The 144,179-nt window shown below is 45.8% G+C and overlaps 1 protein-coding gene across 1 annotated transcript; it reads right to left on the bottom strand.

The window, feature by feature from the left end:
• Nucleotides 1-10,564: 10,564 nt before the first annotated feature.
• LOC144764867 (uridylate-specific endoribonuclease C-like) lies at nucleotides 10,565-82,842 on the bottom strand. Its single transcript, XM_078650302.1, has 7 exons — nucleotides 82,788-82,842; nucleotides 81,050-81,227; nucleotides 44,014-44,216; nucleotides 41,516-41,629; nucleotides 39,539-39,645; nucleotides 12,170-12,312; nucleotides 10,565-10,724 (listed from the first exon to the last, which is right to left on the bottom strand). The coding sequence occupies exons 1-7, from the start codon at nucleotides 82,840-82,842 to the stop codon at nucleotides 10,613-10,615; spliced, it is 912 nt and encodes a 303-aa protein (XP_078506428.1). The 3' UTR covers nucleotides 10,565-10,612.
• Between the last annotated feature and the right edge of the window lie 61,337 nt (nucleotides 82,843-144,179).

Consider the following 144,179-nt stretch of genomic DNA (forward strand, 5'->3'; position numbering starts at 1 on the left):
AAAAGTCCTATTTTTTTACAGATCTGGAAGACTATTGGAGAAAGGTAGAAACTTGGAACATTTCCCCCACGATTGGTACATCCCGACCCCCCCCACTCTCACAGGTGCTTTGGAGGTGCTGCTGCCGATACTGCGGAAGGCTCTGTGCTGACACCACAGCTATCAACAGTACCAGTCCAGGCCCAAATCCAAAATAGCCAGCACTCAGCCACAGATATTGTTGCTGCATTCCGGGACTCTCACTCAACTTCCTCTGGTCTTTCTGGAGAAGATTCTGGAGATGACAATACTCCCTCGTCGACTCCACCTGGCTTATGCCCCCTGTCGCAAGTGACCCCATAGACTGCAGATGACATTATCTGACCCCCCATGTAACTTTCTCTCCACCCCTACTATGTTTACCCCAGCTTTGGAGGGCCACCTATCCCCTGGATGCCCCAAGTATTATCATTCTTGGTCTTTCCCCTCCCCACGCTCTAGCTGAAAATTGGCACCATGAGGGACCTTCCTTTTGGGTCTTCCTCACCCTACCCTATTCCGGGAGGCCCCCTAACCCGCACCCATAATATACTTCATTATATAAGTAAATGAGGTTATCACAGCATCCACTACTAACACTGTATCTTCCCTTCCTTGGGATTGCCCAGACTTGATGTGCCCATCACACCCTAATCCCCCCCGCCCTGGGAACTGTCTGGAGCTGCCCTAACATGATGACTTAACCCTGTACCTTTCAAATTATCTCCTGGAAAATTAGAGGTATGCAAGCACCTGTACACTGCTACAAAAGTTACTCCTTTCTTATACGCAGATCGGTTAACAGAGCACTGATAAAGGAATCGCACTTCACACGAACAGAAGCAGGTGCCTCCAGAGACGATGGAGGGGTCAGGTTTACTCTACTAGCTATTCACCATACGGCAGGGGTACTCACATGTAGGTATGGGCAGGTATCCCTTTTCAGTTTCTAACCCAGGAGATAGATCCGGAAAGCTGCTTTACTCTTTTGGAGGCCAGACTAGAAGGCATACCCCTATTGATAGACGGCATCTATCCCCCTAATTTGATCAGGCAGATTTCCTGCACTGCCTGTCGACTGATCTGGCATGGTGGGTTCACCTACTGTGGGTTCTGTGGGGAGATTTTAATAGCATCCTAGACCCTTCTTTAGATCGTTCTCATCATCTGCACTCGGCAAACTCCATAATTACTACTTCTCAAAGTCTGACTTCTTGGCTCCATCAGTGGTCACGCTGTGATGCTTGGCGACATCTTAATCCGCTAGACTATACTTGCATTACTCCCCTGTCCATGACTTCTATGTCTGCCTAGATTGGATAGTATGCACCACTTCGATCTGCTTCTTGGTCTCCTCTCCGGACTTCCTAGGCAGAGACACCGACCATAACCCCATGTTGGTGGGTCTATGGTGGGGATGAACCCCCTCCCTGATCCCTACGTGGAAACTGCAAACTTCCACCCTGGAGGACTCAACCTTTAGGACCATTATTGATGTTGGATTAGATGGCAGATTATTATGAGCCTAACCAGGGCTCTACAACTTCCCAGACTGTTGAGTGGGAAGGCTTTAAAGTGGTCCTCCGGAGCTCCTGCATTCTTGCCATCTGTGGCGAGTGCCGGGGGCCCTTTCAGAGGCTTTGGGCCAGGCAGAGCAGGACTATGTGGCCATGGAACGGTGGGTAGTAGATGATCCTGAGTTATGACGTTTCATGACTAGAGATTGATGCCCCTATTACAATGACATATGTCAGGGAGGCAGTTACAGACATGGCAACTAGGATGATGCCTGGGACAGACTCCCAGCAGAATTTTACAAGCAATATGTGATAGCTTTGGCCCCTCAACTGGTAAAAGTGTTCAACTTAGCATTAGAGTTAGGACATCTCCCAGAGACTCTCAGTTAAGCATTGCTGGTTTCTCTGCTGAAACCGGGAAAGGACTCCATGACCCAACCTCCATTGCCCCATTGCCATCCTAAATACAGACTATAAGATCCATACTAAAATCCTAGATTCTAAAATCCAACAGATTCTTCCCCGCCTGCTCCAGGCAGACTAATGCGGTTTCTTTCCGGGCCGCAATATTGCATTTAATATCAGATACCTTTTTTGCATCAGGAAAGTAACACAACTTCGCTGGCTCTTAGCAGTCGCCTTGGTATTAGACTTGGAAAAGATCTTCTATTCAGTTGGATGGGGCTAACTATTTGCAGTGCTACACCACTTCGGATTTAGAGATTGTACAATTAAGCTAATCTCCCTACTTTACGAGGCACCAACGGTGCAAGTTTTTACGGGAGGCCTTATATCCCACACCAATCCTGTGAGGAGAGGCATAAATCAAGGATGCCTGTTACCCCATTATTATTTGGCCTTATGGTGCAGCCGCTAGCCGCCCAGACTCGACAATCATGGAACCACTGGGGCATCCCTCTGTCAGATTACACTCACATAATTTCCCTTTACGCTGATGTCATCCTACTCTACGTTAGGGATCTTTCTGCTGACCTTTCCGACATTGTTGATCTCCTACCCATATTCAGGGCATCAAGTGAGCTGGGAAAAATCCTGTAATTGTCCATTGACATCTTCAGTGCCATACCTCCCAATTATTTTGAGCAGAACACCCCTATGATGGGAGGATGTGTCCTTCCGAAACCTCGGTATCCACGTTTTCCATGTTAACTTAGATCTTTTGGACCCTTGGCAACCACATTTTCTATACTAACCTAGATCATTTAAAGGGTAATCTGACACAGACGGTGCCCTCTCTTTGGGCCCAAGTCACCTTTTGGAAGACCCTGCCACTCTCTGTGAAATGGTGCATAGCTCTTGTGAAGATAATAATGCTCCCTCACTTGTTATATCACTTCACCACTCTCAGTGATTCCCCACCACACACTGTTCAGAGACCTACACCAACTTCTGGGGGACCTCATCCGGCATTGCAATAGATGCAGAGTGACCATTGCAAAGTTACAGCTTTCACCGGAATTGGGTGACCTTGGAACCTCTAACTTCGAACTGCACTTTTTAGCAGCCCAGCTGCAATTGCTGACTCACCACCAAGTCGTTTTGTGATAATTTTTATGTCTCTACAATATACATTTTGGGCACTTCTCTGTTGCGAGTACTTGGCCAACCCACACAAGTGAGCTAGCATTTTTATCCAGAGTCCTGGGGAAACACTGTATGGCAGGAAATTAGTGCCAGCCCAGTGAGTCCACAACTTGCCCACACAGAAATTTGAGAAAATGATATATTTTTGTGGCTTATTTTGAGGTTTGCCGGGGATTCTGGGTAAGAAAACATTGAGGAGTCCACTCAAGCCATACCTCCCTGGGCTCCCCCAGGTATGTAGTTTCCAGAAATGTCTGAGTTTTGTTAGGTTTCCTTAGATGGCTGCCTAGACCGGGACCAAAAACTCAGGCGACCCCCTTGCAAAAACACGTTGTTTTGTGATAGATAATTTTGATGTTGCCACAAAATGCTTTGGGCATTTTTATGGCAGGACCTGGGGGAATGCTGGCTGGTAGGAAATTTGTGCTGGCCTTTTGATCCCACAATTTACCCACACAGAAATTCGAGGAAATTGTCATTTTTCTTAGCTAAATTTGAGGTTTGTAGAGGAGTCTGGGAAATAAAATGTTGGGGGATCCATGCAGGCCATACCTCACTGGACTCCTCTGGGTGTCTAGTTTTCAGAAATGTCTGTGTTTGGTAAGTTTCTCTAGATGGCGACTGAGCCCGGGACCAAAAACACAAGTGACACCCCCACTTGCAAAACACGGTTGTTTTGTGATAGATAATTTTGATGTCTCCACAGTATGTTTTGGGACCATCCCTGTCATGGGCAGGTGGTCCACTCACACAAGTGAAGAAGCATTTTTATCAGGAGGCCTGGGGGAACGCTGGATGGCAGGACGTTTGTGCCGGCCTGATGATCCCACAACTTTTCTACACAGAAATGTGATGAAAATATGCTATTTTTAGCTAAATTTGAAGTTTGCAGGGGATTCGGGGTAAGAAAACATTGAGGGATCCACGCAAGCCACACCTCCCTGGACTCCCCAGGACGTCTAGCTTTCAGAAAAACCTTAGAGTTTGGTAGGTTTCCCTGGATGGCCGCTGAGTGCCGGGCCAAAAACACAGGGACCCCCCTTGCAAAAATAGGTTGTTTTGTGATAGATCATTTTGATGTTTCCAGAGTAAGTTCTGGGCCCTTTCTTGTCACAGGCAATAGGCCTACCTACACAAGTGAGGTATAATTTTTTATCAGAAGGCTTGGGAATGCTGGCTGGAAGGAAGTTTATGGCTCCCCTCAGATTCCAGAACCTTCCATCACAGAATTGTGAGGAAAATGTGTTTTTAGACAAATTTTGAAGTTTGCAAGGGATTCTGGGTAACAGAACCCGATGAGAGCCACACAAGCCACCCATCCTGGATTATTTTGCGTGTCACCTTTTCTAAAATGTACAGGTTTACTAGGGTTTCCCTTGGTGCTAGCTGAGCTACGACCCAAACCCCACTGCTAGTCACATTGCAAAATAAAGGGCCAGTTTTCAGTGGAAAAATATGATGTGTCCATGTTGCATTTCCCAGGCCTACCCACACATGTGAGATACCATTTTTATCAGAAGACTTGGAGAAATGCTGGGTGAAAGTAAGTTTGTGGCTCCCCCCAGATTCTAGAACTTTCCATCACAGAAAGTTGAGGAAAATGTGTTTTTTAGACAAATTGCAAGGTTTGCAAGGGATTCTGGGTAATGGAACTCAGTGAGAGCCACACAAGTCACCCCATCCTTGAGTCCCGTAGGTGTGTAGTTTTCTAAAATGTATAGGTTTGCTAGATTTCCATAGGTGCTGGTTGAGCTAGGGCAGATTACAAAAAAAAGGGTTTGGTTTCAGTGGAAAAAGGTGGATACCTATTTTTCAGTCTTTATATTTGACCTAATTAATTGCTATATACCCTGTACACAATGAAAAACCATTGCAAGGTTCAGCTCAGTTATTGGCTCTGGGTACCTCGGGTTCTTGGTGAACCTACAAGCCTTATATATCCAGCAACCAAAAGGGTCCAGTGGACATAATGGTACATTGCTTTTAAAAATCTCACATAGAAGAAGTTACAGATTAAACCGTAGACACAAATTGCTTTTTTCATGTCAATTTCATTTTTTTTTTTATAGGAAAACCTTGAAGGAGCTACACAAAATGACCACTTGCTTAAATCAAAATGTTGTCTAATTTTCAGAAATGTATAGCTTTCTGGGATCCACCATGTGTTTCACACCCATTTTTACCACTAACTGAAAGGGGGTTGAAAGAACAAAAAATAGCAAACATGGTCTATCTCCCAGTAAAATGCCAAAACTGTGTTGAAAATTTTGGTTTTCTAATTAAAGTTTGCCTGTTCCTGCAAGCTGCAAAACACACAGTTGATGGACAGAATGTAGAACAATGTCATACATTCACCCAGTACAAGGATCTGGGCCTAAATCCATCGTTTTTTTGCACTCCACACCACCCTGGGTTAGACACTGGCTATATGCAAATCAGCTCTGACCCTGTGCCTCATGGGAACAGTCCAGTCCGAACTACCAAGCCATGTCTTTCCCAGACAGGAATCAAGCATCCAAGGACCGGTTTCTGGCTATCAGCCTTCATCAGCCTGGATAGCTTGACTCCAGTGGTGTGGAGAGCCTAGGACTCACGTCTGAGCATACCCAGCCCACTCGGGGTGAAAATTGCAAAAAACACAGTTGATGGACAGAATGTAGAACAATGTCATACAGTCACCCCAGTACAAGGATTTGGGCCTAAATACATCGTTTTTTTGCACTCCACACCACCCTGGGTTAGACACTGGCTATATGGAAATCAGCTCTGATCCTGTGCCTCATGGGAACAGTCCAGTCCGAACTACCAAGCCATGTCTGTCCCAGACCGGAATCAAGCATCCAAGGACCGGTTTCTGGCTATCAGCCTTCATCAGCCTGGATAGCTTGACTCCAATGGTGTGGAGAGCCTAGGACTCACGTCTGAGCATACCCAGCCCACTCGGGGTGAAAATTGCAAAAAACACAGTTGATGGACAGAATGTAGAACAATTTCATACATTCACCCCAGTACAAGGATCTGGGCCTAAATCCATCGTTTTTTTGCCCTCCACACCACCCTGGGTTAGACACTGGCTATATGCAAATCAGCTCTGACCCTGTGCCTCATGGGAACAGTCCAGTCCGAACTACCAAGCCATGTCTTTCCCAGACCGGAATCAAGCATCCAAGGACCGGTTTCTGGCTATCAGCCTTCATCAGCCTGGATAGCTTGACTTGGATGCTTGATTCCGGTCTGGGAAAGACATGGCTTGGTAGTTCGGACTGGACTGTTCCCATGAGGCACAGGGTCAGAGCTGATTTGCATATAGCCAGTGTCTAACCCAAGGTGGTGTGGAGTGCAAAAAACGATGGATTTAGGCCCAGATCCTTGTACTGGGGTGAATGTATGACACTGTTCTATATTCTGTCCATCAACTGTGTTTTTTGCAATTTTCACCCCGAGTGGGCTGGGTATGCTCAGACGTGAGTCCCAGGCTCTCCACACCACTGGAGTCAAGCTATCCAGGCTGATGAAGGCTGATAGCCAGAAACCGGTCCTTGGATGTTTGATTCCGGTCTGGGAAAGACATGGCTTGGTAGTTCGGACTGGACTGTTCCCATGAGGCACAGGGTCAGAGCTGATTTGCATATAGCCAGTGTCTAACCCAGGGTGGTGTGGAGTGCAAACAAAACGATGGATTTAGGCCCAGATCCTTGTACTGGGGTGAATGTATGACATTGTTCTACATTCTGTCCATCAACTGTGTTTTTTGCAATGTTCCTTCAAGCTGGCAGGATGGTGATTTTAGCACTGCAACCCCTTTGTTGATGCCATCTTCAGGAAACAAAACACGATTTCTTCTGCAGCCCTTTTTTTTACCCAAACCCCAAATGTAGCTGTATTTTGGCTAAATTCTCGGTCCCCTCAAGGGGAATCCACAAACCCTGGGGACCTTTAGAATCCCTAGGATGTTGGTAAAAAAGGATGCAAATGTAGTGTTGATTACTTAGGTAGACAAAAAGCTATGAAGGCCTAAGCGCCAACTACCCCAAATTGCCCAAAAAGGCTTAGGACGTTGGGGGGGGGGGGGGGAGGCCTGGCAGTGAAAAGGTTAAAGAGTTGCCATTATACCTAAATAGCACTTCTGCTGAACAATGCGTCTGTGCTGAGTCTTTTACATCTGAGCTATACTGTTTATAAGCTTAACCTTCATGTTACATCATGTTAAGCTACAAGTTGACTGGTCATTCAGTTCCCCTCCGAGACTCAAGGAGGCTCTGGAGGTGACCTTTGATTCTAAAACCAAGTTCAGAGCATCTTGTGCAATAGAAAGCACGATTTGAGTTTAATATTTTATTAGAAAATAGCAGTTTATAAAAAAGAATTACAATCTTATATAATGATGGATTGCAAAACATTTCATAAAAAGGTAAAAATTGAAAAAATTGTGTATAAGAAAAGAAAAAAACTGAAAAAAGAGTGTCCGAAGAAGATAGATAAAGGAAAAGGCTTTGGAAATGTCCTCTACCCGGGGGCCCCCCAATCAACCATAAATAAGCTCCAAGTCATCCAGAATTGTGCCGCACGAACCCTTCCACAGCGCTAGGATGCCTCAGGGTAGCTATCGCGCTCTATAAAAACTACTTCCATTCCATTCCATCTATGTGACGATTTTAATATCGACAAGATATAATTGCTTATGTATATGTACTATGTTAATATTTTGGTAGTCAATTAATCGTTGCAAGAGTTTCTATTTCATTCCTCATTTAGTCAGTTCCTCCTTCGTCTGAATGCACAGTAGCTTTCTGTCTGTGTTCAGACGTTTCAGTGGCAGGAAATGTCTCCAGGTGGTGTGTGTTCTGCACAGCCCACCATGTGACTATGTCAGTGTTCTCATTCCAAGCCTTCTGACATAGTCAAACTCCACAACAAGAGCTCCACCGTTTGAAATGGGCACCAGCACCAGTAGCGGCCTACGTTTGGGATGAGTGGCGGTGCGGGCGGGGAAGGTGTGGGGGTGATAGGAATCGCGTAGGGAGGGGGCAAAATAAAAAATAATAAAAATAAATACAACTTTACCTTCAGCCGGCTGTGGACTGTGTTGCACTCCTCTGCTTCAGACAGAGGCTCCCAGACTGCCCTGCAGCCAATCCTGAAGCTGCTCTCACATGACAGCAGCTTCAGGATTGGTCTGAGCTCCCTTGATTAGCACCCTAGGACAGACTGGGAGCCTATGCCTGCTCTCTCTAGCCCCATCAGTGTAGCTGGGGATGGAGAGGGCTTCACTGCGCATGATGGTTTGGCCAGCCTGAGATGGCAGGCTAAACCATTACGCACAGTGCACTACCACTCCCCTCAGTTCCGTCACCTCCCAGGCCAGACTCAGCAGGAAAAGGAAATAAAACGAGTTTCATTTTCTTTCTACTTTCCTGCTGTTTTTGAGTAGGGCGATGCTACTCCGCCATAGCTGAGGAGGCTCCACTGACCAGCGCCTAAAATCAGATAAACAGATGCTGCCCTAACACCAGTTGAGGGGAGGTGTCTAGAGATATAAAGAAACTTTGGTGAACAACTCCAGTCAATTTTGAAGTAAGTGTGAACTGTGTACTGCATTGACCAGGATGCAAAGGGGTGAACTGTGCTGGGACTGTGAGGCAGTGTGCTCCCAGCCCCCATTCTGTTTTAAAGGCTCCCTTGAGCCAGCAAGCTGACAAGCTTTGGAGATGCACCTGTGTGCCTGTGAGTGGTACTGTGACCTGAGAGGAACTTGGCAGCATTTCCAGCATCCCCAGATGATTTTTCTTTGCTCTCTAATACTGCTCCTCTCTACTGATGAAGGGCTCAACCCAGAAACACGTGTCTAGAGATATACAGCAATGTCTGCACCAACTTTGGTGAAAAACTCCAGTCAATTTTGAACTGTATACTGCATTTACGAGGATGCAAAGGGGCAAACTGTGCTGGGACTGTGAGGCAGTGAGCTCCCAACCCCCATTCTCAAACAGTGGAGAACCTCGTACCTCACCCTTGCCATAACAGTGCCGGTCTCTCCCCTCCTCAGCTCCACCTCAGTGCTGCTCTTTCATAGTAGCATCTTCCTATTGCAAGGGCTCTCCCAGTCGCCCTCTCGAGGAGTGAGTCAGCTCTTGCCCTCAAAGCAGGATTCAGGCAGCCCTTCCTATTAGACTGGTCACATTTTCCCCAGGTTACTGGGCATGTACCTAGCTAGAGCAGATGGTGGTACTTCCCCCAAATCTGGTGCTCAAAGAGTTTCTCAGACACTACTGGTGTGGAAACCCAGGATACAGGAAAATAAATCTGCCACCCTGGCTGTAAGTTTCTGCCAAAGCTTAATACTAAAGTTACAGAAAGTTATGTATTCCAATAACCAGGATTTCTGTTATACGATCTGGACAGTTCGGCCCTTTGGTTATTTCACAGCAACTGTTCCAGTCAAAGTCTCTGTCAGAAGGAAGAGCAGGATGGTGGGGTGGAGCTGGGAGTCTTCTTTCCGGAGAAACCGACAGCAAGGGCACTGAAGCATTGGAAACTGCTACCTAATAACTTTTGGGTGTACCCTTTCCAGAGAACAATGGGAGAGGAAAAGGCGGCGTGAAACACCTAAGTGTCAAAGGGGCCCTCTATCTCATTTCCTTAACACTGCTCTGTCTGACCCACTACCTAGGTTCCCTGGAATGTTCTCAAGGGACGCCAGGTATTCACATCTGCTGTCTGGACTCTCCATCTAACCGTCCATCTTAGGTACCGCTAGAATGTAATAAATTTGATATGGAATGCAGTGTGACTATAGCTGCATCTGTCACACCTGCTCCACACACATCCTTTACACACATGTAGTGTACAGATATGTGAAATCTATGTCCATCATGGATGGAGAAAGGCCACAGTTGCAGAGGACTGGCAGACCAATTTAGAAACACAGGAGAGGCGAATAGGATAGCAAGCAAGGAGACCATTCAACAGCATGTGATGCATGAAAAGGCCTTTCTTGCTTGTTGAATCATATCTCTGCCACCACTGTCAGTCCTCTACAGCCGATATACTGACAGTAGTCCTTTTCATTCCTCATCCTGTGTGCGCCTCTAACCACAGAGCCCAGGTCTGGATCTTAATCCTTGTTGCAACCGCGCCTCCATCGTACACACATGATGGTCACATGTACATCCATGAAGGGGACATCCCACCATCCCAGCGGTACCTTTGCAGTATGTCAAATTTCATTCAACTATATTGCAAACTTATCTTTAAAATCCTTGAGATACTTAATTGCATAATAATTTCAATGTGATTAGGAGGGTACTATTTCCTGCAAATCAAATAAGACAGAGGTCTTGGATATTCATAGCAACTAGAAAGTTGAAATTGAAGAACACAGACATGCAACTTAAATCCTGAAATAACTCAAAGCAAAAGAAAACTGAAGGGAATTTCAGAGAACAAGATCTTTATTTTCTGTGGCATGTGCACTAGACATTAGGATAAGAAGAGGCGACATATCTCTTCCCATTGCCATAGGTGGAGTTGGCCCAGGAGTAGGTCTGAATTTTGCTAGTTTGTCCACCGATGCGAAGATCACACCTTTTGAGAAAAAGAAGGCAGCATTACTAGGACAAGAGGATAATATCCTAATGTTATCTAACTTAATGTGTATTTGATGTAATCCCAGTCTTTGCAGAACTCTTCCTTTCCATAAGACAGCCTCTTTTCTTTTGAGCAATGGCTAAATTTTCACCAGATTTCCCCTTGGTGGAATGGCTTGCACATCATACCAGGGACTGGTGTTAACTGAGCCACAGAAACTGAACTTTTAAACCTAGAAAATGTATCCTAGGCTATCTCCACCATCCCACCAAATCCCACCTGCCTGTAGTTTAGAAATCATGCACCTCTAGGTATAATCATGATGATGCTATCACTCTGCATATTATGCACTTAGTTTTCAATAGGTCACATCCAGCTGTCTAATATCTCCAATCATGTTATTGAATAGTTTGAATCCAGGTATTTAATACCTCTTAGCCTATTATTGAAGACATCTAATTCAGTTATGTTATCCTCTAATCATGTTATTTAATAGATTTATTCCAGGTGTTCCATACCTATAACCTTGTTATTGGATACCTCTAATCTAGCTGTCTCACACATCTGATCTTGTAACAGAATACCACTAATCCAGTTATTTAATAGAGCCAATTTTGTTCCAGGATACATTTTAGCAGACTGTTTAATAGCACCAATCGTGTTGCAAAACATCTCAAATCAACTTATTTACAACTTCTAATCATTTTATGTAATACCTATATTCCAATTCAATAACATCCCCTATAATATTATTTGACCTCCCTAATCCAGATGTTTGATATCCCTTTTTCTCTTGCAGGATACCATGAGTCCTGTTGTTTAATTAGCCCAAATCATTTTTGGAATGCCTCTAAATTCTAGAGAGTGTGATCTAGAGTAGAGAGGCGGATGCAGTTAGAGTGTTTGTTGTCTAGCGAGGAAGGGTGTGGTGTTGAAGGGATGATGTGTGGGCAAGAGGGGAGGAGGTGTGATCAAGAGATTAAGGGTGTTTTTCAGAGGAAAGCATGGCTATCCAGAGAGGATTTAATGTGTTCTACTTGTGGGGGGGGGGAGGGGGGGTAGTACAGCTGGAATGACGTAGGAGTGGTCTAGTGGGACAAAGTGTTCTAAATAGGAGGAGATCTGTTGCATAAGGAAGGATGTCGTTTATGTAGGAGATGATGTGGGATGGTGTGGGATGTTGTTACCTTGCCACCATTTTTGTAGGTAGGCGACCTAAATCAATATAATCTATTGTTTGTAGGTCCAAATTGATGCCTAAAGTCTTTGTGTCTCAGTTGCTCAAATATAACCCAAAACCTATTGGATGCCAGATTTTGATGCTCTATTAATGGCTTCAGACAGACTAAAATTAACTGTCAATCTATTAAAAAAAACTAATAAATACACTAAGGTCAAAAGAAGCAACTCCGAATGGTAGCAGAGCGTGCCCAGGTACTTACAGCTTGTCTGGTCTTGTTACATAGCAGAGGGTGTAGACAGCAAGGTCGAACTCAGGGCTTGAACCTATGTAGAAGGAACCAACAGACTTCAGGTATGTCGACCACTTGTACTGAAACGCCATGACATCAGGGAAGCTTGTCCACTGAGACCGCACCGGAAGCACCAGAGAAGAGGATGAAAAAGAAGAACACAGCATTATCAGTAAAGATCTGGAAATGTGTTGTTTTCCTCTGGCAGAAAATTTACATAACTGATTTCTGCAAATGTTCCTCTTTCCAAAAGATTTTCTCTTGCAAACGGTATTGACCATTGCCAACAAATAATTATGACAAAAAACTAAGCACTAGAAAACGACTAATGAACATTATAACTTAAAATAATATAATACTAAAAAACATGAATATTGATATTTATTTTAACTACCAATAATATGACGCACAAGGGACACATTTTGGAATAAAAAAACATCAGCTTTCACCCGAATATAAATATTAATCAGAAACAATAAAATATTGAGTTTGCTCCAGATTTTCGCATATTAATTTTGGTAAAAATGTACTGTAGACAACCTCACATTTCAGTTCAAGTCATACATCAACAAGCATTGGCATAGCCAATAGGTCTCGCTTTTGGGTCCTTATAAGTGTTTACACATGCAACTGTTGATGTTGCACCAAGGCTATTGTGCTGCATAACTAAATACTTATAAGGTCCCAAAAGCGAGACCTATTGGCTATGCCAATGCTTGTTTAGGACTTGCGCGCTGAACATTTCTAATCTAGAATGCTCTTTGTGCCCAGCCCTAAACGTCCCCACCTTAAGCGAATGAGGCGACCTTCTGACGAGCCCCAGCCATCTGTAGATTCGTCATTCCACCAGCTCCCCTGAACCAGGATTACACTGGTGGCTTAATACCACAACTACCCACAGCCGGAGTCACACTCATACAACGGCTGAACCGACAGTGCTGGAAAACGAGATGCGACGTGTGGTGTTGTGTATATTTCTCCTTATTATTATTATTATGCTCTGTATTACATGCGTTGTTGTTATTTCTACTGTACCTTGTATTATGTGAGAGTGGCTGGAACCTTGTATTGTCACTTATGTCATACAGTTCTTAGAGTGTTTGTATTCGACCTGCTGGGCAGGGGCTGGCCGCTCCCTGGGCCCTGGACTGCTCTACACTTGGTCCAATAAACTACAAGAAAAGATAACTGGTGTCTCTTGCAGACTTTACATGATGCAATGGACGCACATATAATATGTTGGCGGTGACAGAAACTGCCCCGCAGTAGGCCTTCTCCATCCAAGGGCTTCAAAGGGCCCACAAGGCCCAGAGGGCAGCATAAAGCATTATATAGTCAAGAAGACAACAGAACTCACAGCAGGAAGCATGATGACTCGGATATCCCCTAGCGAAGGCAAGAGATGGGCGGGCCTCCTCTGTGCCACACACACAGTATGGTGGACAACCACTGGGCGGGCATGTAGGCGACGGAGTGGATTACAGCGCTATACGAACGCAACAATGCAACTTACAAGAGAAAACATGGGGGCGGGGCTCCATGAGTGAAGGCGGGGTGAACGCAGGTTGGAATAAAGCACTATACATACCAGCACAACGTTACAACTCACATCAGCAAACATCTCCGCCACACAAGGACAAGAGAATAGAAAATTAACTCTGTCTGCGATCAGGTAACAACACGAAGACTGTGTCGCGTGAACACCGTACACCCACTGCCCGTACTCATATAGCGCCCAGCGCACCTCCTCCGCGGTACACTTGCCTGGCACATGGATGCAGTCCGAGCATGCAGCTGTCGACTGCGAGACATGTTTCAGGGGCCTCAGACACTGAACTCTGTGTGTGATGCTTGCCTGGGAGTTGTTTCGTCCTGGCACGGATCAGAATGTTTGTGTAGCGCCCGCATAACACTTGAGGGAAGAGAGGGCGCTTAAAGTACACGCAGCCTGCCGCCCTCCCAGTCTACAAGCCTACAGGGCCAAGGGGGCCTTCAGCCTTCCCTGGCATCCGTGGGCGACATGTTCTCAAAGGCTTGTGTTTGCATGAGGGCAGTGCCTTCTTTTCCCCAAAGGTGCTGTGCTAAAGCGCCGGATGGCTTCCGCAAAGGTGCCTAGTGTGTGAGCTGCCTCTCTGTATAGACGGGGTTTACTGTACTTTGTAAAAAGATCGCACAATAGACTCCCCCACGCCATTTAACAAGCATTAGCCGCGCGGCCGTAAAAGTAACGTCGTGCGGCCGCGAAATGAAAAAAAAATTAAGAAAACGCATGTGGTGGGTGACGTGAATTGTGCGTACATGCGTGCGCGACGGGAAAAAGTGCTGTGCATGTCGCGCGAGCTTGTGCGCGTAATACCAAGCTGGTGTCCGGCCTGGGTAGAACTTTTAAACCACCTACTATATTTCTAGCAAGAGCAGCGCATTCGCTTACTCTAGGGAGACCTAACAAGAGCAGCGCATGCGCTGACTCTAGCGATACCTAAAAATGAGCACAAACAAAAATGATTAATTACATTTTTTGTAAAGCTTTTTAGTCATCAAACATTTTCACTTAATGTCGTTTTGGTCACTTCCCAGAGTTTCCTAAGCTGGTGGAGTCAATAGCCCCTATTTTTTCGTAATATTCATTTTTGGTAAATCTCGTGAAAATTAAACCATCACACAAACTTTGGGAAACTAATATTCAACACATGTTAGGGATGGACATAACTAATATGGAATTTTCATACTGTATTCTCAATGGATTTCATATTATATTGAAATCTTCATAATTCATTTCTCCCAGAGCGTACATGCAGTAGGATTTCAATTTCTATAACATACTCTTTTGTATTTTGTAAGAATTTCATGGATAGAGAAACAAGTGAACTCTGCACCTGCTGGCTCCTGAGCAGCAGGGCACAAAAAAAAGTAATACGACAAACAAGAGTTGATGAGAGTCAACCAGCATTCGGAAGAGGCGTATATGGGTAGAGTTAAAAAGTGTGCACCGGAGTCGCAGTACCAACCAAACAAGTGTGTTTCGATTTCAATATATATTAGTTGAGGAAAGGTGGCAGCACCCCCTATGACTGGGGCCTTCCTGACAGAAACAGGGAAGTCCACAAAGTGCCTGGTCCCTGGTGGACAGACTGGAACAGGCACAATTCCCCTTCCCGCCTGAGGCTTTTGGTAGTCGAGTACATTAGAAAAGTAAAGTGATGGCCCTATAGAATTTTAGGAGAGGGTATATTTTACAGGCAGTCAATTTCTTCACTGAAGTAGAAGATGGACATCAGATGTGGTCTATTTTAGAGACATACAATAGCAAAAAGGAGCCAAGAGGGATATGGAAAGGTATATAAGGGATCGCCCTCCACTCTAAACAGTCAATAAACAACAAGATCCCTATACCTGGGGCGATTAATACATTTCAAAGACATGAGTACACATCACTCAGGTTGTATTTTTTGTTTACATACCGAGGTAGACCCCTGCTATCTATCGCAGTGCGGTATCACTCCTCTAATGTCTGATTGTCCCCACTCATTCTATTGTTCCAAAAAATTAATTACTACGGTCTCAATTCAAACAGTATCCAGAGTGATGTCCAACAAATGTCTGCCTTCTTTACTGACAGTACATCTATCCACACTTAACCACATGTGTACACACCTTAAGAGGAAAAAATGTGTGGTGGAGAGGAAGGCACCTCACGGGCGAACAACCCTCGGGGATGTTGGCAGATGTTATCAACTCAATGCCCCTTTCTCATCATCGGTTGCCTTCCAATCCGAAAAGAAAACAAAATAGGTACAACACATAAACTGAAATGCGTGTAAAGGTGCAACATAAAGAGTATCACAACATTAACTCATAACGGACAGAGTGACATAAAATCAACAGCCACACCCACTCGATCACTTTATTCTTCGTTTCAGTGTGAGCTGAAGAATTAAAAAAGAGGTTGGTAGCTTAATATCGCCTACCAGTACCTGATACCGACATGTTTCACTGCCCCACTAGTTTCGGCAGATTCATCAGGGTATTCAACACTCGGTCACTGCACCTGTCCGTTATGAGTTAATGTTGTGATACTCTTTATGTTGCACCTTTACACGCATTTCAGTTTATGTGTTGTACCTATTTTGTTTTCTTTTCGGATTGGAAGGCAACCGATGATGAGAAAGGGGCATTGAGTTGGTAACATCTGCCAACATCCCCGAGGGTTGTTCGCCCGTGAGGTGCCTTCCTCTCCACCACACATTTTTTCCTCTTAAGGTGTGTACACATGTGGTTAAGTGTGGATAGATGTACTGTCAGTAAAGAAGGCAGACATTTGTTGGACATCACTCTGGATACTGTTTGAATTGAGACCGTAGTAATTAATTTTTTGGAACAATAGAATGAGTGGGGACAATCAGACATTAGAGGAGTGATACCGCACTGCGATAGATAGCAGGGGTCTACCTCGGTATGTAAACAAAAAATACAACCTGAGTGATGTGTACTCATGTCTTTGAAATGTATTAATCGCCCCAGGTATAGGGATCTTGTTGTTTATTGTCTATTTTAGAGACCCAGGCACCTGATCTGTATGTTGTTACATTGGAGATAACAAACTTTTTTGACTAAAAGGTAGGCTTGAAGAAAAGAGTGAATTAAGTTGGACCTACCTGCAGTAATGGTACTTCTGCAGGACATGAGACAAAGGAAAATGATCATGAAGGTGGCCAAGATGAACTTTCTACTACAATTCAAGAAATCTCTCTTTCACGTATTCCCAAATGTCAGCCAGCAAATGGATTAAAGATGATTCCCCTAACTTCAGTTATGGAAATAATCCCAGACCAATGGTACAAAAAACTAGGTATCGAAAGATCAGGAGCAATAAATAATAGTTGAACAAAGATAACTGATTGATACATTGAAAAGCATTGTCACGGCAACATGAAATATTGCAGAGTAGGACATTGCAAAGAACCATTTTCCATGTCTTAACTAATTTATACTAGTTCTCCCAAAAACGTATTGCAACCCTAAAGAAAGGTTGGCTCTCCCTTGCTAGTGGTCAGCTTATGTGTGCATGTAGTTCCTCATCATCGCAGCTATTCTTGGACCGTTTAATCTTCCTTCCCAGATTAGTATGAATTTGTGGGAAGTTCCCACCCTAATGGAATAGATGGATTTAAGAAGATTGTATAGTTGTGGTTTGATGCCAACAAGAATGAAGAGACCCACACAGTTTTTACAGCAAAGGTGGAGGACTCTACGGGGAAGAAAACATAACTTTTCTTGGGTCCAGAGGATGCCATGGTTTTGCTGGATTATTGGGGACTGCCAGGGAAAGAGGTTCTGAGCAGTAAATCCTCTAAGGAAGGTCAGACCAGTCAACATTTTGAGTTGCTGGATGGCAATACAGACAAACATTAACCCACTTCTAATGAATATAAACATACATGTACTTTTCCTTGAGTAGGGATATCCGACTAGGGTCCAAGAAGGATATGCTCATTCCAGATTCTCAGCATAACCACTGACTATAAAAATGTGTTTCATTTAGTTAAACTGGATGTAAATGTATCATGTCTGAATATCATTAAAATCTGGTACTGGTCTGATCACCTAGTGCCCTGAATTGAATGCCTGTGCCCTAGAACATCTGGATTTGTCATGAATTCTTCAAAATATTTGGGTGGAGGTGTGATAGACGGATTCATATGAATTCTTGCATGACACATTGACCAAAGCAGCTGTTCCTGACCCCATTGCATCCTTCTTCCTCGTCCCAGTCCTTACTTAAATATTTGTATCAGAACCCTGAAGAAGCATCCCGCATCCTACCTAAAATGTAAATTTGTCATTCCTTTATTGAGCCCTTCTTTCTAGTCTCTATAAGAAGGCCTCCATTACCTCACTTTGCCTGTGTTCACGCCTTACTTTGCCGGACTTGAATTGTTTCCTGAGTTTATAATGTAGGAAAGCAGCTGTGGTCAGACTTGGGATTTTGCCAGAGGTAAAAGTCCTTCTTTGTTTGGATTTTATTCCTCAGTAGATAGAATTAACTAAATTATTAAAAAAACACTTGAAGTCTCGTTTTTCTAGGACTCGAGGACTTCTGGACTGTAAAAAGAAATATGTCATGTTGAGGCTGGGCTCTTTTTTGGTTTATAGTATATTGTCTGAGGCCTCAGGTGGCCTGGCGGTGTGCAGTTCACCTGGGTTCCCAGGTCATGTACTGACTTGGCAGGAGAGAACAAACTAAAGCTGCTACTTTCCTTCTCATAGTTCAGTTTTACTGCATACACACAGTAGACTTGTGTTCATTAGAAGCTGTGTTTATTGCAATTCTCCTACAGATAGCAAACCACTACTGGTCATAGATAAATATATTATGAGTATTACAATCAGTTTTATGGTATTTATTTTTTTGACATTTCCATCTGTATTCACCCATATTTATTTTTCGCTGCTTTTATCTGTACTTATTCACATTTATTTTGGGGGTTGTGAAAACTGACGTTGAAACTGATATATTTCCACATTCACTTACCATATAAATGCACATTCTTACTTGAATGCCCATCAGGTTCCAGTGGTATGAAACACCCACAGAGGACAAATCAATATACTTGTATGAAAACACACACCGTTTAGTATCAACCTTGTGCATATCAACTGCTGTTTAAGCCTCATTGCTAAAATCTATTTGTATTTTTACCCCCTTACCTGTCAATCGACACTGCTACTGTCCTCACAGTCATGACTGATGTAGCATCGCGCTACTAATAATCACAGACACAGCTTGAGGTTTGACTGGAGCTTTATTCCTCACATCCAGTGTCAACCCTGTCCCTACTCTAACTGCCCTCATCCTGTCCTAGCTCTTCCTCTTCCCCTCAACCCGACTAGCTCCGCCCCCCAACTACTAGACTGTCAACTACATTACATCTCCCCCTTTCTTAATAAAACAAAAGCAAACAGTGCTTCAATCCATCTCTTCAATGAGTCTCTTCGGTGGTTGGATATCATGACGTGGCCGCAAGGACATGGCCCCAGTGGACTCACTCGGTAAGAGTCCATTCTGCTGACCTCGGCCTTCAGTATCACTATGGTCGGGTTCCTCAAGTGCGAGAGTGCCAGTCAGGCTCACCAAAGGTCCTTTCATGTCTCGAGGACACTTCTTGAAGTGAGAGACGTTCCTGGTGAGTCAACGTTGGTCGGATTCCGCAGTCAGCATGGTGCCCTTCTGTTGGGTGACCAGCAGTGGCTCATCACGGAATCGGCAATCAGTCTTTCTCTGTTGATCCTGTTTGACGAGGACATAGTCTCCTTCATGCAAGGATGGAGACCTCGCTCTCCTTTTGGCATCGGCGTATGATTTCATTTTGTCCTTGTTATGTTTGTCAGTCACAGCCATCTCTTGGTGATTGTGAGTTGGCGACGCGGCTTGCAAGGCCCCTTCCCATGTTGGGATGCGATTTCTCATCGGTCGCCCTAGCATGAGGGTCGCTGGGCATTGTCCGGTGGTTGAGTGTGGGGTGGTCCTGTAGGCTCTGAGGACTTCGTTCAGTGCAGCCTGCAGCTCCTTCTTCTCAGCCGTGGCTTGCTGAAATGTCCTTTTGATCGTAGCCATAAACCTTTCGATGGTGCCATTTGCTTGTGGCCAGAGTGGTGTAACTTTCCTGTGCTTGAAGTCCATGTGTTTTGCAAATGCACTGAATTCGTGTCCATTGAATGGGGGTCCATTGTCCGTCTTAACCTCTTTGGGGACACCCCATGTTGCAAATACTTCATCTAGCACCTTGAGAGTGCAAGAGGCACTTGTGGACGATATTATTTGTGCGATGGGAAATCTTGAATATTCGTCAATTATGGCAACCACATATTTTCCAGACTGCAGCGGTCCGTAGACGTCCATGGCAATTTCTTGCCACACTCCGCTGGGCAGGGTGGTCATTTGTAGTGGTGCCGGTGGATTGCTTTTGTTGGTCAACTGGCAGAGATGGCAATCCTTCAGGGTAGACTCTACCATCTGGTCAAGGAAGGGAAACCAGACGCGTTCCCGGAGAGCTCGCTTTGTAGATACTACTCCTCTATGACCTTCATGGGTCAAATTGACAACTCCTTGCCGTAGTTGACTAGGGATCACAAGTCGTTGACCTCGTAGAATGACTCCGATGGTGGTGACCGACAATTCATCGCAGACATGCCGGAATGCTTGTATCTCTTGCCGGACCGTGGGGTCTATGTCTTCTTCTTGTGGGTCATGTCTCCACCGATTGGTTTGAATCCGGCGGAGTACGATCTGCAAGACGGCATCTTGGGCGGTTGCCTCCCGGATGACGTTCATGGGAATGGCAGGTGGCAGTGCTTGATCAGCCACGAAGTGGATATACTCCTCAGCAATCGATGGTTTGGATTCTGATGATGGCTGAGGATGACGGGACATGTAGTCAGCCGGGTTCTCCGCCTTCCCCGGTTTGTGAACAATGGTGAACATGTACTCTTGCAGTCTGAGACCCCATCTCTCGATTCTCGGAGGCATCTTGGACCTTGGGTTGCCGTAGATGGTGACCAGCGCCTGATGATCGGTGATCAAGGTAAAGTGCTTCCATGTACAAAAACATGAAAGTGTTCACATGCCCAGACCACCGCAAGACTTTCCTTTTCCGGCTGCGAATACTTCTTCTCGGGATCAGACAGGCTGCGACTGGCATAGGCAACAATCCGTCTCTGGTCAGAGTCGTTCTCATATTGCGCCAAGATGGCTCCCAAGCCAACGGGGCTGGCGTCTACAGTGATCTCAGTCTTCCGTTGAGGGTTGAAGTATGAGAGGCTGTCCGCCGACCCTACAGCGCGCTTGATGTCTTTGAACGCTTGCTCGCACTGAGGGGTCCAGTCGAATGGTTGACCCAGCTTGGTGAGGATCCGAAGGGGGTGACTGATGGTCGTGTAGTCACGGATGTAGCGGGCGCAGTAGCTGGCCATCCCCAAGAACGATCTCAAATCGTTAACGTCCTGCGGGCTCTTGGTATTGTTCAGGGTTGCAATCTTGTCCGGATCAGGCTTCATGCCCTCATCTGAGAAGATATGGCCAAAGAATTTTAGAGTAGCCTGGTGAAACTCACATTTCTCTTTGTTCAGCGTCAGATTTGCATCCAACAGGGCATGACAAACACGATCAAGAGCGATGTCGTGCTCACGAACATTGAACCCATAGACCAGGATGTCATCGCTGTAGTTCAAGGTGTTGGGGATGTGTTGAATCAGCTGCCGGATCGCCTCTTGAAAAATTTCTGCGGCGGAGGAGACACCAAAGCTCAGCCTTTTGTACCTAAAAAGGCCAAGGTGTGTAGCAAACGTCGTGATGTAGCGAGATTTGGTGTCTAATTCGAGCTGGTGATAGCCTTTGTTTAAGTCCAGCTTCGAGAATACCCTTGCACCATTCAGGGCAGCGATCATGTCGCTCAGAGGCGGTCCAGGGTGTCGCTCCCTTTCAATCGCAGTGTTGGGTAGGCGCATGTCAACGCACAGTCTCACCTTGTTGGGAGTCCCTTTTTTAGGCACGATGACCACTGGCGACACCCACGGGGTTGGGCCATCCGTGCGCTCTATGATGTCCGCAGACAGGAGTTCTTGAAGTTCGTCCTCGACGGCACTTTGAAGATGGAATGGAACACGTCGTGGGTGCTGAGCAACTGGTTTGATCTGTTCGTTAATGTGCAGATGAATTTGACACCCTTTCAGCTTACCCAGGCCCTGAAATAGCTTGGGGAACTTGCTGACACAGTTCTGGTTGTCATTGACTTTGAATAAAATAGCCACCAGACGAAGACGCTCTGCAGTGGGGAGACTGAGTAGGCAGTCGGCTTCAGGTCCTTTGATGACATGGATGACCGCTGGTATGGTAATGGTGTCATGAGTGAGTGTCGTGTGGAATTTGCCCAGACAAGGGAGTGGCTTTTTGGACATCCACGTGAAGACACAGACTGGTGCAAAAGTCAATGGGGGCTTCGGGGTCATTTTCTCGTATTCCGTAACAGGAATGTAGTTTAGCGAAGCTCCGCTGTCCATTACGAATTTGGTGTCATAATTCCCCACTTTAAAGTCCAGGCGTGGATACCTTTTGAGTTGGTCAGGATCAGCAATCATGTTTAAGTATTCGACGGTGTACGCCGATTCCCTGGATGATGATGATCTCGAGTCCCGAGACGGGGATCTGCGTTCCCATCGTGACCTGCGTGATTCTCGGCTGGAATGTGATGAGCCTGGGGACCGCATGGACTCACCTCGAACAGCTCGTATGTGATGCTTTCTTGTGTCTGAGCGAGACGATCTCGTTGTCTCACTTCGCCTATCCTTGTGATAGTCTCCACACATTGCTTCAAAGTGGTTCGACCGCCCACATTCCCTGCATTGCTGACCCATGGCAGGACAGGTGTCTGCATGGGGATAGTCATATCCACATCGGTAACATCGTTTAGTCCCTTCCGGCTTCCGGTCCCTTCGCCCGGGCTCTCTCCTCCTGTATTCTGGGCGTCTTTGGCGCGATGACGGTCTCTGTCTCCATTGCTTCTCTTGCGAGTACTTTCGTCTGCTACTGGGTTTTTCTTGAACGCGGTGCGCCTGCTCATGGCTTACACTGTGTCCTGTTTCGATGGTGGCGGCGTGTTCTTCAGCTTGGTCATAGACACGAGTCATCTCTTCAATCTCTTCTAATTCATGTGGTTTTCTCAGCAGCCCGCCTTCTGAGTGTTTCCGAGTGGCAACCGGTTATGATTTGCGATTTGATGGCAGCGTCAGGCGAGAAGGTTTCGAATTCACAGTGTCTCGACAGCCGCCGCAGCCGGGTGATGAATGCACTCATTGCCTCCTCTTTTCCTTGACGCGCTTGATGAAATGCATGGCGTTCATAGTCCACATTCCTTTTGTGGAGGAATTTCTTGTTTAATGCCTCACGTACCTTGTCATAGGTTCCAGCATCTGCAGGCGGAAGGTCCTTGATTATTTTGCTTATTTCTCGGCCTGCTAGGTTGCGGAGGGCTATTAACTTTTCTTTGTCCACCGTCACTTCGGACCCCTCAATATAATCTTCAAAGTCTTCTAGCCATTCTTGCCACTTGGGGCCCATGCTCCCTCCCGTGGTCACGGTCAGGGGTTCTGGGGCTCGCAGGTGCGATCCTCCCGCGATGATGGGCTTAGCTTCATTCCGCTGTGGTGAAGTATTGGGGGTCACCATTGTGTCGCTGTTTCCCTCTCACTCTTTCCTTTGCCTGTGCTTGTTTTTCACTACACTGCTTGCGTTTGTCAATGTTCGTTCTTGTAGTTCACTCACATTTGTTATTGTTTGTTGACTTGATGTTGTCAATGCTTGTTTGCTTCTTCTCGCCAATGCTTGTTTATTTGCTCTTGTCAATGCTTGTTTATTTGTTCTTGTCAATGCTTGTTTATTCTTACTCGCCAATGCTTGTTTATTTTGCTGTATGCCTGACTTCAAAATGGCTGCTCTACAATGACCAAGGGGTCTGTCTCGAATGGTGCCTGACTTCAAGATGGCCGCCGTCACTGCATGCACACGAGGCTTTCTCTCTCTCTTCACTCGGTACCAGTTCACTCAGGACTCACCGGCAGGCGACTTCAGGAGGCAGCACACATCAGGATTCACTTCTCTCCTGCCACTGCTGCCACCAGGTGAGGTTGGGGTGGGCTCCCGCCTTACTTTGCAAAGTCCCGCGCTTTCTTCGGCGACAGCGTGCCGAAACTCACGCATCGGGCGTGAGATTTTCCGACGTCGACGGGCACTCGAGCCCTGACTTCAACACGCTCGGTGGCACTTTCCAGCGGGCCTTTGGGGACAGTGTCCTCCACGCCGGGGCACTTCTTCTTCGCTCTTGGGTGCGAGGCAGGGTCAGAGTGGGCTCCCGACTTCTGCACTTCCAGTGCTCACCTAAGGCACACGCTTCCAGCGTGAGTCGCGCTTCGGCGCGATCAACTTCTTTTCTTCGAGCGGTTCAGCGCTTGTTCCTTCGGCCCATCTTGGCTCCCTCACGGTCTCTGGAAGGACAGGGTCACCTGCTGCTGGCCACTCTGCTCGGGCGGCAGCTCGGCTTCACTCGGCAGCGTTCTCCTCGACGCTGCCCGGACAGGGTGCTCTCGTGGGGTCTGTGGACAGTGGGTTTAGTCATCCCACCCTCGTCGCCAGTTGTAGCATTGCGCTACTAATAATCACAGACACAGCTTGAGGTTTGACTGGAGCTTTATTCCTCACATCCAGTGTCAACCCTGTCCCTACTCTAACTGCCATATATAACAAAAGGGACCCCCTGATTCTGCTAGATAGTTCCTAGGTCAGGGCACACAAATTTATCAAAATAACTTATCCTAGGCAACTAGTGGGTCCTACATTAAATGGTAAGTACTAAACAACATTAATTCTAGTAGCCAATCTATACAATAACTAATGTGGTGCACATTCGACAAATGCATAAACAATTAACAACAATTATATTCATAGTTCATTTATTAAAAATACAAAAAATATTCACACATATTATTAACACAGTTAAAAAATTCTAACAATCAATTTTTCCTTGGTGTTACAAATAACGGTATTTCAGATAACAGTCATATCAACTAATACACATATCTTTAAAAAAACTATTCTTTTTCAATAAAAAGAGACAAGTGGAGTTAGTGATTTGTCTCTATGCGCGTTTCGGCGTCTTCACGCCTTCTTCTGGAGGCCACTTGACATTTCTTAGTATTTATAATCCAAGCCCTTCAGATTTTATTTCTATATGTTTATAGGCTCATCAGACGAGACGTAAATAGTATGGTAGGTTGCGTAGTATGGTTTTTATTTTAGCAAAATGCACACGTTTTTAGTTGTTCAAGAGCAAGATGTAGTCTTGTGTTTGTATCCAGTTGTCATTGGGTGGTAGCCATTAAATGTAGGCGCTGCCTAAGGTTGATCCTTATATTTGGATAGCGCTGCGTTCCCAATGCAGATAGAGACGACGGGGCATTGATGACCTCCTAATCCTTGATATATATCTTCTAGCGTACGTGTGTTCGGCCTCTGATGGGGGTCTGTTGCCCTCATCCTGTTCTAGCTCCTCCTCTTCCCCTCAACCCGACTAGCTCCGCCCCCCAACTACTAGACTGTCAACTACATTACATCTGAGAGCATTTAGAATCACTCAAAATCAAACAAATGTCTGTGAAAGAAAGAGTGCTGGTGCCGAAGCTCTGCTCAGAAGCCCACTGCTGGGGCAATTAAATGTTGGTGTTATGTTATGTAATGCTATGCTATGTTATGTTATAAGGATATCCAAAGAGCGACTTATCACCCGAGATGTATTCCGGTGCTGGAGCAGGTGTGAAGGTTGTCTGCTGGGTGTTAGTTGAAGAAACAGGTCTTTAGCTTTTTGAGGAATTCCAGTGCGCCGAATGCCAAGGCTGTGTAGTCTCAAATCCAATTTCAGGGTTTTTTAATATACTACATGACACTCCTTGCCCCATTATCTAACTCTTGGAGGTTCCTCCTTTATCTCTTCGTGATAGTTTTGCTGCCTTTCTTTTCCTCCGTCTTTATGATCTGTGTGTTTCCCACCTCTTGAGTTCGGTAAATATCTGATGAGGACGAAAATAAGTACAGGTGCCCAAAAATAAGTACTGGCATCCACCGGTTCAAATTAAGCACTATAGCCTTGCATCGGAAAGTGTTGCTGCTGCTGATTGTCCTCACGCCCCCCTCCTCTCCCACCAGGCATATACAAGGATCTGGCCAACACACCAGCCCCCATCCACCCTTCCAGGTACAGGACCTGCTACCATACTACATCCCTACACCTCACCACTCACTCCGTGGGCCTCTGCCATGTTTCCAAGGCTACACACCACCAACGAGTCCCTACACAGCTAACTTACCACTTTCAAAAACATTCAGATCTAGACAGACTTCCGGCACACCCATCCAATCACCTGACCAATCACAGACCTACTCTGTGCAGATTGTCTCAGCCCCACTCTCCCAACTCAGTGCACTCACTTTCCCTCATGTTGCTAGAGAATACCAGTAATTATCTCTGGAGGCAGGTATGTCAGTACTACCACCTTAGGGGACCAATAGGAACGTGTATACGGGAAACATTCCACTCTGTGGCCTAGTCACAGCCTCAGATAAACACAGAGAATCCAACCAAGAAAAGGAGGGGAAGGGAGTGTTTTCAACGTGTGTTGAAGCACTCAGTGTTTTGAAAAATACCCCTCACACACCAAAAGGCCCCTTGGTGTCATGCTTCATCATCGGGGTCTTCGCACCCCTCTATCGGGATGCGGCGTGCTGCGACCTACGACTACGCGGGAGCACTAATAGTAAAGACTATGTGTGGTGTTGGTGTGTGGGGTGTCTTAGGTTAAGTGAGTGGTGGGATGTGGTGAAAAAATTAAAAAATACCTGGCGCATGAGTTTGAGGAAAAATTTATTCTGAACTCTGGCTGGTATTATTAAAAGAAGTGCAAAATGAGGTCAGGGCTGTTATATTAGGGAACAGGACCTCTGGTGTGCGTTGTCGACATGTTTCGGAGCCAAGCTCCTTCTTCAGGACGGGGGCACAACCTCCCCACCTTACTCACGTTTTTCTAAAATTAAAAAGTGTATTATACAGAAAAGTGACGAAAATATAGGCTAAGTGTGCCTACAGCGGTCTGCTACAAGTACAATGACCTGCAGAAAGACAAAAAGGAGAAAACAACATTGGTTACCCTTGTAGCGGGTAGTTCAAGCAGGTGCAGTCACCTGGAACCTCACCATTATGCTTGTTTTAAAGCCTGTGGAAGGAAAAAGACTCACAAAACTCACAACATAGAACACACATGTACTGGTACTTAGAGTTATTATTGGTCCTACTTGTGAAGCTTGCTTTTTTGCCTCATGAGCATAGAGAACGTCTGGGGTGTTGCTATTTTTGCAATCTGTTGGGGAGAATGATGCAAGATTTAATAACTCATTCTTACTCACTTTAGTTTTAGGAGGGTGGTCTTAATTGATCAGTCTGAGGATTACTCACGATTACGGGACGCTATGGACACCGTCTACCCCCACACGCTGCTCCGCTGGTTCTGGATGGTAGACCAGTGGTCATGCTATTTATACCCTATTTCTTAAGGGGCGGAAGTATCTGTGTTTCCTAACATGGGTGTTCCGCTCCATGTTAATTGACAGATGCCCATGTTTGGAACGTCCGCTAATTTGCCTCGCGCATGTCTCTCCGTCATGTAATGACATGGCATAGACGTCTGGTGATTCTCCCCGTAGGCGCATGGTGACTGATCACTCGCGCATGCGCACGCCAGTGATAAATGGCGCATGCGCGTTTGCTATTGTCATTTCTGACAGACACTGATTATCGCGCATGCGCTTCTTGGATTCCAGCGGTCCTTTCAGTACTGTCTGCGCTTTCAATGGGGCAATTTCTTTCTTGTTGAAGCCGGTTTAACAAGAACTTCAGTTTTTTGGTCTCAGAAGTATCCTGATTGAGTAACTTCAGACATACGATTGTGGTCGCGCTGTATTTATCCGATTAGTTATAATAGTCTTCAATTTCCGAGATATTTAGTAATTGAAGTTCTATTTTTTGACAATACTGGAAGGATCGTTTCACCGGTCATTGGTCATTGGTCAATTGGGTCCACGGTAAATCGTCATTAAGCCCAATTTTATGGGTTCCAAGCCTGAAAACCCATCTCTGTTCCTTCTGGAAGAGCCCAGCTTCAGAGGGTAGTTGCTCAATAATTGTCCAGTTTAGGTCATTTACGCAGTGTCCAGCAGTTAGGTAGTGAGTTGCCATTTTCGTTGTGCTCTTTTTGCAGCGTACATTGCTCTTATGCTCGTTCATTCTTGTTTTTACAGCCCTCGTTGTCATACCAACATACTCAAGGTTGCAGGGACATTTGATCAGATATACTACGTTTTTAGTATTGCAATTTGTGAATTTCCTTTGCTCCCAAGTGGTTCCATTCCGGAAGAAAAGTTTTTTGCTTTTCTTGGTCAGGTGGCAGCTACTGCAGTTTCCACAGGGAAAGTGGCCTTGGACGTCAACAGATGGTTGCGTAACGATTGTTGTTGATTTTGGTCTTGTGTGTACCAGTATGTCTCTTAGGTTACGCCCTCTTCGGTGAGCAAACATAGGTTTTTCAAAGTTCAGGTTGCCACAGGTTAGTATCCTCCAGTGTTTATTCACAATTTTTGATACTTCGTTGGACATGGTGTTAAAAGTTGTCACACATATAGGTCTTTTATTCTCCTTCGCTTCTGTGGTTCGGTCCTCCAGTAGGGCCTCTCTGTTGTTATTCGTAGCTCTTTTCAGTCCTTTTGCAATGATTCTCTTGGGGTACTCTCGTTGCTTTAGCTTCTCACTCAGGTCTTTCGCCTGTAATTTGAAATTGGACACATTTGTACAGTTACGTCTCAGACGTAAAAATTGTCCATAGGGCAAATTTTCACGCAAGTGCCTGGGGTGAAAGCTGTCGTATCTTAGCAGACAGTTTCTCGATGTTGGCTTGAAATGGGTAGTGGTTTTTAAGCCCCCATCTTCTGCATAAATATTTAGATCAAGGAAGACTAGTAGGTTGGATGACATGGTACTGGTGAATTTGAGGAAGGCATTTTGGTTGTTCAGCCATATTTGGAATTCCTCCGCAGATTGTCGGTCACCTTCCCAGATGACTAGGACGTCATCTATGTACCTCCTCCAGCATTTTATGTTTGTTCTGTATGGATTTCGTTCATTGAGAATTTTTGTGGTCTCTAGGTGATGTACATAGAGCCCCGCCAGGCTCGGCGCAAAGGTACTACCCATGCTGGTTCCATGGCACTGTTGGTAGATCGTGGTCTTGTATTGAAAGAAGTTTTTTTCTAGGGCCAGTGAGATGCATTCTAGAACCAGTCCTCGTGGTGTTTGATACTTCCATTGTGTTGAGAACAAAACTTCTTCAATGATCATGAGTGTTTCGTCATGGGGAAGGCTGGTATAAAGACTTTCGACGTCCAGGCTGATCAAGAGTTGACTGCCCGGGTCAAAGGGTATGTCCTGTAGGAGTTGTAATACCGCTTTTGTGTCTTTGAGGTAGGTGTTTGTAGATTGTACTAGAGGGCGTAGGAAAGCGTCCGCGAATTTTGACAGTGGTTCTAGGATAGAACCGATCCCTGATACTATCGGTCTTCCAGGGGGATTGGTGAGGTTTTTATGAATTTTCGGGATGCTGTAAAAATACGGAATCCGCGGTTTTTTCTGCTCCAAAAATTCGCCCTCTTTCTTGCTCAACCAATCGTGTGCTAGGCCTTCTTCGATCATTCCTCCAATCTTAATTCTCAGGTTCTCTGTTGGATCCTGTTGTAGGATCATGTAATTGCGTCTATCAGACAGTAGTCTTAAACATTCACTGTCGTAGGCCTCGGCAGTTTGTAGGACGATGGCTCCGCCTTTGTCTGCTGGCTTTATTATGATATTGGTGTCCTCAGATAGCGTTTTTAGGGCTTGTTGTTCCTCCCTTGTTGTGTTGTGAAAAATTCTAGTAGACGACACATCCAGTTTGTTGACTTCTGTCATGATAGCTTTTTCATAAGCCAATAGCTCTAAGGGGACCAAGGAATCTGGTGGGGTGAAAGTAGACTTGGGTCTAAGGCCGGTATCGGTTCTCAGAACTGGTGATGGTCTTTCCATGAAGTAGGCTTGTAGTTTCAATTTGCGTATGAATTCCTGCATCTCAATGTTCATTTTAAAGATATCAGGTCTCTGTGTCGGAACAAAGCCTAGGCCTTTGTTTAACACCTGGGTTTGTAGACTCGTTAATAGTGTTGGAGTGAGATTGACCACTAAGTCCCTCTCTGGTTGCTGGACGACGGTTGGTTGGGTAAGGATCCCGTCATGCTCCTGGTTTGTCGGGGGTTTCCTTGGTTCTGGTCCTCCCATGTGACGTTGTTTCCCTTCCGGTTCCTTCCCCGTGGCCCCGGGCGGGTGCCTAAAAAAGGCTGTGGGTCATAGAAGGCACCATCAAAATCCTGGTTCCATTGTGGATACCCCTGAGCATTAGCTGTTGGACCAAACTGGAAAGGGGAGAACGGTGGGGGACCCATGTATTGTGGGAATTGAGGGTACCCTCTCCATCCCCGTTGTCTCGGGAACTGTTGTCTCTTTTGTCTCCAACCGCCTCGGTTTGGACGGTACCTTTGGCCATTACCTGAGTTCGAGCCGGTTGAACTGTCTGATCCATCACTGTCTATGTCACTGTTTTGGTTCTTGTGCACATAATCAGCTTTTGTATATGGATAGGCTCCTTCCGGTGTGAATTTATCTTTATCTTTTTTAAGTTTGCTAAACTTACTTTGTTTCAGGGTGTATTCGAACTCCGTCATCTGTTGGTTAAGTTCATCTAGTCTTATTTTGAGGTCAGCAGGTGAGATGTAAGTGCTTAGTTGTACCTCAATTTTTTGAATTTCAATTTTTAATTCTTGTGTTATTCTGGCCGCTGTTTTAACAATGAGGACTAACCAGTCCCTGGTGCAGTGCCAGGAGATCAGGGACCACTCTTTTTTAAACTGGGCATCTGACTGGAATATGAACGGTTCAGTTTTGACGATCAGACCCGGTGGGCCCATTTTATTCCTGAGGTACTCTGTCATTAGTAGACCATGTAGTGCTGCTTTGATTTGGTTACGTCTTAGGTTCACTATTTCGTTCCAATCATTAATATTAGGACCTGTTTCTGGGTTGCTGAGGCCCTCAAACGGGTTGATGGCTGTGAGAATTCTGTCGATCTCGTCGTCCCCAAACGTGAGGCCATGTTCGTCCTCCATTGTAAAGACCGCTGATGTAAGTACCTAATGTGTGAGACTATGTGTGTGAGTATGAGAGTAAGGCTCCCGCAGCTGTGCGCTGCCTGTACTGAGTCAAAAACAAAGAAGGGAGGTAGAGCGAAACGAATGGATTCTTGCTCCACTGGGATACTTAGATAAACACAGAGAATCCAACCAAGAAAAGGAGGGGAAGGGAGTGTTTTCAACGTGTGTTGAAGCACTCAGTGTTTTGAAAAATACCCCTCACACACCAAAAGGCGATGACGAAACACTCATGATCATTGAAGAAGTTTTGTTCTCAACACAATGGAAGTATCAAACACCACGAGGACTGGTTCTAGAATGCATCTCACTGGCCCTAGAAAAAAACTTCTTTCAATACAAGACCACGATCTACCAACAGTGCCATGGAACCAGCATGGGTAGTACCTTTGCGCCGAGCCTGGCGGGGCTCTATGTACATCACCTAGAGACCACAAAAATTCTCAATGAACGAAATCCATACAGAACAAACATAAAATGCTGGAGGAGGTACATAGATGACGTCCTAGTCATCTGGGAAGGTGACCGACAATCTGCGGAGGAATTCCAAATATGGCTGAACAACCAAAATGCCTTCCTCAAATTCACCAGTACCATGTCATCCAACCTACTAGTCTTCCTTGATCTAAATATTTATGCAGAAGATGGGGGCTTAAAAACCACTACCCATTTCAAGCCAACATCGAGAAACTGTCTGCTAAGATACGACAGCTTTCACCCCAGGCACTTGCGTGAAAATTTGCCCTATGGACAATTTTTACGTCTGAGACGTAACTGTACAAATGTGTCCAATTTCAAATTACAGGCGAAAGACCTGAGTGAGAAGCTAAAGCAACGAGAGTACCCCAAGAGAATCATTGCAAAAGGACTGAAAAGAGCTACGAATAACAACAGAGAGGCCCTACTGGAGGACCGAACCACAGAAGCGAAGGAGAATAAAAGACCTATATGTGTGACAACTTTTAACACCATGTCCAACGAAGTATCAAAAATTGTGAATAAACACTGGAGGATACTAACCTGTGGCAACCTGAACTTTGAAAAACCTATGTTTGCTCACCGAAGAGGGCGTAACCTAAGAGACATACTGGTACACACAAGACCAAAATCAACAACAATCGTTACGCAACCATCTGTTGACGTCCAAGGCCACTTTCCCTGTGGAAACTGCAGTAGCTGCCACCTGACCAAGAAAAGCAAAAAACTTTTCTTCCGGAATGGAACCACTTGGGAGCAAAGGAAATTCACAAATTGCAATACTAAAAACGTAGTATATCTGATCAAATGTCCCTGCAACCTTGAGTATGTTGGTATGACAACGAGGGCTGTAAAAACAAGAATGAACGAGCATAAGAGCAATGTACGCTGCAAAAAGAGCACAACGAAAATGGCAACTCACTACCTAACTGCTGGACACTGCGTAAATGACCTAAACTGGACAATTATTGAGCAACTACCCTCTGAAGCTGGGCTCTTCCAGAAGGAACAGAGATGGGTTTTCAGGCTTGGAACCCATAAAATTGGGCTTAATGACGATTTACCGTGGACCCAATTGACCAATGACCAATGACCGGTGAAACGATCCTTCCAGTATTGTCAAAAAATAGAACTTCAATTACTAAATATCTCGGAAATTGAAGACTATTATAACTAATCGGATAAATACAGCGCGACCACAATCGTATGTCTGAAGTTACTCAATCAGGATACTTCTGAGACCAAAAAACTGAAGTTCTTGTTAAACCGGCTTCAACAAGAAAGAAATTGCCCCATTGAAAGCGCAGACAGTACTGAAAGGACCGCTGGAATCCAAGAAGCGCATGCGCGATAATCAGTGTCTGTCAGAAATGACAATAGCAAACGCGCATGCGCCATTTATCACTGGCGTGCGCATGCGCGAGTGATCAGTCACCATGCGCCTACGGGGAGAATCACCAGACGTCTATGCCATGTCATTACATGACGGAGAGACATGCGCGAGGCAAATTAGCGGACGTTCCAAACATGGGCATCTGTCAATTAACATGGAGCGGAACACCCATGTTAGGAAACACAGATACTTCCGCCCCTTAAGAAATAGGGTATAAATAGCATGACCACTGGTCTACCATCCAGAACCAGCGGAGCAGCGTGTGGGGGTAGACGGTGTCCATAGCGTCCCGTAATCGTGAGTAATCCTCAGACTGATCAATTAAGACCACCCTCCTAAAACTAAAGTGAGTAAGAATGAGTTATTAAATCTTGCATCATTCTCCCCAACAGATTGCAAAAATAGCAACACCCCAGACGTTCTCTATGCTCATGAGGCAAAAAAGCAAGCTTCACAAGTAGGACCAATAATAACTCTAAGTACCAGTACATGTGTGTTCTATGTTGTGAGTTTTGTGAGTCTTTTTCCTTCCACAGGCTTTAAAACAAGCATAATGGTGAGGTTCCAGGTGACTGCACCTGCTTGAACTACCCGCTACAAGGGTAACCAATGTTGTTTTCTCCTTTTTGTCTTTCTGCAGGTCATTGTACTTGTAGCAGACCGCTGTAGGCACACTTAGCCTATATTTTCGTCACTTTTCTGTATAATACACTTTTTAATTTTAGAAAAACGTGAGTAAGGTGGGGAGGTTGTGCCCCCGTCCTGAAGAAGGAGCTTGGCTCCGAAACATGTCGACAACGCACACCAGAGGTCCTGTTCCCTAATATAACAGCCCTGACCTCATTTTGCACTTCTTTTAATAATACCAGCCAGAGTTCAGAATAAATTTTTCCTCAAACTCATGCGCCAGGTATTTTTTAATTTTTTCACCACATCCCACCACTCACTTAACCTAAGACACCCCACACACCAACACCACACATAGTCTTTACTATTAGTGCTCCCGCGTAGTCGTAGGTCGCAGCACGCCGCATCCCGATAGAGGGGTGCGAAGACCCCGATGATGAAGCATGACACCAAGGGGCCTTTTGGTGTGTGAGGGGTATTTTTCAAAACACTGAGTGCTTCAACACACGTTGAAAACACTCCCTTCCCCTCCTTTTCTTGGTTGGATTCTCTGTGTTTATCTAAGTATCCCAGTGGAGCAAGAATCCATTCGTTTCGCTCTACCTCCCTTCTTTGTTTTTGACTCAGTACAGGCAGCGCACAGCTGCGGGAGCCTTACTCTCATACTCACACACATAGTCTCACACATTAGGTACTTACATCAGCGGTCTTTACAATGGAGGACGAACATGGCCTCACGTTTGGGGACGACGAGATCGACAGAATTCTCACAGCCATCAACCCGTTTGAGGGCCTCAGCAACCCAGAAACAGGTCCTAATATTAATGATTGGAACGAAATAGTGAACCTAAGACGTAACCAAATCAAAGCAGCACTACATGGTCTACTAATGACAGAGTACCTCAGGAATAAAATGGGCCCACCGGGTCTGATCGTCAAAACTGAACCGTTCATATTCCAGTCAGATGCCCAGTTTAAAAAAGAGTGGTCCCTGATCTCCTGGCACTGCACCAGGGACTGGTTAGTCCTCATTGTTAAAACAGCGGCCAGAATAACACAAGAATTAAAAATTGAAATTCAAAAAATTGAGGTACAACTAAGCACTTACATCTCACCTGCTGACCTCAAAATAAGACTAGATGAACTTAACCAACAGATGACGGAGTTCGAATACACCCTGAAACAAAGTAAGTTTAGCAAACTTAAAAAAGATAAAGATAAATTCACACCGGAAGGAGCCTATCCATATACAAAAGCTGATTATGTGCACAAGAACCAAAACAGTGACATAGACAGTGATGGATCAGACAGTTCAACCGGCTCGAACTCAGGTAATGGCCAAAGGTACCGTCCAAACCGAGGCGGTTGGAGACAAAAGAGACAACAGTTCCCGAGACAACGGGGATGGAGAGGGTACCCTCAATTCCCACAATACATGGGTCCCCCACCGTTCTCCCCTTTCCAGTTTGGTCCAACAGCTAATGCTCAGGGGTATCCACAATGGAACCAGGATTTTGATGGTGCCTTCTATGACCCACAGCCTTTTTTAGGCACCCGCCCGGGGCCACGGGGAAGGAACCGGAAGGGAAACAACGTCACATGGGAGGACCAGAACCAAGGAAACCCCCGACAAACCAGGAGCATGACGGGATCCTTACCCAACCAACCGTCGTCCAGCAACCAGAGAGGGACTTAGTGGTCAATCTCACTCCAACACTATTAACGAGTCTACAAACCCAGGTGTTAAACAAAGGCCTAGGCTTTGTTCCGACACAGAGACCTGATATCTTTAAAATGAACATTGAGATGCAGGAATTCATACGCAAATTGAAACTACAAGCCTACTTCATGGAAAGACCATCACCAGTTCTGAGAACCGATACCGGCCTTAGACCCAAGTCTACTTTCACCCCACCAGATTCCTTGGTCCCCTTAGAGCTATTGGCTTATGAAAAAGCTATCATGACAGAAGTCAACAAACTGGATGTGTCGTCTACTAGAATTTTTCACAACACAACAAGGGAGGAACAACAAGCCCTAAAAACGCTATCTGAGGACACCAATATCATAATAAAGCCAGCAGACAAAGGCGGAGCCATCGTCCTACAAACTGCCGAGGCCTACGACAGTGAATGTTTAAGACTACTGTCTGATAGACGCAATTACATGATCCTACAACAGGATCCAACAGAGAACCTGAGAATTAAGATTGGAGGAATGATCGAAGAAGGCCTAGCACACGATTGGTTGAGCAAGAAAGAGGGCGAATTTTTGGAGCAGAAAAAACCGCGGATTCCGTATTTTTACAGCATCCCGAAAATTCATAAAAACCTCACCAATCCCCCTGGAAGACCGATAGTATCAGGGATCGGTTCTATCCTAGAACCACTGTCAAAATTCGCGGACGCTTTCCTACGCCCTCTAGTACAATCTACAAACACCTACCTCAAAGACACAAAAGCGGTATTACAACTCCTACAGGACATACCCTTTGACCCGGGCAGTCAACTCTTGATCAGCCTGGACGTCGAAAGTCTTTATACCAGCCTTCCCCATGACGAAACACTCATGATCATTGAAGAAGTTTTGTTCTCAACACAATGGAAGTATCAAACACCACGAGGACTGGTTCTAGAATGCATCTCACTGGCCCTAGAAAAAAACTTCTTTCAATACAAGACCACGATCTACCAACAGTGCCATGGAACCAGCATGGGTAGTACCTTTGCGCCGAGCCTGGCGGGGCTCTATGTACATCACCTAGAGACCACAAAAATTCTCAATGAACGAAATCCATACAGAACAAACATAAAATGCTGGAGGAGGTACATAGATGACGTCCTAGTCATCTGGGAAGGTGACCGACAATCTGCGGAGGAATTCCAAATATGGCTGAACAACCAAAATGCCTTCCTCAAATTCACCAGTACCATGTCATCCAACCTACTAGTCTTCCTTGATCTAAATATTTATGCAGAAGATGGGGGCTTAAAAACCACTACCCATTTCAAGCCAACATCGAGAAACTGTCTGCTAAGATACGACAGCTTTCACCCCAGGCACTTGCGTGAAAATTTGCCCTATGGACAATTTTTACGTCTGAGACGTAACTGTACAAATGTGTCCAATTTCAAATTACAGGCGAAAGACCTGAGTGAGAAGCTAAAGCAACGAGAGTACCCCAAGAGAATCATTGCAAAAGGACTGAAAAGAGCTACGAATAACAACAGAGAGGCCCTACTGGAGGACCGAACCACAGAAGCGAAGGAGAATAAAAGACCTATATGTGTGACAACTTTTAACACCATGTCCAACGAAGTATCAAAAATTGTGAATAAACACTGGAGGATACTAACCTGTGGCAACCTGAACTTTGAAAAACCTATGTTTGCTCACCGAAGAGGGCGTAACCTAAGAGACATACTGGTACACACAAGACCAAAATCAACAACAATCGTTACGCAACCATCTGTTGACGTCCAAGGCCACTTTCCCTGTGGAAACTGCAGTAGCTGCCACCTGACCAAGAAAAGCAAAAAACTTTTCTTCCGGAATGGAACCACTTGGGAGCAAAGGAAATTCACAAATTGCAATACTAAAAACGTAGTATATCTGATCAAATGTCCCTGCAACCTTGAGTATGTTGGTATGACAACGAGGGCTGTAAAAACAAGAATGAACGAGCATAAGAGCAATGTACGCTGCAAAAAGAGCACAACGAAAATGGCAACTCACTACCTAACTGCTGGACACTGCGTAAATGACCTAAACTGGACAATTATTGAGCAACTACCCTCTGAAGCTGGGCTCTTCCAGAAGGAACAGAGATGGGTTTTCAGGCTTGGAACCCATAAAATTGGGCTTAATGACGATTTACCGTGGACCCAATTGACCAATGACCAATGACCGGTGAAACGATCCTTCCAGTATTGTCAAAAAATAGAACTTCAATTACTAAATATCTCGGAAATTGAAGACTATTATAACTAATCGGATAAATACAGCGCGACCACAATCGTATGTCTGAAGTTACTCAATCAGGATACTTCTGAGACCAAAAAACTGAAGTTCTTGTTAAACCGGCTTCAACAAGAAAGAAATTGCCCCATTGAAAGCGCAGACAGTACTGAAAGGACCGCTGGAATCCAAGAAGCGCATGCGCGATAATCAGTGTCTGTCAGAAATGACAATAGCAAACGCGCATGCGCCATTTATCACTGGCGTGCGCATGCGCGAGTGATCAGTCACCATGCGCCTACGGGGAGAATCACCAGACGTCTATGCCATGTCATTACATGACGGAGAGACATGCGCGAGGCAAATTAGCGGACGTTCCAAACATGGGCATCTGTCAATTAACATGGAGCGGAACACCCATGTTAGGAAACACAGATACTTCCGCCCCTTAAGAAATAGGGTATAAATAGCATGACCACTGGTCTACCATCCAGAACCAGCGGAGCAGCGTGTGGGGGTAGACGGTGTCCATAGCGTCCCGTAATCGTGAGTAATCCTCAGACTGATCAATTAAGACCACCCTCCTAAAACTAAAGTGAGTAAGAATGAGTTATTAAATCTTGCATCATTCTCCCCAACAGATTGCAAAAATAGCAACACCCCAGACGTTCTCTATGCTCATGAGGCAAAAAAGCAAGCTTCACAAGTAGGACCAATAATAACTCTAAGTACCAGTACATGTGTGTTCTATGTTGTGAGTTTTGTGAGTCTTTTTCCTTCCACAGGCTTTAAAACAAGCATAATGGTGAGGTTCCAGGTGACTGCACCTGCTTGAACTACCCGCTACAAGGGTAACCAATGTTGTTTTCTCCTTTTTGTCTTTCTGCAGGTCATTGTACTTGTAGCAGACCGCTGTAGGCACACTTAGCCTATATTTTCGTCACTTTTCTGTATAATACACTTTTTAATTTTAGAAAAACGTGAGTAAGGTGGGGAGGTTGTGCCCCCGTCCTGAAGAAGGAGCTTGGCTCCGAAACATGTCGACAACGCACACCAGAGGTCCTGTTCCCTAATATAACAGCCCTGACCTCATTTTGCACTTCTTTTAATAATACCAGCCAGAGTTCAGAATAAATTTTTCCTCAAACTCATGCGCCAGGTATTTTTTAATTTTTTCACCACATCCCACCACTCACTTAACCTAAGACACCCCACACACCAACACCACACATAGTCTTTACTATTAGTGCTCCCGCGTAGTCGTAGGTCGCAGCACGCCGCATCCCGATAGAGGGGTGCGAAGACCCCGATGATGAAGCATGACACCAAGGGGCCTTTTGGTGTGTGAGGGGTATTTTTCAAAACACTGAGTGCTTCAACACACGTTGAAAACACTCCCTTCCCCTCCTTTTCTTGGTTGGATTCTCTGTGTTTATCTAAGTATCCCAGTGGAGCAAGAATCCATTCGTTTCGCTCTACCTCCCTTCTTTGTTTTTGACCTAGTCACAGCCTCGTCTTTCTACTCACTAATGGAGGGGTTTCTGCATCTGTACTGAAAGGCACACAAGAAATAGTTACACACTTTACAAGTACAAAAGGAATGGATTGAGCAAAAGAGAGGTCTACTCTTGTCAATATCTGGGTTTACCGTGGTGCGGCTAATGGTGCTCTATTTACCTTGGCCTGTTCGATTGAAAACATCCAGTTCATTTCACAAAAGCATTTATTGCTATAGGCATCCAGGAACAGACATGGCCTGTCTGACTCCAGCAAACCCTGCTTACCCGGAGTAAGAGTGTGTTATTCTTGGGTTGCTACCCCGGGCATAACGCAGGGCCCTGAGGCAAAGGGCGGCCCCCAACCCTTTAGGGGCCCCAGGCCTTCAGGGGCCGCCCCATTCAGCCCTAGGTCAATGAATATCTGTGAGCTACATAAGACTCAGGGCCCCCCTACTCACATTTTGCAAGGGGGGCATCATTATGCGTTAAGCTGCTGTACTCACCGGCCCGTCATAGCTGTAGCTCAGGTAGTTGGCTTGCCCGGATTTTTCCAGTAGATACAGTTGGACCCAGTTGTGCAGGCCGGATATTTTACCACTTTTTATTTCACCTGCAGCATGGATGGAAAAAGGAAGATTGGTGTCTGATCGCCAGCTGCCATGGTGCCATCGGTAAAGTACTCTACATGAGAAGTGTATACACAGCACCAAACCCCCGGGTTATGCAATCAGTTGTAAGGCACAGTCAGGCGGATTGGTCGAAAACTGCAAAATTGAGGTAGTAGGCGAGATATTCTATACTTTCTTTATTCTTAGTCTCAGGTTACAATAACTGATGGCTTAAGAGCTTTCCCATAGCTCAACTGGAGGTGGCCTGTATCATCACACGGCCCTCGTTCACATCACCCTCTTTTGCTACTTAATGGGGAGTACTGCAGGGATGGACTGTCTTTCCACTTCTAATCCACATCCACCACAAAGTTCTAGCAGACATGATTAATTCCTTCAACCTAGCCTGCTACAATTATGTGGATGGCGCACTGATCATCCAAGAACTGGGAAACCGCAAGTAGCTAGACCCATAAAGACTTGACCACTGTGCTGTGCTATGAATGGAGAAATGCACATTAACCAGCTTTAAACTCAACTGTTCCTAAGCTCTGAACATTGGAGAAAACCCAGCCTACAGCAACCTGACTCCAGAAGCTGGAGACCCTACTATCCACATTTAACAAAATACTAACCTATTTAGTTCATTTGCCATGTCTGCCTGTATTCAGTGCATGGTGTGAGCTGCCACTGTCCTAGTGGCTGGATGCTGCGGGTATTTTATACAGGCTGCCTGCACCCAATATTTCAGATGTTTAAACCACGATCGTTTCACTCAACAAGTCCCTGTAGAGGATGCTCTTGTGACTGTTAATATAGCAAGGTACATTTGGCTCCTGCTCTGACCAGAAGTAAATTGTAATTGTAATTGCATTAATATAGCGCTTACTACCCCCGACGAGACGTCAAAGCTCTTTACTCTGTAACCCAAAAAGGATCAGTGGTGAATTAGTATAGGAAGATATGAAATTAATTTGAGCGGTGGACATGTTAGTCTGTTAGTTGGAATGAAAAGGATAGTGGAGGGATAGAAGAGGGAAGGGTCTAGAAAGTGTTTTTGGGAGCTCATAGAGTAGGAGGAGGTTTGGGATGAGTAAAAGGGGAGGTGGAGAGGGAATGGTAGGCCCGCTTCCAGGGCTGCGTTTGGAAAACATCTCAGAAGCATTCGAGTATTGAGGTTCCCTATAGGATAGTTTTCTATTGCACTGCTGGATCCAGGCACCATAGTTCAGTGCTGCAGCCAAAACTCTTTCTTATCTGGCTAGTTTCAGTGTCTTCTGGTGAAGTGCATGCTTGTCATTTCTGCTGATTGGTCTTTGTCAATTGCAAAGGGAATATGGGGTCTCCATCTTAAATGTCTATATCTTGACTCCCAGATATGAGAAGACTTTTGCCGCTTCTTGTCCTTGATTGTCCACGCTTAGGGTGTTTCTAGCCTTGAGTTTTGGGTTTCCATAAAAGTCAATTATATTGGTTTTCTTTTTGTTGATCTACAGGTCATTGCTTCTGTGGTATGATCTGCTCTTATCTAACTGGAACTGCGACGCTGTAGGAGCGTGAGCAATGAGAAAGGGTGATCCGCACAAGGGGTTATGGGGAAGCCCTCCTGAGGAGTAGTGACATCAGTTCCTGGGGTGCAGGCACTGACCCTCACAGTTGAGAGATCACAGTGCATAGAGGAGATCCTCCCTCTGGGTGGTAGCAGAGAGGATGTTATAAGCAAGACTTGATCTTGAAAAACTGAGGCACAACCCAGAGATATCAATAGCACGTGGGTACAGAACAGCAACCAGAACATGGACAAACAACATGCACCTTTTTCTGCGGCTAACTCTAAATGATATATTTCAACTTCACATGAATTAGTCTTACCGTGGAAAACATGTTCAAACCCTGATGAATCGAGAGGTCCTTTTGAGCGCGTGTACAATCCGAACCACATTTCATTTAGGTCACGCTTGAATTCCTGCTGCGATGTGTAGAAACCTGTAGGAGGAAAGGCCAGTTAATTTATTTGAGCCTGTAGGGTTTTGTCTGATGGACTTGTGGAAACAGTCAGTCTGATAACTGACCAACTCTTCCCTTCAGGGCCGTAGCTATCATTACCTACTCAAAACCTTCCCTTTTCTTATCCTCTGAGGAGGTCTTGCCCCTTACACACACACCTATTTTTTGGGTTTTCTTCCAGAATGCCCACCTCCTCCTAGACTATAAACGGCACCTGCTGCATCCACCACCCACACTGCACAAACACTCGAGGCTTGCACACGAAGCAGCTCCAGGGTGGAAGGTCGGATGTGACAATGTATAAGCAATGGGAGGGAGATGGAAGAGTCCTTATAATGAAGAGTACTGGTAAGTAATCCAGCTAGCAGTACAGCAGGAAAAGTGGCCCCAAAACCCAAGAGCTGTGATGTCCACTACACCTCAATCATGGCTGTCTTTTACTACCTAATCACAGCTCTGTCTTTTACTACCCATGGAGGAAGCCCATTTCCCTACCTTGCATTAGGGTCAAGGCGCCTTTCGTAGCTCCCTACTTCCATTTGTGTGTCAGTCCTATCTGCCCATCAGGAAAATTTCACCCACCCTGCCACAAGTCTGCTTCTGTGGTGAATCTTTTTTAAGTTTAGTCTCGGACAGCTTTAGCAGTCTCGGCGGCCTCGTGTAATGAAAATCATAAATAAAAAAATACATACATATAAAGAGGGGCTTTGGTTCTGCTTTCTTCATCCACTGGTTTGTTCAAATGTAATTCACCTTTGGTTCTCCACACAGAAGCATACAACATGGCCAATGGGTCAGCACACTTCAACCATTAGCTCTCTTCACTAAGACAGACATCATTTTGATTGCGCACATTCGGCCTAAAAAGTAGTCCACTACAATGTCACATATGGTGAGTCAATCATTGCTTTTATCTCTGCTTTTATTTCAAGTTTTTTACATTTGATTTTGTGATTTGTTTCTTTACTTATTTTTTCTAACAAACATAAGAATGCCACTTTAAATGGTGGCACTTTTAATTTGTATCACTTTTAAAGTTGTGATGCCTATTGCAAATGTTTGCAAAATAAACAAATACGTGCCTGCCTGTAAAAGACAAACATTTGTATTTGCTAATCCAATGCTTGTTCAAATAATGGAGGTGATTGTCTATGTTACTCTTTTGATCACCCTCCTCCTTCTCTATGAGGTTGGATCAGGTTGTCCCAGTAAAAGGTGCTTGTGTATGGTAGATGGTGACCAGGTAGGGTGGACAATACACTCCAAGTCATCCCAGCCACTGTTTCATTTTTGGACTTTAAAAACACATTGATCTCAGATTTGTTAGTCCAGTCGTTTCAATAGAAGCAATGCAAAACTACAACACCCACAATGAATTTGGCTGTCAATTGAAATCTCAGGACTGGAATCAGAGTCTGTAATGATGTGAAGTGAGGTAGCCACCCCATCAAGGGCTTGTTATGGAAATGGAAGTACCTTATGGACAGGAAAGCTATACTACTTCAGCACATTTGCATACCAGTGGTTCCAAGGGCCTTACAGCAACAAGGAAAATGGGCCTTCCTACCTGAAGGGCAAAGGGCCTGCCAGGCTCCGGTGCCACTGCACCTTCTGCACTATTGATAGTAACCACCACTGTTCTATACCACTTAATGACCAGATCATGGCTATATTTGAACCAACCTCGCACTTTTCATGATTCATTTTGCTGTGATTTACCTCTTCACCATTGGAGAAGGCAAGACGGGTTTTGGTTGCCACATGTGCCCGGTGGCTTCTATTGCGGAGCATTTGGAGAAGTAACACTGTAAAAGAGACTGGGATTTTGTTTTCCCTTCCAACTTCCTAAGCAGGGTGAGCATCATATTTATGTTCTCCTTGTAGTTCATATTATGAGAGACAACATCCAGCATCCCTTCCTAAATAAATCCTCCTTTGACCCTCATCACTTGAGACGAGAAGGAAATGAAATAATTGGAAAGAATCCTTATATGAATGGAAGGTGTGAACTGTGACTATTGCCACCGATCCCTGATTTTAACAGCACGGTGTAGAACTGTCAGTGGATCTTCACCAGTCTGTGGCTTAGAAGGGCTCCCCCAGTCATACATTACTAATAACCCAGAAAACAGATTCCATTCCTTCCCCAACCGCATTCATCAGGCCCCAAGGTCTGACAAGTTTATGGTGCTGTGGCAGAGCCAGGCACATGTCAGGCTCAACTGAAATGTGATTGGAACTGCCCAAACCCTTCTGCCTACTAGAGGCAATGGCTTGTCAGACAAACTGCCAACACTTTTGTAGGCTGTCTACTCCTGATAACTGGATTACTCATAACCGATCCCCCAAGCCTACGAGCTTACCTTTGGAGGATAAGAAACTGTAGAGCTTGCTTATGACTTGAGTCTTGAATATCTCCTCCAGGAAGGCGTCCTGTTCTTGGACCTCTGCGCTTGGAACTGTCTCGGCAGTGCCGGTCATGCGATCATAGTTGTCGAGCAGGGCCTTCAGTCGTGCAAAAGTAGGTCTGGAGAACAACTTGTTTTCATTGACATATTCGAAAAGTCTGCAGGGGAGAGACGGGTTGTTAGGTCTCAGCCTAAGAGAGTTAACACTTCCCTGTATGGCGGTAACCCAAGCACATCTGGCAGTACATGGAGTCTATGGTGCCCCCATTTCTCCACTTACCTGGTTCTTCATACCTAGTGGTTCTCTTGGCACTGTGGTTCCCAAGCCATAGGTCCCATGGTCCAGACATCTGGATGGAGGTGAAAGTCTAGGAGACAGACAGCTATGGTTCTATCTTTGAAGGGCCAGTGAGTAAGACTACCATCTCGAATCTGCAGCCTCCTGCAGCAGTAGGTAATTCGAATATCACACAGGAACAGGTGTGATGAAGACTGGACTAGGAATGGCGGAGGACAGCCACAAGAGACTAGAATCTTTGGAGGGACCCTGTGACTCCTTCTTTAAGATGGCTGCCCACAGGATAAAACAGACTAGAGTCCTTATCCCCAGGGCACAAGTCTAAAAAAAGAAGTGGGGGGACGCTGACGTCACGAAGGAAGTGACGCCACGAACGGTGGCTTGCACCATCAGACTCATTGCCTCCCCTCGCTCACCCCTTAGATGCGATTGCATCAGAGAAGCCAGCGCATGACATACAGCTGAGACACTTCATGTGTACTGTATTTTACAGATAAAAGGAGGTGTCACTATGGCACTGAACAAGCACGCACATTAGACTCTGGCAGTAGTTTGTTATCGAGCTACCGGTAAAATAAGTGGGGGGACGCCGTCCACCTGAGTGGTACCCCGACTTGAGCCTGCTTATCCCTGATCTTCGATTGGGCTTTGTCAGTGTGTAGTAACTCGGCTCATGTTACACAAGGGACTCAACCACAGAAGATGGCTTCTTGCAAGCAATTTTTTCCTGGAGCTTGTAGCGGATCCTTAAGCACCTTCATGTGGGCACTAGTTCACCTAAAGAGAATAAGGCATATACTTGATTCTTTATGGCTCTGTGGACAAAGCGCTGGCTTTTGAATTTTATAATTCTATTTGGTCCTGATCCTTTCCACTATGTCATACATTATTTTCTGCTTCAAAGGAACAATGCTCTCGGATATTGTGCCAGACCCTGATGAAAAGGAACATTTTATAAGTTCCTGTCAGAGCCTGTGGGCTTCTAGACAATATATTTGGATAAATATGATATAAAGTAAATCTTTTGAAATAATGTTTTGTGGAATCTTCTGGTATCTGCAATGGAGAGGGTCATGCTTGGTGCAGTATGGATCTGGCACTGTCTTTTTTCTAGGACTATCTTTAGTTTCCAATCTAGTCTAGTGCAGGCATTTAGAAGAGTGTCCCCTTTTACAGAAGAAAAATTTCTTGCCAGATGTACCGCCTCCAAAACAGTCCCTCCGATAGTAAAAACACTGCATCCACCTGCACAATTTTTCCAAAAAGTACATAGACACTCCATCATGCCTTCCTCTTAGAAACATGCCTGTCTTCGATGTCTTTCTCACCAACAACAAAACAACCACTCCACCTGCAAATGCCAGAAGAATACCTGTTCTGCTCTGCACACCTCAAAGTTCTGACATCAGCAATGTAACACCCGGGAATATGAAAGGAAGGGAGTCATTCGGACCTTGTTATGTATGTACACAGAGATGTTCTTGTGCTGGAGGTGGAGAGCATGTACACACTGAGCTCAAAGTGCCGCTGACTTCAGAATAATACTGAAAATGGCCAAAGATGTAACATACAGCTTATTCACAAAAAATATTTAAGTATTTGGATGCCGGAGAAGACCCTTTGGGAAGTGAGGCGTGCTTAGATTACTTGTTTGTGTTGCACCTACTTTTCATCACATCAGAAGTTGTGATTCAATGATAGCAGTTCGTGTTTGGAATTATTCTCCCTGATTTACTTGATGTTCTTATTATTAACAATTACATGTTCTTATTCACACCAAACTGTTATCCCAATATTTCCTTTACTCAATGTCGAAGGATTTCTCTTTCCTCCACCGGTTTGAAATCGGTATCATGACCGACATTCCATTTCACATGCAGAGATTACACAGCCGCTGTGAGCTCGGTAACCCCTATCGAGCCACTGAAACTCGAGCCCAGCACGTGGGAGCCGTGGCGTCATCACTGAGAGGGGTGACAAAACAGCAAAAAAATGTGTAACTATCTTTTTTTTCCTTATTATAATAATTTCAATGTTGGGGGGGGGGGGGGTGACAAGAAATTTTTCGCACCAGGTACCACCTGACCTAGCTAGGCCACTGTGGGGGAGAACACCCAGGAGTGTGGGAGGGGGGAGGGGCTGAGCGCTACGTAGGCTGCTGCAGCGCTCGTGCCTGCTGCTCACAGCCGGGCCTCCGGTCCTGCCCCTGAGATGAGATGAGCGCTACAACGAGGCAGGCCCCTGAGGAGTCGGATGGAAAGGTGGGGATGCCAGGGCTAGGTGAGGAAATATTTTAGTGGTGGAAGCTCTATACTTGCAAGAGAGGCCGGTTTTTCAGGGTGGGCCAGGCCCACCCAAGGAAGATTCTGGCCTACCCAAGGAATTGGTGTAACAATACTTGAGGGCCCACCCCCTGCAATATACGTGGAGGGGCTACCTCCATACTCAATCGGGAGAGTATTGTGTGCTGAGGGGACCCCTGAGTTCAGTGAGTGCGCCCACTGAGAGCTTCTTTGCCTCTGAGCTCATGCCATGTTACAGATGCAATGAACACAAAACCACTGGGTATGGGCTCCCACAGGCATCGCTTGCCACAAGTGTATAATAAACAAAAATGTTGCAAATGCCACTAATTTCCAATTTGAACGTTGGTTGCATGAACATACGAATGAAACAATATGTTAATTGAATTGAATTACACTTATTTTAATTTCTTTATATTTTCAATTGAACACTTCTATTTGAAAGTCATTTTCACAAATATTCTACAAATGTTAAAAACCTGGTGTGCAAAACAAATATCATATACAGTGCTTACAAACTCATTGAATATTTACAGTGTTTATGCATTCAATCTTCATTCATACATCACTCAATCCACTACAAACCACAACGACTAACAACAACAAAACATAAATGATTAGAAAGATGCTGTAATGAAACTCCAGCAATCAAAAGCCAATATTTTTTACAATAAATTGAATATATACAATTATTCCTTTGTCAATAAATCAATTATGATTTTTGGCTGTTAAAGGGTCTACGCGTTTCGAACTACCGTTCTTGCGTAGTTCTCATCAGGACCAATCTGTAATGAAAGAACAAAAATCTATTTGAAGGGGGGTCCAATGTGTCTATGCTACCTTACCCCAAAACTCAAGCGGCCTCACCTACCTCGCGCTCAACTGAGCCAGCTGGAGAAGTTATACTCCCAGGCTAGAAAATGTATCAAAAAAATCACAGTCAGAAATGAAACATTACAGGAGTCTCTCATCATCTCATGCAGCCTTTCTATTCATGCCCTGACTTACTTGGGGATGTTCGATAGCGTTTCGGGCTGGCCTGGCTCGCCTGTCTGTGAAGAGGGGCACAAATGCATGTCTACAGTTACTAACAACCCTGAGTGTATCTCTTGATTCAACCAACGAGGAATTGGGCGCGCCGCTTACCTGTTCAGGCAGCTCAGGCGCGTTGTATGTTTGAGAAAATCAATCGCCACGTTTTTTCTTTTTGTCTTAGTTGGTGTCAGTTCTGTGTAAATGGAACAAACACGGAAGGTTGGCAGACTCCCTAAGATTTGACTAGTTAAGAAGCGGCGATAATTGCTGTTTGTAGCGCGGGTTGGCACTTACTTGATGGATCGTGGCTGTAACCTGTCTGTCTCCACGGGCGTCCGAACGCTGCACTGATTGTTTGCACTTCCGGGTCCCCGAAGGTTTCTGGGAAGTGTAGTTCTTGACCTTAGTGCCATTTATGATGTCGAAATAACGCAAATAGGAGGAGTGGCTATGGGATGCCCCTTTGCCCCGGAATTAGCAATTCTGTTTATGGCAAAATATGAGGAAACATTTGTCTACAACAATAATCCGTTCTCCCAATGGATAACCCATTGGTATCGTTTTATAGACGATGTGTTCTTCGCTTGGACAGGGTCAGAAGAAAATCTAAAAAACTTCAACGAATGGATTAATAACAGGGTACCTGCCATCCATTTTAGTTTGGACTATTCACAAGACAAGATGCCATTTCTAGACGTGGAGGTCTACCCCTCCATGGGTGGTCTAGTGACAACGCTATATAAAAAGCCGACAGACCGAAACAAAGCTTTACACTTTGGAAGTAACCACCCGCGGAGTCTAAAGGAAAATTTGCCCTATGGGCAGTACCTCCGTATCCGCCGCAACTGCACAGAAAAGGAAGAATATCTAAGGCATGCGGAGGTCTTGACCAACAATTTAAAACAACGAGGATATCCAAAGAAACTCCTCAAGAAATCCTGTAAAAGAGCTTGGTGGACGCCAAGAGAATGTTTGTTGGAAAAGAGACCAAAAAAGATCACGGATAGAATGGTATTCGTATCAACCTTCTGCCCAAATTCGAACACACTGAAGAAACTAGTCAAACAAAACTGACACCTGGTAAAAAATCTGGACCAAATGTTTCAAAAGGAACCGCTGTTCGCATTTAGAAAAAACCATAGCATTTCCAATCATTTGGTAAGAGCGGCACTGCCAACGACAAAAAAGCCAGACTTACGCAATATGCTACGCTTGCCTCCCATTCAAGGCCACCATAAATGTGGCAACTGTTCATGTTGTGACTCTACGAAAGAAGGCAAAGTTTTCTCATATAATGCAATTCATTGGAAACATGATACTTTTTCCAATTGCAAAACTCGGTATGTGGTCTATGGTGTTCTGTGCCCATGCGACCTCTTGTACATTGGGAAAACCAACCAAGAGGTTCGCGTGAGGATACAACAGCATAAATCCAGAATCAAAAACAATGTCGCCAATGCCCCCTTGGTCAATCACTGGAAAGAAAAAAATCATCAAGAAAATGAATTAACCTGGACAGTAATCTCCAAAGTGGAAAATGACATAAGAGGAGGCGATTTGGATGCAAAACTAATTAAAAGAGAGGCAATGCTCATTTTGAAATTCAATACTGTGTTTGCAGGATTGAATGAACTGTCAGAGATTTTTAAACTATAAGTCTTCCCACATCCATGCAAACACATCCTTTCCATCAAAACATCGGTCATATAAACCAGCACAACCATGAAGAAAAGGGTAAGAAACCAATGCTGCATACATAACTTCCATCGCCTGCATTTCCTAAGACAAGATGCCATTAATAAACTTGAACAAAACAATAAAGTTTTTTTGCGTTATTTCGACATCATAAATGGCACTAAGGTCAAGAACTACACTTCCCAGAAACCTTCGGGGACCCGGAAGTGCAAACAATCAGTGCAGCGTTCGGACGCCCGTGGAGACAGACAGGTTACAGCCACGATCCATCAAGTAAGTGCCAACCCGCGCTACAAACAGCAATTATCGCCGCTTCTTAACTAGTCAAATCTTAGGGAGTCTGCCAAACTTCTGTGTTTGTTCCATTTACACAGAACTGACACCGACTAACACAAAAAGAAAAAACGTGGCGATTGATTTTCTCAAACATACAACGCGCCTGAGCTGCCCTAACAGGTAAGCGGCGCGCCCAATTCCTCGTTGGTTGAATCAAGAGATACACTCAGGGTTGTTAGTAACTGTAGACATGCATTTGTGCCCCTCTTCACAGACAGGCGAGCCAGGCCAGCCCGAAACGCTATCGAACATCCCCAAGTAAGTCAGGGCATGAATGGAAAGGCTGCATGAGATGATGAGAGACTCCTGTAATGTTTCATTTCTGACTGTGATTTTTTTGATACATTTTCTAGCCTGGGAGTATAACTTCTCCAGCTGGCTCAGTTGAGCGCGAGGTAGGTGAGGCCGTTTGAGTTTTTGGGGTAAGGTAGCATAGACACATTGGACCCCCCTTCAAATAGATTTTTGTTCTTTCATTACAGATTGGTCCTGATGAGAACTACGCAAGAACGGTAGTTCGAAACGCATAGACCCTTTAACAGCCAAAAATCATAATTGATTTATTGACAAAGGAATAATTGTATATATTCAATTTATTGTAAAAAATATTGGCTTTTGATTGCTGGAGTTTCATTACAGCATCTTTCTAATCATTTATGTTTTGTTGTTGTTAGTCGTTGTGGTTTGTAGTGGATTGAGTGATGTATGAATGAAGATTGAATGTATAAACACTGTAAATATTCAATGAGTTTGTAAGCACTGTATATGATATTTGTTTTGCACACCAGGTTTTTAACATTTGTAGAATATTTGTGAAAATTACTTTCAAATAGAAGTGTTCAATTGAAAATATAAAGAAATTAAAATAAGTGTAATTCAATTCAATTAACATATTGTTTCATTCGTATGTTCATGCAACCAACGTTCAAATTGGAAATTAGTGGCATTTGCAACTTTTTTGTTTATTATGTTACAGATGCAGGCACAGAGGCAAAGGAAGTCCCTCATTTGCATAAGGCACCCCCCTATGCCAATGAGGGAACGCCCCCAATGGTAGCGCTTGGACTTTAAGTGCACCATCGGTATTACTGAAGGGAACGCACAAGCGTCTGTGCACCCTTCTGTAATACCAAAGTGCCCCCGGGGCACTTATTGTAATACAGCCCCAGATCAGTAATAAGAAAAGGATTGCTCAAGGCCTCACAAACACTTCATAGTTCTGACCTTCCACCAGCCCACAGTTTAAATTAGTGGTTGGCGATACATAGAGGGAGTGCCTAATCTGGAGTATAACTTGTGCTTAATTTGAGCTGATGGTTTCCGGGGCTCAGTACTGGCACTTAATTGTCAACACAGGCACTAATCACAGCTGCCACATGGTGACGATGTTCGTGTAATTTAAAGATGAGCAGCAGAACAGTTGTTTATTAATTCAATATACATTAAAAACAGCGAATACCTGCCATCCTAGTCACTCCTATAGTTTTGGGGGCTTGAACCGTGTGAACTGTCACATTTGTAACAGTAACAGTAACAGTGTGATGGGTAATAGTAATGAAGGTATTGTCACTTGCAGCGCTGGCAGTGGGAATGTGTGGTGCAAGCTGCGGTGGTGTTCTGACGAGGACCCTGAAACTTATTTTTGTGGGCAAATTAAGCACTGAGTAACACCTACTTGTTGAGTTTCCTTTATAAAGGGATAGTATGATAAAATGAATGCTTGGTATTTACAAGAAGTCAAAAACTACCCTGTAATTAATATTTCTTAGCTGAAACTGCATATATGCCGATTGTCTTGCCATTTTGCCTGCATTATTTCTGTATTTGGTTATTACTGAAATACGTACATTTTGCAGAGGCCCCACATTTTCCTTATGGAAGGTTGTCATGAAAAGTTACCAAATGCTTATCCCAGGATAGTAGCTGAAATTTGGCAAACTTCATTAAAAATACCGTGTGCATTGAGGCGCTAGGGGCCGCACAGCGGGATGGCCGCTTGAGCAAGCAGCTCCGCCGGGCAGATACGATTCCAACGCGCTACATTACGAAAACAGACCGAAAACCACCGTAACCTGCATCAAAGTGGATGGGAGGTTCCACTGCATGGATGGAGAGTAATGTACGACCGCTGCAGACTCTCCTTCAATCCTTCAATTAAAACGGCGACGGTGAAGCGAAATTGAGTCCGAGACAACATGGCGACCACTAATCTCCCGCCGCCCCGGAAGAGCGCCTACACACTGTAAGACGACTCACGGAAGGACTGGAGTTGTATGCGATAGCCGGATACGCAGATTTAAAGGTGGGCCACCTCCGACACCGGAGACATTACGTGGAGCTCTTAAAAGATAGGTTAAACTGCAACATAGCGGTGGCGGAATCGGTAACTTAAAATGGCGGCGCCCATATCCTCAAAGCGCTGATTCCGACCGATGCACAGACCCGGGGAAGCAGCGAAGTAATGAACTACCAGGTTATAGTTTCAAATGCGGTCACCACATGCGGGACAGTGAGGGCACATGACACTGCTGCTAGAACCCTGCTTTATTGAACTACGTTAACGCTGACTAAAATGCGCATTATTGCGCAGGACAGACTCACAAAATGGCAGCACCCAGAGCGCAGAGGAGCAACTAAACGGTGACAACTCCACACTAGCAACACAAACTTAGACCGGAGCACTAGTCGGAATTAACAGACACCTGGGGAGCAACTGGGGCACTGGCTCTGTGTGAAAGTACCGACTGTCTACACCGCGGACCTCGCATCGCGTTGTGAGCCCATCCCCCACGCACTGGCGAATGTGCATCGTTGCCAATGTAGAGTTACATGCTGACATACCGAAGCATAAGACTGAGTCACTGCAAATATAACCGACCGACACCAGCAAACAGAGCACCTCCCCTGTGAGTATATCGCGTGCGCAACAGACTGCTGACAGTAGAAGCAACGCGGACGACCACGGCGCTCTGTGCTGACACCTGGACTGAGAGCTATCCAGTTCTTTGACTTAAAGAGGCCCGTTACATCCCCCCATAGAAAGAAACCACCGCCCCTTGACAGGAGAGTCACGTACGACATTGTCTAGGACTCGAACATTACATATCTATTGACTGGTGGCCGTCCCACCTTGGTTAGTGCATCTAAACTGTTCGGCCCTTCCACGACGACGGTGTCACATAACCGCTTTCGAATATTTTAATACAAAATACTCCGTTGCTGGACGCCATGGGTAAGCTGGACAGACTACAATCAAAGATTACCTTTGAAGCACGGAAAACGCCGAAAGGACTGACTGAGCCATCAGATGAAGATGCAGAAACTGGAAGCACGGGAGAAAGTAGCATGGAAAGTATTCTTAAAGCCATCCACGCCAATCTACAAGATATCAATGGCAAGCTGGACCACCTCACAGGACGGATGGATAACATGGCGGCCATAATGGACAAACATGGGTAGAGACTGGAAACAGCTGAGACTCGCATATCTGCGGTGGAGGATGAATCACATTCCACAACAACCAAATGCACCGGCTTGGAGAAAGTCCTGAAGGTCATCAAGACTAAGGCGGAGGAGTTGGAAGTGAGATCCCCCCGGAACAACGTTCGTATCGCAGGACTGCCTGAAACTACCAACACGGGACGTATGGAAACATACATTGAACAACTGTGCAAAGACATATTTGGAGCCGAATCTCTGCCACCTATCTTTATAGTGGAGAGAGCACACCGCTCCCTGGCACCAAAACCCCCGCCAGGCTCGGCGCCGAGACCCATGGTCTCTTGTGTGCTAAACTATAGAGATCGAGACAACATCCTGCGACTAGCACGTGAAAAAGGAGAGATTCAACACCAGGGAAACAAATTGGAGTTCTACCCGGACTACACGGTGACAGTGCAACAGGCAAGACGAGAATTCAACGAAGCAAAAACCAAACTCCGTGAATTGCAGATACCATACGCCATGCTCTATACGGCTCGACGGAAGGTTACCTGGGATGGCACAATGACCATTCTACCTACCCCCAAAGCTGCAATGGATTTCATCAAAAAAACTGCAACCAAAGGGAAAAGGTTGAACAGAAGAGAAAGACAACCAGATTCTGACTGAAGGTAAGGAGTCGAACCACTGACTACAGTTGTGGAATGTACAGCAACCCAGAAATGTGGCTAACTACCTATCCACGTCCCTCAAGGGTAAGACCAATTGCTGGATAATGGTAAGAACATTATGTGGTTACACTGTATAAAGACAAACTAGGTGGTAGTGCGACTAGATGGATTGCCATCGAACTACCACACAAAGACAAGTTGCATAATTATACGTTTTGCATCGTAACCCGCAAATACCAATAGACTGGACATGTGCGGGTCAGAACTGATTATAGCAGGAGCCATTCAGTGGAAACTTGAAACTAGCACGAGGTATGCCTTTAAAGGACGGTTCACAGACTCTGGTATGACCTACACGCTAAGAATGTGATAAGTCCAAAAGGTATGACCCCTCCACTTTTCACAAGCGGTCTGGTCAAAAGTAATAGATCTGCCCCATCCTTTTTATGGGATGGTGAACTGTATCCCCGGCGGACCTCTACATGGGTGATCCCCACAAAGTTATGTTTTTTCAAACCATTTATAGGGTACTATGGCTTCGGCAAAATTGGGATGCTGAAGTGGAAGTGACTGGGGTAAGTTGGGGTTTAGTTGCTACGCAGGTGCCAGGGCATTTAAGATGCATTGCTGATATCCATGTTACGTTAAGATTGGAGCAAACAGGGTCAAATGTCATTTTACCAATGAATGTCATGCTGATTGATATTACAGTGAAATATGTTCATTTATATACTACATTACAGCACGGGTACGTCAGGTAAACATAGCTTGAATCTACTAACGTGGAATGTGCGGGGCTTTACAAAGCCTAAAATAATTAGACACATTTTTGCATGTTTTGACAGATATAATATAGATATAGCGCTCCTGCAAGAAACACATATTGCCCCGTCGATGTGTAGAAAAATTGGGACGAAGTGGGCGGAATCCAGCCACTCTGCTACCTATTCTTCCTATTCAAGAGGAGTGATGACGTTAATTAGGAAAGGTGTCAATTTTAAAATCATCCGGACCATCCTAGATACAAATGGCAGATATGTTATCGTATCGGGGAGGTTAAGAGGACAACATGTGACATTGGTTAACGTTTATGGCCCAAATATAGACGCTCCTGAATTTTTCCAAGAAATATGGAACCATGTGCTTGAATTTACTGACACCAACATCATTTGGGGAGGGGATTTTAATGTGGCATTGTGCGACTCCCTAGATCGCTCCACTGCCTCATCGGAACCCCATAAGAAGGCCAGAAGGAAACTAAGGGATATAATAGAAGAGCTGCCCCTCAAAGACATATGGAGAATGAAGTGTCCGGATATGACAGGGGCCACACACCTAAATATGGCACACTGTAGTTGGTCCAGAATAGACTACTGGTTAGGTACGGATAACACATTAATATGGGCACGTACTTTGAAAACTCTACCTAGAACACTCTCCGACCACAACCCGATTATATTGACGCTGCAGATACCACACTACACCCCACCTCCATTTAGTTGGAAATTCAACGCCAAAGCACTTTTGGATACGATATATGCTGACACTATAGCTAAGGCTATCAAAGAATACTTTCACTTCAATGTCACAACAGTAGACGACCCAGGTACACTCTGGGAGGCGTTTAAAGCGACAATGAGAGGGGTCTGTATGAGTACCACAGTTGGCATTCTAAGAGACATTAGAGAACAGATCACTAAATGTGAAGCCAAGCTGAAAGAACTAGAAACGGAATATGAGCGTACAAAGAACATTACACTATTAGGCGAAATTAGACAGACATGTACTGAACACCAAGGTTACGTGACAGATGAATTGAAGTATGTCACTAAACGCCCAATCGCTAGACAATTTGGGGAAGGTGGTAGGCCGGGCAGAGTGTTAGCAACGAAAATTTGCGAGGGGAATGGACCACAAACAGTAACACAAATTTGTGATGAAAAAGGTACGCTTCTAACACATCCAGAGGACATACTGCGTAGCTTCGTAAACAACTACAGCACATTATATAAATCCAAACAGATAGCTCTCCCAGAAGACACGTTCCGTTACCTGAATGACGTGGCTATTGCATGGCTCTCCGAACGCCAGCGAGCATACCTATCCCTACCTATAACTGTGGAGGAAGTGACAGAAATCATTAAAACACTACCCAATGGTAAGGCACCGGGTCCAGACGGATATACATGTGAATTCTATAAAACATACGTTGATATTCTGGCCCCCCCATCTGGTTGCGATGTATGGCAATGCATTTGATCAGGCAACGATGCCTCCGTCACTACAAGAAGCGGTACTAATAGCCCTCCTAAAACCGAATAAGGACCCTGAAATCTGTGAATCTTACAGACCATTATCATTACTAAATGTAGATTCGAAAATACTAGCGAAGATTTTGGCAGTTCGCCTGCAACCCCTGATGACAAATCTGATTTTACCGGACCAGGCAGGATTTATACCAACAAGAGCGACCTCGCATAACACCAGAACGCTATTTGCAGTATCTCTCTACTTAACGCCAAACACAAAGGCGGCGGCGGTCATGCTAGATGCCGCCAAAGCTTTCGATTCGATAGAGTGGTCATATTTGCTGACGATTTTACAACGTATGGGATTTCCCTCGAGATTTATAACCTGGGGGACGCTCTTATACACAAACCCTGTCGCTAGAGTTCGTGTGAATGGATATATCTCAGATCCCTTTAGTATTGCCCGTGGCACGAGACAAGGGTCCCCTTTATCACCATTACTCTTCGCACTAGCGTTAGAACCACTAGCTTGCATCATTAGGCAAACACATAACCACTCAGCCCTGCACTTTCCTAGCCGACCGTTACACATATCACTATACGCAGACGACATGCTTTTATACATCAGGGACCCAAAGCAAAACTTGAACCCATTATTAAGGGAATACATAAGGTTCGGACAGCACTTAGGCTTGCAGATCAATTGGGATAAATCCTCCATAATCCCACTCACTGACACTACTACATCACATACCACAGACTTCCCACTGGATTGGCAAACCGAATCGATTAGATATTTCTGAGTCTGGTAGAGTAGAGACCCAGAGGAAGTAATACGTACCAACTTCGGTAGAGTACTGGATAAGATAGGAGAAAAAATTGACAGATGGATACAACTACCGCTGTCATTGGCTGATCGAATTGCAATAGTGAAAATGAATATTCTTCCTAAACTTTTATACCTATTTAACAATATACCAATAACACCCCCGAAGACAGTGTTCAAAAACATAACAACGTTAGTCCTAAAACTCATATGGGCGGGTAAACAAGCACGCATAGAACTCAGGACACTGATGCTTCCATACGAAAAGGGTGGCTTCTGCGTTCCGGACTTCTACTTATATTACCTATATGCACAGGCACAATACGCGGCATACTGGTACCACACAACACCTTATTTAACACATACAGCGGTTGAGGAAGGGGATGCCATGCCGATACCACTAACAGTAATAATCACGCATAAACGTCCACCACTACACTCGGCGGACATCAACACAATTGACGCGACCACACATGCATGGAGAGCACTGGGACGTTTAGCGCACAAATTACCACTGTACGCTCCAGCACTACCTCTACACAACAACCCCGAATTATCAATCACTAACGAAAAAGTCGGTATGGACCTACTCAAAAGAATAGGAATAGATACATTCGGGGACTTATGTAAAGAAGGGGAGTTCCGCCAAGTGGATGACTTGTCCTACATAAGCAATCAATCCATGTTGTTTCGCTTGACCTATTACAGACTGCAGAGAGCTATTCGAGATCTATATGCAGACTACCCGGCCGAACCACCAAGCCTGGAAGCGCTGCAGCTAATTCTAACATCCTCAAACACTACACACCTAGTATCTCTCCTATACACGGTGGCACAACATGAGATCCCATTCACGTCAACGAAAGCAATGCTACGTTGGAACGAGGTATTACCAGATCCGATAACAGAGAAAGAGTGGTACACTGCATGTACATTAATTAAGCTGCTCACACCAAATGGAAACCTACGCATATTACATCTAAAATATCTACATCAAACATACCACACCCCGGCAAGACTCCATAAATATGGTATACGTGAAAACGCCAATTGTAAAAGATGCGGGGAACAAGAGGCGGATTTTGCACATGTAGCATGGAAATGTGGGAAAGTACATGACTATTGGGAGACGGTAACAGGTATGCTTAAAAATATGGTGGGGGTGGAAATTGACTGCTCCATGAAGGTATGTTTACTGGGTCTCCTATCAACTGTTAAAGCGGTGAAACGTACATTCTGTGCAATTGCTCTGTTAATGGCCAAGAGGCAGATATCTAAATGCTGGGGGGGCAAGAACATACCAGACCCTAAGCACTGGTTGCAAGACATGGCATATTGCAGAGATAGGCTGTTAACATACGAGGATGAACTGCCAGCTAAATCCAGACCAAAGGATTATTGGAGCTACTAAACAGTCTACTTCCAAGAGAATTAGGTACATAAAGGTTGTAAATTACTATGATCTATAACTCTTCCTGACGTTCCACGAAAGTACTGTATATACTTTGCTACTATCTAAAATGACAGACTTGCTTACCTAGAATGTTATTCTACTAGTTGCGAACGCAGCTGGATGAAGAATGCAGGAGTGTACTGGCATTTGTTGTATTCCATTAATTGATGGTTTTACTATGTTTGTTTGATGAAAATCAATAAAAAGATTTAAAAAAATAAATAACGTGTGCATTCACCGTGTTGCTACCCTTTTCTTTATTTCTGTTCCGTTGTGAAACTGGTGTTTTAAGCAGAACAGACAACGCAAATGATGGTCTTGTTTTGTAAATTGGTTACCATAACTGGTGAGTTTCAGTGATTTTCTGTGTCTGACAGAACCATTACTCAGTTTCTAACCATTTTTTCATTGAACATGGCTATAGAAAGGAAGGATACATAATGGTAAATCGTGCATTATGGAATTAGGGGTGTTCAAAGTAGTTATAGGGCTTACTGTACCACATTTTTAAACTTTAGTGCTTTGCAGAGTGCAAAGCAGGAAACGTTATTTTTTTTAAAGCATTAAAGGTGCAAAGGAAGTACAGTTCTGATGCTGCACATGAGCAGGAGCATGCTGTAGTCTATCTGTATGCATGCAGAGCCCCTCCTACTTCCACAAAGCCGGAAGCGCAGCAGGGAAAGCAAAGTATGTACCTCGCTGTCAGTACCTAAAATATCAGATCTCCGCAATACTTTTTTGCTTTTAAGCCACTTCCCATTCATCTCTGTGCCCCACCCATCCTTTTTTATGGCCCTCCCAGAGCAAGAACCCTAGAGCCGGGCCTGCCTGCAGGCCAGGGTGGTCCAAGGGAGTCACTGGCTTGTGATACAGTTTGTGCTTTGGGCTCAGGGTTCAAAATACTTTATTAGGCAACTCAGCCCTGACTAAAATCTCTGCCTCGTAAGTGAAATAAGTTTAAATGTGAAAAGTGACAATTCACATTATATTGAGCACATGCTGTACTTGGACTGCGAAAGCTTGAACACTATCTCGCACACTAATTGCTCCTGGTACTATCCCTGAATTTGAGGCGGGAGAATACTTTAACTTACACCATCCGGCATTTATCAACTACTGCAGCACCAGTAGTGTTGAGTTGGGATGCTCCTTTCTTCAGTTGCTTGCTTGCTGGGGCCAGGACTACAAGGCCCATACTCCCGCTGGTCCGTGCGCTGGACTTGTGCCTGGGCGAAGACTGGCTAAGAGCAGGCCTGACGATCTGTGCCCAAGCCGGGCCTGGCTGGGCTAGTCACTGGAGTGGGAATAGTAATTTTTACCCCTATTCTATCCAACTCTTTCCCTACTGTTGCACTCTCTGGAGTGGGAATAGTCATTTTTACCTCTACGCTATCCAACGCTTTCCCTACTGTTGCACTCACTGGAGTGGGAATAGTAATTTTTACCCCTACGCTATCCAACACTTTCCCTACTGTTGCACTCTCTGGAGTGGGAATAGTAATTTTAACCCTCCCGCTATCTAACGCTTTCCCTACTGTTGCACTTTCTGGAGTGGGAATAGTAATTTTCACCCCTACGCTATCCAATGCTTTCTCTACTGTTGCACTCTCTGGAGTGGGAAAAGTAATTTTTACCCCTACGCTATCCAATGCTTTCTCTACTGTTGCACTCTCTGGAGTGGGAATAGTAATTTTTACCCTCCTGCCATCCAACGCTTTCTCTACTGTTGCACTCTCTGGAGTGGAAAAAGTAATTTTTACCCCTACGCTATACAATGCTTTCTCTACTGTTGTATTTACTGGAGTGGTAATAGTAAATGTTACTCTCCTGCTATCCTATGGTAAAAATATAGTCTATTTTTTATTAATATTTTATTTATATATATATATATATATATATATATATATATATATATATATATATATATATATATATATATGTTAACAAATGTAATTGTATGTTTATTTATTTTTAACTTAAATTAATTATTTATTAATTTTAAGGTTATTTAAGTATTTTAAGTATGTGTAAGTTAATTATATGTATTATTTCATTACTTTCACATTACTTTTAAGATATTTAAAAAATTCGATATTTTGACTAACTATATTTTTTACATTGATATTTTTTTTCTCGATATTTTTGTACTTACCTGTTTGGAGATAGGAAGTCGATATTTTGGTATTCTATATTTTGTAATCGATATTTTGCTACATCGATATTTATGACATCGATATTATGTCAGTGATCCAGTGTTCTAGTATTACTGAGGCCTCCGAAGACCTTGGCTTCTAACTATAGCGCCCTTACCTCTCAAATACGGGGGGACCAGACCGCATGAAGCCATCTCCACCCCTCTTGGATGGGCTGTATAGCAGCAGATAAAATGACCATCCTACCTCGTATACTTTATCTGTACAGGCCCTGCCGCTGCCCCCTACGCACACCTCCCTTCGCTCCCTCCAACTGGACAACAACAAAGTTCCTGTAGGACTGCAAAAAAAACCCACCTTTATCAACATGTTGTTTTCCGCTTGAAGTGAGACGGTGGGCTGGTGAGTCTTATGCTACTTTGCTACAACCTAGCAACACAACTCAGATTTCTGGTGGAATGGAACCACCCACTCTCTAGAAAACATTGCTCCTTTAAGGCTCAAGCAGTCACTGGTTCCAACATATGGAAAGAAGTCTGGTTGTCACATAAAGATAGAGCCTGGGATCTCTACTTCTCGTCGGTGACAAGCTCCACACTCAAGGTACGGTGCTCTGTAGCACTCAGGGCAGGTCTCACGACTTTCCCCTCACCCATGGCCCCGATTTTAGCTGACCCAGAGTTCACCACAGTGATGCAAACAGAAATGTTCTGATGTTCCACAAAGGGGGTTGCAAACAAATGGAATGCCTCTTTGATGCACAAAGGCTTATTTCCTTGACTAGCTTAAAGCTGATTATTCTTTGGCAGATTCTGACCGCATCCAATATTTACAATTGTGACATTGGGTGACAAGACCCGAGAACAGGCAGGGGGCAGGACGACTTGACCCCATTTGAGAAATGGATACTCCTTAAAACTGGTGACAAGAGCCTCATAACTGAACTATATGCCATGCTGGGCAAGGAGTCTTTCCTGGTGAAACCAAAGGGCAACGAGATGGTAGGCGGAGCTGGGGAGAGCCCTTACTTCCGAGGAGTGGGAGGATGTTTTTTACAGAGTACATCACAAAGCACATAACAAGGCCAGTACTGAGCCTGCCTATAAAATAGTTTTTTACTGGTTCCTGACCCCATCGAGACTCCACAAATGCAATGGAGGGTGCTCAAAAGAATGCTTGTGAGGGTGCGGGGACACTGGCAAACTACTTTACCTTCTATGGTTTTGTCTGAAACTCACATGTTACTGGGATCAAGTACTGACCGATATTGATTCTGCCTTTAACACTTCCATCCCAAGGTTCTCAGCATACACTATCCTTTGACTCCCAAACCCCTTGACGTATCCGCTAAACTGTAACCAGGGGAGACAAATGGCCCTAGCCTTGGGGGCAGCTCATCAGTCAATTCTATCACTCTGGGGCACTGATAAGACTCCCGACCACACCTCCGAGCCACATAAATTCTGGTTTATCCTTGGGATGGAGAATCTGTCTTTGTTGGTGGATGCAAGCAGCACCTCTTATCCTGACAGATGGGCACCCTTCATTCAAATTCTCTCCTATGAGATTCAAGGACTTACATGCCCAGACTATCTATGGCTACTCTGATTGATCCCCTATGAGACCCCACAGATAGCTAGCCATTATTGGGAATCCTGCTATCTCCCCTTCCTACAACACATCACATTGTGAAGCCAACATTACTGACCATATCATTGCTTTATTTACGAGGAATTGGGGGTATGGGGCTGTTTGACTGGTTATTTTTGTTTCCTTAAAATTGCCTGTCTTATGATGACAGCCCAAGCGTTGTTGGTGGCAAAGCTGTGATAAGAGCGCTGTATGATTTATTGAATATTGCCAGCCTTTGGTTGTAGGAGTACTGATGTGTATTGCCCTGAGTAGGATTTCATGCACAGAATTGTTCCACAGTATTACTATGGGTCAAGAGGGATATGCATGAATTTACAGTACTATATAATTCCGTGCCTAGTCATAGGCCAATCCTTCTTACCCTACCTGAAACAAAGAAATAAGTTAGGGTGCTTGCCAACACTGCTACATACGTAGAGTGTGCTGGTCGGGCAGTTCCATGTCTGTGGAGTGTAAATTCTTCATAAAAGAGCCATTATTGTTTATTGTTGTATAATGGCAGCATAGCTGTGGCAGTAACTTCAATCACAGGGCGTTTTCCTGAATCCTTAAATCGAAAGAATAATTTGCAAACAGCAGTTCTGTTTCAGCACCAGTTACATGGAAAGCTCTGTGCTGCTCTTCTAAAGTCGTACACTATTCAGAAATCACCACCAAATACAAGCTGATGCCATTATGGTAATTTCTGAAACAGTCCCTTTTCTGTCAGGTTACTACTACTCTAAAAGCACCCATTTCAGGTCAAGGCGTTACTGTCCTACCAATAAGTAAAGGGTTTCTGCTGAGTGCACCAGAGAGCCACAGCACCTCTATTTAGCTCCTGCTGCTGGAGTCTTTACTCTTGCTTCACGCCCTATCCAGTTCTGGAACCCCAGATCCACTCAATTCCTAATTCAGTTACACGAGCTCTGGTTCACAAGCCCTATGTCTGTTCCATCACCAAGCTTCAATTCGGCCCCAGTGTGTAAATAAAACAGTTCTGCAAGTTCCAGTCCTTCTCATTCTTGCAAGCTCGGTTTCTTTCAATCATTTAAAGTCCATTGAAGATCCAGCTCTGTAAGCTCTAGTTGAGAGGGAGAGTGAAAAGGACGTAGTGCAGTGTCCAGAGCTGCCAACTTGGGAGCTGGGGCTCCGAGTTTGAGTCTCGGTGTGGCACAACATCCTGTGATTCTGGGCAAGTCACTTAATCTCTCCATGCAGATGGACAGCGCCTGAATGCCCTCACGGGTGGTAAGCCGCGCTATATAGCTCTACAAACTTAAACTAGTTCTGCTCCAGAACGAGCTCCAACTCGGTTCAATGCCTGCAAGCACCAACTGTGGGCTCATATGGTTGGATTTGGCCTTGCAAAAATAGTGTTGCAGTTTAGACTCTGCAATTGGAGTTTTTTTTTCATTTTGATGCTGTCTGACACTACTTTCCAGAAGACATCTTCTCAGTAACCAATGTTATAATTATAACATACAGTGTGGTTTCCATAGGATTTCACCCTTTTCCCACAGCCTCTAAGAGGCCAAGGACAGACACCGTCTCACAGCCCTTTATAGGTCCACACCACCCTCCTTTTTCCTGATTTGCCATCTCTGCTTCTCCTCTCACACCGAGAGCAGTTTGGGTTAGAAGAGTCATACCTCCCTTCACTACTGATAACTCTAACTCTGTTTTTTACTGCTCATTTGTTCCTCTTTACAATTCCAGATGACGGTACATAGCATTTATTAACAATTTTGATAATAAATAGTTTCATGGAAATAACTCCCTAAAACTGTTAAGAGCCCATGCAAAATTCCAAAACTGCAGAGAAGAAATGACCGAGTGTTTTTCTTCATACAGGACCGACCACTCTATATTGTGACCGTCCTGAACCCACCAGAAGCGGTCGCTCCCCACGCTGCTCCAGGCTCCAATTGGTATCGTAGCGCTTTCCCTCCAGACAGCTCCTTACAACTGAGCCATATGGCATCACCCGCATTGATCGCATTGCTCCTGCGTATTGTGCCTGATAATTAATTGCATTAATATCGTAGCGCTGTTAGCGTCTATATCGTAGCGCTGTGTGGCTGAAGTGCGCTTTATTAAACATTCGTTTGTGCTCTGCTGCCTTTGCCTGAACTGCGCATTGGTACCTGATTCTGCCGGTACCACTGGCCATTTCATAGCCATTACCTAAGTTTAGCCCCAATCTCGTCCTGGTCGGATTTTGGCTTGCTGCCATTTTGTTGATTGTTATTGTGCCGTCCCTGCCCGGCTCTCCACCCCGCCCCCGCCTCCCAGCTGCTCCTCCCTCCCACTGAAAGTTTAGGCTCGACCCACCGTCGCAAACGCTGTGACCGTCCTGAACCCACCAGAAGCGGTCTCTCCCCACGCTGCTCCAGGCTCCAATTGGTATCGTAGCGCTTTCCCCCCAGACAGCTCCTTACAACTGAGCCATATCGCATCACCCGCATTGATCGCATTGCTCCTGCTTATTGTGCCTGATAATTAATTGCATTAATATCATAGCGCTGTTAGCGTCTATATCGTAGCGCTGTGTGGCTGAAGTGCCCTTTATTAAACATTCGTTTGTGCTCTGCTGCCTTTGCCTGAACTGCGCATTGGTACCTGATTCTGCCGGTACCACTGGCCATTTCATAGCCATTACCTAAGTTTAGCCCCAATCTCGTCCTGGTCGGATTTTGGCTTGCTGCCATTTTGTTGATTGTTATTGTGCCGTCCCTGCCCGGCTCTCCACCCCGCCCTGCCTCCCAGCTGCTCCTCCCTCCCACTGAAAGTTTAGGCTCGACCCACCGTCGCAAACGCTGTGACCGTCCTGAACCCACCAGAAGCGGTCGCTCCCCACGCTGCTCCAGGCTCCAATTGGTATCGTAGCGCTGTCCCCCCAGACAGCTCCTTACAACTGAGCCATATCGCATCACCCGCATTGATCGCATTGCTCCTGTTTATTGTGCCTGATAATTAATTGCATTAATATCGTAGCGCTGTTAGCGTCTATATCGTAGCGCTGTGTGGCTGAAGTGTGCTTTATTAAACATTCGTTTGTGCTCTGCTGCCTTTGCCTGAACTGCGCATTGGTACCTGATTCTGCCGGTACCACTGGCCATTTCATAGCCATTACCTAAGTTTAGCCCCAATCTCGTCCTGGTCGGATTTTGGCTTGCTGCCATTTTGTTGATTGTTATTGTGCCGTCCCTGCCCGGCTCTCCACCCTGCCCCCGCCTCCCAGCTGCTCCTCCCTCGCCCCCGCCCCCTCCTCCATCCACATATGACAGATGCCTCTGCGTGCAGCGGTCACGCGCAGCGGTCGCGCCCCATGCGCGCCGAAGGTGCGCCAAAGGTAAGCCCGTCTACGCCCGTCCGTGCCTGGACCGCGCCCAGTGCCAGACCCCCTGGCCCCCGCAAAATCCCCTCCGCCCGCATAACATACGACGCCGCAACCCTCTCAGCCCTTAACCCCGGCCGCACACCACAATGCTACCAAGCTACCCCAGGACACACCCATGGACCCTTCACCTGCTACTCCTGCAAATTCAACTGCATCAGAACCCTCACCAAATCCACAAACTGCAAACTGAGCTCCAACACCAACCACCTAAACTGCATCCTGCTCAACACCCGCTCGGTCCACAGACACGCCATTGAACTCTGGAACCTACTCGACACCACATCTTCTGACGTCGTCTTCCTTACAGAAACCTGGATGAATGCCTCATCAGCACCGGACATAGCCATAGCCATCCCGGACGGCTACAAGATCATCCGAAAGGACCGCATCAACCAAACCGGAGGAGGCATCGCCATCGTCCATAAAAACACCATCCGCATCACGACCAGTTCCGATGACAACATCACAACCGCCGAACATCTTCACTTCCAGATTCACACCGACCCTAAGACCACACTCAGAGGCACCCTCATCTATAGACCACCCGGACCCCGCACACAATTCAACGAAGACATCACTGACTTCATCAGCCCACACGCCTTCCCCTCCGAGGACTACATTCTACTGGGAGACCTCAATTTCCACCTGGAAAAGAAAAACAACATCAATACCACCACCCTTCTGGACAACCTGGCCAATCTCGGACTCAAACAACTGGTTGACACGCCCACCCACCTTGCCGGACACACGCTCGACCCTATCTTCACCTCCAGCAAACACATCTCCTTCGATCACACCACAGCTCTCCATTGGACGGACCACAGCTGCGTTCACTTCAACTACAAAAAAACCACGACCCACAACTCCCCACAACCTATTCCCCGAAGAAACTGGAAGAAAATTACCACTGATCAGCTCTTCACATCGCTCCACCAAAACCCTCCTGCCAAATCATCAGACCCAAACCAAGCAGCCACCAACATCACACAATGGATCACCCACAGCGCTAACGAACTAGCGCCCCTGAAAAACCACCAAATCAAGCAAGGCAGCAAAAAAGCCCCATGGTTTAACGACGACCTTAAGAAATCCAAGAAGCTCTGTCGTTCCCTCGAGAAAGTTTGGAGAAAAAACTCAACCACTGACAACCTGGCATCCTTCAAGAACTCCACCCGCAAACACCACAAACTCATCCGATCCACCAAGAAATCAGCATTCAAGGATCGACTTGACAACAACGCCCAAAACAGCAAGGAACTATTCAACATCGTCAAAGAATTTACCAACCCCACCGCCGGCACCAACGACATCACTCCTTCCCAAGACCTCTGCGACTCTCTATCCTCATTCTTCCACAACAAAATCGCCGACATACATAACAGCTTCACTAACAAGTCCGAAGACCAGACCACCCCACCCACCCCTGAACCATCACCGCATTCTAACAACCTTTACACCTGGAACGCATTCACCACCGAAGACACCATCCACCTGATGAACTCCATCCACTCAGGATCGCCAACCGACCGATGTCCCCACCACATTTTCAACAAAGCAGACTCGATCATCGCACCCCATCTCCGCGATGTCATCAACTGTTCCTTCAACTCCGCTACCTTCCCGGAAAGCTGGAAACATGCCGAACTCAGCGCCCTGCTGAAGAAACCCACAGCAGACCCCAGTGAACTTAAGAACTACCGCCCCATCTCGCTCCTCCCATTCCCTGCCAAAGTCATTGAGAAAGCCATCAACAGCCAGCTCGCCGCCTTCCTTGAATACAACAAATCCCTCGACCCGTCACAGTCCGGCTTCCGAGCCAAACACAGCACCGAAACCGCACTCATCGCAGCAACAGACGACATTCGAACACTACTAGACAATGGAGAAACAGTTGCCCTCATCCTACTTGACCTCTCCGCAGCCTTCGACATAGTCTGTCACAACACCCTCATACAACGCCTCAGCAACGTCGGAATACAAGCAAAAGCATTAGACTGGATCATCTCGTTCCTCGCCGGAAGAACCCAGAGAGTCCGCCTCCCCCTTTCAGATCAGAGGCCACCGAAGTCATCTGCGGCGTACCACAAGGATCATCACTCAGTCCCACCCTCTTCAATGAGTCCCCTCGCATCCATCGCGCGTCAACACAACCTCAACATCATCTCCTACGCAGACGACACCCAGTTGATCCTCTCTCTCACCAATGACCCAAACACCGCCAAAACCAACTTACACGAAGGAATGAAAGAAGTAGCCGAGTGGATGAAGAACAGCAGTTTAAAACTGAACTCGGACAAAACGGTCCTCATCTTAGGCTCATCCCCCTCTGCCTGGGATGACGCTTGGTGGCCACCAGCCCTGGGAACCGCACCCATACCCACGGATCACGCACGTAACCTGGGCTTCATCCTGGACTCCTCCCTCTCGATGACCAGACAAGCCAATGCCGTCTCATCATCCTGCTTCAACATCCTACGCATGCTCAAAAAAGTCTTCCGTTGGATCCCCACCGAAACAAGAAAGACGGTCACCGATGCACTGGTCACCAGCCGACTGGATTACGGAAACACCCTTTACGCCGGAACCACAGCCAAACTACAGAAAAAACTTCAACGCATCCAAAACGCCTCAGCCAGACTCATATTGGACATCCCTCGTCAAGCTCACATTTCCGGTCACCTGAAAGAGCTCCACTGGCTCCCCGTCAACAAGAGAATTACGTTCCGTCTCCTCACCCACGCACACAAAGCCCTCTATGACCTAGGACCCGAATGCCTCAACACGCGCATGTCCTTCTACACCCCCACCCGCCAACTACGATCGTCCAATCAAGCCCTCGCCGCAATCCCACGCATCCATAGATCCACCATGGGAGGAAGATCCTTCTCCTACTTAGCGGCCAAGACCTGGAATTCTCTCCCCACCCACCTCCGCCTTACTCAGAACCACCTCTCCTTCAGAAAGCAACTAAAAACTTGGATATTCGATAAGCAAAAGCAATACGCCTCCCCAAGCGCCGTGAGACCCTCTGGGTGAGTAGTGTGCTATATAAATTTCTGAACTTGAACTTGTTAATTTTGCAAATGTTGTGGAGTCCATCAATTGACGTTCTTTTGCAACTACCGCAGCATAATGGCAAGTTCATGTAAGGCTGATATTTCCAGGTATTTTATTGACTGTGGCATAAGCATGTACTTTTAATGCAGGACAATGAAATAAATTGCATCTATTCCAGTTCATAGCACAACACTGAGGGGTGCTTTATGAGGAACCAAAATGTTGTCTCATAAAGGCTGAGTCTTGTAGCAACGGCACAAGTTCATCTCTCCTTACTACTATTTACATTCTCTAAGTCCAAAGTCAATGCATTTTACTGTAGGTTAGTCTTTACCACCAGCAATTCTACAGCCAGGATAAATAGTATTAAATTCGAGCACACAACCATAGAGCTTTTTTACATAGGGCAAATGACACTGAATACAATCTGTTGGCTCATGTTGATGACATTGGTACTTTATGTGACATTTAGACCCAACAAATGAATCATAGCTTTATATCTATATATTACTCAGTGGCCACTGGGTAGTTATAGTTAGGTCAGCTTTTCCATAGACAGAGCTTTTTTTAGTTTGCTAATAACTTCGTTTGCTAATAACTTTGGAGCCGTTTGACGAATCTTCACAAAACTTTAAAACAAAAGGTTCATCCACCTCAAGGCCTTTCTGGAAAGTTTTGCAGTGATCTGTAAGATGGGGGCTTAGAAAAAAGAGAAGTTCCTAAACACAAAATCCCTGAGCATTTTCCATAGACTTTTGTAGACAGCATTCCCACAAAAACTGCTGAACAGAATGATACCAAATTTCTCAGGTAGCTAGATCTTGGTCCAGAAAGCGTATTTTTTGTGACAGTGTAAATCTGTTCAGTAGTTTTTGAGATATTAAGTCTAAAAAATATTGGTATATCTGGACGATTAGATCCAGGGGAATCCTGCAAGAGTCTCACAGGAGCGTAAATTAAAATAAGGAGAATTCGGGTTGGCTCAAAGTGCTTTTTTCTTCTAGGCCTGTGCGCTCCTACGGGAGTGAGTAGTACTCTGATTGGCTACCAGCAAGATGAGAAATATTTTGCTGGCAGCGATTACAGGACACAGAGACTTAGTAAAGAAAGAAGATAATATAAAGGGACAGGATGGGATACCCTACCCCAGTAGACCCCCTGAGTTGGGGGGGGGGGGTCAAGAGGTAACCCCGCCTGAGGGCCAAAATAAAAAAACAAATCGGTGGGTTTTTTGCGATCATGCGGGACTCCTGCGGGATTGTGGGGAAAAAAGAGAGAGGCCACCATTTTTCAATTGAATACATAGGGAGGGGGGCCTGGAATAGGGCACCCCCCTTCCGCTATCCCCATTGCAGGCATTATAATGAAGGGTAGAAGGATGCGGGCCCCTGGTCTCTCCGATCCAGTATTGGCCGTGAGAAGCCAATCGCCCCGGGTCTAAATGAATTGTTAAAGGGGGAGAGTCCCGCCCCCCTCCCTGAGCTTTGTTAGGCCCCGGGGATCCCATTTCCCAGTGCCAAAATCAAAAAGAAAGGAGAGAGGGGCCTCAGAGCCCTGCTCCCTGAACTTAAGCGGCCCCTGGAACCCCATTCCCTGGGGCACAAAGTAATGTTATAGTGAGGTGTAATAACAAGATGTTTTTGTTTTAAAAAAATCTTAGAAATTCATTGAAAAAACCAAAGGTTAAAGTAATGTTATAGTTAGGGGAATATGTCAGTGACAATTTTAATGTTTTGAACTAAACAAATCACTGAAATTAGAAGAGCTAACTAGCTTGTGCCACCGCCATGCACTGCTTCTGACCTCACATAGTACATCACTCATGACGTTTTGTGACACCATTTATGACATCACTGTTGGCATCTCAAATGAAATCATTGATGACATCACTGATATTACTGATGACATCATCCTAGCTTCTTTTGTACACATTACTCTATAAAAGAGTATGGCATTGGAGGTCTGAAAGTAAGTACAAAATAGCTCAGAATAATATCGAGCATCTGTAATCACACATACAGATCTCTTTCTTGTAGCAAGTTTGAGTAATGTGCCACATTGACCCTACACCATACACTTCATGGGGTAGCTGAGTTGACATTAACAATCAATCACAGATTGACCCCTACTGCTCACAGTGTTCAATCTGTGTACAACTGCTCAGAGAAAATCAAGTTCCTCCACATACTCAACTTATGTGATATAACTAATGTCAGTCTACTCACATCCTTTATCTGTATATAACCCTTCACAGTCACCGAACCTACAGTGAGAACTTAAGTGGATATGAGTTGTAAAATAGGTACTGTAAACAGTGTTTACTATACGGAGAGAGTTTGCTCTGTACCACACTGTTTGCAGACAGTAAAACTCTCATGAGAAATACACCACAGAGTATTAAAAAGTATCAACTAAGAACAGTGTTCACTCTATGCCAAACGTGTCCAGAGAGACACCAGTCATTAAAAAATACCCAAGGAGAGGAGAGAAGTTGCTGAAGGTTATACTACCTGCAACCTTCATACTGTGGTTACAAATTTACAGCCCATCTTTTGAAGCTAAACAAGCACATGTACATGGGGTAAGTCTTTTATGTTAGGTTTAAATTTACATTCTATTATGATTCTGTTTAAAAACTCTAGGCTGCTTACAATACTTTGGCCATCATTTTGATGTTGGGCGGACTGACACCAACAGGTTGTCAGTGGTGGTCCGCCCAACAACCAGGCCATCGGTCGAACCGCCGGATTACAATACCAGTGGTCGGAACAATGATGTTGGGGGAAAGACCGCAGCATCGACAGGTGCAAGGAGCCTGTCTGGCGGCTGTCAGACTCCAATCTCTACCCATGGAGGTGGTGCCTGTGCATGTACTGCTGTGTCCCTTTCTGACTGCTGGGCCCGCCATGGAAAGACAAACGGAAATGTACTTTGGTGTCCCCAAGTAGGTCCCTGTCCCCCGTGGGCCACTGCTAAGTGGCCAGGGGGGCACATATGGTGCCCCCCACACATCCTTGCATTGTGTGCCGGGCACCACATGATGCATGGCACACAGTGAAAGGATGTTTGTAAAGTGCCTTTCTTTACTGCAGCTTGTGCTGTGGCCCTTTTCCAGGCCACAGCAGTAGCTGCAGTAGAAAAGGGCATTTTACGACCGCCTGCACGGTGGACGTATCGTAATAGGGCGCGTGGAACTGCAGACACATTGTCAGACGGTCACCTGCCCATGGCGATGGCGGTCGGACACTCGTCCGACTGCCATCATAATCAGGCCCCTAGTTTCTAGTATGTAGAATCTTTACCTTGCTGGGAACTTTTTCCGCACAACCCAAAAACACAACACAAGTCATCAACTGCAATTTGCACATGGAGTTACTCCTCATACAAAGATTTATAACGTGTTCAATACATCTACACATCTGTAATCAGGACCACTAGAATTATGTGATTGTGCAGCCTAACATTTTTATTTTCTTCATAATTATGGCACTGCTGCATTTGACATATAATTCAGCATCTATTGCATAATCTGAAGATTTTAAAAAGAAAACTAAATTTGTTTCTAGTTTGAACAGTTCAAAGGTTACTAAAAACACAGCTATATGTGTTGCAGCACAGTGAAAGGCACTTTGCAAAGGAGGACTGGTCACCATTGTATTGGTTATTGCCAGAGCCACTTGAATTATTCGATTGTGTGGCCACTGTGATTTTCACATAATTGTAGATTTGCCACAAAATCCATCATCTAACACATAAACTGCAGATTCCAACAATTTATTAAGTTAGTAAAAACGCACCAACACATGTGGACGCATAGTGGAGGGCCCTTTGCAATGGTTGACTTGTCACCTTTTTGTAGAGTATTGCTATATGTGCATGTAAAACTGGTTCTACTGATGTACAACTGATGCCCAGACAAGTTTAAAAATGACTAAATAATGAAGTAATACTATCACAAAATGTAGTGCATAATGCAGCATAATTGGCCTTTTCTTGCCACTTAATTTACTCAAGCCTAACTCATAATTTGACCCTCCCCTATTGCATAATTCCAGTGGCCCCGGTAATTGCTGTGTTTAGCTGTTAAAGTGGTACTAATAAGGTGAAATCTATGGCCAGACAGTGTTAACAATTGTGACAAAATAATGAAGCAAAACTATCAAACAATGTGCCACATTATGCAGCATAATTTGCCTTTTCTTGGCACATAATTTAATCAACCCTGTGTCTTAATTTGGCCCTCTCCTGACATATTTCCAGTGGCCCAACCTATCCCCTTCGCTGCGTGCGTCAGACAACGGCCGTAGCGAGGACTACCTCGGTAGTTCTGCGCACGTCCGTTGGCCGACATGGCCTCCGCCCACACTTTTAAACCACTGCAGCGGAATTCTCGCCGTGGTTAGGCGGCTATGATGCATTAGGAGCACATGCGTTTTGCAAACACACCCATTAGCTGGACACAGGCTGTACAAAAATAGGTAGAGAAGTAATATGGTAGTTATCCGCCACTATTTAAACTATAAAACAAACTCATTGGATGATGTCATCAATGATGACAATGAACATGTCATGAGTGATGTAATATGCGAGGTCATAAGCAGTGCATTTTGGGGGTGCAAGTTATAGTTAGCTCTGATAAGTAGAAGTTGTGTATTTCAGTGTTTTTTCAGTTCAAAACATTAATGTTGTTACTGACATGTTCATCTAACTATAACATCACTTTAACCTTTGTTTTTTCATGGAAAATAAATAAACATATATATATAAATAAACATATATATATATATATATATATATATATATATATATATATATATATATAACATTAATGTTGTTACTGACATGTTCATCTAACTATAACATCACTTTAACCTTTGTTTTTTCATGGAAAATAAATAAACATATATATATAAATAAACATATATATATATATATATATATATATATATATATATATACACATATGTGAGTGGGTTTCTCCAAGGACGAGAAATAGAGGCCACCAAGGGGAGAGAGAGGAGATTCCTTTAGTGCCAATACAAAACAACCAAGAACATGGCCGATGGATTTTGGCTTGATGTATAGCCTCTTCAGCGCCAGATGGTTGTGACAGGGTGCGGGCGTTTTCTCTGACTTAAATATCAATTCACCATCCTGCCAGGTGACAACAGGCTCCGCCCCCGAAACAGCGTAGAGTCGAACTTGCTGTGTGATTATATATACATATGCGTATAATATATATTTATATGTATGAAAAACCGATCAAAGCGTCTAGCAATTGGCTGTGAATACACTGTGGATTGTTTACCTAGACCGACACTGAAGAAATGATTGACGCTGCGAGTGCAGTAAGAGGCATTGTGGACCTGGTAGTCTGAATGAAGGAGAACATTGGGAGCTAAAAGGATTAAGGTAAACCGAATAACATTTTAAGTGACTGTTCGCATTAAAGCACTAGAAAAGAATGATAATTGGTACTTTTACCTTGAATTCGACCAACACTTGGAAACAACATTTAAAAAGACTGCCTCTTTAAATTAATGGACTGTTGTCCTTCTTCAGTGTCCTAGCCACGTTTGAAAAGACTAACGAACCCACCCCAGAAACCATTGCATATGATTAAGAGGTAACTGACCTCGAAACGCGTTATGCTACCCTGCTTGTGAATAATCTATTGCCTGGAAATAAAGAACCTTGAACATGCTGGTGTGGCCGGTCATTGCGCTGCTGATGGCTGTGCGTAATTCCTGTTGAATGTATATATATATATATATATATGTATATATGTATATAGATATACATATCATATACATATATATATATATTACCTACTGGCGGTCGCCAGTAGTTATAGTTAGGACCTAGTTTCCATAGGAAATCCACAACATTCTATTTGGAATTACTTTGGCACTGGTGGACGAATCTTCGCGAATTTATCCAAGAAAATGGCCTGCTCGGCACCGCTCCTCCCGTGAAAGTTTGGGGGTGATTTGTCAAGTGGGGGCCGAGAAAAAAGGGGGGTCCCAAAACGTGTTTTCCCCATGCAATTTTCCATGGGGACATTTAACTAGGGCTACAGCCCGAACGGCTGAACGGAATTACACCAAATTTGGCAGAGAGGTAGAGTTAGGTTCGCAGATTGAGCTTTTTGTTAAATGGTGTAAATCCGTTCAGTAGTTCCTGAGAAAATCAAAAGTAAAATCATCTAGCGATATCTAGAGACGAAGTACAGAACGCAAACCAAAATCCGTACAATTACGAGCACGAGCTGCATGCTGATTGGATGTCAACTGTCTGTCAACACTCCAAACCAGGAAGTGTTGGCAGCCATCTTGTGGCTCGGTAGCACCGAGTCACAAGAAAACAGTAAAAGAAAGTTGAAAAAGGGGGCAGGGTAGAAACATGTTGGTCCTCTAGGCCTTTTAAATAAAAAAAACGTGTGGTACGCGTATTGTACTCATACGCGGTGGAAAAGGAAAAAAAAAACTAGAAGTCCGTTTTATTCTTAATTAGCTCCCGGGGGCAATTTTTTTTTATAATGGGGGGCTTGGAAGTGTCCAAGAGGAATAAAAGAATGAAGAAAAAAAACGAATGTCGAGGACAGCGATGCTCCTGCTTCCTGCGTTTAATCAGGTCAATAGACTGTTTCCCATAACACAAAAGTTTATTGCATTAAATGCATAGAATTTTAACTTCACCAAAATCAGGATTAATTTGTGGGTGTGGAGTGCTTGCTGAAAATGCTGCTGCAGCAGTTGATGTGCTTGGTGCATTAGCAGGTGGATTGTCCTTCAACCTCGGTGTTGCAGCTCGAGCAAAGTTGTTGGGGTGTAAGTTCCTCACGTGTCGCTCCATATTTGGCTTATCCACGGTATCATAACGTTACTTTTTAGCCTGTTTAAGTTTGAGGTTTACATGAAATAGTATGCTGTAGGCAGATATAGATCTTTAGGCAGCGCTTATCTCCATGAAGGTTGGTTATTATCATTTACATATAGGTACATGAGGGAGGGAAAAGAATTCTATCTGAATGACGAGGATTGCGCAATAGCACCAGATCCCTCCTTAATTTGTAGACACATACTATTGCATGGCTCTTGTAAACAAGATGCGCCTAATTTGGCCTGAGTTTTGAAAGGCACTCCGACACCTGCTTTCATACCAACGTTCAGTTTATTGGAAACGTGAGTTATTTAATCTGAAATAATGCAGATTGTTGTGCAAGGTTAGCAGGCATCGGTTACATGATTACGATAACTGAGCGTGTGGTTTGCTATAAAAGAGTTGTGTTAACTCCTCTGCATGGGAAGCTGGATGTTTCTATCTGGACGTCGATTCCGACCTTGAAAGCAGAGTCAACCAAATGAGCCGTATAAGAGCGCTATTGTCTTCCAAAAGAGGTCGCTCTTACATCTGGTAGAGAAACATTTGTCCTTCACGTGGCAAATACCCACACTGAAGTGCATGCATTATTAAATACTGATCTGTCCTTGTATTTTGGGGAGTTAATTTAGACTATCTTTAGTGCGCCCTTGACTACGGAGTTATTTTACTTTTTTAAAGTTATAAGCAGTGGCATTGTGACATCTTTTCAAACTATATTTAGTGTCTTGTCGGCATTTTTCCATTCGATTTTTTCCAGCATCGTTGGTGGATTCCCCTTAATACTCGCATTAGATGCGGGTGTGCTTCTATTAATTTGTTTACTTAAATATGGATGCACATCCTGCAGCACACAACAATATTTCTCGGTTGTTGCTGCTGCGCAACCGAATGCTTACTTATTACGGAGCGCTGCCTCTGGCTACATTGAGTGCAGCTTATGGATTATCGTTTCGATTTTCCTTTTTCACATGCGTGCCACCTGTCTTCCATTACCTGAGCTGCGATTTTGACTGGGCCCTGGATTTGTGTCTCTGCAGTACGGTGTCTCCCAACGCGGATTATGACCAGCTGATGAGCCCCCTAGTGGTTCATGACTTGCTCTGTTCTGGCGGCGGGATTATGGCCTTAGCAGCGATACATGGAATAACGGGACGTTGGAATGTTTTTGCAGTGGCGCATGACTTCATGGCACGCAGTTACATTGAAGATGACCCGAGTTTTCCTCCGATGGTGATAGAGGCTCTAGTCGTTGAGGAACATGAATGTTCATTCCCACTATTGAATTGGATGGCTGAAATGTTTTCAGATGAGAACAATGACTTCCTCTTGGAGGCTGTTGCTACATACTGTGCTTATACGCTGTTGGAGTAAGACTCTTTGATTTTTCTTCCTATTCTTTATTGTTTAGTTACTGCTTTCTATGAAACAGCGAATCATTTTTTTGAGAAATATGAACTTGACTGTGCTTTTCAGGCTTGGACTCTGCGTTCGTAATTAATCCACGTTTATATCACGTGCTTCGATCAAGGAAGGGTGTCGTGGGGCTGAGGCATGGGTTTATTAGAAGCTTAAACGCCATTTTTGCTTTCCTGCTCTGCTTTGCACACGACACGCACTTGCGATATTGTTTAGAGAAGGCTGAGTATTTTGATTCCAATGAGAATAATTTGTTATGCTACATTTGTAGAGTGCCTCGCTAGTTTAGTGTGTATAGTGAGAGCATGGAACTTCAAGGTTATCTTGGAGACTGTGTCAGTTATTCGGAATGATCCTCTCACATTTGAGCCATAACGCATATGCAGCTGTGGCCACCTCTGATACTGGCACATTTAATAATGCACTGTGCAGGCATGATTACACACAGTTGGAGAACATTCGTATCCTGACAGTTTGTGCAGAACTCAATGTGATCCACTACTGCTGAGTACCAGAGGTATGGGTTCGCCCATGTAATCCTATGAGACCTTCTGTAGTTATAAACTAACCTGCTAGGTAGGGAGTGTGAAATCTAGGTATATTTTAAATATCTTTCCCTTTAGCATTATAAGATGCTTTCTCCTTTTGTATTTTATGGAATAGTAACAATGCTGACAACCTTGTTTCTGATAATATGTTTGATTGTATTATCTAAGGTACTGTGCATGAGATTACGGCATTAGAAATAAACATTTAAAACTTGCACGTGTCTTTATTTACTGCTTGGTTTGGACTGGTGTAAGACTATAACGAAAGAGTGCTCTTGTTATCCACCTTACTTGAGGTACTCTAAGTTGCATGTTCTGAGTTGACTAGTTATTGGTGTTTTTGCTATAGGACGAAGAACCAATGAGTCACCATAGGTTTCACACACATTATAGTTAGAAATTAGCATTTAAAAAACCTTGCAAATTCATTGAAAAAACCATAGGTTTCAGCCACGTTATAGTTAGGAATTAGCATTTAAAAAACCTTGCAAATTCACTGAAAAAAACATAGGTTTCACACATGTTATAGTTAGCAGGACATTTCACTGATACAAAACCTTAAAATTCCCCCGTTATAGTTAGTTCAGCTAACTATAACTCGTGCGCCTGCAATGCACTGCTGATGATGTCACATATTACATCACTCATGACATGGTCAGTGACATCCCTCATGACATGACTGATGACATCTCTAATGATATCACTGATGACATCTCAAATGTATGCTTTTTACTTTAATGAGCGCGGTGCTTGCTTCAGGGACACCGTGTTCACTTTATTTATTTATATTTAACATTTGTGTTGAGCGCGGCGTCCACTTCTGGATACTTTCATAATAAGCGTGGTGCCCGCTTCAGGGACACCGCGCTCTGTTTGTTTTTTTAACTTTAAAACTGAGCGCGGTGCCGCTTAAGGACACCACGCTCAGTTACTTTGTTTTTTCTAACTTTAACACTGAACGTAGTATTAAAGTTAATAAAAAGCCGTGCCTCGCTCAGTTTTAAAGTTAAAAAACAAACAGAGTGCGGTGTCCCTGAAGCGGGCACCACGCTTATTATGAAAATAGGGATTTCGAGCAAGGGCAGAAAAGTACCTCAGAACAAAGAAACAAATGGAAGTGCTGCCAAGTGAATATGTGGCTAGTTGCCCAACTGGGGAAACACAGTACCTCAGGAATAACAGGATTGAAAAGCAGAAAGAATGATAGACTGTAAAGCAAGGAAAACACACAAAACTTTATGCGGCACAGTAGTAGGAAACAGGACTCTTCTCAGTAAGCAAAGGTTTCTCAATGAAGGCAACTGGAGGAGAGAGCAGGAGCTTGCAGTAACTGCAGTTGAAGCACAAATTCTGAAATCAGAAGTCATTCCTCAATCCCTGCTCCAGCTCACAGCCTCACAAGATGATTGGAACCCAGAACAGGGGTGAGATACCTGCAGCACAGTGCAGGAGAGGAACAAGGAACAGATCTTGTTTCAGAACATGATAGGAATTCTTCCAAGGGAGCACATCAGCATGATGCTGGGAATAGTAAGGCAGAGTTCAACGTGTATTAGGATTCAACAAAAGGTTCCTCTCCAGCTCTCATACTCAGGTAAGGCATACAAGTATCACAATGCATTAAGAGTGGATAAGTAGACCTTGGAATGGAATCTAGAGTGGATCTGAGCTCATAGTGGATATGTAAAGTCTCTGAATGAACACTGACGTGCAGCACATGTTCAAAGTCTGACCTCCTGAACTCACCTTTCTTCCCTACAATCTACAACTGCCACACCACTTCCCTATCTCATTATCTTCCTTTTCTCTCATATTTCATTCTGAACTCCATTCGCCAACTGTAATGCCACATCTTTAGACCCACTGCTTGTCAACCTTTAGTTCTCAAATCGACCCTCGCCACTTACCATATCACATCACTCTCCTTAATCTGTCTTAGTTAATTTCTGACCATTTTCTCTGCTTTCCCATCGGTCTGCTGGAATGCCTAACCCACTTTCTTTTGTATATTTTTTTATATTCCTTCTGTTTAGTCCAGTTAGTTCTGTTTTTACTCCTGTTTAGTGTAGTTTCTAGCCTGCTCCCTCCATGCCATCAATAATCACCTTACATCTTCCCACCATTCTAAGCTATCCTCCCTGACAATTCTTCTTGATCCATCCGTGGACTCTGACATAGTGGATCGCTCACTCCTTGTTATTCTTGCTTGATTTAGGCAATCTGATCCTGTTCTCTCGTGGTTTACTTATTGCCTTTAAAATGCAGATGAAGCAAGCTTCCTCAGTCTGCAGGAGGAGAGGGAAACGCCTCCTCCTCAGGCAACATCTTCTCATGTATAGCTCTTTAGACAATGCTCCATTGCGTTACACCTAACATTGTTCTGCATAGATCCTGATACATGCATTGGTACATGGCCCTCTTCCTCTTACTCTTACCAGCGATAATCTTTCCTCTCATTCATTTCCTATCAGTATTGTGACTCAAAGGGTTGTGAAACTTCTAAGCCAATTAATCTTATATTTGTTTGTCTCTTTTTCTGATTCCCTCTTCCCCTGACAACACCATCTATAACTTCTGAGTTGCTATTGATTCTCAAATTGGTTCTTGATATTTACACCTTCACAGAAATTCACTTCTTTCATACTCCACACCCTATTTCATCCTCATCAACAATTTCGTGCGTCCTTCTCATCTCCCTGTGTCCCCAGCACCTCCAATTGTGTATCTAATATTAGTTCCATTTTTCCCACGTGTCTGTGATCGCCAGAATTTTGAGCTTTCAGATTCTTAGTTTTGTAAAATGTATCCTTTCATCAACTTTTACACCATTAAAACTATCATCCGAACCCTGGGCTAATGTTACCTCATTATTCTCGTCTCGCCACATATTTTCTCGAGACCTCTCCAGTCACTACTTAATTCTTCTATTTCTCTCCTTTCAGGCGTCCTCCCTACTACCTTTAATATATTCCTAACTTTATTGGATCACCTTGCCTTTGTTTTCATTTGTAAATCCGGGTTCCCTGACTCTTTTAAAGATGTATTATGGCTGGGTGCTTCCCAATTAATCTGACATGATCAAGACATTCATGCCTACTCAATCACCAACCGATCACCTCCCTCCACTCCCAAACCTGTGACTGCCACACACCATTTTTGTATCTTCTAGTCCTATTAAGTTTGTCGATGTAACAAAGCAATTGATAACCTGTGCTTATCTCCTTGAAAATCTTCTTCTTATGTCCCACCTATATGTTGCTATATAGACTGAATAAATGAATACGATAATATAAAATTAAATGAGTCACTGTTTCACATTGCCAAGCGCCGGCCAACAAAGCTAAAGGCCCAATTGGAGAAGGGTTGTGAGATAGCCAAGAGGTAAAGTATGTCCTAGAGCTTGACAAAATGATGCTCTTTGTGCTCAGAACATACATCAGATAGAGTGAAATCTTGCATGTAACTTCTATCTTTGCTTGGTTTTATCTGTCCCCTTACTTATACATCGCTTAATAATCGTTTTCATTTTTTGGCAATGCATGTTCACTATTTGACTAAAATCCTGGAAAAATGACTTGATGGTAGCTCACCTTTGATTGGCAAAATCCTGGCCTTTGCCAGTGTCAGAGCTGGGCACCTTATGCTGGAGGTTCAGCACTATGTCCCCAGCATCAGCCCTGTTGACATCGGCTGCGTAGAGCTCCTCTGAGAGGCTCCTGATCTCGGAGTCGGTCACGGCAAACAGCGACACAACCAGTTCATCCGAACCTGCAAAAGAATAAGGGTTAACCAACATGCATTATGCTTTTGATACAGCTTCATGGCATTGTAGTAAGAATTATTAATATCGGTGCAGTGTAAGACGTCAGGGATATTTAAAAAAATGTCAGAGCGCGGTGTTTCTCCAAAATTGGTAACGTCACGCTCCATCATTTTTTAAACACAGGAATGCACAGTATTAGCAAACATACAGCTCAGCTCACCCCTGCGTTTCACCTAGCGCTAAAAAATCTGCCTAGTGCCAGCACAGGCAGCCTTGTGCCATGTTGCAAGAGTGCCTGCACTGCAGGGGTGATTGTTTATTTGCAGGAAGGGACACTTTGTTGCTCATAAACAATCTTTACAGGCGATTTGCTGTTTCTGTGTATGTGCTGCAGAACACAGCACACATGGAAGGAGAAAAATATGAGGAACAATAAAACATTTCTCCATAGCACCTGTTTAAGACGAGGTATTTCCTGATCTTATTTTTGAAGCTGCCCCATACCTTGTAAATATGGGGCAATGCCAAAAAGCAATGAGTTTTGCAGTGGAACACCAACTGCAACACCCATTGCCCACCCTTTTGCCACAGCAGACTACTGCGGTGAGAGGCATATTTACATGGTGGCGTTAAGCCACATTAAATAGCTTGACGCCACCTTGTAAATGTTGAGTTGAGAGCAACGCTACCAGAGCATCAGAAAAAGTGATGCTCTAGTAGCGTTGGGGGCTTGTAAATATGACCCGTCTTACCTTCCTAATGGACCGTTACTAGTACCAGGAGACTGTAGGATATTACTATTACCTAGAAAACCCTACTTACTTTAGTCTTAATTTCCAGGTCTCTGGTCAATGTCGGCTCAGAGTTGACCTGCCATGTCCATCCAGCAAACCCAAACCAGTAAAGGGGTGGAATGGTCCTGTTGATTCCTCAAATTGAGAAATCCTGAAGTATCTCTTTTTACTGTATTTCCTTCTTTTAAAAAAAATTCAGGTCGATATTATGATGTCGGGCGGACGTGACACCTTTGAGAAATCAGGCCCAACAGAACTCCGGTCGGCTGTCCCGACCACAGCATTAAAACGAAACTGCATATGGTGCGGTTGCACACTCCCACTTGTCTGTGGCAGCTTGTGCTGCGGCCGTAGCTCAAGCTCCCATAGACAAATGGGAGGATCTATTCATGCCTGCACCGCCTTGCAGGCACATCAGGGTGCCTGCCACACAGAGCAGGGATGAACAGGGGGCACCATAGGTGCCCTTTCGGCCACCAACTGGAGGGCGCAGGGTGAAGGGGGCCCTGCTGGGGGCCCCCAATGTCCCTTTCCAAGAGGCTTTCCATGTTGGATGGCCCGACAATGAAAGCCTGTTGGAAACTGAGATTGTAATTCCTACGGCGGAAACGCTGTCCATAGGAATTAAGGGCAGCCCTCTGACTGGCCGTCGGGCTCCTTGAGCCCGTCATAATCCAGCCGGAATGACCGGCCGGTTTTTCTTTTGAGCGCCTGCCTCGTAATGCGGCTGTCGAAACTGAAACCCGTGATGGGACCAGGAAAGCCTCCTACCTGTGGTCAGAAGCTTTCCGGGTCTCATCGTAATGAGGCCCTTAGGGTTGTACATGTCGGGAGGGTAGGGGCTTGATACAACAGCATGCACTTAAAAGGAAATCTCATGATTTGAATCTAAATTTTATTATATTTGTATCTATTGGTCAGGGTGGCATGTATCTGTAGCATGGACCTGGCTTCAGAAAGAAGCTGAGTACCTTACATGCCTCACATAGATTACATTGTTCACACAAATTTGGTGTGGGTGAGCAATTTTGAGAGGTTCAGGGATCAAAAAAGAGTTGAGCATGGGAGGAGTGATCTTTAGTTTTTGAACGCTTTTAAATAGATAGCCCTTAATAAAATGTTATGGTACAACCATTTGAATAGCACACATTTTGTAACTGCAATAGCTTAATAGTGATGGTGGCAGTCGATGGACTTTCCTCATGGTTCTGGTGTCACCTCTGTAAACTAGTGTCTCATTTCAATCAATCAAGCTGTATTTCGATATAAATATCATAAAAGCGGTAACAAATTCAGTGTAGACCCAGAGATACATAAATAGATAAAAGGGTATAACAGAGATCTCTCTTCTCAGTTAAATTTGGAGCATGTTAAAACAAAAATGTCAAATAGATAAAAACATGGAACACAATTCTCACTGACTCAATAACATTTAAAGCTTGTGACGATTATCTAAATAGGCAATATGGTTAAAAGATACAATTTAAAACAGGGGGTCAGTATAAAATGAAGAAATTAATTATCTAAATCAAAAGGCAGCATGTCAACTTAATCTTACAGTGCGCATGCATTTTGGCGCCAAGTCAGTTTTAGGGAGCCCTTCGTGTAGCTTGGTGCCTAATTGTCCAGGCTCGTCCCAGAAACTTAGCAACAGCACAGACATACAAGGTTCTAGGATCTGTTCTCAATATACGGAGAGCATCAGAATGATTAGTGTGCCTAGCTGCTTGGAAATCGGCACTCGCCAACTCGATCTCATACGGGAGTTAGCAGGGCAGGCAAACATAAGTGTCTCACTTAGCTTGTGATTATATGTTTCAGGATTTTTTTCGGGTCTTATTTTGATTGCCAGGTGGCTGTCTCGTATTACGTTGCTTTGAGTGTATGATTTTGGTATTTAAGGGTGAAGGCTGGAGGTCTGTGCAAATTATCCATGCATCTTTTCAATTGTTGGTTTGCCTATTGCCCAGTTGGACACCGTGCTATGTCTTGAGCTCTTTCCTAAACTATGGGTAGGAAGGAGTGAATGTGGTCTGAACTTGGCATTTTTCAACAGTTTTGAAGCATAAACCGAGAATCCTTGCATTTCCATCTTTCCCTGTCGCAGACTTGGAGTTCCAATGTGGCAAGTGATTGCCTTGTAATGCTGCCGCTGTTGCCGAAGACAACCACGTTTGTCTTCCTGGTATGCTGGGAATTTCCACAGGACTGCAAAATATATGCGATACAGCAGGACTTGAAGGGAATTCTGTCTTACAGTGACAGGTATTGACGTTTTTCAGAAATGCACGCAAGCTTGCGTTCTCCTTATCTGTGACATGAGTGATGGCTTTAGGAGGGTTTATGAGGACCCCAGTTAAAGAATGAGTATTAAATGCCCTCTGTCGAGGTAGGGCAGGAATAATGTCTGAATGGTAGCAATTATGATTCTGTAACATAGGGTTTTTACACCTCGATAGAGACTGTCTGTGCTTTCCTCAGAAGATGAACCCAAAAGACGTGCATTTGTTCCGAATGAAGAATTATCTGGTGTTTAAAATGATATTTGGACAAAATATCGAGTTGTTAATATCAGGAGACAGAAGTAACATACAAAAAGATATTGTGATAAAAACATATTGTGATGCAGAAATATCGTTGTCAAGAATATCTTTTTTTCAGGTAAGTAATGTTGTTAAGAATGCGTTGTTGTTAAGATTTATTTTTTATACATATTTGTAAATACATTTTTTTTAAATTATTTTAATGTGTTTTTGTTCATATATTAATTTTATGTGCTATTATTGATTGTATAATTGATATTTTTGTAATATAGTTTGTAATTTTAGGTGATTTAGATATTTTTATTTCATTGTTATTAGTAATTTATAGCGTTGTCGTGGGTTGTTAGGTTTGTAGAAGATAGGGTGGAAAGTTGAGTGATTATTAATTCTTAATAATGTTAAATATGTGATTGATAATAATGATGTAATACTGATTTAATTTACTTATATTTTAGGTGTGGGTTGCTACGTTTGTAGGGGTATTTGGTAGAAAGTTAATTAGATAATAATTAACAATGTATTTTTAATATGTTATTAATTATTTAATTGATTACTAATTATGTAAATTGTGTAATAACCATATATTTTAGTTATATAGTTATATTTTATATGGGGCTGCTGGGTTTGAAGGGGTATAGGGTGGGAAGTTAATTAAGTGATAATTAACAGTTAATTATTCTTTTTTACTCATTGTTGAATTGATTAATTATGTACATCGTTTATAACTGAATTAATTTAGTTATATTGCAGTTGTAGGTTGCTAGGTTTGTAGACTTATAGGATGGGAAGTTAATTAAGTAATAATTAAAAATGATAATTATTAATGTATAATTAAATATTTAATTGATTAATAATTATGTAAATTGTCTAATCATTATATATTTTAGTCATATTTTAAGTGTGGGCTGCTAGTTTTGTAAGGTTGTTGGGTGGAAAGTTAGTGAAGGAATGATTAACAATTAATTATTCATTGTTAATTAGTTATGTAATTGATTGAACATATGTAAATTGTGTAATACCTAATTATTTATATAAGTTTAAGTGTGGGTTGCTAGGTTTGTAGAGCTATAGGGTGGCAAGTACATAAGTAGTAATTAAATAACCATTACTTTTATTACAAATTAATTATTAAATTTTTAATGAATTTTGTAGATTTTTTATGTTTTTGATATATGTATATTTTGTTAAGTAATAACATTTATATTAAGAATTTTATATTGTTACTAAATTCATAGGGTTATTCAAATATGTAATGTGTTTTAAGTGAAATAGTTTACCTACTATTGCTTAGACTGGAGTGGGAATAGTAAATTTAACTCCCCAAGAGTCTAATGCTTTCCCGACTGTTGCACATACTGAAGTGGGAATTCTAAATGTAACCCTCTGAATTACTACACTTTATCTGCTGTTGCATAAACTGGAGAGGGAATTTTTTGGAAATGTCTTTTTTTGTTTTTTTTTACATTTTTATTTTATTTGTTTAGCAATTTATTTATTATTTTGGAATAAAATTGTTAATATTTTTGACGTATCATGTCTTCCACACACACACACACACATATATATATATATATATATATATATATATATATATATATATATATATCACACGAAACACAACAGGGTCCTGCTGAGATCCTCTCTCCCAAGCCAGGAGGCTCTTAGACAGTTAAACACCTCTAATTTCTACTCCAAATGTACCATGATAAACTATAATGATAGCATACTAGAAACCTGGGAAAAACTACAGGATTGGCAAAATGAGGGTCTTTTGTCCTGGCAGGAGTTTTGCTTTCTCAAAAAAGACTATCCGAAGTTACCTATTTTTTACCTGTTGCCTAAGGTACACAAAGATGCTAGGGTACCTCCAGGAAGGCCCATCATATCATCAATAGGTAGTGTGAATGAACGTCTATCACAGTATGTTGATCACTTTTTAAGGGAATACGTATGTAGGTTACCCTCGCATACGAGGGATACCACTGATTTTCTGACTAGGGTCAACAACCTATCGTGGGTGGAAGGGTCTTTTCTAATTACCATGGATGTCAGTGCCCTGTACACGATCATAGACCATGTGCAGGGCATGGAAGCCAGTCTACATTACCTTAAAAATCGGGACAGCTGCTTTATAGAACATACTTGCATGCTCATCGAAATGATGAAGATATGCTTACGCAACAACATCTTTATGTTTGATGGTGTCATGTATAGGCAGATACGTGGAGTGGCAATGGGTTCGGCATTTGCTCCTAGTTTTGCGAACCTCTTCCTGGGTAAGTGGGAGGAGGAAATAGGTAGCAACCCCAATTTTTCTGAAGATCTGACCAAGGTAACCACATGGATCAGATATATAGATGATCTGTTCCTTATCTGGACAAGGACAGAGGAAGAGGCAGTCCGATTTATAGAGAAACTCAACATCAATGAATATAATATCAAGTTGACATATAACATCAGTTCTAAGACAGTTGAATTTCTCGACACAGAAATCAATGTGACCGAAGGTAAACTGATCTCCAGACTCCACAGGAAAGACACAGCTGGCAACAGTCTACTTCACGCCCTTAGTGCTCACCCATATCCCCTCAAATGGAATATTCCTTACGGTGAGCTTCTAAGGGCGAGGAGAAACTGTAGCAGCGATGAGGGCTTTGCTAAGGAACAAGATACCATGCTGGATAGATTCAGAAATAGAGGCTATCCAGAGGAGGTCCTAGAAAAAGCTGTTCACAAAATCGCCCTGAATAATAGAACCGAAACTCTAAAACCCAGAGACAAGAGTGATGACATTAACAATAAGACTCGTGTCATAACTACCTTTAACAGCAAATCCAAAAAGGTACAGAAAATACTGGTCGAAAACTGGAATATTTTGAAAGTAGACAATATTGTTGGTCCTCTTCTAGATGATAGACCTCAAATTACATATAGAAGAGGGAGAAATCTACGGGATATTCTGGTTAAAGCGGACATCACAGAAAAGAGAACTCAGGTAGAAGGCCTCAAGGGCTTTTACCCATGTGGCCATTGCAAAGCCTGTAGGGCTAGCACTATGGTCAAGACTATTGATGTACCGGGGAAAAAGGAACCTAGAGTCATTAAACAGTTCCTGACCTGTAACACCAATTTTGTAGTGTACGTTCTCGAGTGTCCATGCAAACTTCGGTATGTAGGGAGCACCACCTGTATGGCAAAGAAACGAGTGCAGGAACATCTCAGAGCTATCACCCATGAAGATGTCAAATACCCCATTGCACGACACTTTCAAAAGTTCCACAAATCCAATAATTCCTTGTTACGTTACTTTGCGGTGGAACAAGTTAACATAGGAAGAAGGGGTGGGAATCGTGAGCTGGCCCTGAGAAAGAAAGAGTCAAAATGGATCATGGAACTCGAGACAAAGTTCCCCGGGGGACATAACCTCGATGAGGAACTCAGTACACACTTATATGATGACTAGAAAGGTGGTAATCATGACTGAGTCTGACCCAGTATAGAATATTGCTCCTATGTGTTATGAAACTTTACATTGTAACCTCTTTTATAAGTACGTTTTTATGAAGAGATTTTAATTGTATGTTTATTTGTTTTTGTAGGATAGAATTGAGGCAAGAAATTGGCTCCGTCACCTTCACTTCACGGTCCTTTAACCTCAATTATTCTTCACTGGAATGAAAGACACTTTCACTTGCATGCAAGATATGAATTAATAGATGTGCACTCTAATCCTGGGACAGAATGGCTGGCTATCAGCATATGGTTAGAATACGAAGAGAAGAATGAAATTTCTGAGGGCCTGTTGTTACAGGTGTGTGTTTTAATTTGGGCACTAGACCGAATGGAAGGGATTCCATCTATATACTGCAGGTAGGAAATTTAGGTATATCTACATGTAGTATTAACAAGGCACCAATGCTTATAATGTATATACAAATTCTTACAGAATTCGTTTCCTACTTAGGAAGATGAACATATGTACAATCATGTATTAAAATTCGTGTGAATGTTCCATGGCCTTTGAATCAATCGGCTGTGGAGGAAATATAATTGGTTTCCTGTCTGAATAGTACACCACTACAAAATGGCACCCATGTTTACGCTCCACTTAGGTGAATTTATTTGTTACCTTCTCTATGTTTACTTCACTCGTTGTATGCTTATATGTGCCATAATGCCGGGATAACTCACGTGTGATCAAGACACTCTTAGTGTCGAAACGCGTAGCGTGTAAAACTGTAAACAATAAACCATCTGGTATTACGGAATCCTGAGTGCGCAACCTTTTTGCTGTGAAGCAGACTTGCAATGGAATATATATATATATATATATATATATATATATATATATATGTATATATATGTATATATGTGTGTGAATATATATATATATATATATTCACTGAAAAAACCATAGGTTATAGACCATATATAGTTAGGAATTAGCATTTAAAAAACCTTATTTTACTCACACAAAACCATTGAAATTCCATATATAGTTAGTTGCACTAACTATATATCGCGCACCTGCAATCCACTGCTGATGATGTCACATATTACATCATTCATGACATGGTCAGTGACATCACTGATGACATCACTGATGACATCTCAAATGACATCACTGATGACATCACTGATGACAACATCCAGTGACTGTATGTTTCTGTAAAGTTAAAATATATCTTACATATTGAAGAATGAGTGGATGTATAAGTGTCTGGATGAAGGATTTAGTAGGTGCGTGACTGACTGTATGAGTGAGTGATTAAATGTGTCTCACTGAATGCATGGGTTAGTGACTAAACTGTCTTAATTTGTGCATCATTATGTCTGTTGTTCTGTAAACTGCTGCATGTGTTGATCATTAGCTATACGAGAGGCTATATGTGTTATTAATTGCTTGCCCAAGTATTTCTATGGGAGATTGAGTTTGTGTGGGGGTGGCTGAAAGGTGTGTGACTCTATGCATAGATGTGTGAACAGTTTATTCACTAGGTGTATGAGTTCAAGAGTGCATGTGGAAACAGCTACATGGGCAGTTGACTGTGTGCATGAGTGTATTGATGAGTAAATGGATATCTCAATGCTACATGTCATAGTAAGTACATATGTAAAACACAGTACATGTGAGAGTTGGCATATATAAATAACTGTGCATGAGAGCCACCGAATGAGTGAGTGGTTGTATCGATCATTGTGAACTTGTATCAGGGATTGTATAAGAGAGTAAATATGTGTTAGTATATGTTTCAATAAGTAAGGTGTGTTTAACTGTATAGTTGAAGAAATGGAGATGAGATTGTTTCTTTGCATGACTGACTGGGTGTGTGAGTAACTCCATGGATGAGTGGAAGTGTGTGAGTGTCTGTATACACTGAGTGTATCTAAGATTATATTAGAGTCTGAAGAGGTTTATCGTATTAGCACAAGAATGATGTCAAATGAGATGTCATTAGTGATGTCATCAGTGATGTCATTTGAGATGTCATCAGTGATGTCATCAGTGATGTCACTGACCATGTCATGAATGATGTAATATGTGACATCATCAGCAGTGGATTGCAGGTGCGCGATATATAGTTAGTGCAACTAACTATATATGGAATTTCAATGGTTTTGTGTGAGTAAAATAAGGTTTTTTAAATGCTAATTCCTAACTATATATGGTCTATAACCTATGGTTTTTTCAGTGAATTTTCAAGGTTTTGTAAATGCTAATTCCTAACTATATATGGTCTATAACCTATGGTTTTTTCAGTGAATTTCAATGGTTTTTTAATAGCAAATATCATAAGCTGTCGAATGTCAAGTACGTGGTAAGTGAAAACATTTTCGTGTTTATGCACACTGATCTGCTTTGAATGGTGCCCCCCCCCCTCATTTCTATTAGGAGTACTCTCTCTTTGCAGATAGTGAAAGGTAGTTAACGCAGGTCTTTGCCCCCATTGTAATCCGTCGTGCCTGCTTCTCTCTCCATTTGATTCATTGTTATCCAAGTATTTACTGTTTTAGAATTAGTTCTCTTTGGTTCATTCTCTATTTACAAACAAACACAGAGTCGCAATACTCTGTTTAGTCTTTGCAGATAACGAAAAATCGTGTAAAAAAAAAGAAAAGGAATCGAGCAAAATCAGTAGGCCACTAATGGGATCTCTTTTTGACCTCGCTAAAATAGAAACATTAGGAACAACCCCTCATGACAAATACAAAACTAGTGAGATGAACTGAACTCCACACAATGATGGCTGCAAAACAGCTCGGCTCCGCCACCCACCCCGCCCAAAATAACGATAAAGAACGGCTGCCATGATTGGTTGCGGAATTACCGCGACGGAGCTACGAAATGGTGCTGCTCTCATGCTAACCCCAGCTTCAGTCTGAAACATCCAGAAACACTGTAGACTACCAATTCGGTCAGTTCCGGTAGCGCCCCAATGTAACCCGGTAGAGAAGAACTAGCCCTCCCCTCTTTGACTGATGGTTCTTGTTGCCTGTCCCTTCTGTTGTCATTTAACAGAACTATTTAGCCTGCTGAAAGGGGTTGTGTTCCGACCGCTGGTTGGTGGAGACATTTTGACTATATTCTGTACTTGCGTTGTCGCGTAATGCGTCATATGACGCGCCGCGTTAGCGCATCCGGAAGTCATCCGGGGCGCGCAGCGCGTAACGTAAGCATAACAAGTCATGTGACTTGTTAATAAAACTTTTCATTGGTTCATTTTACTTTTCTTATTGTAATGATGAAAGGCTTGGTCATATGACCTAAAAATTACGCTTTTCATTACTTCCGAACATTATTTTTTCTTAAATATATGTTATAATGTTCCAGGCTAATGTACTTTCCCGGAAATTTTACAACTGTCCTGCAAGTAAAATATATTCTTTTTTCGAGAAAAAGAGCGTTTCTTCGTCCCATGACGGAGCCGTTGAGCAAAAGAGGGTCGACCTGCTGTCTTAGTCGCCGATACGCCTGAATATGAGATTCTTATCGATCACTTTATGTTGCAGGAATAGAAAACACAACAGCCCTTGACCATTTATCTTTACTGCGTTCCTTCGTATTATACCTTTTACCCTTCATGTAATTGGTCTGCTTTATTTCACTTGCCTTTTAATGATTCTAAAACAGTGACTATTATTAAAAACTTTACCAATGTATATACTACTACCATGTTTTCTTTTAAAAACCTTTATTGTGAAAATTTCATTATACAAATACGAGCCTATAACCACGTGGGCCGGCCACGGAGCAAACTGTAATCGTATATGATGAATAGACATTTACACAAAGTAAAGTAAAGTACACTGTAGAGGAACGTAACGGGCGGGCCATTAGGTTGCAAGAACTAAGGTGTCTAACAGTTACGGAATCGGTGGACGTACATTTTATAATTAAAATACGACAGGGCCAGTTACAATAAAATTATCTAGATATACATTTGCGGGCAAGTACCATGGGTGACGTTAATTCGAACTTTCAACAGTACAGTAATCAATAACACATCAGAACTTAATATCAATAGGGATGTCGAAATATTCAATCAATTCTCGTCCCCGCCCGCCATGTGCTTCAAAACTGCATACGTATCTCGTGATTTCAAGGTTCTGCAACCAGTACACAACAAGGAGTTACGAGTCCCATTTATTCTGGCGCCATTTTGGGCGAGGACGGGCAGGTCCAGGATATAGTCAAAATGTCTCTACCAACCATCGACTATGATGATGTTCATATGCTGTATTTATTAGAGTAACACTCATCTGTCCACATGAAATTAATTTGCCACAATCTAAACATGTCATTTTAATCTTTCCAAAGTTCTTCTAAATATTTGGGACCGTTTCCCTTGCCTCTGAAGCTCTCAGTGCCACTTCTTTGATGAATGTACTAGCAGGTCAGGGGTTCTCCTCCAAATCTCTCTTTTATGCAGCACTATAATTAATTGGTGCCACCTCTCCATATGACGATGCATGGTATAGTTACCACAACTATATTTTTTTTCGGTTCCTCTGGAGAGTTCATCGTGGCAGATGAAGCGTGTAACGTACCGGGCATTTACCTTTTTTTGCATGTACAGGAAAGGAAAAAAAAATCGAGCGTCTGAGTTCTAAGGTGTCCCAGGGCCATTTTGGTGGACCAGGCCCAAATCCAAAGAACAGCTATCTCACAGGCTAATGGGGCGACCCACGCCGAGTTTCAGCATTGTAGGATGACCACACAAGTACAGCAACTTGCTAGACATCACCTCGGTGCCATCCGGATCTCGGCGCCCCACTGCAGATGAAGTGCCTCTCAACTATGAAACCACCACGGTGACATCCGGATCTTGGCGCGTTGTGCTGCCTTCGGCCTATTCGCACATCGGTCCGCTACTGACGCCATCTCACAGGCTAATGGGGCGACCCACGCCGAGTTTCAGCATTGTAGGATGACCACACCAGTACAGCAACTTGCTAGACATCACCTCGGTGCCATCCGGATCTCGGCGCCCCACTGCAGATGAAGTGCCTCTCAACTATGAAACCACCACGGTGACATCCGGATCTTGGCACGTTGTGCTGCCTTCGGCCTATTCGCACATCGGTCCGCTACTGACGCCATCTCACAGGCTAATGGGGCGACCCACGCCGAGTTTCAGCATTGTAGGATGACCACACCAGTACAGCAACTTGCTAGACATCACCTCGGTGCCATCCGGATCTCGGCGCCCCACTGCAGATGAAGTGCCTCTCAACTATGAAACCACCACGGTGACATCCGGATCTTGGCGCGTTGTGCTGCCTTCGGCCTATTCGCACATCGGTCCGCTACTGACGCCATCTCACAGGCTAATGGGGTGACCCACGCCGAGTTTCAGCATTGTAGGATGACCACACCAACTTGCTAGACATCACCTCAGTGCCATCCGAATCTTGGCATCTCAACGCCTAGTGGTATCTTCCATACAAAAAATATTGTTACGCTGCCTTTGGCCCCATTCGCACATCAGTCGGCAACTTAGACATCACCTCGGTGCCATCCGGATCTTGGCATCTCAGCGCCTTGTGGTGTCAGTCAGAAAATATTGTTGTGCTGCCTTCGGCCTATTCGCACATCGGTCCGCTACTGACGCCATCTCACAGGCCAACGGGGCGCCCCACGCCGACTTTCAGCATTGTAGGATGGCCACACCAGTGCGGCAACTTGCTACACACCACCTCGGTGCCATCCGGATCTTGGCATCTCAGCGCCTTGTGGTGTCTTCTACACCGGAAATATAGTAGAAAATATTGTTGCGCTGCCTTTGGCCCCATTCACACATCAGTCCGCTACTGACACCATCTCACAGGCCAACGGGGCGCCCCACGCCGACTTTCAACATTGTAGGATGGCCACAGAAGTGCGACAACTTACTAGACACCACCTCGGTGCCATCCGGATCTTGGCGCGTTGTGCTGCCTTCGGCCTATTCGCACATCGGTCCGCTACTGACGCAAACTCACAGGCCAACGGGGCGCCCCACGCCGACTTTCAGCATTGTAGGATGGCCACACCAGTGCGGCAACTTCCTACACACCACCTCGGTGCCATCCGGATCTTGGCGCGTAGTGAAGCTGCAGCAGCTGCAAATAAGCTTCAGACAGTGTTACAACCGCTGCTCAGAACTCTCAACTATGACACCACCTCGGTGCCATCCGGATCTTGGCGCGTTGTATTGCCTTCGGCCTATTCGCACATCGGTCCGCTACTGACGCCGCCTCACGTGCCAACGTATTTTCTCCGCATTTTATACCCTATGCCGCATAACAGGTCATGTGACTTGTTTATAAAACTTTTCATTGGTTCATTTTACTTTTGGTTTCCTAATGATGGAAGGCTTGATCATATGACCTAAAAACAACACTTTTCATTGGATGAAAACTTTTTTTTTCCCCCAAACGATGAAAGCCCCACCTTGTTTCTGGATGTTTCAGACTGAAGCTGGCGTCAGCATGAAAGCACCACCATCTCGTAGCTCAGTCGTGGTCATTCCGCGAGCAATCATGGCAGCCGCTCCCCACCAGAAGCCTGCAGGAGTCGGAGCCCCCAAAACTTTTGATGAATTCTCAAGGCGGAGGGGACGCTTTCGAGAATGGGGTCCAAGACCTAGCAGACAAGCGTCCGATTTCCAAGGTGTCCCAGGGCCATTTCAGTGGACCAGGCCCAAAAAGGAAACAGCCTGCCGCCATTTTGAGAGTCCTGTGACAGCCGCCTATCGCTGCACCGCAAGAGTGGGCGCAACTCAGCTGAATGGCGGATTTTGACACAGTGGACCAAAAGCGGACGGAATGGCAACTGAAACGGTAAAGGGGCGCCCCACTAAAACAGATGAGACTCCACCTGGAGAGGCCCGTTCACGCCGCCTCCCCCGGGGCGCTCCACGCCGTTATTCGGAGCAGCATTGTAGGATACCAAAACCAGTGCGGCAACTTACTGGACATCACCTTGGTGCCATCGTTCTGCTGCCTTGGAACTATTCGCACAACAGTTTGCTACTGATGACCCACCCCCCGCGACGCCCCACGCCGTTATTTGCTGGGTGGCAACTTACTAGACATCACTTTCGTGTCATCTAGATTTCGGCGCGTTCTGCTGCCTTGGAACTATTCGCACAACAGTTTGCTACTGATGACCCACCCCCCGCGACGCCCCACGCCGGAAATCTGGACGTTGTGCTGCGTTGGGACTATTCGCACAGCCGACCGCTACTTCGTTGTTTTTCTCTAAAAATGTTTATATGTTATTACTATTTTTGTTTTCTTGTATATATTTATAAATTATTAAAGTTTTATAATCTTACTACTTTGTCGGAGTGCTATATATTTTTAATGTGACACATAATTGTAAAAACTTTGATGTACAAAGAGTCATCCCTGGAATCTTCCGCTTCACGCTCGGTCCCCTCCCCAATCACAATACAGGATGGTTTTCAGATAATAGCAACGCTTCTGCTGTGACGGATCTCATCGAGTGTGGGCCTTGATCTACTATAACTCCTTTGAAGACGGGTGATTCTTTACAGCTGTGGCCATAAACTACATCTGCAGGGCTAGCTGATAGCCTAGGACCGGCCTGGACAATCGGACACAGAGGAAAAGGAGTGTCAGAGGGTGCGGTAGTGAATAGGGCGAAAGGGAGGTGTCGGGCGGGCACAGGGTGTGATTCTCAGGGAAGAACAGCGCAGATGGGGGGAGGTTTATTACCCATGCATAAAACAGAGAGCGGGGGTGACCACTGCCTGGGGGAGATGCTTGCGAGGGTGGGGAGCCATGCTAAGGATCGACAGCGTGCACAGAGTGAATCTGGTCAAGGCATCTAAAATGGCTGCCGTGCACGACAAAAGTGTGGCATTTGAAAAAAGACAAGATGGCGCACACAATGTTTTTCAACAATTCCTGATTTCCTTCGAATCGAACGTTAACAGACGTTGGGGCATATTACCAAAGTTAAGCGATATTTATCCCTAACGATGCATTGCAAAGATTTTTTTACCGTCAGAAATTATCGCAGATAAACCTTGCTATTATCAAGGTTTATCGCAAATACGATAAAAAACGAGCGCAATGCATTAATATCGCTGAAAACTCCGCGATATTCATGCATTACCGAGCTAATGCTCTTAGCCATGTTATCCACCTCCCATTGGATAACATGGCTAAGAACTGCTCAGGGCAGCTGTTACTTTTTGGAGATATTCGCGCTTATCTCGAATATTTCCAAAAGTTGATAATAGGAGATAGCGATGTTAGCGACTGTTTCCAGTCGCTAACATCTTGGCATGCCCACTTTGCATGTCATTAGTGATAAATATCACTCACATGCAAAGTGGGACCCAAGATGGTCGCTATCTCCTACTAGCCGTCGCTAACTGGTGTTAGCAACAGCTAGGTAATACAGATATAATTTTATCTCCGCGAAGCGGAGCGCTGTTACAGATATATATCTTGTTTTTGAACGTTAATTTCTCAAAATGCACTGAAGCACATATATTGAGACATAGCAAAGGCACATCGGGCTACCAGTCCCTAATATTTTACCAAGTTTCGTGCAAATCCATTCAGCCGTTCGATTATTATTATTATTATTTTTTTTTGCCCCGCGGGGCCCTTTTAAAACCTCCACATCAAACCTAGGGGGTCAGCGAGGATCTACTATGCCCCCTTATGGTCATCAGCCGTTCGATTATTATTATTTTTTTTTTTTTTTGCCCCGCGGGGCCCTTTTAAAACCTCCACATCAAACCTAGGGGGTCAGCGAGGATCTACTATGCCCCCTTATGGTCATTTGCCCCTTCGCTTTGGCCTCCTCTTGTCTCTCGATCCTACCGAGAGACAAGATGGCGGCCGCTACGTACTGTTTGGAATGTTTACAGACACCGGAGAGCCAATCAGCTTCGCTTCGCAAAGCTCCGTAACGCGAAAAGTACGCGAAGCGGTGCGCTGTTACAGATATATATCTTTTTTTGAACGTTAATTTCTCAAAATCCACTGAAGCACATATATTGAGACCTAGCAAAGGCACATCGGGCTACCAGTCCCTACAATTTTGCCAAGTTTCGTGCAAATCCATTCAGCCGTTCGATTATTATTATTATTTTTTTTTTTTGCCCCGCGGGGCCCTTTTAAAACCTCCACATCAAACCTAGGGGGTCAGCGAGGATCTACTATGCCCCCTTATAGTTATTTCCCCCTTTGTTTTGACCTCCTCTTGTCTCTCGATCCTACCGAGAGACAAGATGGCGGCCGCTACGGACTGTTTGGAATGTTGACAGACGCCGGAGAACCAATCAGCTTCGCTTCACAAAGCTCCGTTGCGCGAAAAGTCCGCGAACCAGAGCGCTAACCGGTCCGCTGTTACAGATATATATCTTTTTTTAAACGTTAATTTCTCAAAATCCACTGGAGCACATATATTGAGACCTACAAAAGGCACATCGGGCTACCAGTCCCTACAATTTTGCCAAGTTTCGTGCAAATCCATTCAGCCGTTCGGGCTAAAAGTGAGGCCAACCGCCCTATGGAAAACTCAATGTTAAAAACACGTTTTGGGACCCCCCTTTTTTCTCGGCCCCCACTGGACGAACCCCCCCCAAATTTTCAAGGGCTGCTCAGAAACAAAATGTGCCATTTTCCTGAAAATTTCAGCCGATTCCGTCCACAAACGCCAAAGTTATTAGACATAGAATTTTCAAAAAACCCATAGAGAAAAAATCCTAACTATATATACCTACTGGCGACCGCCAGTAGGTAATATATATATAGATATATATATATATATATATATATATATTCAAACACAATCCTTCTTTAAGAAGACAAAATGGTGGATATTTTCCTAGCTGTATCAACTATTCTAAATCACTTCATCCTTCTGCTCTCCTTTTATTTTATTTTTTTAGGTATTTTTTATGTTTGTTTTTGATTTCTTTCCTTGTTCCTTGTTCTTTACTTCCAGAAGCTCTTTTTCCTCCTTGTTGTAAGTGATTTTACAACTCCTCTGACTGATTTAGTCCGTATGGACTCTTCTTTTTGCCGTAAAAATGTCTCTCTGTCTCCCCCACGCTCTTTTTTTGGGACTGTTTTGATACCATAACACGTGAGAAAAAGTGAAATATGGAGAGACACAATCACAAAGCCCCACTGGAGGGAAATATGAGTAAAGAAAAGTAAAACAGAATAAGGGGACTACTAGTCAAAAGGTGGTATTTCCAGATATGAAAAAGATGCTCTCAGAAAGATTAGTACGAATTTTGTGCATTATTTAAAAAATTGTTCTTTATTCATTATGAGTTTTAAATATAAAAAACTACAGCACCCATAATGCATCTGGACGCTGAAACCATCTGACAGGAAATGATGCAATCACCAATTTACAATGCTTTTAATTGTTGTGAGAGAGAGTGAACAGTTAATCGTGACCAAGGTATCAGGGATACCGAAACGCGTAGATCACTCGCTTTTTGCCTTGTAATTAAAATGTGATCAAAGAATAAACAACGCATGCTGTGGAATACTGCTGGAGTGCGTCCCATTTTTCCTTCTAAAAGAAGGATCGTGCTCGAATATTGCAAGCAGCTTGGTTCCGCCGCAGGGACCCGCACCCGAGGTGAGAGCTGCAATTACTGGTGAACTCGAACCGATGTGGCAGAAAAAATAAATGAATAAATAAATAAATATATATATATATATATATATATATATATATATATATATATGGTACTTTTTATAGTGGTGAATTTGAAGAATTAACAACAAATAATATAATGTTAAATATATATTTTAATATTCGTGTTTCGTTATATATATATATATATATATATATATATATATATATATATATATATATATATTCACTGAAAAAACCATAGGTTTCACACACGTTATAGTTAGGAATTAGCATTTAAAAAACCTTAGAAATTCACTAAAAAACCATAGGTTTCACACATGTTATAGTTAGCTGGACATTTCACTCATACAAAAACTTTGAAATTCTCCCGTTATAGTTAGTTCAGCTAACTATAACTCGCGTGCCCGCAGTGCACTGCTGATGACGTCACATATTACATCACTCATGACATGGTCAGTGACATCACTCATGACATCACTGATGACATCTCAAATGACATCACTGATGACATCATCCAGTGCATGTGTGTTTTTCTGAAAATTAAATATGTTTTGTATATCTATATCTTAAGTTTGTTTGAAGAATAAATGGGTATATAAGTGTATAAATTGATCATGTTTTTGTAAAATTGATTGTTTAGCTGACTGATTAATTGTATCTTAGTGAATACATGGGTTAGCGAGAAATTTTTAAATATATAAATATCTGTATCAGTCTCTCACTTTGTGTATACATGACTGCATGGGTGGTGAGTACCTACATGAGTGTCTATATGGGTTATTAGTTGGTTTTTTGAGTATCAGTATGAGTGTCTGCATAGGGGTATTACTTAGCACATACAGGCATGAATGAGTGACTCACTGTTTGTATGTGTTTTAAAGACAGCATGTGTGCAGGGCTGTATGGGTGGATGAGTGTGTGTATGGGTGTGTTAGTGAGTGAATGAATGTTTCAATAGAGTCTTTATGAGTAACTACATATGTTTTAATCTAGTATATGTGAGTATTGATGTATATAAGTGATTATATGTGAGAGTGAGAGATTGGAAGAGTTCCTGTATAAATAAGTATGTGTTTCTATAAGTGATTGTTTAAGAGAGTAAGTATGTGTACATTTCTGTAAAAGTAAGTGTAGTGGTGTGTGTATAGCTGTATATGCAAATAAATGGATGTTTGATAGTTTATTTGCGTGTGAGTATGTGTGTGAGTAACTCTATGGATGAGTGTCGGTGTTTAACAGGATGTATAGGTGTATGATTCCATAGGATGAGTGAGTACATGTTTGAGTGACTATATAGAACTGTTGGTGGATGAGTGGATGTGTATGTAGATGTTGGAATTACTGAATAGGTTGTTGTAACTGGTAGGTTTATGAGGCCTTGCGTCACTTTTACGCTGCCGGTGCGTCACTTTTTGTGAGGCACCAGCAGCGTAAAAAATGTGCCTTGTTGCACCATATTTACAAAGTGACGCATCTAGGTAGATGCGTCACTTTGTAAACCCCTGCACTACATTATACCTGCGCCAGGTATAATGTATAATGTATGCAGGGGGTCATTCTGACGCAAGAAAATGTCCTAGAATTGACGCACTGAAATCTATATGATTTCACTGCGCCACTTCTAGGATGCAAATGGGTCAATTTCTTACGCCTGCCTCACAGCAGGCGTAAGATTGACGCAGGCCCTTTCACATAGGGCTTCCGTCAAGTTCAAGTTACTGTAAGTATGGTTACATTTACTTTTCAGGGTCCGTCCTGGGCTCAAAGATGCAGCACTGATGTCTCTCATGATAACAGGTGAGTAAATCGGAATTTGTACTTCGGCTGATTTTAGAGGAATATTTCGCTCAATACTGAAGGAAGGGGGCGAGGCCTGAGGTGACGAGTGCAAACATGCCCTGTGGCGCGTTTTAGGTTGGGGAATATATTCCTCTTCAATCCTGAGGTCACTTGTGAGCCAACTAGCCCACCAGGTACCTCCAGTATGCGCCAGGGAGCTGCGTTGCAGAGAGGTGTTCAGAGGGCACGCACCCTTTTTACAACACTCTGCAGCGCAGCTCCGTGGCGCTTACTGGAGGTACCTGTTGGACTAGTTGGCCCCTACGGGACCTCTGGATTGAAGAGGAATATATTCCCCAACCTAAAACGCGCCACAGGGCGTGTTTGCACACATGTCACCTCAAGCCCCACCCCCTACCTTCACCACTGTGCAAACATGCCCCGTAACGCGTTCTAAGTTGGGGTATTAAGTGCCCTTGCATACTGGGGGTCCCTGGGGGCCAACTAGCCCACCAGGAACCTCCTGTATGCGCCAGGGAGCTGCATTGCAGAGAGGTGTAAAAAGGGGCGTGGCCTCAGAACACCTCTCTGCAACCCAGTCCCCTGGCGCTTTTCCAGAGGGGGAACTAATTCCCCTTGCATACTGCGGGTCCCTGGGGGCCAACTAGCCCACCAGCAACCTCCAGTATGCGCCAGGGGGCTGCATTGCAGAGAGGTGTAATGAGGCCACGCCCCTTTTTACACCTCTCTGCAATGCAGCCCCCTAGCGCATTTGCAGAGGGGAAATAATTCCACTTCCATACTGGGGGTCCCTGGGGGCCAACTAGCCCACCAGGAACCTCCAGTATGCGCCAGGGGGCTATGTTGCAGAGAGGTGTAATGAGGCCACGCCCCTTTTTACACTAATTCCCCTTGCATACTGGGGGTCCCAGGGGGCTGCGTTGCAGAGAGGTGTAAAAAGGGGAGTGGCCTCATTACACCTCTCTGCAAAGCAGCCCCCTGGCGCATACTGGAGGTTCCTGTTGGGCTAGTTGGCCCCCAGGGACCCCCAGTATGCGAGGCTCCCGCCCTACCATAGCAAACAGCAGTGTCCCGGGGGTAGGCACCCCGGGACACTGCAGCAGCTGGCCATGGGGGGTGGCGGTCCCCAGGGCCACCGAGAGCTCCAGGAGGGGGCCGCGCGGCCCCCCTCCCACCTGTTCAAAGCCCCGGGGGTGGTGGTCCCCAGGGCTGGGGATCCGTCATGGACCCCCCTATTTTACATATTAGTAGCCCAGGGAGGTGGCGGCCCCTGGGGCGTGTGGAGGGGCTTGAGCCCCCAACACAGTTTAAAAAAAAAATTCTTTATAAAAACAAAGCCTCAGGGGGTGTCGGTCCCGGGGCTGCGGGGGGCCATGAGCCCCCCGCATACTGCATAACTGGTCCCCGGGGCTCGGGGGGCCATAGAGGCCCCCCAACATACATACACAAGCCCCGGGGTGGCAGTCCCAAGGGCTGCGGGGGGCCGCGTGGCCCCCTGGTATCATAATTACTTTGCCCCGGGGGGTGGCGGTCCCTGGGGAAGAGTGGGGGGGGATTGGGCCCCCCACACACATTTTTGAATTATGCCCCCGGGATTTGGGGCTAATTTGAAAAAAGCAGACAGGGGTTTGTTTGTTTTTCCGCGGGGTACGTGTACCTAAAATTTTGGCCTTGGGGGTCCTTGTAGGATCCACTGAGCAGGCCTAGGGGGTCAGGGTGTTTCTACCCTGCCCCCTTTTTGCGTTCTGAACGTTTGTTTTTCTGATTTCTTGTGCCTCAGTTCTACCGAAGCGCAAGATGGCTGCCAACACTTTCTGGTTTGGAGTGTTGACAGCCAATTAGCATTCAGCTCGTGCTCGGGAAGGTACACGTACTATATATATATATATATGTTCTCCTTTTCAAAGTTGCCCTGCAGTGAGAGGCGCACTCCTGCAGTTGTGAGGTAACAACCCTTTATTTTCAAAACCTGGAGTGCAACTCCGACGATATATGTCCGTTTGCCTGATGCATTTCGGATCTACTTTTCTCCTTCTTGAAGTAGGTAAATTCTGACTGATCACCCCTGTGGAGACGATGCGGCCCTTACCTCCCCGGGGCGGCGTCCGAACATGGGGCCCCTGACCACCGGGACCGGTCATGCAGCGTCCCTAACCACCAGGACCCCTCCTCTCTCTCTTCCCCTACAGGACCCGGCAGCATCAGCCGAACGCGGACAACCGGAAGTGAACTCCCGTGAACCCGGAAGTCAGGCATCCCTCGAGGAACCGGAAAGCATCAGCCCCGACCCCGGAAGTGCTAGGCTGAAACCCTGCCCGGAACACAGAAAAGCCGACATCGAGGAGGACAAGGGGTTCCCAGCAGCGGACTCGTGGCAGGAGGCAGCAGCAAGCAGAGAACCACGGACAGAGAGCCGAGCGGAGGTGAAGAACCACGACGAGGACGAAGAGGAGGACGTCTGGACCGAAGACTGGTGGCGTCCTCAGGAGGTGGCTGGAGAGCGGCTGCAACTCGGAGAAGAGTTGTGGCGGGGCACGTGAGTCCACTCTACCCTTTCTCCGTGTTCCTCCCTGTAGTTAAATGTAAATAGTGTAGATTCGCCTCACGAGCACAAAGCACAGTCTGTAGTAGTATAGCACCTGCACTGTAGAAAAGACCGAGCACCGGTACCCCGACACACGCTAACCCACTTCCTGTTCCCTCTTGCGTGACTATTCCCAGCCTACCCTACCATCCCCTCCTCACTGTCACATTTCAATTCCCTCACTCCCCGGTGAAGGTGGGAGTACTCTGAAGACCTTGTGTTAAGGACTAACCGCCCTGTATTCCTCTCTCCCTTATATACCTCCGAGGAGTGCCAGTGTTCTACCGGAGTAAAGACGACATCAGCCCAGGAGAAGAAACCCTCCAGACGACCTCACCGCACCAAACCATCATTCCTGTTAACCCTGCCCTACCCATTCATCCGGGACACTCTCATCCTACTCCACTACGAAAGGACCATTGTCCTGAAGTCAATAAAAGTCGCTGATCATAGCACAATATATCCGGCCTCCCCGCCTGTTATTCCGGTCCGCCCGCACCCCTACTCCACAGTTGGTGTCAGAAGTGGGATATCCCGGAAGCATGGAGGCCGCAGTCAAGAAGATGGCGGAAAGCCAGGAACAGCTAGGAAAAATGATGGAGCGGTTCCTCAAAACGGCTGAAGACGACCGTGGACAGTTGCACGACGTTCTGAAGGGTCAGGGCACCGCACAGGATCAGGCCCTTGAGAAGCTTACCAACGTCATGGGGCAACAAAGACCGGTCACCTCCCTACCCTCCTTGGTCTTGCAAAAATATGTGACAGGCGAAGATCCCGATTTCTTCTTCACGAATTTCGAGAGCCTAGCCCAGGCTGCTGCCTGGCCTGCCGACCGATGGGGCCACTACCTTGGTCCTCTTCTGACGGGTGAGCTACAGGCAGCCTACCAGCAAGCCAATATCCAGGGACAAACCCCTTATAATGACATCAAAGCCTGCATCCTGGAACGCCTGGGTATTGACGACGAAACGTACAGGGTTCGTCTGCGCCAGGCACGGGAAGGGCCCCAGGAAACTCCTCGGGCTTTGTCGTTTCGTATACAGGACCTAGCCAACCGGTGGTTGAAGCCAGTCACGGCCACCAAGGAAGACATCCTATCGAAAGTATACCTGGAGCAGTTCCTAGCATCCCTACCTCCGGCCACCCAGAAATGGGTGCGCCAACATGCTCGCCTGACGCTCGATAGTGCAGTAGAAATCGCCAGCGCATAGAGCAGAGCTCAGGAATCTCAGCGAACCAAAGAAGAACATCCTCCCTCTCGCATGCCACATGGTAGCCATCCCCGAGTCCGAAGACCACCTCCCGTGGCTAGGAAACCAGATCCAGTACCCTTGTTCCCATACCCTGTCGTGCCTCAACCTCCTTCCCCCATTCCTCAATGTTATCATTGTGGTGGGTACGGACACACAGCTCGCATGTGCCCACAGCGGGAAGAACCCATGGACATAGGATTGACCAGGAACTATGTGTGTCTCACTGCTGAAACCACCCCTCCACCTTTTCACTGTCCGGTACGTATAGAGGGGCACCCAATGATGGCCCTTGCCAACACGGGGTGTCGACACAGCGTTATACGACCGCAGGAACTGCCACACCCTGTCGGACCCGTGACGGGTACCGCGGCCATCAAATGTGTCCACGGCGATACCAAGTGTTATCCAACAACCCGAGTACATGTGCAACACCCCACAGACAAAGGAAGCCTGCTGACTGTTGGTCTGGTACCCAATCTCCCAGAACAAGCCATTCTGGGTAGCGACTACAGTGGTCTTCCCCACCTCCTTCAGGACACTACGGACTCCCTGAAGAAATGGTGGGCGGAAGCCCCTTTTCCTCATACCTCTCCTTCTGTGCACTCTCCGGCTAAACCGATGAAGAGGAAAAACCAGAAGAAGAAGGAAAAAAGGGACTTTACCATTGCTTACCCCGCCCAGGTGGACAAACATCCGTGGGAAACCGATAGGGATTTCCGCGCGGCCCAACAAGAAGATCCTGTGTTGCAAGAAGCCTGGGGCCGGGCCCTAGATAACAAAGACCCACTACAAGTAGGTCCTAACTTCTTCCGAAAGAACGGCCTCCTGAACAGGAAGGGAGGACCGCAGCAATCCCCCCAGTTGGTCATCCCTGGACTGTTCCGTGACAAAGTATTGTTTCTGGCCCACAGCCACTTACTAGGGGGGCATTTCAGTGATGAGAAAACGGGACAAACGATCCTGGAAAAGTTTTATTGGCCTGGGGTGCACGGGCAAATAAAACGCTATTGCCGGGAATGCCCGGTCTGCCAGAGGAATAGGCGATATCGTCCCCCGAGAGTTCCCCTCCAACCTCTCCCTCTAATCGATGTCCCTTTTACCAGAGTAGGGATGGACCTTATAGGACCTATGTTGCCCTCTAGGAGTGGGTGTAGGTATGCCCTTGTGTTGGTCGACTATGCCACCCGTTTTCCGGAAGCCGTTCCCTTGCGCCAACCCACCACCCAAAATATAGCCAAGGCCCTCATCTCCATCTTCTCTAGAGTAGGTTTTCCCCGCGAGATCTTGACGGATCAAGGGACGCCTTTTGTCTCCTCCCTTATGCGCCAAGTATGTTCCCATCTCGGGATCAAACAAATAAGAACCTCAGCTTACCACCCCCAAACAGACGGGTTGGTGGAACGCTATAACGCCACATTAAAGACCACCCTTAAAAAGCTGTTAGGCCTGGAGAGCAAAAGGTGGGAGGACATGCTTCCCCTTGCTCTTTTCGCCATTCGATGTAAGGTCCAAAGCAGCACCGGATACTCACCATACGAGTTGTTATACGGACAGGCTCCCCGGACCCTGTTAGACATGGCTCGGGAGGCATGGGAAGCCGAACCCGACCGAACCCGACCTCTGCCCGAATATGTGGACAATCTCAAGACCCACTTGGAACATATCAGAGAGATCGTAAGGCAGAATCTGGTGGCCGCTCAAATCACGCAGAAACATCAGTACGATAAAGGAACCAAGGCCCGTTCTTTTCTCCCTGGGGACCTCGTGTTGTTACTCCTGCCGTCTTCCGACCATAAGCTGCTAGGGCACTGGCAGGGTCCATTCCCCGTTCTACGACAAGTAACTCCTGTCACCTATGAGGTCGAAACCGACTCCAACAGAGGGATCACCCAAATCTACCATGTAAACCTCCTGAAAAAGTGGGAGGGGCCCCGTCCTGTCCTGTCCAGTATCCCAGTCCTTCCCTTTGATGGGTGCCTAGACCCAGACCTGCCTGAAAGCACCAAACAGGACCTCAGACGATCCTTGTCTTCCGTACAAAAGGTGTTTTCGTCCCTACCGGGACATACTACCGTAGTGGAACATGCCATCCACACGGAACCGGGAAAAACAGTAAGACAAAGACCCTACCGAATCCCTGAAGCACGAAGAGCCATCATTAAGGAAGAGACGAACCAGATGCTGAGAATGGGCATCATAGAACCCTCCAGCAGCTGCTGGAACTCGCCCATCGTCCTAGTCCCTAAACCCGATGGCTCCACTAGATTCTGTATCGATTTCAGAGAGGTGAATAAGATCTCTGCCTTTGACACCTACCCTTTACCCCGCGTAGACGAGATGATGGAGTGCATAGGAAAGGCCAAATATATAAGTACCCTTGACATGTGCAAGGGTTATTGGCAGATCCCACTAAAGGAAGAAGACAAACCCAAGACCGCATTCTCCACTCCAGAAGGCTTATTCCAGTTCAGGGTAATGCCCTTCGGGCTTCACGGAGCTCCGGCTATGTTCCAGAGAGCAATGAACCTGGTATAGCGCCCCCATTCCCAATACGCCGGGGCATACCTCGACGATATCGTCATATATAGTGACAACTGGGAACAACATCTCCAGCACTTACAGTCCGTGATACCCTCCCTGGGGAATCATGGCTTTACCATCAACCCCGCAAAGACCACGCTCGCGGCCCAGAGCGTGAAATACCTGGGATACCTATTGGGAGAAGGGGTAATCTGTCCACAGGACAACAAAATCAAGGCCATCCAGGCTATACCCTTCCCTCAAACCCGGAAGGAACTCCGTGCCTTTCTTGGTTTGCTGGGGTATTACAGGAGATTTATTCCCAATTTTTCCCAAACCGCAGCCCCCTTAACCGACCTGTTAAAAAAGGCCGCCAAAACAGAACAGCAGTTACACCATCCCACTCCCCGACTTTTACACGCCTTCAACCTGCTCAAGCATTCTCTGATTTCTGAACCAGTACTAATCAGTCCCGATTATACCCAGCCCTTCATCCTGCAGACTGACGCCTCCGATCAGGGTTTGGGGCTGTCTTGTCCCAGAGAGATGCAGAAGGGGTCGAAAAGCCAATCCTCTACCTCAGTAGGAAGCTCTTCCCTCGGGAGCTGAACTATGCGGTGGTCGAAAAAGAGGCGCTAGCGATCAAGTGGGCAGTGGAAAGCCTTCGGTATTAACTGGAGGGACGTGAGTTTCTCTTGTACACTGACCATGCCCCACTAGAATGGATGGCCCGCAACAGGGGCCACAACGACAGAGTACTCCAGTGGTTTCTCTCATTGCAGCCCTATCGCTTCAAGACATTACACCGGAAGGGGTTGGAACAGGGTAACGCGGACTACCTCTCCTGCTATCCACCTCCTTCAACCCCTACAAGAAAGACCGCTAGGGAAAGGGGATGTGGAGACGATGCGGCCCTTACCTCCCCGGGGCGGCGTCCGAACATGGGGCCCCTGACCACCGGGACCGGTCATGCAGCGTCCCTAACCACCAGGACTCCTCCTCTCTCTCTTCCCCTACAGGACCCGGCAGCATCAGCCGAACGCGGACAACCGGAAGCGAACTCCCGTGAACCCGGAAGTCAGGCATCCCTCGAGGAACCGGAAACCATCAGCCCCGACCCCGGAAGTGCTAGGCTGAAACCCTGCCCGGAACACAGAAAAGCTGACATCGAGGAGGACAAGGGGTTCCCAGCAGCGGACTCATGACAGGAGGCAGCAGCAAGCAGGGAACCACGGACAGAGAGCCGAGCGGAGGTGAAGAACCACGACGAGGTCGAAGAGGAGGACGTCTGGACCGAAGACTGGTGGCGTCCTCAGGAGGTGGCTGGAGAGCGGCCGCAACTCGGAGAAGAGTTGCGGCAGGGCACGTGAGTACACTCTACCCTTTCTCCGTGTTCCTCCCTGTAGTTAAATGTAAATAGTGTAGATTCACCTCACGAGCACAAAGCACTGTCTGTAGTAGTATAGCACCTGCACTGTAGAAAAGACCCGAGCACCGGTACCCCGACACACGCTAACCCACTTCCTGTTCCCTCTTGCGTGACTATTCCCAGCCTACCCTACCATCCCCTCCTCACTGTCACATTTCAATTCCCTCACTCCCCGGTGAAGGTGGGAGTACTCTGAAGACCTTGTGTCAAGGACTATCCGCCCTGTATTCCTCTCTCCCTTATATACCTCCGAGGAGTGCCAGTGTTCTACCGGAGTAAAGACGACATCAGCCCAGGAGAAGAAACCCTCCAGACGACCTCGCCGCACCAAACCATCATTCCTGTTAACCCTGCCCTACCCATCCATCCGGGACACTCTCATCCTACTCCACTACGAAAAGACCATTGTCCTGAAGTCAATAAAAGTCGCTGATCATAGCACAATATATCTGGCCTCCCCGCCTGTTATTCCGGTCCGCCCGCACCCCTACTCTACAACCCCATACTCAGCAGAGGCAAATCATCTAAAACATATGCTGAGAAAAAACTGGCACATCCTGAAAACGGATAATGTTATAGGTGAGGATGTCCCCAATTATCCATTGGTCACATTTAAAAAGGCTAGGTCCATCCGAGACCAATTGGTACAGAGCCACTTAGAAAAGACCCCTTCCAAAGCTAACACCTTGAAGAGCATGAAAGGTTTTTTCCCCTGTCATAAATGTAAAGCGTGCTGTAACAGCAAAAGAGCGCTTACGTATACTATTCAAGACACTGGTATGGTCAAGAAAATCAGCAGGTTCATTACTTGCAGTACACCGTATGTGGTGTATTGTCTTGTCTGCCCATGCGGGCTGCGTTATATAGGCAGTACGGTGCATCCTTTGAAAATCCGGATATTGGGGGGCGTGGCCAAGATGGCGGAGTGAGGAGTCGCACCCCGCGCGAGCTCTCCCGACCTTGAGCCCCTAGGCCTCGTTATCGCATGGATCTCCCCCCGATCTATAGCCCTAACGATAGCCGAGACTACGGGGCACCCTCGACTTGCTAAGAAACCCAGCTGGACGTCGTGGGTGCAGCGGAGAAGCGCCGGAGGCCGAGCGGAGGCCGGAGCAGTGCGGAGGAGGGGCCTGCGGCAGATGCCTTCGGGGAGGTGAGGAGACCTTGCGACCCAAGCTGCGAAAGGCCAGAGTACGGCAACCGCTGCGGCTGGGTGAGTGCAACGCTGGCGGAGCCCCGAGCGGGACCCCGAGACGGGGGCTAATACAGAGGGGGTTGGCAGCAGGCCCCGAGTGACACAGCCGACGAGGGAGCGGGGCGCAAGACCGGAGGCGCGCGGCCTGCGGCTGGCGCAAACCGATCCCCGCGGCCGCAGGAGGAGAGCAGACAGAGGGCCGGAATTTGCTGGAGGAGCAGTGGTGGACGAGCGCCTTGGAGCGCGAACGCTCAGCGACCGGAGACAGGAGCAGCCCAGTGCTCGAGCCGGCCCAGAGAATACGGGCTCGTCGGGGCACGACCGAGGGAGCGACCCGCCTGCGCCACACTACGGAGAGGCGTAGAGAACCCCCGCAGACTGGGCTGGTTCGGCGGTGGCGGGGAGACGTGGCGAGCTGCGGATCCTGGGCCCCAGGACTTGATCTGCTGAGCGGGAGAGACGCGAGTGAGAAGCTGTCGCCCCCCCCCTCCTGGTGCATCGCGAGGGAGAAGCTGTCTGAGGAGCCGGGGAGACCTAGGCCTGACCGAAGACCTCAGGCAGGCTTTCAGAGAGGCCACCGAGGCTTGAGGTAGGAGGGCAGAGACCTCCGATACTGGGGGTCTGGAGCAGCTCAGGCCACGCCGCACGCAAGAGTCTTGTGCACAAGTGATCATCCCCGACAGCGAAGACGACTGTCCGAAACTCGCGGACAGGTCGGTGCTTCGCGGGGACTCCGGTGGGGATCTTGCCGGGCGGCACCGGGGGCCAGACGGACATAGTAGCCCCAGCTACAGCACCAGTGGTCTGAGGTCCAGGAGGGGTACGGAACAACGCCGCGCCGGACAGGTTGACCCCCTACGTGACTGGACTGCCACTACTGGTGGCTGCCACACAGCGATTGCACCTGGGAACGTAGTGGAGGTCGGTGACAGGGAGGGCGGCTGGCAGTCCCCCCTTCGCACTGTGGACTGCCGAAGGATGCCGGAGGACATAAAGGTTCTGCTCAGGAGGTGTCCACTTCAGCAATGGCCAGCAATAGAGGGGTCAAGAAAGGGGACCGGACATTGCCGGAAATGGTGAACAGGAACACAGCGAAACACGACAAGGGGCAGCACTCTCCTGGCCCCTCGACCGGCTCGCTGGATGCAGGGGATAGAGAGCCACCGGTCACCAGGTCCTTCCTAGAATCGCTCTTCAGTTTCCTTCGAGAGGATTTTCAGACGCTGAAACAGGAGGTGGCCGGAGAAGTCCGGGAGGTGCGGAGAAGGCCTAGGTGAACGAGTGGCGGCCATGGAAAATTCCGGACACTCCAGGCATGAGGAGATCGGGCACATGCAACAGGAGGTGCTGCGCTTACGGGAACAACAGCTGGACCTCCAGGCACATAATGAAGACCTTGAAAACCGGTCCCGCCGGAACAACATCTGGGTCCGGGGAGTGCCGTCCAGGGAAGAGGGGGAAGACGTTGCCGGCTATCTGCAGGGACTGTTTCGGGAGATATTGGGTGAGCCGGAGGACTTCCCTATAAGGATTGACAGGGCACACAGAGTGGGCGCGACGCGCCGGGCCTCGGCGCCCCCGCCTGACATACTGGCATTCCTGCCGGACTTTCCACTCAAGGAGCGAATCCTTTGTGAAGCACGGAAACGGCAATTGCTGCAATACCAGGGGCACCCGGTCGCTCTCTGTCAGGACTTGTCGATGATCGCGCTTCAGAAACGTAGAGCGTTTAAAATAGCGACAGACCTTTTGAGGTCCCATGACGTGCAGTATTCCTGGGGGCATCCCTTCCGGCTCATCTTTCGATGGAACGGCGTCCTACATCAACTTCGGTCCCTTCAGGACACCTGTGAAGTGCTGGGGATCACCGTGACGGATGAAGAGGCCCCTACGCCACGTCGCAGGCGTATCACCAGGGACGGCTGGCAGAGAGTCCCTGACCGGCGATCCTCAGCCTCCTCTGCTAGACCAGACTCGCCCACCATCCGGGCTGGCAGGGACGATGTGCTACGAGAGGCGGCCGGAGACACTGTCATGACAGGGGCGGCGCTGACGTCCTAAGCTGTCTCCGGGGGGAGATCCACACAGCCTTCTTCGCACAGCAGATTTGGGGGCTTCGCGGGGTGGGGGTGGCAGCCGGGGGTGTGGTGGTCGGACGCCCACTTTAGTACCTTACCACAGACTCGTCCTTCGAGGACCGGACTGGGACTATGATGTTCTCTGGATTGGAGTGGGGCTCGGGGAGGGTGGGTAGGGGTAGCGGGATGTTTTGAGTGTTTGGTTGGGGAGGGAGGGTTGGTGGGGGAGGGGGGAGGGGGTGTTTTGGGAAGGGGTTGGGGAGTTGGAGGGAGGGGGAGGGATCGTCCAGTCCCCTCTACTGACCCGAACGCTGTTCGTGGCATGCAGGAACCTTGTTTCGCCCAGAAGAGGATGTTATGCTTTTATCTACACCTTTCCCTATGCCTCCTGGGACTTTTAAGATAGTGACTCTCAATGTCAGGGGCCTCAACAACCCAGTTAAGAGGCGGGCAGTCCTATCTCTCCTAGAGAACACACGGGCAGACATTTGTCTCCTTCAAGAGACACACCTACTTTCCCAAGACACCCACAGACTGCGCTCACACAAATTCCCGACACAATTCTTCTCTTCCAGTAACACTAAGACTGCGGGGGTGGCAATTTTGGTAGCCAGACACTTCCGGGGAGAAATCCTTCACAAACACGCAGAGCACAGAGGCCGGCTGCTAGCCTACCGGTTTAAGATCGGAGGAGTCGCTTTTACAGTCGGGTCCTTGTACAGCCCTAATGAACAACAAGAGCGCTTTTTGCGATCGGCGTTGGAGGATATTACAGCTTCGCAGGATAGACATGTTATTATCGGAGGAGATTTTAATCTGGTCTTTGACTCGGCCCTGGATAGATCCGCGCAACGCTCCCCGCAGGTCGGGGAGTTCTCGGCCGGGTGTAGGACGCAATTGTCGGAGGTGGACCTACACGATCTCTGGCGTCATATGTATCCCGCCGATAGGGGGTATTCATATTACTCTCACGCCCATAAGACTTACGCGAGATTGGACCATCTTCTGGTCACGACTCCGGTACGGGCCTTGGTCTCGGAGTCGGACATGGGAGTGCTATCCTTATCAGACCATGCCCCGGTCTCCGCCACACTGTGTCTTCCGCCGGTATCTCACCCTCCGAAAATATGGCGCCTCCGCGATACCCTGCTACACAGGAAGGTAGTTGTTGACCGCATCGAGGGTGCCATACGGGAGTACTTGTCCCATAACGATAACTCTGATACTTCCCTAGCAACGCAGTGGGCAGCATTGAAGGCAGTCCTGCGGGGGGAATTTTTAGCCATCTCCTCTGTTGAAAATAAAGAACGGCAGATTAAGAGGGAGGAACTTACCCTGCGGGTCCGCGAGCTCGAACAGATGCACCGCCGGACGGGGGCCCCCAGGATCTGGAAGCAACCTAAGGGGGCCAGGAAACTATTGGCAGCCCTAGATCTCGACCAGGCGGAATATGCCGCGCTTCGCTTGCGCCATGCCTACTACACCGGGGGGGACCGCTGCGGTCGACTGCTGGCTAATAGGCTCCGAGTGGCGCATCAGAACCGGCAAGTGAAAGAGATCTCTGACTCCGCTGGGGTGACGGTCACGGAGGACGCCGATATAGCTGATACGTTCCGTAAGTTTTACGCAGAACTATATACGGGAGACCCACCAGACGATACCGCGACGTCAGCATACCTAGACCCCTTGCAGTCCGAACACCTAGAACGGGACATTCGGATAGAGGAGGTGATCTCTGCCATCGCCAAACTTAAGTACGGCAAGGCCCCAGGGCCGGATGGTTATACTTCGCTTTTTTATAAAACGTTTTGCACGACGTTGGCTCCGCTCCTTACCCGCCTATTCAACTCGTTCGCTAATCCAGGGGCCATTCCGCCTGATCTCCTGCGAGCCTCCCTCACAGTTATTCCCAAGCCCGGGAAGGATCGGATGCAATGCGGCTCTTATAGGCCGATCTCCCTTTTGAATGTGGATCTAAAACTGTACACGGGGATCCTTGCGGCGCGATTGGGCCCTCTCCTACCGGGCCTAATAGACCCGGACCAGGCGGGATTCGTTCCAGGGCGACAAACCGTGGATAACACTAAAAGGATTGTCCACCTTCTAGAGAAGGCTTCTCAGATCCCAGGGGAGAGAATGATGCTGTCGGTGGACGCCGAGAAGGCGTTTGACCGAGTGCATTGGCCTTATCTCGAACGAGTCGTGCTGAAGGTGGGCGTAGGAGACAAGTTTCGCTCCATGATCCTTAATTGCTACACTCTGCCGACTGCGGTAGTGTGGGTGAACGGGTATAGTTCGAGTAGTTTTAACATCGAGAGAGGTACTCGGCAGGGGTGTCCGCTTTCGCCCCTACTCTTCGCGCTGTATATGGAACCATTCGCCCAGCGGGTGCGCACCAACCCGGCGGCGACTGGGATACGGTTTGGGGTCTTTACTCATACCATCAGCCTTTATGCGGATGACGTTATACTATCCTTAGATGACCCCCGAACGGCCCTCCCGGCATGCATTGAAGAGCTGGATCTCTTTGCTGCTGCCGCAGGTTTTAAAATGAAAATGGGGAAATCTGTGGCCTTGGACATCTCCCTTGCGCCTGCCACCAGATCTCACCTACAACGCCTGTTCCCCATGCTCTGGTCATCGGATCTGGTGCCTTATTTAGGATTCCAACTGGCCCCCACCCTGCCTGCCATGGTGAAGGCTAATTATGCCGCATTGGGCAAAAAGATCCGGGAGGAACTCGGGCGCTGGAACCGCAGCACTCTTTCCTGGCTAGGCAGGATAGCTGCTGTCAAAATGACGGTCCTCCCCCAGGTTCTTTACCTGTTTCGGGCCTTGCAGCTTCAGCCGCCTGTTGGGTGGATTCAACAGACACAAACAGATCTCTCACGCTTTATCTGGCAGGGCACGAAGCCCAGAATGCGCAGGGCACTCTCCATGTTAGCCCCTGAGGCCGGAGGGCTGGGGATACCGGACCGGCGCAAATACTTTCAAGCAGCACAACTGCATTACCTAGTGGAATGGAGTAGATGGGAGTCAGATAAGCACTGGCTCTTTCAGGACCAGGCGGTGGCGGGACGGCCTCTGCAGGAGGTGCCATTCCTGCGCCGGACTCATCGCCCCGCGAATCTCTATGCGTCCTTTGTCACCAGAGTTCCGTTGCGGGTCTGGGATGCCACTAATATTAAACACAACCTCACTTCCTTCCCATCCCCACTCACACCCTTGGTGGACAACCCGGACTTTACCCCGGGGATGGAGAGGGGGGCTTTTACCCACTGGAGAGCGGCCGGCTGTCGCGCTCTGTGTCACATGTACGGCCCTGAGGGGGTCATCCCCTTCCCGCACTTCAGACAGGAGTTTTCCCTCCCGGAATCTGAAAGGCTCCGTTATATGCAAGCACGACACTGGGCACTGCATACGGATGTTAGGGGGTCGGCCGATAGACAATTCCTCCCCAATGAGAGATGGCTCATGACACGCACCTCTGATGCAAAACTGATCACCGATCTTTATAAGCTACTACAACCACTTTCCGCACACTTTTACAACCCCGGGAGGGAGCGCTGGGTGCGAGAGTTGGGCAGAACACTAAGCCATAATGAATGGGAGCAGATATTTTACAGAGCTCGGCACTCGGCATACCACATGGGCCTCACCGAAACACTGACCAAGGTCTCTACATACTGGTACTACACACCGGAGCGGGTTCACGAAATGGACCGTAGCAAAGACGACACCTGCTGGAGGGGGTGCGGGCGGCAGGGCACACTGACACACATTCTGTGGGACTGCCCGCTCCTAGAGCCCTATTGGAAAGAAGTGTTAGATGAAATTGATTCCAATTTTAATACCGAACTGCCACGCTTCCCTGCATACATCCTGTTGGGGCTCCCAAACCGTCTAATGTATCCCCTCAGATCCCGCAGGGGCAGACAGATAGCTATCGCGCTGGGTTCTGCAGTGCAAAACATCCTGCTACACTGGCGGACCGCCACATTACCCTCCATCACGGGATGGCTACATAGATTATGGCATGTGCTAGGCATGGAGAAATTATCACTCACAGTAGCAGGAGATGTGGAGCAATTTAACGACTTATGGCAACCGTTCCACTCTCTGCTGCTCACTGAATTTAAGGAACTCACCTGTCCCAAATATCTCCGCCTATTACGACTCACGAGCCCCACGGACCCAGCCAACTGAGGGGATGAGGGTCTAGCCTCTCTCGCTGTGGGCGTCGAGGTATACGGCTAGGAACGGATCTGCGCACTGGACGATGGGGGGGGGGGGGCAGGGGGGATTGGGGATCCGGGAGTTGGGGGTTTGGGGGGGAAGTTTGGGGAGGGACAGTTGCGTTATTTTCACCACGATGCCTATCCTTTAGTACCGCTACTGATGATCCCATGATTGCACTGGACTATGCAGACACATTGTAAGGGACACAGCCTTACTCACATGGACCTGATACTGCATGTACCCTGTATGTTTGTCTCAATGTGTTGTTTTACAAAAAAAAATACTTTAAACCTAAAATCCGGATATTAGAACACATGAGGGCAATAGACAAGGCGGACCAAGCATATCCGGTCGCAAGACACTTTGCGGAAAATCATAAAAGCGATCGGAACCAGTTACTGTGTTATGGACTTGACTCAGTCCCTGATAATATCAGAGGAGGGGATAGACTTAAGAAACTTCGAAGACTGGAATCGAGGTATACTATTGACCTCCATACTAAAACACCTTGGGGTATGAATAGTGGCGAAGACCTGATGGTTCATATTGGTACTTAAATGATTAGTAACACTGTATGAAGAAAATTCAAAGGATGTATTTATGATACCTTTATTTGTATATTTGTATATATGTAAATATATGTACATATGTATATAAGGACAAGTGTTTCAAGGTTAATTGGGATGAAATGACGTTTTCTATTGGTTTTGGTTAAAGATTAAATTGTAACTTCGAAATTTCATTTGAAGTTATGAGATGTGCCTTGGTGGGCCCGTGACCGCACAATATGAATTTGATAAGATGAACTAAAAAATGAAAAATGCAGTATGAAATTTGATATGAGATAGGAAAATTACAAAAATGCATATAGAAAAGGAAATGTTAATGGTTGATTTGTTTTGATAAACAGACCTGAATAACATCTAAGGGAGGATAATGGCCGATACACTGCTCAATTTTTGTTAAAAAAACAAGTAATCTAATTTGATTTACATATCGAAAGTTGTATGTGTGGAATGATGGTAAATTATTTACATTTCACAGTTTTGAGATTACTTGGATTAATGAGTGGTCAAAATGTATGTTGAAACACATAACGTGCATAGAGTTGATTACATCTCTTAAAAAAATATACCACTCTAAGATGGCGCTGATAAATGTCAGTAAGCCAGCGGTCCTTCCTTTATTGTGAGGATAATGTTTAAAAACATGCCGATGTCTAGTGGCTACTGACATCGAAAAAGGCTGTGTGCCGAAACGCGAGGGCGTCTGTCTTGTCTATAAATAAAGCAACCTTGGGAAAATCAATCCCGTGAGTGTGGATAATTCTTTGGTAACGGAAGAATTGGAGCATAATAAGAACGGTGATGGATTAAACCCTGATCTTTTGACTGGGTGTAAGTGTTTGATTGATTCAGATGCTCCGTCCATCACCACCCCCTTTTGTACCGCTTTTGGCCGCCATAAGTGTGGCAGGGTATGCTGAGACGTGAGTCCCTTGCTCACTTTGCCACTGGATTCAAGCAAGCCGGGCTGAAGACGGCTGTAATGCCAGAAACCGGTCCTCGGAAGCTTGTTTCCGGTCCAGGGAAGGCATGGCTTGGCAGTTCGGGCTGGACTGTTCCCATGAGGCACAGGGTCAGACTGATTTGCATATAGCCATGTCTGAACTGGGGTGGCAGAGTGGGCTAAAGAACGGTGATGGATTAAACCCAGATCTTTTGACTGGGTGTGAGTGTTTGATTGGTTCAGATGCTCCGTCCATCACCACCCCCTTTTGTACCGTCGTTGGGAGTCACTGCCTCAAATCAAATGATGTAAGCAAAATAGTCAACTTTACGCTTCAATTTCTTATATTTATCTAGGCTTTGAACCAAACCTTCTCTGGATAACTTTGTGCACACTTCTTGTAGGATGGTGAAATGTTCCTCTGTGTTTGTTGTGAAAACAAGTATATCATCTTGGAAACACCTTACATTTTTGTTCATGTCCTTAAAAATATGATACACCACAATCTGGAAAACAGACCCGGCAGAGGCAAGTCTAAACTGCATCCTCTTATACTATAAACCTCCAGATGGAGGTATGAGATTTGAGTGATTTGAATGTTTTTGAAAGTCTAATCTGATGACACACACTGCAAAGGTCTAAGTTGAGAAGATGGTAGCACCACCAAGTGTAGACAAAAGGTCAGTAATATTTGGTAAGGGGTGACTCTCTACTGTGATATTGTCATTCACAGTCCTTAGATTGATACATAGTGTTAATCCGCCATTATTATTTTTTTGCTAAAACAAAGGGTGAAATCAAGCCTGAAAACTTTTTCCTCAATTATATTATCTCTCTGTAACTTCTCTAAAAGAGACTCTAGGGGCCAGATGTAGGTAGGCTTTTACCGGTCGGTAACGGCCGATTTCGGCCGTTACCGACCGGTAAATGGATTTTGAGATGTAGGGGGCAGAATCGGTAAATTTACCGATCGGTAAATTTACCGATTCTGTAAATTACCGAATAGGTATTTTTACCGATTCGGTAATTTTGAGATGTAGGTGGGACTCTTCTGAGTCCCACAAGCCTTTCCGAATCGGTATTTTACCATCAAATTCAATTTGATGGTAAAATACAGATTCCGGTGTGCATGCACATGTGCGCATGCACACCTCTGCCATGTGACAGGCAGACCTGCCCTTGGGGCATGTATGCCTGCCACATGGCATCCAAGCCTGTTTTGGGGGGGCCAGAGGGTGTCAAAGTGACACCCCCTGCACCCTTGTGAAAATCGGTATTTACCGATTCGGTAAATACCGAATCGGTAATGCCCATTCATTCCTATGGGCTTTGGAATGAATGGGCATTACCGGTCGGTATTTACCGAATCGGTAAATACCGAATATTACCGATTCGGTAAATGCACATCTGTATTTACCTACATATCAGTACTTCTATTTTACTGATTCATAAATACCGAATCGGTAAAATTCGGTATTTATGAGTCGATAAAATAGATTTACCTACATCTGGCCCTAGATCCTTTTGAACACTAAAAGGCACATTTCTTAGTTTTTGTTTAACGGTGACAGGAGCATTCTTCAGTTTTTTGTGGTGTGAAAATCCCTTTGGTTTCCCAATACTAATATTGAACACCTACAGAAATGAATTGGTAATCTGGGGAGGCAAGATGGCCGCCGTAGCTCTGTAGGAGATAGTCGCTAATTCTCCTCTCTCTCATCCATGGATTGAATGGACTCAACTTGAGAACACTTGAGAAACATGGGGATGTGGATCTTGGACGGACTACTGACACGCATCTCGGCAGGAATACTCAGCCCAGGCTTATTTAAAACTCTATCGGTTAAAGCAGGGGCAACTTTGTTCAGTTGTTTGAGAAAAATAGTGAATACGACCAGAACACCCTGTGAAATGTCTCAGCGAAGCAAGCCGGATAAAGATAAAGACAAAGACAAGTCCGCATCGACCAAAGGTTCGGCGGTAAGAGAAGGTGCGATTCCAAAGGTATTAACCGCTGCTGCTGTCACTGCCAGAAAGCAAACGGAACAACTTAGCCGATCTGCTAAGAATGCTTTACTTAGAAAAACGGTGAGGCAAGAGAAGAAGGCTGAAGTTAAGCCAGAGACCCGGCCTGCAGCGAGCAAAGCAACAAAAGAACTAACGTCGGATATGGAAGGAAAATCCCATCGTGCGCAGATGGTGGCAGCAAAGGAGCAACTACGTCAATCAACCTTACCGGAGTCCTTCTCTTCTAAACCGCTCCCATTGATTCAGATTCAGGCGCCTGATCTTCGACAAGCCGGGGATACGAGCGGACTTCCACCGGGAGAACAGAGAGAAACGGGATCTCTGCGGCTTCCAGCTGAGGTGAACGCGGGTGCCGGAGAAGCAACAGACCGCGGGGACGCCGACGTCGAGGGCCCGGTTGCTGGGCAACCACTGGAAGCTGCGGGAGACAGCACGCAGCAAGCACTACGGATCACAGAGGCTGGGAAGGCGGACGAGGAGGGAGGGCTGAAAGGCGATCCAAAAGGTAACGCGCTAGAGCGACTTGAGAGGCAGAACAATTCCCAAATGTTAGACGCATTACTGAATGTGGAATTAGATCTGAACAAAAAAACTCTACTGCACCTTGACTCGAGCTGGGGGAGTGTACAAAACTTAGGAGATCAACAGGGTTTTGTGCAGGAACAGGGGAATGGCAAAGGAGGTATTGAAGACAGAGTTAAGAGGGGAGGCTCCCCTGAATTCTTTTCCGTAAATGAGGGTTCCGACACTACAGACATCAGTGAGACTGAAAATGAGGATGAGGGGACCAGCACGGATCAGTCTACAGGTTCAGCTACAAGCAATGACTCTAGGGATTTAGCGTCCAAGAAGAAAAAAGGAATTGGAGGTAGAAGAGATGGAAAGGGGTCCAGAAGCAGCATGAACAAGAAGTTATCTTGGGACTACTCAGCTACGTCGGAAACATATCAAGAAAAAGACCAGAACGAGGGAGGAAATGAGGAAAGGGTTAAAACTCAAAATGTAACTCTGGAAATGTTGTTTGGAACCTTGAAGCAGATGCAGTCTGAGGCTAGAGCAGAAAGCCGAAGAGCAAAAAGAGATACAAAAAAACTACAAGCCTCTCTCAGAAGGGTAAATAGAAAGCAGGAAGAGGTCGAAGTGAGAGTAACACAAGTGGAGGAAAGGACTAGCAGAGCAGAAGATGAGATAACGGATTGGAAGACTTTTAAAATGGAACAAGAAAAGGTAGTGGAAGACTTACAATGGAAGTTAGAAGATTTTGAGAACCGCCAGAGGTGCAACAACGTAAGACTTTTGGGACTTGAGGAAGGACGGGAGGGGCAAGATCCTAGAGGGTATGTGATTAAAGTGTTAACAGAAGCCTTCCCAGAATCAAAATGGCAGTGGGAACTTGAAGTGCAAAGGGCTCACAGATATCCTCTGTTTGTAAAGAAAAATCAGGGGGGACAAGAGAATGCCTTGCCAAGGGCAATGCTGGTTTTCTTAGGGAACTTTTTAGCAAGGCAAGAAATAATTGACAAAGCAAGACCTGATTCTAGAAAAACTGCTGATGGTAACACATTCTTTGCCCGCCCAGATTTCTGCCATGTTACCGTGGAGAGAAGGTGGAAGCTAAGGCAGATGATAGCTCCCTTCCAAAAACAAGGAGCAGAAGCCTATTTGTTGTTCCCTGCAAGATTGAAAGTTATTAGGAAGGGGTACACAAAAATGTTCACATCAGAGATAAAAGCGGGGGAGTATCTCGCTGAGATCACGGAGTTAGACAAAAGAAAGGAAGATAGAGGCAGAAGCCCGCAAAAAACCCCAGCAGACAGCCCACTAAAAACCCCGTAATGGTAAAAAAAAAAAAAAAAAATGTGGGTAGAAATATCTGATAGAAGAGGGAGTAGGATGAGAGAGAGTAGCGACTCTGCAGAATACAGGGGTTACACATAGGTCAGGAATGACCTATTTGCCTGTACTAAGGGGGGGGAGACGGGGGGGGATCCAAAGGGGAGGGAAGCGGAGGGGAAGAGGGGGGGGGAGTTGGGGGGGGAGAGACTTGCACTTAGGTGGTGGGCACAATACACAGAGGAGAGTAGAGAACGACTTGAGGGGTAAGCTAAATAACAGTGTTGGTAAAAAAAGCGACTGATAAGGAAGTAACGAAGCAGACTGAGAATTCTTGGTACAGGCGTAAGCAGAAAATAGGAAAGAATAAAAACTATAATGACCTGTAGGATAGTCACAATAAATATTTGTGGACTGAATGAGTTAAATAAAAGGCTTAAAGCTGCTGCCCTGCTAAAATCATTTAATCCTGACCTGGTGTGCCTTCAGGAAACACACATTGAAGGTACGAAGGCTTATTTGTTAGACCAACTTGGTTTTAATGTATTAGCAAAAACTAATCAAAATACAAAGACGAGAGGAGTGGCCATTCTAGGCAAGAGGCATGACACACAGGTCAAAAGAAAGAAAGAGGACCAGTGGGGGAGGTGGGTCATAGTAGAATTAACATTCAGAGGGGAAACTATTACGGTGGTTTCGGTTTATGGATCCACGGGAGACGATCCAGATATCTTTCAATATCTAGATACAGAACTAGCACAGTGGCCGGAGCCTATCATATTATGTGGGGACTTGAATATACACGATGAAGATAGCAGTTTTTTAGACCCTGGTAGGAAATATTCAGGGAGGAAAAAAAGGACTTATAGAGCCGTAGCAGATATGGCAATGAACAACTCGCTGGAAGATCCATGGTTAAGGTGTCACCCCAATCTAGACGGGAGTACCTTCTTTTCAGTCTCACACCAGAGAATGGCTAGGTTGGATTATTTCTTAATCTCGAGAGATTTAATGGATAGAGTAAGGATTGACAGGGAACCAAGGATTATTTCAGACCATAATCCGCTAGTCTTAACTGCAGTAGTTGGGCAAAGGAGAAATAAAGAGATAAGACAATGGACTTTTGACAGAGCATTACTACAGGACCAGTCCTATAGAGAAAGAATGAATACTTGGATTAAGGAATATTGGGAGATAAATAGGGAGTCAGCAGCACCGGGGATAGTGTGGGATGCTTTTAAAGCCTGTGTGAGAGGGGAAACCCTGAGCTATGTTATTAAGATGCAAAGAAAGTCAAAGGCAAAAGCTGAACAAGATAACAAACTAATTAGGGAAGCAGAGGAAGCACTTATTGCAGCTATACTTAGACATTCCCCAATCGACCAGATATTACTGAAAATAATCGAGTTAAAAAATGAAGCTATGGACGGGATAGCGAAAAAGACAGTGGAGAAGTATGTAGCAAATAAAGAGAAGGTATATGAACTTAGTGAGCGAGTAGGGCATATATTGGCAGTGCGAGCCAGGCAAAAGGAGGGGTTGGTCGATATCAGGGAGATTAAAATTTCTCAGGGAGCCACGGTTAAGGAAGCTGAACAGATTAGAGAAGTTTTTAGACATTTTTACACAGAACTATATACCTTAGATGGTCAGGAAAGGGATGAAGATATTAGGACTTATTTAAGTGAGATAGAGCCCTCTGTGCTAGCAGAGGAGGATAGAAATGGATTGGAAGAGACAGTGCAGCTGAATGAACTGGTGGAGGCTTTGAGGGATTTACCATCTGGGAAGGCGGCTGGTCCGGATCAAATACCGGTGGAATTTTACAAAGTATTCCAGCCATCTCTCTTGAAGGAGATGTTTAATGTAATGTTCCTAGCACAAAAGGGTGAGTCTGTTCCAGAATCATGGGGCGGTGCAGACATTATTGTAATACCAAAGAAGGGCAAACCTGCAGATGCTCCGGGGTCGTATCGTCCCATTACTTTAATGAATGCGGATGTTAAGGTATTTTCCAAAATTTTAGCGAAAAGACTATCTAGGGTAATTGAAACACTGGTAGCTCCTTCACAGCATGGCTTTATACCGGGCAAGGGAACAACTCAGCATACCAGACAAGTAGTCATGGCATTTGACGTAGCAAATATTCTAAAAGACCCTATGGCTGCTTTGTTTTTGGATGCTGAGAAAGCATTTGACAGGGTCTCCTGGAGGTATTTGTGGGAAGTTTTGAGATGGAATGGTATAGGACCAAGGTATATAAAGGCTTTACAATCCCTATATATAAAACCGACGGCTAAGATAAGGGTTAACAGAGGTCAGTCTTCTGCAGTTAACATACAGAGAGGTACAAGGCAGGGGTGTCCTTCTTCCCCCCTGCTCTTCGCCCTATATCTTGATCCCTATATACGAAAGTTGGAAAGCAATGTTCAAATTCTACCACTAGTGTTAAATGGATGTAGATTGAAAACGCTAGCATACGCAGACGATGTGGCCATTCTGACTGCAAGTCCTATAGTTGCTATAAGTATAATTGAGGGTGAAGCAGGGCGATTTGGACAATTTTCAGGCTATAATTTAAATAACACTAAAACCCAGATTGTAAAGAATCAGTGGGTAGTATGCACTGACGATAGAGTGGTGGGAGAGGCAACTTATTTAGGGGTGCGAATTACAGCAGAAGTAGATAAGATCGTTAAAAATAACATGGATCCTTTGATTGTTCAAGTTAAAAAGGACTTGGAAAAAATGAACAACTTACATCTATCTCTGGTAGGATGTACAAACATCATCAAGATGATGATTCTACCTAAATTTTTGTACTTTTTTAGGGCTATTCCTCTGCTGTTTGAAGCCAGCTGGTTTAATGGTATAGAGGCCTTATGTAACAGGTTTATCTGGGCACATGGCAAAACCCGGAGGGCCTATAGATATATGACACTTCCTAGGGAAAAAGGGGGGTGGGGAGCACCAGATTTCCGGTTGTATTATATGGCCACTGTTTTGCAATATATACAAGGACTAATTGGGGGGAATACGGATGATGTAAGAATGCAAATTATGTCTACCGAAGTTTATGCTGTTGTACTGGGGCCAAATGCTGGTAATTGTTTTCTAAAATGCACAGATTTCAGTTATTTTAAGAGAACCAGGTTTAAAACTGTTATGGCCGCAGTTACGGTATGGAATGCTTTTTTAAAGAAGGTTAAGTTGGGGAGATATAATAGATATGTCTCCCTGATTAATAATAGATCGCTCCCAGCGGAAATATTTGCTGATCAAACTATGGCAGAATGGGCAACAAGAGGGATTACGCAAATAGGTGATTTGTTTACTCAGGATGGCTTTAAACAGTTCTCAGAATTACGAGAGATATATGGTTTAGATAACAGGGGCTTTTTCAAGTACCTGCAGATCAGGAGTTTTTTAAAGAACAAAGCAGGAGGCCCAGCAGGATTTAATAAAATTGAAATAATGGAGAAAATAAAACTGATGGGGGATTGCACAATTAGGTCCTTTTACGCAGCCCTGTTGAAAGAAAAGCAAGATGATTTAGAGAAATTTAGTCAGAAGTGGGCAGAAAAATTGGGGGTAGAAAGTAATTTGTTTTTTGATTATTTAAATCTAGGATGCACAGTACTAAGTGCAGCCCCTTTGCAATCCCAGCACTATAAAACACTGTATTTTCTTTATTTTACGCCGGCAAGGATTGCAAAATGGGGTGGGAACACAGGAATTAATTGCCCCCGTTGTAATGAATTAGAAGCAGACAGCATACACATTTTTGCAACATGTCCTCAGTTGCAATCTTTGATTAAGGACATAGAGTGGTTCTTAGCAAGGTCCCTGGATATCGCGATCTGTCTTACCCCAACTAGGATTATGTTAGGAGTGGTTGAGCAGGAGCACGAGCAGTACACAGAATTTTTGTTTGTATTAATGGCAGTTTACAGATTAACAATAGCCAGGGCTTGGCTAGACAAAAATCCCCCAAAATTCCAAAATTGGTTGGCAAGTACGCTGTATGCTCAAAAGATAGAAGAAAATATTTATGCCCGGAAAGGGAGGAGAGGAAGACGTTTGGGGGAAAGAATATGGGAGCCACTAAGTAAATGGAAAGAGAAGCAAAGAAAGGAAGACTAGAGGGTGTATGGGAGGACTGGTTAATTTGTGTAAAATGTCATAAATTTATCTTGGTGAAAGCTACCCTTTGTATGGCATACTTTAAAGATGAGATTTAGAAACTAGAAATTAAGTAAATTACTGTAATTGTTAAAATATAACTTGTGCAAGTAGAATTGTGCTTATGTTTGTAAAAGAAAAATAAAAATTTAAAAAATAAAAAAATAAAAAAAAATCAATTGGTAATCTGGTTGCTTACGTTTTCCTCTGAGATGACCAGACTTGATCCATTGCAATTTGTGTTCATCCCAACCCAGCATGCATACTATTTTCTTTGCAACATATATTTTGACCTTGGCAGATCTATTTTTGAACTCTGCAGTGGCATTAAAATATCCAAAGAAATTACTTTGGCTGCCATCATAGGTCAGGTGCTGGTAGACTAGGAACATTTGTAGAAAATGAGGATTCAAAGATCACCTTAGATATGATTCTGTGTGGTGAGCCAGAATCTGCCATAAAGGCCAAAGTAACTCCTAAAATGGTTAATGTACAGGTAAAAGGTTTGAAAGGCTTATCATGAACAGAATGTTAATTATCTCGAACCATAAGCACCAACCCTCATTGGGAATTAATTCCTGCTTATCTAAGTATAAATCAATTGAGACTCCTTCAGAAATATGTGCCATTCTCATTTTTCTATTCCTGTTATTTTTACTGCACACTCTGGTTAAGTGTCCCAGTCTTTTGCAGACACTGCATTCCTGCATGCAGGGAGAGGATGTGGTGCAGCAGCCAGAGCTGCTGACTCGAAAGCTTGGGATCCAGATTTGAGTCTCGGTGTCCGCGCAACTATCCTGTGATTCTGGGGAAATCACTTAATCTCCCCATGCCCATGGACAGCGCCTGGATACCCTCATGGGTGACGAGCCTCACCACAGCCCGAGACATTGAGCGAGGCACTCTGCACATATTGCTGCTGCCTCGGGCCACAGTACCACCAGGAGCCCCGACATTACTACGTGTGGCGCTCACACACTGCAATATACACATAATTGTCCCCTGTATGCCGATAACACACCTCTCTTCGGTATCCCCAGCCCAACGGGTCTAATAATCCAACGTAGTTGGAGGGGTCACCACAGTGGGGGCGCTCTTTAGTGACAAGCCCTGAAGGACCATGAGAACTTCGCCAGAAAACACTGGGTACTAGGTAATCTATATTTAACTCATGTTGCAATACACAACTATGCCAAGAAGCACTGGGCCCCGCTAAGGGTGGAACCCCCAACACATGCTCTGGAACAGACAATTTATTTAATGGGGAAAGGGCATCACCTTACGAAATGGCTATATAGTGGCATTAGGGCACATGCACGGATTCCCCTCACTGTCATGCGCAACAAATGGGCTGAAGATCTTGAGAAAGATCTTACCGATAAAGAATAGGCGGGATGTTAAAATACCTCAAAAAGGTGTCCTGCAACGCCAAATCCAAATTCATCCAATACATGATATTACATAGAGCCTATCTCACCCCGCACCACCAGCAACATATGTTTCCCAATACACAACATTACTGCCCTAGATGCAAATTGGTGGAAGCAGATCTCCTCCATATGCTATGGTCGTGCCCGGTACTTACCGAATTCGTGAACAAGATAATCACAAGCATTAAAACAGCGACAGGCCTACCCATATGGGAACCGGCTGGCAACTGCCTAGTGGATATAACCAGACGCCCCAAAACACAGGAAGTACAATTACGCTTCGTTGATCTGGCACTACTAATAGCGAAATGCTGTATAACAATGAGGTGGAAGTCAGCCAGGTCCCCCACTCAGTATACTTGGCACGGAGAAGTGGTGAGGTCGGGAGGCGCCAAAAGCGTGGCCGTAAGGCGAGAAGAAGCCTGTGGCCTCCGCAAAAGACCTATCTCAATGGAATGGGACCTTATAATGGAGGCATTTAAATCACTCGAGCCTACACCCGTCCCCATAGCCCAGGAAGAGTAGGAGTGTACTACAACCCAGTCCATGCACATACAAATAAGGCAATCTTACGTATAACACTGTTACGCATTAACACCCCGCACAAATACAGCCTGCCCTTACAGGTGTAACTGGGTGTGATATGGCAGAATTATGTGACAACAACATGTACGGGGTGGGTCCAGTAGAGCTGGGAGGGCTTGAAGGGGGGAAGTTAATTAAATTTAGGACTCATGTTGAAACACTTGAATATGTATCTAGACAACATGCCGCAATTGTAGTCGAAATATCTGTTTAACATATAATATGTAACAAGGTTGCTACGACTAGCGAATTACATTCTGGACTGAAGTGTAAATGTAATGGTACTGTACACCATTGTAAAATATGCATCATGGACTAATGTTGGCGGGAGATGCAATGCTTATATGATATATAAAACCTGAAAAGCCCCCCCAAAAAATGGGTGACGAGCCTCACTATATAAATCTATAAACGTAACTTTTTTGGCTGCAGAGCATCCTTTGTAATTGGCCACATAAGAGTTACTGACACACCTATTGCAGACCATTTACACTTATTTCTTCTGTATCTGTTATTGATCATTTGTTGGGCTAAACGTTGGTGTAGCATACCTAATTTTCTTCTCTGGCATATGATATAGACTGTTCAATGGCCTTTGATTTATTAATGACTTCCTCTAAGGTGGGGTCACCCATTACCCACAGATGCTCTTGCATACGCTTATTGTTATTGCTTATTTCTCTTGTATGCGCTTATTATTTGTGTTGATCATACTCTGGTCCTACTTTATTGAATGGTCAGTACAGGAGAGATTGATATCAGGAAAATGCCATTAAAATGCCAATGGCATCAAAATGCACCATTCATTATTCTAGAGCAGAACCAATATGATAGTGGAAGGGTAGGTTGAAAGTAAGAAAGAAAAGAGAGCAGAAAGGGTGGAAGTAGAAAGGAAATCTATAACAATGAGAAAATATCAAAGGATGTAACACCATGCATCCTCTTGTCCAAACAGTCACAGGCAACACAAAATGAATTGCCAAGACTCCTCCAAGGTAAAGCACGCAGCTTTGATGCACCAACAATTTGGCCCTCATTCTGATGTTGGTCAGACCCCAACTGGGTTGCGGTCCGACAGACACCTGCTGCTGCGGTCCGACCACTGCATTACAATGCGTGCGGTTGGACGCAGCAGACGTGACGCTTTCCAAAGGGCTCAAGGAGCCCGGTCGGAGGGACAGTAATCCCTACAATGGCGCGGGGCCTGCTCAGGCACCGGCGTACGGATTAGAATCTCTTTTGCTGCCTGCCCTTTCATGGCGGTTCACCAAGTATTTTGGGGGCCCTGAGCAGCCTATGGTGCCCCCTAAACACAGCCACGGCCGGTGGTAGGTGTAACTGCAGGGTGGTGACGTAGGGAGAGGGAGGGGTAGGTTGGGGGATTGTATTGTATGGATTACAGATTTAACAGGTAAGTAAACATATAAATAAATAAAACGAATTTCGTTGTGTGCACTGCATCACAAAATGCGATCCGCGCAACGAAATTCGTTTTATTTATTTACATGTTTACTTACCTGTTAATGTCCGTAATCCATACATGACAACCCCACACCCTGCTCCTCCCCCTCCCTACGTCACCGCCCTGCAGTTACACCTACCACCGGCCGTGGCTGCCTAAACATCCCTGCACCTTGTAGCAGGCAACACATGGTGTCTGCCACACGGTGCAGGGATGTTTTAAAAGTGTATATTTTCTATTGCAGCTTATGCTGTAGCCCGCAGCACAAGCAGCAATAGAAAATATACACTTTGCATCTGCCGTGAAGGTGGTCGCATTGTAATAATGGCAGTGACACGCCGACTCCTTGTCAGCGGTCCTTTTTCCACAAGGTAGTCGTCCGACCGACATCGTGATGACCCCCTTAGTTCGCCCAATTCAGTATGTCTAATGTCTCCCAATGTGCAGCTCGCTGTTTGTGCTAAGCTGCTGTGTTCAGGACTTTATTTGACTGTGACACAGAGCTGGCATGCAGCTTACTCGGTAATACATGTCCTGCTGTCTTTGTCCTGCATGGTACTCCGTTTATATTATGACCATGCTTGCCAGGTTGCTAGAGCTGTTGTGTATTTATGTGTGGGTGGACCCTCGAGTCTGGCTCAAGGCAAAGACGTGGCTCTGTGACCCAACTGAAGGACGAACCAGGGCAATGAGCTGATTGGCCTATTTCTGCAGCCACAATGTGGTTTTTCCCCTTTATGAGGGGACCGTGGTTTGCCACATAATCCCCGATATGCTCCAAACCATGAAATTTTCAGCAGCAACATTTTTATTTCTAGGTAACTGATCAAAAGTTGTCTTCAAAAGCTGCCTGTGCTTCAGATGTTACCATGAAAAAAGAGTGTCTCTAATGTTTTTAAAGCATTGAAAGAGGGCAAGCGCTCTTTCAACCAGTTCCAATCTGTTTGTACACTTTGATGTCTTAAACCTTGAAGCGCCTCCTATGTACCAAAGAACTCGGACAATTAATGATTAATGTATTATATACGGTTGTGTGGAAAGGGGCTGACAGAAAAGGTCGCTTGTAAAAATGACTCCACATGAGTATGTTACAGTCTTGACGAGGTCCACCTGCATACATGCAGTCCCACTTATCTAACTTGTTTAGAATCCCACACAAATGTACCTTTAGATTTGTGGTCTGCTGAGTGCAACGTTGCACACAAAGGGGCAGATTTATGAAGGCCTTGCGCCGCCGGTGCATCACTTTTAACATGGGAAAAAGTGACGCACCGGCGGCGCAGGGCCTTCATAAATCTGCCCCAAACTATTTACCACTGGGTCAAAGAGGAGAACAACTGTAAATGTATGTTTCCGTCCTCCTATGTAAGACTCAATAATTAATCATGTGCAGATAGCATTGTCTAAAAACTCTGCTGAATGCGTGGTTTGTATCTTATTCAACTCTATTTTCGAAAGCGCTAGAATCCACTTTTGTTTCAGTACCTCTAAAATGTGATAATAACTATGAGATGATGCCACAGAAGTGCTGCATGATTTGCCTTCAAAGCGAATCAAGTGCTGCGTAATTAAAGAAACGTTGTGCAGCTACTGCACACGGACCTTATGTTCTGAAAGGAGGTAGCAAGCACCACTTTCTCTCACAGCAGTCTTTGCTCCAGTGTGTCTAATCCACGACCGCAAGTGGCTGTCTTTATTATTTAGTATTTATTTATTTATTCTCGGCTTTTTAGTTGACTTGGTGAACAAGCGCCTGGACAGTAAACTATCTTATGCCATACATGACACAATGGCCTGATTCACAAATGTAAACTTCGACCAAAAGTCTAAGTTTAGACCTGAAGTCTAAGTTTAGACCAGTCTAACTTTACTACTAGTAAAGTTAGACTTTTGGTCTAAGTTTACTTTTGTGAATCAGGCCCAATGTTTTTTGTCGTTGTATGTCATTGTCCATGCTTTCAGAGAGATATCCTTTTGGTTCAATCGCAGAAACGCACCTCTTTCTTGTGCTGAGTGACCACCCCACCTCCAGTCATGTTGCTTACAACAGACGACTCAAATAGCCCCTGGGTGCAAAGGTCTGCAAAAAGGTACGCCCGGGGCTGCAAACCATTTTTTTCTCAGTTACAAGTACCCATTTGATTTCTTTAGAAATGAAAAATGTATTCTCTAGAGGACAGAAGATAGTCAAGGTGCCATGCCCATTCCGTGCTCGGCCTCTCTAAGGAGACTGCTGGGTAGCTTGGTAGATGAGCAGCGACAGCAACCACCCCCGCCTGACCCATCTCACCAGAAGGCGTGTAGGTTAGTGTTACTGTCTGTGTTTTATTTCGCTTACCAGGTTCCTGCAGCGGCGCGCCATGGACGAAGCCAGGGAGGAGACACAGCCAGAGAGCAGCCCACTGCATCTTGTCGCTTGCGGTCGGTCGTTGGATGGAGCCACCGTGAGCCGTGGGCGCTTTATAGCCGCTCTTGTAACACATTAACGCGTGGGATAGAAGTCTGAGAGCCGCGCCACCCGCTCCGGTGCGGTACACAAGCACATTTATTAATGCGCAGATAAAGGAAGTCAGGGACACCTGCCGCGGGCCGAGGGAGAACGGGCAGCGTGCCGCGGGCGGGGATAGCAGGGGGCGGGGGCCGAAGCACCACGCGCGCAATCCTATCACGCCAGCCAGGCTTTCAGCTGCTTTTACCAACCCAGGGGCCTCATGACGTTTGGAGGAACCGTATCCTCTGCAGCCTTTCCACTTCTGGATTAGCTTTGGCCCTCCGCCTTCAGCACTCCAGAAAAAAATGAAGTTGGGTTTCGTGTTTACCTTACACTAGTAAGAGACCTGCAAGGAACTGCTGGTCAGACACTCTGTGTGGCAAACTAATTGATGATAGGAACATCAGACGCAGGGACGCAGACTGTGGATTGGAAGGGACTCCTGCCATGAGGGTTCATTTCCACTATGGCTGCCAGCCACTCACTCAACTGCTTGGGGGCCATCGCTCCAATTTAGAGTTGGCGAGGGTCGGGCGTACATGAAATGCAGGGAAGGGGATAGGGGGGGACCCTGGTAACTCTGGACGTAAACAAGAAAAAAGATTCTCGCCCATGCTCAAATAATTGCACTTTACAAGATATAGATAATCTAATACAAGAGGTGGAGCAGATCCTCCACCCACAGTTAAAGCTAAACAATGCAATTTGATTAAAGTTGATCCCATATTCAGTAACAAAGACATGTCCCGCAAATAACAAAGTTCCTCAGATTCTATAGCTGCCTCCAGGCAAACTCGCGGACCCTTGAGCCCTCTAACAATGCATAGTTTATCTATGGATTGTTTCATTCAGGATTCCCACTCAGATCCCCTGATGTTATCCACGAACCAATCAATTCACTCGCACTCAGAACCCTCCATTGTATGTTTTATTCAAGTCCCCCTGGAACCAGGGCTAGTTTGATCTAACCGCTTTGCAGCATTAGCCCCAGCGGCAGAGGATAGGACTGATTCTCGAGATAGGACGTCATCCATAGAGCAGCTAATTAAGATCGAGGTGACGCAAGAACAAATAAACGATGTCTGGGCGGTTATAACTATTATGAGAGCTGAAATCACGGACTTAAGATCAAAAGTTCGTACACTTTTTGAACTAGGTAGGGTGCGACCTCAGCGGGAGTGCAAAGTGGTAAGTAGAGCAGTGGTCGAAGTGGGAAAAAAAAGTAGGGGAACTGTGGGTGGAGAATCAGGGGGCGGGAATAACCGAATATTGGATCAGTGGGCGGAGTCAGGGGTGTGGCTAGAAGTAGCAAAACATACCAATTTTTTGTACGTTTAGCATGTCACTGACCAGTAACAGCTTATAACGTTTTTTAATTCACACAATGGATAAACATGTGTATATGAGGTTTAATTGAGGAAAAAGCAAACACTCATAGGGAATACAGGTTTATGTAAAGCGTGCAAAATATAAGCAGGAACAACATGTTACCTTAATGCCTTTACTCTCATTGTTCAGAAATCCATGAGTATTTTTTGTTTCAAACATTGAGGACATGAATACAGGGCTCCTCCTGTACACATGTATTAAGGAGGGCTCAGAAAAGAAAGGGACTCTTCAGGAGAATCTAGACTCAAGGAACCCACAAAGGCTCCTTCAGATTCATGTCAGCCAGCCAGCTGCTCAATCCTAATATAGCAAAAAGAACAACTGGTGGATCAAATGCAGAATAATGTCATACATTTACCCCAGTACAGAGATCTGGGCCTAAATCCATAGTTTTTTGCTCACCATGCCATTCCAGTTTGGACCCAGCCATATGCAAATCAGTCTTGATGCTGCGCCCAATGGGAACAGTCCAGGCCAGGTCCTCCCTGGACTGGAAACAAGCATCCTAGGACCCGTTTTGGGCTTTCAGCCCTCATCAGCCAGGATAGCTTGATTCCAGTGGCATGGGGAGCACAGGACCCGCGTCTGGGCATACCCGTCCCACTCGGGGTGACAAAAGCAAAAAGAACAACTGATGGGCAGAATGTAGAACAATGTCATACATTCACCCCAGTACAGAGATCTGGGCCTAAATCCATTGTTTTTTTGCTCACTATGCCATTCCAGTTTCCTCTTCTGCCCCATCAGTTCTCCTGCCTCGTCCCTTCTCCTGCCCTGTCCCTTCTCCTGCCCCGTCACCTCTCCTGCCCCGTCACCACTCCTGCCTCGTCACCACTCCTGCCCCGTCACCACTCCTGCCTGGTCACCTCTCCTGCCTAGTCACCTCTCCTGCCCGGGCACCTCTCCTGCCCGGGCACCCCTCCTTTCCTTGTTGCCTCTCCTGGCCCGTAACTGCTCCTGCCCCGTCACTGCCCCTGCCCCATCACTTTTCCTGCCCCATCACCGCTCCTGCCCGTTCACCGCTCCTGCCCGTTCAGCACTCCTGCCCGATCACCGCTCCTGCCCCATCACTTCTCCTGTCTCATCACTTCTCCTGCCCCGTTCACTGCTCCTATCCGTTCACTGCCCCTATCCGTTCACTGCTCCTGCCCGATTACCGCTCCTGCTCATGACTAATCACTGCTCATGACTAATCACCGCTCCGGCCCCGTCACTTCTCCTGCCCCGTCCCTTCTCCTGCCCCATCCCTTCTCCTGCCTCGTCACCTCTCCTGCCCCATCACTTCTCCTGCCCTCTCACCACTCCTGTCCCGTCACCACTCCTGCCCCGTCACCACTCCTGCCTGTTCACCTCTCATGCCTAGTAACCTCTCCTGCCCAGTCACCTCTCCTTTCCTGTTGCCTCTCCTGGCCCGTCACTGCTCCTGGCCCGTAACTGCTCCTGCCCCGTCACTGCCCCTGCCCCATCACTTTTCCTGCCCCATCACCGCTCCTGCCCGTTCACAGCTCCTGCCCGTTCAGCACTCCTGCCCGATCACCGCTCCTGCCCCATCACTTCTCCTGTCTCATCACATCTCCTGCCCCGTTCACCGCTCCTATCCGTTCACTGCCCCTATCCGTTCACTGCTCCTGCCCGGTTACCGCTCCTGCTCATGACTAGTCACTGCTCATGACTAATCACCACTCCTGCCCCGTCACTTCTCCTGCCCCGTCCCTTCTCCTGCCCTGTCCCTTCTCCTGCCCCGTCACCTCTCCTGCCCCATCACCTCTCCTGCCCGTCACCTCTCCTGCCCCATCACCACTCCTGCCCCGTCACCACTCCTGCCCCGTCACCACTCCTGCCTAGTCACCTCTCCTGCCTGGTCACCTCTCCTGCCCGGTCACCTCCCCTTTCCTGTTGACTCTCCTGGCCCGTCACTGCTCCTGGCCCGTCACTGCTCCTGCCCTGTCACTGCCCCTGCCCCATCACTTTTCCTGCCCCATCACCGCTCCTTCCCGTTCACCGCTCCTGCCCGTTCACCGCTCCTGCCCGTTCAGCACTCCTGCCCGATCACCGCTCCTGCCCCATCACTTCTCCTGTCTCATCACTTCTCCTGCCCCGTTCACTGCTCCTATCCGTTCACTGCCCCTATCAGGTTCACTGCTCCAGCCCAGTTACCGCTTCTGCTCATGACTAATCACTGCTCATGACTAATCACCGCTCCTGCCCCGTCACTTCTCCTGCCCCGTCCCTTCTCCTGCCCCGTCCCTTCTCCTGCCCCGTCACCTCTCCTGCCCCGTCACTTCTCCTGCCCCGTCACCACTCCTGCCCCGTCACCACTCCTGCCCCGTCACCACTCCTGCCCTGTCACCACTCCTGCCCTGTCAACACTCCTGCCTGGTCACCTCTCCTGCCTAGTCACCTCTCCTGCCCGGTCACCTCTCTTTTCCTGTTGCCTCTCCTGGTCTGTCACTGCTCCTGGCCCGTCACTGCTCCTGCCCCGTCACTGCCCCTGACCCATCACTTTTCCTGCCCCATTACCGCTCCTGCCCTTTCACCGCTCCTGCCCGTTCAGCAATCCTGCCCGATCACTGCTCCTTCCCCATCACTTCTCCTGTCTCATCACTTCTCCTGCCCCGTTCACTGCTCCTATCTGTTCACTGCCCCTATCCTTTCACTGCTCCTGCCCGGTTACCGCTCCTGCTCATGACTAATCACTGCTCATGACTAATCACCGCTCCTGCCCCGTCACTTCTCCTGCCCCGTCCCGTCTCCTGCCCCATCCCTTCTCCTGCCCCGTCCCTTCTCCTGCCCCGTCCCTCCTACTGCCCCGTCCCTTCTCCTGCCCCGTCACCTCTCCTGCCCCATCACCTCTCCTGCCCCGTCACCACTCCTGCCCCGTCACCACTCCTGCCCCGTCACCACTCCTGCCCCGTCACCTCTCCTGCCTAGTCACCTCTCCTGCCTAGTCACCTCTCCTGCCCGGTCACCTCTCCTGCCCGGTCACCTCTCCTTTCCTGTTGCCTCTCCTGGCCCGTCACTGCTCCTGGCCCGTCACTGCTCCTGGCCCGTCACTGCTCCTGCCCCGTCACTGCCCCTGCCCCATCCCTTTTCCTGCCCCATCACCGCTCCTGCCCGTTCACCGCTCCTGCCCGTTCACCGCTCCTGCCCGTTCAGCACTCCTGCCCGATCACCGCTCCTGCCCCATCACTTCTCCTGTCTCATCACTTCTCCTGCCCTGTTCACTGCTCCTATCCGTTCACTGCCCCTATCCGTTCACTGCTCCTGCCCGGTTACCGCTTCTGCTCATGACTAATCACCGCTCCTGCCCCATCACTTCTCCTGCCCCGTCACTTCTCCTGCCCCGTAACTTCTCCTTTCCTGTCGCCTCTCCTGTCCCGTCACTGCTCTTGCCCAGTCACCGCTCCTGCCCAGTCAATTCTCCTGCCCCTTTACTTGTCCTGCCCCGTCACTTCTCCTGCCCCATCACTTCTCCTACCCCATCACTGCTCCTGCCCCGTCACTGGTCCTGCCCCGTCACTGGTCCTACCCCGTCACTGGTCCTGCCCAGTCACTTCTCCTGCCCATTACTTCTCCTGCCCGGTCACCTCTCTTGCCCCATCACCTCTCCTTTCCTGTCGCCTCTTCTGTCCCGTCACTGCTCCTGCCCAGTTCACTCTGTGTAGAACATTGACAAATTACACAAGGGGGCAAGTTCCCCACAGTACTCTGTTTGGGGAAAGCTCCTCTGTTATGCCCTCCTCTTTCTTGAGCTCGCCCATGTGCTTCTCCCCATTACTTCCCCACAAGCGGCCTCCGAGTTGCTTTCCACCAATCCTTGAATTGCTTTTTCTCCTTCCTTTCCACTCTTGCTTTTGTGTCCCCTTCAGCTCTCTCCATCTGTTGCTCCTGCGTCCCTACTGTCTTGCTGCGGTGCCCCCCACCCTCCCGTTCACTTACAAAAAAACACACCTTTGCACATTCATTTTTTTAGTTACCTGGTACAACTTGGATCAGTAATAAAAAGGTTTTTACGGATGACGAGCTCAGCTCGTCATGAGTTACGCCTTTCGTTTGCTCATGACGAGCTGAGCTCGTCATGCACTGCTGCTTTTTTTAAAACCCAGCGTACAGCAGAAATGCCTTTAGCACGCATGCGGTTAACCGCATGCCTGCTAAAGGCATTTCTGCTGTACGCTGGGTTTTAAAAAAAGCAGCAGTGCATGACGAGCTCAGCTCGTCATGAGCAAACGAAAGGCGTAACTCATGACGAGCTGAGCTCGTCATCCGCTTCGAAAGGGTTAAAGCAACACGTAATTTTGTAGGGGCTCACATGTATGGTGCGTGCGCCTATAAATATGCACAGGTGGCCATGTCGAAGGCTTTCTTATTATTACTTTTTTTACTTTAGCCACCCTGCATTGAATCACTGATGCTGTGAAGCGTTGCTGAAAACCATTGCCATTTATAATGGCTCACACAGGCGAGACCTAACGGCTTTGTCTGGCACATGATATGCAAAAAGACAGGCAGCGGGCGGGCGCATTGTCATTCCGAAGGGGATAATCAGCCTCAATCGGAATGACAATGGGCCTGCCCTCGGTCTGTGAGAGCTCAGGGAGGGGCTGATGCAGCTCCGGGGGCTCAACAGAGAAGTGCGAGCTGCCCCTGGGCCACCACACAAGCTGAAGGAAAAAGTTGTTGTTTTAATAAAGTACAACTATTCTTGCCGTCCCGGGATGCTTCTTTGAAAGAAAGAAGTAGGGGAACGGACTGAAATATTTTTTTTAAGTATTGGCACGGCGTGCCCTTCCGTCCCTGCCCACTTCTACCACTGAAGTAGAGGCCTGTGGTTTGAAGGGTGCCAGAATGGCGCTTTCTCCAAACCAGCCTATAATAAATTATTACCCAGTAAAATGAAAGACTGCCCCGCTAGGCTAGTCTGTATTCCCAAGCTATTCTGCCGAGCTAGGAAGGCTATTTGGTCTTCACCTCAGTCCACCGAGTGTCCGCTCGAAAGGTTCTCTGGCACCCAGATAACCTAAGCAATTAGGGAAGTTCCTGCAATTCTAGCAGAAGTCCCTTTAATATTGCCACCCTCAAATTGCCTTCCGCTATTGCTCTCATAGGGGGGCACTAGAGGTTCCACTGATTATAATTGCCGTAAAGATCCTAGGACGGGGAGAGGGCAATACCTGCACTATCGGGGACTTCGTGATGTAGTGACGGTTACCTGGCCTCAGTGCCCGGACGCACCACCAATGACCCACACCTTAGACATTCTTCTTTCCTGTGGCAGGGGGCGTAAACTGATCTCTCTGCTGTATAAAGCTATGAAACAGGACTCCACCCGATTGGTGCCGCCGTCCTGGCTGGCATGGGAGGCGGATCTCGGCACTGCGCTGGAACAGGGGCAGCGGAAGCGTATAGGTTCCCTCACGCGCAAGGTATCGTACAATGCACTGTTCAAATTGATACACATTAAATTCCTACACCACACCTACCTGACCCCGGTCGCTTTGAAGCGCATCTCTGGGGACAGGGGAGACAGCTGCCCCAGATGTAGTGCAGAGAGAGCGGGCTTCTTACACTTAGCCTGGGACTGCCCTTTGGTCAGGAGTTTCTGGGTGGGGGTGGTAGATCGTATAGTCGCCACTACAGGCCTTCAGATAGCAATGAACCCCTTGCATTGTTTACTGGCGTTAGTCCCCAAGCCCAAGAAAAGGAAGCTCTCCTATAAACTTTTACAATTGATGTTGGTGCTCGCCGGGCGCAGGGTGGCGATCACTTGGATGGAGCAGAGGGCTCCGGAGGTGCCCACCTGGCTTAAAGATGTGAGAGAGTGGTCCCTGGCCGAGGAAACTCACATGCAACTTACTCGGAGAGACAAGAAACTGCAGGACGATTTACTCGCCTGGAGAGTCATGTGTGCCTTGGGACTGACGGAGAGGGGGCGGTCTTCCCAGAGCGAGTCTGATGGTGCAAATGGCGAGATGTATTCACCAGTGGGGTCGGGATCTGAGGGTGAGGGAAGGGGGGACCATTAGAGTTATCTATCACCGGGAGTTGTGCTGTGCTTGGCTGCTTCCTCACGATGTTATTTATTTGCCCGCTAGTCTGTTGTTCCTCATGTGTCTGTACCTCTCTGGATGATACCTACGTTCCTAAGTGCCATAATGAGGTTGTCGAACTGTATACATGCGATGTAGCGATGCCAATTGGGTGTTTTTGTATATGTTACATAAACTGAAAAATAAAGTTTAAAAAAAAAGAAAAAAGATCCTAGGACGAGATTTCTTAATAGCAATGCCGCCAATATAGTTACTCAAAATTATTTCCCCCCAACTATACAGGAACAACGGGAGAGCATCCATTAATATGGTACTTTTTTGCATTTTAGGACTATATAAACATGACAGGGGTTCCTAAGATTTTGCCACACTGCAGAGAAAATGAGGTCTCCATTATGTACAAATCCAGACATTGGATTAGGGATGTCCGTAGTTGTTACAGTGTGATTCATTCAGATATCCTTGGGGCGACCAGGTCTCCATCCGCAGATGATTAAAATGATCAAATTAAGTTAACCCTTTACCACCTGTCTCTTGTTAATAGGCTACTAGCTTTGGAAGCCTGAACCTGTCCCCCAATAAACTCTAGCATCCAGTTCGAACCCTGACCACCATTGCAAAGAGATGGAAAAATGATCAAAACTCCTTTTATGGCCCTGGCTAATAATGGACTCGAGCCCACAGGTAGCACTAGCCTAGATCAACCATCTAGTAGTTCTATCAACCTGACGAATGAGCTACATCAAGAACTCTGCACAGGAGTTTACACACTCACCATTAACCCTATCATTTTAAATGACAATATGAATTCCCAGGGCAGTTTTGCCTGCTTCAGATCCTAATCCTGATCTTGCTGAAGATTTAACATAACCCAAATTACAACTGGACTGGCCTCTCTCCGAAGGTCATGACATTGTCCATCCTCCTATATCCCCCCAAAATCACCCCGTGAGGGACCACTTATCATTAATCTCCTGGAACATTGCGGGCCGAAGGTGCAAATTAGCCCTGGTGGACTGTGGGATTTTTATAGACACCAGTGCTTTTATTATGTTCCAAGAAACCTGGGAGCTGGAACCCTCCGACAGGAAATGGTATAAAACATTTTTTATACCTGCCCGAAAGTCTGTGGCTGGCAGGCCCTCAGGAGGCCTTGCCTTATGGCTTAGTGTTAATCTGGATAGCTCTATCAAACAGCTATCCATCAACTCACTGTATCTGCAAGGGATAGGGATTTCCCTGTGGCATGGGAAAATTCATATTTATTTAATGTGTACTACAGAAGCACCCCAAAGAACATGGAGTCTCCAACCATATCGCTACTGAGGAATCAAATTAAAGGCCTACCTAGCAATGCCAATGTTATTGTGGGCGGAGATTTCCACATCTCTTTGGAACTCTCAGCCCTCCTGAAGGACATTGCTAGTTTGGTAGATCAATTTTGGGGTATTCCCAAACTCTTAGGCCACCCCAAATGGTTCTCTGCTAAGGCAGCACTACAATTGAAAGATTTGTGCCTAAACTGCCAACTGAGAGCATGTCAATTCAATTCAAAGTCTGCTTTATTCGATTTTGATTAAAAACCATAAAAGCACAATACATTTTTGCCAAGATAATTACATAATCATTACTATAAATCATCATTATACAGTTTATACCAAACACATTAATATAATAAAAGGCAGCTCATATTATATACATAGATAAATTAGACTGACTCAGACAATAATTAAGAGTTAGTGCATTGTAATCCTATGTCTGATTACAGCTTTAAAAAATGACGACATGGCCAACATAATCAGTTCATTCTCCAACATTTGAAGCCTCAAAAGTGTTGTTCTACATTGTCTGAGACCCCAGTTCTTCAGAATGGATATTGGGTACCTTCTCCTTGGTAGATCATACAATTTACAAAAAAGTATGCAATGTAACATCGATTGAGTGGAAATTTCATCGCATGGATTTTTAGACCAAGAGTTTACCTCTGGAAACGTAACCAGTCTAAAAAAGGTCCCCCCACGAAAGTGTGTAAGTAATATGCGAGAATAGCAGCTTTGGTCCTGTATTAAGTAAGATTGAATTCCCTGGTTTTGCAGCATCAGGTGGTTCTCCATAACTGAGATCTTGCTTTTCTCTGAGAGCCAACGCTTGTTCTCTAAGTAATTTAAACAAGTTTCTTTCAAGTTCTTCCTTGATATGCTTTCTAAGCGGGGCAAGATGGCGGCCGGTCACTCGGCTGTGTGAGCTGGTTTAAACATTCTCTCCCCTGCCCGACTTACTGACTTTTGCGTTCTAATGGATTTTCCTTAAAAGTAGACATAACTTTCTTTCGGTGTAAACTGGCCTTATCCCCGTGTTGGAATAAACATTTTTTCTACGCTGACTTGATAGGAAATGCTCTAGTGGTCTCTCGTGTATAGAGGCTGTCTTACCCGCTTGATTTTCTCCATGCGGCGCTCGGCTGTTGGCGACTTCTGGTGTGATTCAAGGTATTCCCTCTGTGCAGTCATGCCTCTGAAGGGCCAGGGGAAGAATCCGCCCCGGAGCTCCGTGAAGGTCGGAGCTGTAACGGCTCAATCTCCAGGTACCCAGGCGGGCACTGTAGCCGGCGAAAATACAAAGAGTGGTCAGCCAGTCATCGCGGTACCAAAAGTGACTAAGAACATTAAAACCCTTCCCGCGATGTTTAAACCTCCGGTAGTCAGGAATAAAACGCCACAGAATCCGGCCAACACAAAAAACAGCCACTCACCTGCTATGTCTCCCAATGCCTCTGTAATGTCTCCCACCGATAAGGCGTTTACTGTCCACTTTTCATTTTCTTTGGGGGCGACGGCTCACCCTACGGTTGGGGGCTCTTTGGAAAAGGCAGGCGATCTGCAAGCAGGGCGGACAATTGGCGATAACACTCCTGGAAATCTTTCTAACACTGAAGTTTTGCTGGCTTTGGAGGCACAGCCCAGTGGGCTGCTGGGAGTTGTAGTTCCTCCGGACTCAGCGCTGCATACAGAATTGTTAGTAGCTTATTCTCCTGAACAGCCTACTGAGCTCCCTCAAAAACAAAATAAGCATACCCACGGAGAAATACCTCAAGCTCTTTCACAGAATGCCTCAGCAAATCCTGATGGTGATACAGAAGGTGATAATTTTTAATCTCTGTCAGAGCATACGGGGTCCTTTGTGGACAATGGCAGTCTGGATAAGGATTGGAGAGATGATGACGATAGCGAGATAGGTGACTGGCGAACTAATGAGGTTCTGAATTAAGATGCTATATATAAGGGGCTGTGCACAGTTCGGAAGCTACCTAAGGACCCTTGCTCAAATACTGGCTCTCTAGCTTGGGATTATTCATTCTCTACGCAGCCTGCCCCACAAGGTGATGCTACAGATCAAGTTGCTATTGATTCTGGTTTACCTCCGGGCGAGATGACACTGGCAATAATATATCAGACAATAATGGCACATCGTGAAGAGACTCGCCAGGAGAGTGCTCGAACACAGGGGGCATGTCGAAGGGTCCAAAATTCTATTCGTAGAGTGGCCAAAACTTGCGCGGATATCGCCTCTAGAATTGGTGAAGCGGAATAGAGGATTTCCACTCTCGAAGATGACCTGGCCACTCAAAAAGGCATTACAGATTTAATCAAATCCCAGAGGGACGATATCCAGTGGAAGCTTGTCGATATTGAAAACAGAGCTTGGAGGAAAAACCTAAGAGTCCTGGGAGTCCCTGAAGGGATCAAAGGTTCAGACATCAGGCAGTTTGTGGCTGAACTATTTATCGAAGCATTTCCTGGGGTTAAGGAATGGGATTGGCAACTTGAAATTCAGCGTGCTCATCGCTTCCCATTCAAACTAAAGCAACGCTCTGGCCAAACGGACAACAGGCCTTGTGATATTCTAATCTGTTTGAGCAGCTTTTTAGCAAGGGAAAGGATCTATGATTGGGCAAGGCGGATAGGAGAAGGGCTGGGAAGGGTTGTGAGTTTTTGTCAGGCCTGACTTCTGCCCAGCTACAGTTGAACGGAGGTAGTAGCTCCGGCAGCTAATCGCACCCTTTCAGTCTAAAGGTGCACAGGTGTTTTTGCTTTTTCCTTCTAAACTCAAAGTCATTTATCAAGGCCAGACCAGATTTTCTCTGAAATCCAGGCCAAAGAGTTTTGGACTCAATTTAGACTGCTAAGCTGCAAAGTATTGCTTGTATGACTTCTTTTTTTTTCTCTTCTCTTTTTGGAAAATCTTTAGTCCTTTTGAAAGGGGGTATTGCGCTTTATGTGGGGTTTATGTTCTCTTTGTTTAGGAATCTTATTTTCTCTTTTCTTTCCCCATGGTCATACCCTCAATTGGTATTTTTATGTCGGCAATGACTCAGAGGGGGGGTCCGGTGTTTATACCAGTTCCTCCATCACTCGGACCATGGTCCTGTTGCCTTGTTTGGGGGGTGGTGGGGCGAGTAGGGTGCTTGTGGGTGGGCTTAAGGGTGGGGGGGTGTTGGGTGGGAGGGATGGGTGGGTACATAAAAAAGCTTGAAAATTCAGTATTATCATTGCTCTTTGTCTAACAATGTTACGACTGGGATGTTCCTGCCCTTTGATGGGCGGGCTGATATTGTTTTGTATGTGTTAACTAATTCAGGTCTCTCTTTTTCAACACTAAATGGCGTTGGGTAAAATTCGTATAGGCTCATGGAATATTTGTGGGTTGAATGATGGGAAGAAGAGGGCGTTGTTCACAAGAGTTATTCAGGCCTTACGTTTAGAGGTATTGTGTTTGCAGGAAACCCATGTATCCTGGAGCAATCGTGACTATTTAAAAATTCCTGGGTTTGATCTAATTGGGTGTTCTCGTCAGACCTCAACGATTAGAGGGGTGGCAATTTTATTAAGACGAGGACTGGGGTCATGCAGGAGAACTAGTCAAGACAGTGGTGGGAGATGGGTCATTGTTGAGTTATTAATTAATGGCAGATCCGTGACTATTTGTACTGTATACTGCTCAAATCTGGACAATCCTGCAGTCCTACATCACTTAAATATAGGGCTAGCTCTCTGGCCCCACCCCATTTGCCTCTGTGGGGATTTTAACATTAATTTGTTAGCCGATTTTAATTTACTGGGGGTTCAAAATTATGTTGGTAAGAAACCTAGAGTTTTTAGGGCTCTCCAGGCTTTGGCTCAGGAACATTGTTTGACTGATCTCTGGTCTTATCATTGTAAACATTCTGAGGGCTATACATATTTCTCTGCTCCCCACAATTAAATGGTTTGCTTAGATTATTTTTTCTTGTCCGATCAATTGGCAGACTCTACTTCGATCTCGATTTCACCTAGGATTATGTCAGATCATAATCCTATGATTATTGGATGTACCTTAAGGTGCATCGTAAGGGTCCCAAGGGTCTGGACATTCGAGAG

The sequence above is a fragment of the Lissotriton helveticus genome, chromosome 1_1 (genome assembly GCF_964261635.1).
Source record: "Lissotriton helveticus chromosome 1_1, aLisHel1.1, whole genome shotgun sequence".
Classification (NCBI taxonomy): Eukaryota; Metazoa; Chordata; class Amphibia; order Caudata; family Salamandridae; genus Lissotriton; species Lissotriton helveticus.

Coding starts and splice junctions, on each gene's coding strand:
- LOC144764867 (XM_078650302.1), bottom strand. CDS start 82,842: ATGTACAACCCTAAGGGCCTCATTACGATGAGACCCGGAAAGCTTCTG. Junction 41,630..44,013: donor CAGTTTCTTATCCTCCAAAG/GTAAGCTCGTAG, acceptor TTCCTCCTACAG/GTTTCTACACATCGCAGCAG. Junction 39,646..41,515: donor GTTTGAACATGTTTTCCACG/GTAAGACTAATT, acceptor TCCATGCTGCAG/GTGAAATAAAAAGTGGTAAA.